This window comes from Gopherus flavomarginatus, chromosome 1 (genome assembly GCF_025201925.1).
Source record: "Gopherus flavomarginatus isolate rGopFla2 chromosome 1, rGopFla2.mat.asm, whole genome shotgun sequence".
Taxonomy (NCBI): Eukaryota; Metazoa; Chordata; order Testudines; family Testudinidae; genus Gopherus; species Gopherus flavomarginatus.
The window spans coordinates 60786716-60902892 of NC_066617.1; the positions used below are offsets into that span (position 1 = coordinate 60786716).

General features: G+C 41.2%; 1 protein-coding gene across 5 annotated transcripts; it reads right to left on the reverse strand.

The window, feature by feature from the left end:
- Positions 1-1891: 1891 nt before the first annotated feature.
- On the reverse strand, positions 1892-68407 carry SCAF11 (SR-related CTD associated factor 11). Of its 5 annotated transcripts, none has more exons than XM_050936045.1 (16): positions 68149-68406; positions 50216-50270; positions 45494-45575; positions 43514-43674; positions 38473-38550; positions 37113-37210; positions 35393-35457; positions 32815-32867; positions 28030-28127; positions 26727-26816; positions 22167-22273; positions 9115-11586; positions 6703-7046; positions 3662-3832; positions 3017-3136; positions 1892-2660 (listed from the first exon to the last, which is right to left on the reverse strand). In XM_050936045.1, the coding sequence occupies exons 3-16, from the start codon at positions 45498-45500 to the stop codon at positions 2526-2528; spliced, it is 3999 nt and encodes a 1332-aa protein (XP_050792002.1). In that variant the 5' UTR covers positions 45501-45575; positions 50216-50270; positions 68149-68406; the 3' UTR covers positions 1892-2525. The 5 variants fall into 5 exon arrangements, with proteins under 5 accessions (XP_050792002.1, XP_050792001.1, XP_050792005.1 ...); XM_050936044.1 differs by having other exon boundaries at positions 3614-3832; XM_050936048.1 differs by lacking the exon at positions 3662-3832 and having other exon boundaries at positions 68149-68407.
- Between the last annotated feature and the right edge of the window lie 47770 nt (positions 68408-116177).

The window sequence follows — 116177 nt, forward strand, 5'->3', positions numbered from 1 at the left end:
CACTTTGTATTCTGTATTAGTGCATGTTGGGAAATCCCAACAACTAGGGATTAACAGAGTTTCAATAAATATCAACAGGAACACAGCTTTAATACTAGTCTTAACAAAAAGATGTTCATAAAGTTAAAGCACATTCCTTCTAATGCAGTCACATTAAAGTAGACCTTGCTGATTTTTCTGGAAAAATATAGGAGAGTCTATGTAGTAAGGCAATGCATTTTTAATTTAAACATCCATTTTAATGGACTGCATATTTTCTGATAAATTCTTAAAATATTTCAATTGTAAAAAATAAGTTTTACTGATCACATTCTAATCTATCCAATATTCTTCAATAGGATTTGAAATACAGTGGAGCATCACTATAATAATCACTGCCCCAATTATAATGTGGTACAAAGTGGAATCTTGTCATCCAGACAGGTGTGGAAACAAAGATTAACAAATCCTGCCTTCCCGCCCGCAACACGTTGAAAGCAACCATCCCTCCAGCCCTTCACTCCTACTTCCCTTCAAAAGGACATTTATCTATTTCCTAAAAGGAGCGTTATAGTGAGGCTCAACTGTATAGAGTAAAAAGATATAAAAATCATTAAACCCCAAAAATTCATCAGAAGAGGAAAATGCAATAAAAATAAGTACGCATGGCGTGATTAACCAGGATCGACATAGCAATTTGCTACAAGATTTGTCAAAAAGTGCTAACCAATTCTAGCTTAAAATAGATTGAGAGTTCATACAAATTGCTACAACTGTTTATGAATCACTTCTGAAAGATCTAAAACATGGCTTGACTGTAGAAAATGTATTATACCATCAGTCTCCAATTTACATAATAGTTCGATTTAGGCACACAAAAATAAATACAGCAAGTCAAATGCTTCAGTAAGTCTGCAGAAAGTTATTATTAAAACCAAGTTATCAACTGTTTTGTGACAGCATTTAGTTATATATGTCTATATCGCTTATTTTATCCTTCATCTCATGGAAGGGAATGGAAAAGCATTGGAAAGTCCCCTATCAAAGACAGCTCTGTAGATGGTAACATCCCAGAAGGTAAAACAAACAAAAGTATATTACACCACATTGCAGGGACTAAGTGTCAGCATGGCACATTCACACTTTTGAGGCCTTTAGTTGGAGCACAAGGGTCTTGGGCTCACAAACAACAGTATCACCAGAGTGCAGTACTGAGGGACTCAGTTCAAAAGGAGAAGGAAAGCAAGGTCCCGTCTACAGCACTCCTAGTCCCTGTCCCGATGAAAGTTAAAAGGAGCTGAATGGGTGCTTTTTCCATAAAGAGCTGGTAAAAATCTCAAGGTCTTGGCAACCATACCCTCTCAGTGTAAAGCAGGTTCTACTCAACACTGCAAGCATTTCTGTAACACACTTAATGGCTTCCATATTTGCCTTTAGAATGGGACTATCTGTACCTAACTTTATTGCAAAAAGTGTTTTGGGAATATGAAAGCTACCATATGTGACTACATATTTCATATGTTACCTAGGATAACTTTGCCCCGTTTTAGCGACAAGTTTGGTGGTCTATGCTGTGTTCCCTTGCAAACTAGTTCATGTTAATAAAATACCTCACATAATTAAAATTGGCACAACTGACAACCTCTGGTCATTAGAGACCCATGTAAGACTTAATACAGAAGTCCCTCTTGTTCACTATAGTTGAAGAGCTATACAAAGCCAGTGCTTATATTCCTGCATATCCAGCCCTACACATTGATAATTTCCTAGGTCCTTTTACCAGATGAGGGAAGAATTAGATACGTACTGTGGTTGCCAGCACCATACCTCTTGGAACTGAAGCCTTCAATTAATTTCCGTAAGAATTAAGCAGATTTGTCCCAACATCTTACAACAAAAGTCACAAAACAAAAACAAGCAGCATAACCTTTATTTGGTGTTACAACAGATGTACAGTGCCCATGATACTGGACACTGAATCTTACTGTTTAATTTTTTTGTTTGTTTCTAAACAGTTCTTCTGTTCAGACATAGCTATGTGCTTTTTTTTAATATACACACACTGACCCCTGCAATCACTCCGTCCAGTTAACACTAGAAATATTTGTCAGGGGAATACATTATCTTTATTATAATTAGGGGAAAATCAAAGAGAAAAATCTTACTTTAATATCTTTAACCTGACTGATTACATGTACTGTACATACCTGTTCCAAAACCAATGTACTTAGAAGTTTCTAATTTTACGCACTTCATTATTCAAGTCAAAATGCTGTACATCTGCTAGTATCCACACAATCGTACATTTCTAATAAAAATGCACCCTCCTTTACGCCTTTTACTTTCTTTTAAGCATCTTTTTTTGAAAAGGGATAAAGAAGTTGCAGTTAGATCTATATTTATTTAGAACAAAACATATACTACATTGAAAAATAATTTTATCAAAACCAGATTCCAATCAATCATGAATAATTTTCAATTAATGATTCATGTTGAAATTGCACTTTGCAGATTTATCTTGATCATGTTTTCAGTTCTTTTTCATTTTACTCTCTCTTTCTTTCAGTAGAGACTACTTCCTCTGGATTTTTCTTCCGTGAATGTTTGTATTTGTCTACATATGCTTTCACTAGATTCGCCACTTTTGCAGAATTGACTTCTCCACTCTTGCTATGACAAACCTACAACAGAAAAAAATATATATATATCACACGCACACACACACACCCCGTCAATTCTTCAGAGCTGTCAGTAAAGAGTTACTCACAGATAAATAATGCTTACTTTCACTAAGATGGGCAAAACAAAGAAATCAGGAAGGCTGTTTTATTAATTTAATAAGGCAAGATCTACCTACTCCCCACTGTTATTTTTTGTCTATGGAATGAACAAATGTACCTGAGGTTGCAAGATGCTGAGCACCCTCAACTCATTACCTTTTTTCCAATATTGCTGGGGGTGGGGTGGAGGAGCAATTAAAATATTAATGTACGTATATTTTTAGACTATTAAAAAGTCATTCCCAAATACAACTTACTTTATCTACTGCTTTCCGCACAATTTCTTTATATTCCTCCTTGGTAATATCTTTATTCTGGTAGAAAGGTTTAATAGCCAGTTTTACCTCTTGTGCTGCTCTTTCCTGAATTAACAATTTCTGTCAAAAGAAAAATAACAGATTTTTAGATAAGTATGTGTGCAACTTTTTTCTTTTTAAAACATGAAAAGATTATTTAAAGTTAATTCGAACAATCAAAGTAAGAAAGGCTTTGCAGACTGAAAGTTTCTCTTAAATTAAGGCTGTCAGAAACAGGGTCAAAGTTCTGCCCTAATATTTGAACACACAACCAACTTCCACAGATGTCAATGAGAACCACACATACTTATGGAGCAGAATGTGGCCCACTAATTAATTACACTTTAAAATATTTTTAAGTACTTACAGAAGTGTAGCTCTAAAAGTATTAATATTGTTAGATAAAAAATTAATTTGTTTTTTGTAGTTACACAGTTTCCATGGAAGTTTAAGGATGACAGCAATGAGTATCCCATACATAAAAAAAGAGACTGACACATTTGCTCTCTAATTTTAACACTGTAGAATTATATATATTGCTCTCAACTCTGAACTTGCCTGGTCTTTCTTCGAGCTATCTGCGCTGGCTTCCACCGTAACACTTACTTTGCCTTCTGCAAATTTTACAGCAGCATTAGAGGTTTTGATGTGACTTGATGATGTTGCATTACCAGAACTTGGTCCCTGAACTGTTCCCACATTTCCCAGGACTGCTGTTGGAGCAGGCAAGAGTGGTGCACTCATGTTATTACTTACATGAGGAGCACTAGGAATACCCTGTTTTAAAAAGTTACCGGCAGTTAATACATTATTCTTCAGATATTCAATAACTGTTACTTTCTAGAACTCTCAGCAAGTGTAGTAAATGCACGAATACCACAGGTACTTAGGTTTCTACATCAGCTGTTGCTATAGCCGCCAGCCACTTTTATATAAAGATTAACACACACAAGAACAAAAACAGTTAATGAAAGCCTGAACAAAATAAATGCACCTTGCATCATGTCATTAAAGTTGATGGACCCTGGCTGAGGTGGACTTCTACCTACTGGGAAAGAATTCCCAAGAATGGTGCTGCAAATGGAAATGGACATGTTCAAATTTAGGTTCTGAAGGCAAGTACTTCCCAGACACTTTTAGCTCTCATGGCAGTGTACAGGAATGTGTCTGTTAGATAAATCAGTTCCTAGATCCTTCACACCTTTAAAAAAAAATCACCACTAGCACCTTGAAATGCATACACAAAAAGGAAAGCTTATGCACGTGCTTGAGCTCAGGTGTGAGAATGTCTGTCCGTATGTCTTAGAAGGTTTGCTTCTATGTTTCGCAAGAGGTGGACCTTCTTGTGAACTTCAGGAGTAGCCATAGCCAGCGCTCAGTCAAAACTAGAAGTAAGAGACCAGACGACCACTGAAGGCTACACCTGAGGAAAAGCCATTTCCCGTACATTCCGAGATATCAGCAAACAGCACAATGGAACATTGCTGCTACCTTGGAATCAAGGAATAACAATAGTGCCAACAGCTCCTATAGGTGCAAATGCCACCTCTTGCCTGCTGCTCCAAATGCTTCTCCCTAGAAGCATCACTTCTATATTATGCAGGTTGAGTCACAGCCAGTTTATATTTATCCAGATTGGGCAGCAGTGAAACTAGAATTTGAGTTCAAATGTAAAGGAGATATAGAGCTGGATATCAACATTACACTGATAACAATCCAGTTAAAACAATCCTCAACCTTCCTTCATTGTTTCTTACAAACACTGAATAGGAAGGGAAAAACTGGAATGTTGCAGGACTCACACAAGGACAAGTAACTATGCAACACTATCCTCAAAGACCTCTCTAAAGAAGGAGCAAATCTATTATATTCCCAAAAGATCCTTCAGGCAACTCAGGACATGTCTACGCTACTGCGTAGACATCTCCTACATTGACAGAAGGGGTTTTTCCATCCATGTATTTAATCCATGGAAGAATTCAGTCAACCATGTCACATCTACACTGGGGTGCAACATTTTCCCAACTCTGAGGTTGATCTAATTTAAATGTAGACCAGGCCTCATGGTCAATGATATTACAAAGTACTAAAAGATTCAGGACTCAGCATGGACACCATTCCATAATGAGAGAGGGGCGGCACGCAGACATCAGTAGTCTCAGTTTCGTATCATACTTTGAGCAATACATCTTACTAAATACTTTACAGTCATATTTATTGAGTCACTGGACAATTCCATTAGCGAAGGGTTCACAGAAACACTTCAGCTCTCTCATGCTTCCGGGATTAGAATATTGAATTTCCCATTGTAAAAATCTAGTTTTAATTATTTCAGACAGCAGAACTAAACCAAATAGACACTCAGCCTGCATTTTAGTTATAATAGTATTTTACCATTGTGTCTGCAAAACATTTGAAATGTGCCATTCATTCATATAAGTCAATATTTCCAATGGTTATTTCCCTTTGTTTCTGTGATGTTGAGGTTGTGGATATTAATGACTGACAGCAATTGAAAAGAAACATTTTCTAGAACAGTTTCCCAACCTAGGATACAGAGGGAAGGATACCAGATTAGTTTGGGGTCACAGGCCAAGGCTGAGGATCAGCATAGATGAGAAAATGTGCAGAACCCCAGATCAGCTTCCACATTCTTCAAATGTGCTGCTGTGTGTTCAGGTAATGTGATAGGTAACCTCCTGAAAGCCACTCATCTTTCCTCAGCATTCCTGTGTGGCTCCTAATGTAATGACTGGCTGTGGGAGAAGCTCACATGTACAGAGCTGACGGCTAAGGCAACAGCCCACCAGCCCAAACTTCACTTCTCTGGAGTGCCACAGGAACTACCAACCTTGTGAGGCACAAGGATGCCCCACTATCTCCAGCAGAACTGAGACTTCTGATGACTGGAGAAATGGGGTACGGACTGCAGCACCAAAGAGGAGGGACAGAGACTATACACAATAGGTAAAAGAGCCAAAATAAAATAAGTAAAAATGATTAGAAAGAAAAAAAGGATGAAGACATGGGGAGAAAAAAAAAGGCAAGTGGAAAAGAAAAACAGACACAAGCAATGGCATAAGGAAATGGTGCAAGGGGACATTGTAGGGGTAACCCTGTGCTGAACCATCCAAGAGAGGGCACCAAAAAAAGGTTGGGAATCACTGATTTAGAGGACTGTTAAATGAGACAAGAAAAGCTTCCTCACACTACAGAATATATAACCTTTTCCAGAGCATAAAGCCACCACTCTGCTGAAATGGGAAGAATATTCAGAATAATTTAGTATCCAATTTCTAAAAACTACTAGAATTGAAATCTCTTTTGTACACACAAAATTTGATATTGGAAAACTATGAGGAAACTATGCAACATCCCATTCTTGGTTGACATCTCTGGGTGCTACTGAACTACACACAAACAGTAAAAATTGTGCATTCTGGCTAACGTTTTAAAAGATGTTTCAGAACAAATCAATTTCCCCATAAATACTTCTTTATCATCTTTTTTCAGGGGGAAGAAGAACGGTTACTATATATTTGACAAGCTTTAGAGTATTTTAATACAATATACTCTTGATCGATGTAACACTGCTTAACTATGTTTTATGACTATATTGATTAGACTATGATTTCTGAAAAACATACCTGCAATTGTTTTCCATCTGGTTGTGAAGCAATGTAGCTGACTTGCTGAGATGGTGGGGGAGGAGGTGGAGGTGGTGGTAATCCCTGAGACACACTGGTAGGAGCAGCTACCTGTATGAGAGGTACTCCTGTATGGAGATGCATGGGCAGCGGAGGGTGAATGTTAAATGGATTGTGTTGGATGTTCATAATAGGAGCATGAACACCCACTGGATATGGGAAGATATTCATAGGCTGGTGTTGTGCATTCACTTGTGGCATTACATTCATTTGTTGTTGCATCATATTTATTGGTAGCTGAGAGCCATCACCTGGTTGGTTTGTTTGGTCTTTGAGGTTTGGATCTATTAAAAAAACCAGAATATTTAAAGTACAAAATACATATTTCTATAGAGAACAGAGACCCCCCAAGAAACACCAATTTAGAGGTTTAAGGAGTCAGAAAGTTCAGGTTGCTCTGAGAGCCTTTGCTTTGAATTCTCCAACTACTCATTTATACCACAGCTTAAAATGTGTTATATTTTACTGAAACAGAATTTTCAGCCTAAGTGCAGGAATGCAACACACATTACCCAACTCGCTGTTACTGAAACATAAACATACATTTTCTCATGTATGCAATTCTGGGTGTCTGATTTGCACAACCATACTACAGTTATTTCTAATAACTGTTCTGTAGTATAAGGATATTTATACTCTGATTGGCTAAGAGTGGTTATTATCCACACTTCAGGGATACTAACTGTATGGGATGGTGACATATTCCCTTACTCACAACGTTCACACTCTGTGCCAGAAATAAGTGTTTATCAACTTTACTTCCCCACTTTAACAGCAGGCAATAAATAAATAAATAAATAAATTTAAAAAAATAAAATGTACATGTAAGTAGTAAAACCCCCAAAGCTAAGAAGCTGGGACTGAAACTGCTAAACTGTTTAAAAATCCATTGGCTCACTTTCTTTCTTTGTATGTGATTGAAATAAGTGGGAACTGTGTCACTGAATTCAAGATCAAGGTTTGACCTTTCCTCTTCTACCTCACCCTCTCCACATGTACCTCCTTTTCTATAGGCCAACATGGGGCTCTGTCTTACTGAATTTATAATGGAAAAATTTAATCTTCTCCCTCCAAATTCAGTTTTCAACAACAAAAATACATTGGGTTATTTTGAAGAGGATTTTATGGACATGTAGGAAGTAGGGATTAGGAACAGAAATGGAGAAAGAAAAACTAGGCGAAGAAACCGGAATGAGAGCAAAAGGTAGGAATTTTTTTTGTAAGTTTTACGTAACATCCCATTGTGTTCTGTAGTTTTAATTTTTTAATTCATGTTTCATAACAATTCCAGAGTATTAATAACTTGAGGGAGCTTTCCCCTAATAAAAATTAACCACATCCTGAGCTAGTAACTCCTCAGCCTTCTACTTTAAAGTTTATTCAGCCCAGAATATTTTTATTAACTTAACAGGAAACACTCAAAATGATATTACAGTCCCACTGGGTGGGGATGTTCAATGGAACAAATATGGAAGAATAACACTTATATAAAATGTTTTATCTAGTCCTAGTTCTCTGAATGCCCTATGATATTACTGAAGTTGTGTATATCTGAAAAAATTCTCTTCTGTACAAACAAGGACTTCTTTTGCTGTTTACTCTTGTAATAAATAATAACCCTATGTTTATTGCAACAGTCTGTGCATAGTGATAATTGTGAGGCCAATAACTAAAAGATCAAGACAGGGGTAATAAAGAACTTTTCTCCCTCTAGGTCAGTCAAGAGCCATCTGCTAATTAGTAAGAGCATAAGACATTTTTGGATTTATAAATACTTTATAACATGAAAGCCAGTTTCACTCTAAAAATGCTGACTGCTACATTATGGTTAGTGCCATCAAGTTAACACATGATCAAATCTGTACCTTGTATATGTTTTCACTGGTAACTATTAAGTCTTCCTTGAAGAAATCACACTTTTAAAAAAGGTAGTAAGTAGTTCATTACATTTCTCTCCTGTTCACTCTGTACCAACGATACCACGGTGTGTGTAAACTCTCTAAAATAAGCAAAACGTACATGGATTTTTTTTCTTTTTCTTAAGGAACATATTTGGTTGGTTGCACCGTAGTCCCAAAGACTCAAAGGCCAGTTCTTAAGTTACTGAACATCCAGCTCAAGAGCATTTGTAGCGTACAGAGCGGGGTGGAGAAGAAAAGAAGGCCTCCCTTCTTAAGTAAGCTTTTTCAATTTTGTTTGCTGTGCAACTGCTAGTTAGCCTTTGCTGCATAAAACAGTAAAAAGTTAGTGTCAAATTCACATAAGATTTGTAGTATTCTTAAAAAAAAAAAATAGGAAAAAAAGGAAATTTTCTCCATTTAAATACTATGAAAATCAGAGAAAAATGAATACCTTGCTCAGATGTTTCATCTTCTTGCCTCATCCATCCAGACTGCGGACTTGAGGAATTTCTCCCTCTTCTTGAATAATAGTTCTGTACATCTGCAGGTAAAGTCTTTCTTACAGCCCAACTAGATGCAGATGTCCACCCAGACCTATCAGCAGGCGTATCAAAAGAAAAATCTTGTTCACTCTTACGCCTGTATGGTTGATGTTCTGGGAACCTTGCAGTCTCATTCCCAGAACTATTTGAGTTTCCTGAGAGGGGTTTTCTATTTTGCCAGTGGTCTTCATTCTGGTCTCCATACATGAAACCACCTCTGCCACGGCCAACTCTGTTACGGCCACCTCTGCTGCGATTTGAAATCCAACCTGAACCAAAGTTTTTATTCCAAGAATGTCCTGAATTATCATGTCTATTTTCTTCCCAGTGTGGGTCTTTAAATTTGTCTCTCTCTCTGCTCCTGGTTTCGGGAACAGAATTTATCCTTTCCATTACCCAGTCTGGACAATCATTCTTATGCTTTTCAGAAGAACATTGCTCATCAGTACTTTTCTCTGTATTGTCTTTTTCTTTTTGTATATTTTCATTCTGTTTCTCCTGTTCACTTCTTTTGTATCTATCATTTCCTCTGGGACTTCTCCAGCTGTCATTTGTCCATCTCTCTTTCCACCGAGGAGAGTGACCATCTCTCTCATTCCTAATGAATGAAGGACCCTTACTTCTTGTTCTTGATCTGGATCTTGATCTAGATCGTGACCGGGATCTTGACCATCTCCTATTTCTTCTCTCTCTGTCATGATCTCTCCTTTGTCCATCTCTATCACTATCCCTGTCTTTACTTTGAGACCTAGATTTTTGCCTTGGAGAGGAATCTTTAACTCTTGACCGAGAAGGAGATCTCCTGCCTTCCCTGTCAGTCTCCCTTTTAGGAGACCGAGATGGCGTTTTCCTGCCCCCTCTAACAGTCTCTCTTTTTGGAGACCGAGAAGGAGATCGCCTGCCCTCCCTGGCAGTTTCCCTGTCGGGTGACCGAGACCTCCTGCCCTCCCTGACAGTCTCTCTTTTGGGAGATGGTGACTGAGATTTCCCAGCCTCTCTCCTAGAAGGAGACCAAGTTGTTGATGGAGAGTGAAATCTAGACTTTCTAGTTCGAGTCTTTTTATCTTTTTTAAATTCTGTTGAGCATTCTGTTTCTTGAGAAGAAGCTTCATCTTTTTTGTCAGAAAGACCTGAGTGTGATACACAGTTTTCAGAATCTTGCTGCAATGAGTTTGCCTCCTCTTGTTTTATACTATCAACTGGTGATGGCTGTTCAATTTGAGATTCAGCCTGGTCACTGCAAAATGAGTCACATTCCATTGGTATCATTTCATTGTTATCCTCATTAAAGTGTTTATTAGATTGTTCAACATTCACCTTGAGTAACTCTGTAGTTCTGGCCTCTTCACATACAGGTATGGGCTCCTCTTCTAAAGACTGGTCCAATTTGTTAATGTCTAGAGAAATATTATTTATTAATACAGCTGTTTCAGTGTCTTGAACAGTTTTTATGTTCGCAATATTTGAAGTGTTACAATTTGCTGCCTGTTCTTTGTCCTCAGAATCATCAATTTCTATGGATTCTGGATGCTCAGTCAATTCATTTCTGGGGCTATCTAAAGGCTCAACTACTTTTGCCACAGATTCTGGATACTCAGGCAATTCATCTAATGTCTGATCTACTTTCGTAGGTGTTATTGAATCCTCAAGTAATTGATCTCTGTGATTATCCACTGACTGTTCTATTTGTTCAAGAATATTTTCACAAACATCTTTATTTTCAAAATCTGTAACATTTTTATTAACATCTTTTATTTCACATTTCTGAGCCTCTAAGGCTAACACAGGAGATTCTTGGCTAGAAGACCCTGAATCTGAATTTGCTAGGGTATCCTGTTCTTTGTCACAGTCTCTGGTAAGATCCTCACTCTCTACACGTTCACTGCAGCTTTCCAAGCCATTAGCAGACTCTGTTTCTGCATTATTTTTATGCATAAGGCAAGAGTTACTACTTTCAATATCTGACAGGTGGTCTTTATCTAATACTGGAGGTGTATCAGACTCAGCAGCTTGGTCATCTTCCACTGAATCACTCGATGATTTTTCAGAACGCAGAGAACTTCTAAGTTTCTTTTTAACCAAAGGTACCTGCTGTTTAACTCCTCTTTTAGACTTCCGTTTTAAAACTGGTTTTTCTGAATCTGCAGAAGAAACATTTATAGTTGAGTTACTGTCATTGGGGGCATCACATCCAGAATTACTTGATCTTGGAGAGCTGTGAGATTGACTCATAGTCTCAGTTTTTCTGTTCCGTGCAGATCTTCTAGGAGTAGTATTTGCAGTCTTCTTTCTTGTTCCTCTAGTACCAGATGTTCCAGAGGCTTGTTTTTTCTCCTCTCCTTCCTGAGTACATGCAACAGCGTATCTCTTTCCCAAAGAATCTAATATAAAAAAGTATACATTAAAATTTAGTAAATATATTAATTAAATATAATGTGAATGCAAACATGGTATTTTAAGTTTAATGAAGAACAGATATTGATGTGTAGCACATTAGAAATTTTGGTATAAGACCCCACCAGGGCTAAATCTAGCCTCTTGTCCAACTTATACTGTTTCTTCAAAACAACAGAAATAGACTAAAAAAATTAACATGTTGGAGATATACTGGCAAGGCTCCCTGGTAGCAATTGCATTAAAAAACAAATAAGCAACCATGTTTCACCACAGTGAGTCTTACTATTACCATCTGAAGAGTTGGAATGAATGCCATTTAAAAAAAAATTACCATTCAACACCTGTAATGACTAATTCACAGCAGAATTTTCCAGTTCAAGCATAAGACTTATTGCAGCTCCAGAATGCTAACATCCAATGCTGCTGCAAGATACATTTTTTTAAATGGGCATCAATGCAACTGTGAATTACCACATGAAAGGTGGTTAATTAACAAGTGTATATGATAGCATAACTCCTGATAAAATCTTAAATTCACAGTTTATAAATAAGACTCTAATTTCACTTTGCCATGGAGGATCCAAACTCTGTTGCAAGGCTCCCTGACTTCTGCAGCACTATAGTGACTAAAAGTGGACAATAAATTCTGTAGCAGCTTCTGGCAAATTTAAAAATTAAGTAATATGAAAAATATTATAAGAAGCACAGTATCCTTTTTGTTGGTATGATACTATATTCCATTTACTCTGCATTGGCCATAATTTTGAATTTTCAATGGGCCACATATTTTTCTACTGGCACTGCTTAAAAGTTGTCATAGCAAAGTAGCAGGTTTTGGTAGCTGGAAAAGGGACAGTTGGGACTTCTAACACCCAGGAAAGCATGCGGGGTGGTTAGCACATTTGCTTTTTTTGCAAAAATGATCAACAGTGAAACCGTTAACAATACAGATGTTTAAATCGGGTTTAGGTTTCAAAATGTAATGGAAGTTAAACATACTTCAGTTCTTAAAAGTTAGTGTTTCAGGCCGTATGCGTAGAGCCAAGATAACAGCACCAGTTCATGTTTAAATTTATGCTTTTAAGGTTCCCTTTTTAACCATAAGGGCTAGAGACAAAGGAAATTGATTACATGCTTACAAATGCACAATTCCAAGTCTTAATATAACAGATTACTGTACATTTCTGCTTTCCATGCTTTTACAAGCAAAAACATTTTTAGTTTAATAGAATCTGAATTAACTAAGATGGGAATCCATGAAACAAAATGTATGTAATAATACAAAACCCTTCCAGCTGGCAAAGTATAAACAGACTACGTAGAGGTGTTACTTTGTACAGTTATAAAATCTGACAACATACTGTAAAGGTATGTATCAAAACATTAATAGAATCGTAGATTATAAGGCCAGAAGGGACCACTGCAATCATCTAGTCTGACCTCCATAACAAAGGCCACAGGTATAGCTGCAGGTATGTTTCCCATACTTCAAAACTAAGAGATTTCTAAAGTTTTCCCATTCCACATTGGGATGAACCCAAAACTTTTCAAAAATTTTCAATCAAGAAACCAGAGAGCGAGTGCATGAGTGAGTGCAGACTAGCAAAGAGCCCACGTCATATGGGAGGTAGGATACCCAGGTTCAACTCTCTGACTGAGGTAAGAGACTTGAATCCAGGTCTTCCAAATTTCAGGTGGGTGTCCTAACCACCTGGATATTGAATATTCTCTCTCCCTGGAAATTCCATCCTGGACCCCTTCCACAGGAAAAGGGTTTGTTTCCACAAATTTCAGAGGGGTAGCCGTGTTAGTCTGGATCTGTAAAGAAGCCTCCTACTGCAAGACAAACCCAAGAAAGAAAACAACAGGACTCTACTGGCCATCACATACAGTCCCCAGCTAAAACCCCTCCAACGCATCATCAGGGATCTACAACCCATCCGGGACAATGATCCCACACTTTCACAGGCCTTGGGTGGCAGGCCAGTCCTCGCCCACAGACAACCTGCCAACCTGAAACATATTCTCATCACTAACTGCACACCGCAGCATAGTAACTCTAGCTCAGGAACCAATCCATGCAACAAACCTCGATGCCAACTCTACCCATATATCTACACCAGCGACACCATCACAGGATCTAACTGGATCAGCCACACCATCACCGGTTCATACACCTGCACGTCCACTAATGTAATATACGCCATCATATGCCAGCAATGCCCCTCTGCTATGTACATCGGCCAGACTGGACAGTCTCTACGGAAAAGGATAAATGGACACAAATCAGACATTAGGAATGGCAATATACAGAAACCTGTAGGAGAGCACTTCAACCTTCCTGGCCACACTATAGCAGACCTTAAGGTGGCCATTCTGCAGCAAAAAAACTTCAGGACCAGACTTCAAAGAGAAACTGCTGAGCTTCAGTTCATCAGCAAATTTGACACCATCAGCTCAGGATTAAATAAAGACTGTGAATGGCTTGCCAACTACAAAACCAGTTTCTCCTCCCTTGGTTTTCACACCTCAACTGCTAGAACAGGGCCTCATCCTCCCTGATTGAACTAACCTTGTTATCTCTAGCTGGCTTGCATATATATACCTGCCCCTGGAAATTTCCAGCCACAAAAGCTCATGCTCCAAAACTTCTGTTAGTTTATAAGGTGCCACAGGACTCTTTGCTGCTTTTCCACAAATTGGCAATTTCTAACCAACAAACAAACTAAAAAAATGAGAGCATCTCTTTTAGAAAAAAATCTGATTTAAAATATTTCCAGTGACAGAGAATCTGCAACAGTTGACAAGTAGTACTACTGTAAGGAATATGTATTAAAGATGAAGAGGAAATTGGTTTTAAATGCAGGCCCCAAACTCTCAGAAGGAATGCCAGGTGACTAAAGCTATTTAAAATGATAGCACCAAGAAAGCAGTCCCTGATATCCTGCCAAAGTGGCATCATATTGGCCAACTAGCATGTACTTGAGGTAGCTGCCTCAAACATATGAGGTGGAAAGTGTGCCTAGTCAGATCTTCAAACCTGATATAGCCATGGCAAAATGAGTCACAAATCCCTCCAAGCCAAAAGGTGTTGCCACCTCATAAATTTCAGCATATTGTACTAGTTGCTTAAGTCTAAAGATTCAACATAAAAACGGCCATACTGGGTCATACCAATGGTCCATCTAACCCAGTATCTTGTCTTCTGACAGTAGCTAATGCTGAATGCTTCAGAGGGAATGAACAGAACAGGGCAATTATCGAGTGATCCATCCCCTGTTGTCCACTCCCAGCATCTGGCATTCAGAGGCTCAGGGACATCCAGAGCATGAGGTTATGCCCCGACCATCTTCGCTAAAGCCAACTGATGGACCTATCCTCCATGAACTTATTGAATTCTTTTTTGAGGCAAGTTACGGTTTTGACCTTCACAACATCCCCTGGCAATGAGATCCACACATTCTGCCTTGTGTGAAAAGGAAGTACTTCCTTTTCTTTGTTTTAAACCTACTGCCTATTCATTTCACTGGGTGACCCATGATTCTTGTATTACATGAAGGACGTGAACAACACTTCCTTACTCACTTTCTCCACATATCCCCTTTAGTCACCTCCTTTCACAGCTGACCAGCCCCAATCTTTTTAATCTCTCCTCATATGGAAGATATTCCATACCTGTAATCATTTCTGGTGCCCTTCTCTGTACTTTTCCCAATTTTAATATAAACCTCTACCTTGATATAATGTGACCGATATAACATGAATTCGGATATAACGCGGTAACGCAGCGCTCCAGCGGATAAAAAGCAAGTTCGATATAATGCGGTTTCACTTATAATGCAGTAAGATTTTCTGGCTCCCGAGGACAGCGTTATATCGGGGTAGAGGTATCTTTTTTGAGATGGGGCAATCACATCTGGATGCAGTATTCAAGGTGTGGCCGAACCATGGATTTATATAGTGGCATTATGATATTTACTGTCTTATCTATTCCTTTACTAATGGTTCCTAACATTGTTAGCTTTTTTGACTGCTGCTGCACACTGAGTGAATATTTTCAGAGAACTATCCATGATGAGTCCAAAATCTTTCTTCAGTGGTAACAGCTAATTTAGATCCCATCATCGTGTATGTAGTTAATATGCTTTCTAATGTGCATTACTTTGCATTTATCAGCATTATCATTTTGTTTATGAGTTATTCAGTTATGTGAGATCCCTTCACAGTCTGCTTTGGACTTAACTATCTTGAGTCATTTTGTATTGTCTGCAAACTTTGCCTGCTTGCTGTTTGCCCTTTTTCCTGATCATTTATGACAATGTTGAACAGCATTGGTCCCAGTACAGATCCTTGGGGGACACGGCTATTGACCTCTCTCCATTGTGAAAACTGACGATTTATTCCTATGCTTGGGGAGGAGGGACAGCTCAGTGGTTTGAGCACTGGCCTGCTAAACCCAGGGTTGTGAGCTCAATCCTTGAGGGGGCCACTTAGGGATCTGGGGCAAAATCAGTACTTGGTCCTGCTAGTGAAGGCAGGGGGCTCGACACTATGAGCTTTCAGGGTCCTTTCCAGTTCTATAAGAAGTATAGCTCCATATATTATTATAATTATTTATTTGTCTCCTGTCTTTAAATCAGTTACTGATCCATGAAAGGACATTTCCTCTTATCCCATGATTGCTTACATGCCTTTGGTGAGGGACCTTGTCAAAGGCTTTCTGAAAGTATGCTTTATACGCTGGATCATCCTTGTCCACATGTTTGTTGACCCCACTCAAAGAATTCTAATAGATTGGTGAGGCATGATTTCCCTTTACAAAAACCATGTTGACTCTTTACCAATTTACTGTGTTCATCTGATTTTTTTCTTTCTTTTTTTTTTTGGATAATTCTGTTCTTTACTATGGTTTCAACAAATCTGCGTAGTACTGAAATTAGGATTACCGGCCTGTAATCAGCAGGATCACCTCTGGAGCTTTTTTAAAAGATCAGCATCACATTTAGCTATCCTCCAATCATCTGGTACAGAGGCTGGTTTAAATGATAAGTTACATACCAGTTAGGAGTTCTGAAGGAACTCAAGAACTATTAGGTGAATACCATCTGGTCTTTTGATTTATTACTGTTTAATTTATCAATTTGTTCCAAAACCTCCCCCATCAACAACTTATTGTGGGACAGTTCATCAGATTTGTCACCTACAAAAAAAAGTAGGAATCTCCCTCACATTCTCTGCAGTGAAGGCCAGTGCAAAGAATTAATTTAGCTTCTCTGCAGTGGTTTTGTCATCTTCCTTAAGTGCTCTCTTAGCAGCCTGATAGTCCAGTGGCTCCACTGATTGTTTGGCAGGGTTAAAAAAAACATTGCTGTTAATTTTTGGATCTTGCTATTTGCTCTTCAAATTCTTTATTTGGCCTCCCTAACTCTTTTTATGCTTGTCTTCCCAGAGATATGCTCCTTTCTATTCTTCTCATTAGAATTTGACTTCCAATTTAACGGATACCTTTTTGCCTACAATAGCCTCTCTTCACTATTGTTTAGCCACGGTGGCATTTTTTGGTCTTTTTTTTTTTTTTTAATTTGGCACATACATTTTATTTGAGGCTTTATTATGGTGTTTTTTAAAAGTTTCCATGTAGGCTATAGGCATTTTATTCTTGTAACTGTACCTTTTAATTTCTGTTTAACTAGCGTCCTCATTTTTGTCTAGATCCTCTTCTAAGTTAAATGCTACTGTGGTGGGCTTCTTTAGTATTTCCCCACCCCCAAGGATGTGTAATTAAATTACACTATGGTCACTATTACTGAGCGGTTCATTTATATTCACGTGCTGGACCAGATCCTATGTGCCACTTATCACTAAATCTAGAATTTCCTCTTTCCTTGTGGGTTTCAAGACTAGGTGCTCCAAAAAGTATCCTCTAAATGATGTCTAGATGTTCTATATCTTCATCCTGTCCTGAGGTGACCTGTGTCCAACCAATCTGGGGATAGTTGAAATCTCCCATTATTGTTGAGTTTTCTATTTTTGCAGCCTCTCTAATCTCCCTAAGCATTTCACAGTCACTATCCTGGTCAGGTGGTTGGTGGTATATTCTTACTGTTATACTCACTATTTAAGAATGAAACTTCTATTCACAGAGATTCTATGATAGTCTGATTCACAGATTTTTACTCTATGCTTTCTTTCACATATAGTAAAACTACCCCACCAGCACAATCAACTCTGTCATTCCTATATATATTTTATATCCTGGTATTACCATGATCCATTGATCACCATCATTCCACCCAATATCATCATTTAACACCAAACACTCAAGTTCACCCATATTAGTATTTAGACTTCTAGCATCTGTATGCAAGCACTTATAAAAATTTGTCAATATTTAGTTGTCTGCCTTCATGTGATGCAACTGAATGGGCCTCTTTTTCATTTGACTGTTTCTCTTCAGCTCCTGCCTCTACTTTATCAACTTCTAACCTCTTCTCTTTTTTGGATATAGATAATCCCCCTTAACAGATCCTCCCTAAGAGATGTCTCTGTCCAAACCATGTGCTCCTCCACATGTGAAGCCTTTCCCTCTTACGTTTAAAAACTCCTTTGCAACCTTTTTAATTTTTACATGCCAGCAATCTGGTTCTATTTTGGTTTAGGTGGAGCTCACGTTTTCAGTATAGGCTCCTCCTTGCCCAAAAGGTTCCAATCGTCAGTGATCTAGCTTCCTTCGGAAACATCATCTTGCAAGAGGAAGAACTGAAAGAAGACTTAGCTAGGATCCTAATAAAAGTGAAATAATCCTTTTAAGTAACATTTCCAAATCCACAGCTGAGAAATAAGAACCCCCAAATAATTTTTTTAGGGTGGAAAATTTGTTATGCAATGTAAAGCAGGTAAATGGAATTTGCCAAATTTTACAAAAAGTCACGTTTGGGCTAGGAAAAGCATAAGAAATTTCAGCTGAAAGGGTGTTTTTTTTATTTTCGTTTTTTTGAAAGTCTAATTGCACAAAAAATATGGTCTTATAATGGAACTGCCTGCCCAAATCATACTGCATTTGTAGATTCACTAATGCAATATCACGTCAAGTTGATGAAAGAGTAGAATCTCTCTTCTGCCACTACACACAACCGCTCCACAAGTGTAACGTGCCTGTTAGAGATGAGGCAGACTTTGGTAGGTATGCTGTGGTGCCTTTGTTTTATTTTTTTTAAGAGTTTTTTTACCACCACTTTTTATTTTCAAACTGAGTGCAAATAAATCTGCTGCAGTCTTCTGTATGGGTCCTGTACCCTACAATGTGGGCCATCCAGTCAGAGGTTAGGTACCACTGATAAATACTTAATACCAAACTAAACTTTTTCTCCAGGCACCAAAAGGTTAAACTGTGAGCAATGACTGTAACTATGATGATGAAAATTAAATCATTTAAAACAACTAAACCATTCTGTGAATCTACAGCCCAAGAACTAAAAGTGAAAGAGTTATACATCAAATTGTCACTTGCCTTCTTCACCTCGTCAACTTGCAATCTAGACAAGTGTTGAAGCTCTACATTTCACCTATAGTGGCTTAAATTTCCCAAACTGTTAAAATTGTTTAATTTGTGTGTGGTAGGAAAGCTTCAGTCTCCACGCGAGAAGTGAATGTTAGAAGACTTCCTGTTATAAGGCAATGACACATTAAATCGCCTCCGTGCAAGCGACAAAAATGACACTGTATGCATAACTTCAACATGGAGAAGTCCATACTCTAAAATGTTGCTGCCATGGAGCTAAAGCTTTCCAAGGAGACACTCACTCAGAGGGGAGAACAGACTGAGATTGTATTCTAGAAAAGGTCTGCTGGTATAGCTATCATGGCAAACCCTCCTAACATAAATGCATTTTCTACCAGCAAAAAAGGGCTTTTGCAAGTATCACTTATAACAAGCTATACTGGCAAAAGCATTTTTTCTATGGTATGAATGATTCTACACTAAGGCCGCTTTTTGCTCACATAAAAATGTTGTGAAAAACTCATATCCATAACAGGTATTATTATAGTACCCAAAGTTTATAGGGTAGACCAGACCTAAGAAAGTCTTCAAGCAGAGTTCACATCCTGAACAGTGAAAACCTGGATTAGGTCCTACAATGTTTTCTTTAAGGTTTTGTCTTGCTGAGGTTGCTCTGTACATTTCAATTCTCACAGTTCAGCATGCATTTAACCCCATACTGCCTTGTTCACATTAGACTTTTAAAATGTGTTAGCTAAGAATATATTTAAATTCTAGTTCAGATAAGGCTTAAGTACATATAAATGAACATCTCGTGGGTGTCCGTCCACGCACCCTTTTCAAGTTACCGAAGAAGTCCTTTTGACTTTCATATACCGATGAGTAACAAGATAACTTCACATTTCAAAACAATTATTCTTTAAAAGATAAAGTGAAATACTTGTAAATACAAAACTGAATTCCAATAAAGGGAACAAAAGAAAAAGCATAATAAAAAAAATAGATTTTTTGTTTTAAAATGGTATGAAAATCTTTTCCTCTTATTTCCCTGGCAAGACCCACACTCAGTGTTTTTTGCTTCTTCCAGCAGGCAATGTGAAGATTTTAGTTCCCTGTCTTGCATTAGGAATATGCCGTGTCAACAACACTTGAAGGGCTGCTAGCATTATCAACTCTAATTAGACCCAATATGAACAACAATTTGGGACCTGTTTAAATAAAATGTTCAATATTTCATTTCATTAACTTTTCAAATAAAAGTGTATACACTTCTACTTTTGGTGCAGTCTAATAGAAAAGCCCTGTCACTTCAGGGGAGAAGTCTAGCACTCCCACATTCCATTGCTGCGGATTCCCATCAACCTAGCTCCATGTTTAAAAAAAGAGCAGCTGGAATCATGTGCTTTCCTGCCCCACATCTCAATCACTGTAGGGCAATCCCTAAGCATCCTGAGAAGAGCCCCTTTTCTTAATTGCTGACCCCACCTTCAGTTAAGAGGATCGAGTTTCCAAGTCAAATATCTGTAACCACAAAATAGGACCAGCCTCAAAGAGAGAAAGTGTATGAAAGTTAACCAATATTTCAAGATAAATTTACTCTCCTTCCCTAATTTTAAAAGTAGAATCAATAACAAAGCTTTTACATTTCTCTCTGCTCCTGGCTCCAATGTCTGCCTGAGTTTAATTTAAAGCATATTAAGGCTTGGTTGCATGGGGAAATTGACCAGCACAGCTATAGCAGAATAACTATAGCACTGTAGCTATTCTGGTATAACTCCCAGGTGCTGACAAATCTTACGTTTCTTCACCTTAAAGGGGCTAGAAAGTCTTTAAACTACTGAAATGCGATCCTGAATCTGCAGATGGGGTGAAACAATAGCTTTGAGGGACATTATATGGCTTTAATAATCGCAAAGTTGACACCCAGTCAAAAACCGTTATAATTTAAATGTCAATACTAACTATTCAGTCACTGAGAATTTTAGCGGCAGCATCCAGCTAACATGTTCACCTAACACTACTAGATGCAGTAAAGGATAGGAAAATGGGCAGGGATGAGGGGAAAGAGAACCAGTTAACCTGCACTGCTAAACAGTAGAGCCCTGAAAAGTCAATTTCTCCCTCCCTCCCTCCCCCCAGGAGAGGGGTAAAGTTTTTGCTTGCTACAATTTTGTACTTTTACTGATGGAGCTGTTCTCACCCCTGCTCTTGTCCTTTGGTAGGTGTTTCCCTGGTTTTGCTGTTTGCATTGAAGCCCCAAAGTCTCTCTCTGCTTGCCCAGCACTTAGCTCTGAGGCAATACTGCTTCAAAGAGGTTTTGATGATAGTCCCGCTGTCTTTGAAAGCTCTGCTCCGCACATCTCAGAGCTGTGCAGGTTGGGGGGTGGGGGGGAGAGGAAGATCTCCATTCTAACTGGCTTTGAGGGCAGGAGGGACTAGAGCAGGCACTAAATGGTAGTCACTGGAGCAGGAGGGAGAGCGTGCTCCTTCCCTGCTGCCCCACTCCCAAATTCCTACTGGATCTTAAAGATCAAATGATTATGCCAGTTTTTTCCCCTCACCTTTTAGTGAAGGGCTGTGCCCCACCAATTAAATATTAATCTAGACCACTCCTCCTCCTGTACAAGATTCCTTCATGACATTTGTAGAACACTGCCAATCTAGGTTGTTAAACAATATATAACGTATTAGTAAAGCTGCTATCCATCCTTTCAACAAGTTTGATAAGGTTACAAGATTAAATATAAGATTCATATAATTTTGATATACAGAATTATATAAGAAAATTTCATATAGAAAACATTTTGCTCTTCACTAAATGAAGAAAACAAGTGTTTTATGTAACTGACCAATTATTAGGAAACTGGCACAACAATTTACCTCCTAAATTTTAACCTTGAAAATTGATGATAAAAATATCTGGGTTTGAAGCTTACTAACTGCACTGCATTTCAATACAATTTTTCTTTATAACTCAACAGTTCATCTAATTTATAGAATTATAGTGGGACAACAGTTTATATGAACTATAAAAAAAAAAAACTTACAAAAAAAAAAGTTTACCAAATTTTTCCAAAGGCGTGGTATGTGTTGGAAAAACAGTCTCTGGCATTACACTGGAAGCTAGAAGAAAGGTTTCTGCTTCAGCTTCACAAAACATGAAGGAATTTCTGTAATATTAAAAAACATTGAAGCAATGAAAAAGGTACAATGGTATAGGAAGAACTTTAGAAAAATAAGATACAGTGTCATTTAATGTACTAAGCAAGTAATATCATGTTTCACCATGCTCACCAATGGAACATTATACCTAGGACTGCCTGCAGCTAGTGATACAGAGGGTCAAAGCTGATGGTGAGTAGGCTCTCTTTCCCAGAAAGCTGTATTCTTCAGGATTCCTTATTCATTGAAAAAAACAAAATAACTAACTCTGTATAATCCTTTAGACGAAATCAGACATAACTAACAACCTGGAGCAAGGTTTCAGTAGAAAAATCCAAGTCCTGCTGTAGGCCCTCATAGTCAGTCCAATAATAATCTCCCTCCATTGGCTAAGCAGAAGAAATACTTCTAAGAGAACCTTTCTCCTGTTGGAGCACAGTGAAGGGATGAGAGATTCCTTCTCCCTCAGATACAAGAGTTCTGGAAAAACAGTAGGGGGAGAGAAGAGTTATCATTTTTTCCAGAAATGTTTCTTTTATGGATGTAGGGAAGAACCAGAAGTTTCCACCACAGAGGTAAGGGATCCAGTGTGCCATATCATGTTATATGGAGAGTAAGTTGGTTTGCTGCAGTCAGGAGAAGGTGCAAATACTGGTATATTTACTAATATGGAGAACATATGGACAGAACAGGATGGATTTTGCTTGGGGAGGGCAGAGTTGTTGGAGGGTGGAGTATGAAAACCCAGAACACAACATCCAGTGATCTATCTTTTTAAACTTCTTTATCACTCTGAAATTAGAACCTAAACACCTCATATCAGTAAAGGAAAACTATTCTAAAAATAGAAAGGGAAGTGGTGACAACATTAAGGTTCTTGTTATGTCTATTAGGAAATGATAAGAAAGTTACAGAACTGCCTAGAAATCCAGAGGGAAAGAAAAGTGGGTAAAGTTACTGGTGACTGGGGAAACCGGTGTGGCTAGCCAACAGAGCCAATTGTCATCAGGTGCTGAAGACTAGGTGGATTTATGAGCTTTAACAGAACTAAGATGACCAGAAACTTCTGGAAAGTAAACAGGATATCTGACAACATGGTTCTACTTAAATGCTGGCTAGCTCACCTTATTTTTTTTGCTTCACAGTGTTCGTTTCACTAGATCATTTCTAGTTTTACCTGTAGTAAGTGTGAAATCTACTGATTAACACTGCAAGTGAAGATTAGTATCTAACTATTACTAAACACTTACATATAAATTTCTCATTCAATATGCCTAGAGCTGAAGTAAGTAGTAGGAAATAATTCACTGAATGAACTGAAGTAATTAAAACCATTTTTCCACACTAAAACAAACACTATCAGAATGAGGTAAGTAGTAAAACAAAGAATTCATGCTCATCTCAAATGGGTTTTTTTGGATTCTTCAACATCAAGCATGCCTTTGAATGAAACTTTCTAACGAGATCGATTTTTGATACTATCATGATTCTCAGCACAAAGTAAACATCTAAATCAGGAGTCCGCAACCTGCGGCACGCATGCCAAACATGGCACGTGAGCCGATTTTGAGCAGCACGCAGCCGCCTGCTGCAGTCCTCGCCCCCAACCCCTCAGCCCTCCCCCCCCCCACCGCTCTCCCCTGCAGGGGCAGGAGGCAGAAGCTTGGTTCTGCAGCAACCAAGCTTCCCTCTCCCCTGCTTTTTCCCCCAGAGTGGTGCTTTCCTGCCCCGCCCCTTCTCCTTCCCTGTGCCAATCACCTGATGGCCCTAGTGGGGGAAGGGGGAGAGCAACAGGATGCAGGCAGTTCCCTAGAGGAGACAGAGAGAGGTAGGGACGGAGCCCCGCGGAAAGGGGTGGAAAAGGGCACATCCCTTCCAGCCCCCTGCCATGAGCTGCTCAGGTCAGGGGGCTGGGAGCACCCCTACAAGCCGAGCACTCCAGCCCTCTGCCCTGATCCCCCCCACACTCAAGTCTTCTGTCCTACACTCCCCAAGCCCCCCAGCCCTCTGCCCTGACCCCCCCCCCACACACTCAGCATTCTGCCCTGCAGCCCCCATAACCCCCAGCCCTCTGCCCTGACCCTTGAATCCCCCCGCCCTCTGCCCTGCACCCCCCCACCCCAACACACACCTAGCCTTCTGCCCTGCATCCCCACCCCTCTGCCCTGCACCCCCACAGCCCCATCCCTCTGCCTTGCACCCCCCACACACCGAGCCCTTTGCCCTGACCCTTGAACCCCCCCCCCCACTCCCAGCCCTCTGCCCTGACCTTGACCCCCCCGCACACCCAGCTTTCTGCCGTAACTCCCCCACATCCCAGCCCTCATCCCTGAACTCCCCTCCACCCCAGCCTTCTGTCCTGAACCCCCTCCCTCAGCCCTCTGCCCTGACCCCTGAAACCTCCCCACTCAGGTCTGGGGTCCCAGCCATAGGCCCTGCTCAGCCCGCTGCCGGCCTAGGTGAACAGAACCCCAGGCTGGCAGTGAGCTGAGCAGGCCGGCGGCGTAAGATCAGCATTTTAATTTAATTTTAAATGATGCTTCTTAAACATTTTGAAATCCTTCTTTACTTTACATACAACAATAGTTTAGTTATATTTTACAGACTTATAGAAGAGACCTTATAAAAACGTTAAAATGTATTACTGGCACACAAAACCTTAAATTAGACTGAATAAATGAAGACTCGGCACACCACTGCTGAAAGGTTGCTGACCCGTGATCTAAATTATAATGGTTAAATTAAATGTTGTTCCAAGACTTCTAGAAGGTTTACAACATAAGATTTATCAGGAGCTGTCTCTTCTCTTTAAAAACAAAAAAATGGCAAATATTAATCAGTGACTAAGACATTTCAACAAATGACAGGCTTAAATTGAACTTGACAAAAGGAGTTGCAATCTTGTGATATGCAAACAAAATGGCCTTCTACACAGAAAATAAGTAATTTAAAAAATGATTGATGTATTTTGTCCTGAATTTACACATCAGGACAGAATAATTCTTAAGTATAGCACTAGAAGTTGCAAGAGGAAAAAATACAGGAGAAAAAAGAGAAACTATAATAATCAACACTGACATTAATACAAGATATTGAGTCAGTTCTTGTGTCCGATTAACAGTTATACACATCTGTTGAGGGATTTCATTTTATTCTTAATTATGTTGATTCTACGTTTAAATTGAAAACAGCAGAAAAGTGTATTCAAACTGCTGATTATGTCTGTCAGCTAAGCACACTGAAGAAAGTTTAAGAACTCTCTCCCATTTGCTCAGAAAACAAAAAAAAAGATAGATATGAGAGAACTCCTCCGATGCAATTATTTTGAAAATGCATGATGAATGCGTGTTCAGCACTGTCTCGTTAAAGCATTAACACTTACCACACTCCTAAAACACATCTGAAGTCCAAAAATAAGACTTCTGCAACAACTATCACCTTATTTGGCTGTTAGAAAATGAAAGACTAATGCTCCATCTTCCCATTTGCAATCACATTCAGTTGAGCTCTCAGGAAAATTGTATCTCTACCTTTGCGTTGAGCTACCAAGGGTGTGTGAAAATTCGATCAAAGTCCTCTATTGCTCAATGCAAAAAAACCAAGCATGCTCAAAAGAATCTACAGAAAGACACTAAACTTACAAATGCAATTCAAGGAAATTTTGGAGGGATTTGACAGATGAGCTGATGGCATTATTGGCACAGTTTAGTGAAATCTGGCTTGATCTAATTAAGAAATGGAATCACACAAGAACAAAACTGAGGAACTATTCAAGCAGCTATTCAAAGCAGCTTTCCATTACACAGCCAGTATAACTGATCTCAAATTTAAAAGGTTATAGGCTGAGACTATGAAAAATAAAAATAAACTGAAATAGTATGTGCTTCGTGTTTCATTTGCTAAAACCATCAAGATCCATCCATTCCCCCCCTTGGCTATTTTTTATCTTGGATGAAAAATGTGGATTTTTTTCCTCCCCGGGTTGAAGAAAGTCTCAACTAACCATGGGAGAGGGTAAGACTAACTGGTTTAAAGTTAAGGTTTAAGTCTTGAAATTTAGTAGTCTGCATTTAAATCAGAAGAATTATTCTAAGAATAGGCAACATGCACATATTAAACAAACACTGACAATCCCTGAATCATGCAAAATTAAATTAGACCCACATGTATGAAAAATGGCACATGTAGGCTCATAGATCAGTGCACAGTGAGGTTATCACACTGATGCACGTGAAAAGCAAGCACCAGGATGTACAATAAAAAGTCTTAATTTACATAAAAGTAGCAAATAATCAGCTGTGAAAAAGTAGAAAATTATGATCTGAAAACAGATTTTAGTTTTATGTTTATGGTATTATATCTAAAAAACAATTGAATAATGTGATTTCAAACCTGAGTTCCCATTTAAACTTTTATCCACTTAAAACCATTGAACACTTTGGATAGGAAACATTTCTTTACCTTTGAACTCTAGCTAACACAGAGGATGATGACAATTCCAGTTCTCGTCTCTTCTGTCTGATCACTGTATGGATTTCTGTAAGTTCTGTACTGAAAGATAAATTTCAGAACTTTTTAAAAAAGGTTTGCATTATGCCAGTCTTGGATATTATGCATGTCAGTAACTGATACAAGCAAATTTATTAGAAGTCAATTATTTCTAAATTAGTTTAAAAATATTTCTAAACATTTTAAGTTTCAAGATTTATTCATGCCCACCCACCTGAACGTGCAACTGAGTCAGACTGTCCCAGAGCTACATGTTAAGCTATGATACTAAGAAAAGGTGGGAATTACTAAGGTGAGAGCAGAACGCAGTATCTGACATCTTTCGACTGGGTCATAAATAGACACACAGATTTGGGAAGTGATGTGTTGAATTACATCTCATAAGGTCATGAAGGAATTGAGTATGGGACTTTAAATTCATGAACTCCTCTAGAGAAGAGTTTCAGCATTCATCAATCCTCTAGAAGACTCCCAAATATACAGCCTGAGGAAAAGGTCTGTGATGAGATTAAACAGTGAAGAAACTGGGTTACCCTCACATTTAGTATTGGTAGTGTATATGGGACAAGTGAGGAGGAACTGCATTTCTTAAGTTATACAGTACTTAATGATATATATTTTCTCCATTTTATTATCCAACTAGTGTTTAAGGTTTTCTTTATTTTTCTCTTTCTTTAGACATTTTGTATGCATCATGAGTTCCCCAAACTCTCCCTTATCATGACCACCCACCTGAACAACCCCAAAATATTTGTGATCTCATATTTTACTGACTTTAAAAGTACTGGGCCATTTAGCAAAAGCTGGTTCAGGGAGATGGAAAAGTACTCCTCTCTGTGCCAAGTAAGATCAAAAACAGAAGATTCTCTCTGCTGTATGAGCAACCTAATTTTTTTTTTTTAAACTCTGCCCCTGCTCTGAAGTGTTCTCTCATTATTCTGAGAGTCAACTAATAATGGTCCTACCTAATTCAGCAAAGCAATAAGCCAGTGCTTAAAGTTAAGCATGTGGTTAAATCCTATTCAAGCCAGTGAGACTTAAGCATGTACATGCTTTGGTGAATAGGGATGGATTGCCGAACTGAGGTCTCTATTTCCAATATCAGACTTTAAAGGAAAAATGCAGGCTTTTGTTTAGCAAAGAGCGTAAGACAATTACATGCATTTGGGGGTAATAAAATATAAATGAAAGCATCACTTAACTATAATTACTGCATCTACAATGCTAAAACTTATATGTGTTAGCAAATACTCACCAGTCATTTCTATAGCTGGAGAAGGATTCTCCAGTGGAAGGAGATCTATTGCAAAAATGATTTCTGAAGCACTCATTGGAGCAGGTCTGTCTTCTGGGCTACAAAAGAAAAGTATAAATGAGAGAGAGCCAATACTAAATCTTCCACATCTTTAGTGCTTAATACCTGACTGTCCATAGACTTTAAATTATACTGAAAAGATTTCCTTCAGATACATATTACAGAAGCTTTATAGTTAAACCTGTATTGAGATGTGTGGATAATGCAGGACTAAAACTTTTATACTCAAATGTTTGAATTCAATCTCCAGGTTTTATACATATGCTCTTCATTGGCCAATTTAATTTTTTGTAGTCAGATTTTCTTTAGCTTTGGTAGAGGAAACATTTAAAAATTAGATCTTCTTGAATTTTTTCTGGTCTCATGGTTTTTCCTAACTTCTCTAGCTAATGAGCCATAGTACCAACAAACAGCTAAACCCACACACAGGGACATCAGAAAGAGTTCAGAAAGATGACAGGTTTCGAACTTCGTGGGTTTAAGAAAGCTTAAGTTATGTATGATCACATTCATCATCTTTGCTAGAAAAAGTCAATGCACAAGTCAAATTCAGCTAGTTCCTTCCTCCAATGTGGTCAGCCTACCTGGAGTCACCAGATCAACCTAGCAGAGATCCTAAAGAGGCAATTGGGCAGCATGGAGAACTGTAGGTAGGCAGGGACAGATGAGGTCTGTGGGGCATATAGAATTGTGCACATCTGCAGTGGGGCAGGGGAAAAGAGGCTTTATAAAGGGGCAGAAGCAGCAGCTTTCAGAGCCATCTAGGACCCCCAGCAAACCAGGCAACAGCACCATGGACAGGAGCATACAAGGAAGGAAGCAGAGAGGGGAATGGATTTTGCAAGGGATAGGGGCAGAATAGGTGTCTATGTTCCTGAGAAGAAGTGTTTTTATGTTTGGAGAGAACAGGAAATGGGGGGGGGGGGTGAGTTAAGGATGAGAGGTTTCAGAGAAGCCTAGAGTTGGGGAGAGCCCCAAGTCAGTGCACTCTCAGTCATTTTGTTAGAAATGCAGCGAGCTGAGGCACAAATGCAGTGAGCTGAATGCAAAAAACTAACTCCAACCTCATGTTTCCCCATGGACAACTACCACGTACACTTATTAATTGCTCATATCACCACAGAAAATGTTATACTGTTGTTGAGGATCAGGTTTTGTATTAGAGTACAATCTAGAGGAATGTTGTGCATTCATTGTTTTGCTGAGTAAGTTAGAAGCATCAAGAACCATCTTGTGGAGGTGCAGAGTCCATCAGTGATGGCATAATGTCATGCGTGGTGTGTTACAGCATGTTCAATCAGGTTGCCAAAATCTGAGATGTCCTTGCTCTTCAGTGATTGTGATAATGAATTTTGCACATAAGCTGCCTGAACGTAAATTCTATGTAGTTTTTGGATGCTGGGATAACTAAATCCACTGAGGTCCCTGGTACATACTTCGTTTTCCTATTGTCCATAAATTGCCTATTGCATTTTTGATGCTAGATAATAAACATCACCAGTACATAAACAAATTAAATTGATCATAACTGTGGTAGTTTGCTTTTGCAATTGTGATTTAAAAAAAAAAAAATTAAATTCAGGAAGACATGATACAAATCAGCAGTTGATTGCAGCGTTTATAGGTAAGTTCATGCTACAGTACATGAACATAAAAATGTGTTTGAGCAAATATTTCTCATAACTTTAATAAAAATGAACCATAAAAGTTTATCCACAATTGCTTACAAGAAAGTCTCAGTAATGACAGCAACAGGAGGCAGATATCAGAGTTCTTATTCCTATGAATAACCCAACAATGCAGGCACCTCCAATATTGCAGTTTATAAACTGCATACCAGATTAAAAATTGAATAATCAATAGGGTTGTCAAGTGATTAAAAAAATTAATCGCGCTGTTAAATATTAATAGAATATCATTTAAATATTTGATATTTTCTACATTTTCAAATATATTGATTTCAATTATAACACATAATACAAAGTGTACAGAGCTCATTTTATATTTACTTTTAGGTTACAAATATTTGCACTGTAAAAAACAAAAGAAATAGTATTTCAATTCCCCTCCTACAAGTACTGTAGTGCAATCGCTTTCTCATGAAAATTGATCTTACAAATGTAGAATTATATGAAAAGAATAACTGCACTGAAAAATAAAATATAAAACTTCAGAGTCTACTTCTTGTTCAGCCAATCATACAGACAAACAAGTCTGTTTACATTTGCAGGAGATAATACTGTCCACTTCTTGCTTACAATGTCGAAAGTGAGAACAAGCGTTCGCATGGCACTGTTGTAGCCAGTATCACAAGATATTTACGTGCCAGATGAACTAAACATTCATATGTCTCTTCATGCTTCGACCACCATTCCATTACAGTGCAAATATTTGTGATAAAAAATAATATAAAGTGAGCACTGTACATGTTGTATTCTGTGTTGTAATTGAAATCAATACATTTAAAAATGTAAAATAACATCCACAAATATTTAAAATAAATTTCAATTGGTATTCTATTATTAACAGTATGATTAAAAGTGCAATTAATTTTTTTTTGAGTTAATCACGAATTAATTGTAATTAATTGACAGCCCTAATAATCAATATTCCTTTCTTGCCGGGACAAAGAGTAAAGATGTCATATTTCAAACATTCTGAAAACTACAAAGTGACGCTGTTGTTCACAATGCAAAAAAAATTCCTGAAGTTTAATGTATGACCACTGCCAATGACATTTTTTCATGTCTATTTGGTGTTCATTATTAGAGCTGTTTGAACAAGACTAAATGTTTTGTTTCAATTTCAAGTATATATATTTTTTAAATAAGAGGAAAATTCAAAATCAGGTCACTTCCTTGTATAGTAATTGCAGTTCTTTGAGACACATGGTCCATACCTGCATTTTACTGTGGCTACATGTGTGATAAGACTGGAGGATTTTTGCTAGCAGTATCTGTTGGTCTGTGACTACACTCCTTATCTCCTTGTGCTCTGAACTGAGAGTAGGAGTGCTGTGGATTGGCTGCCTCTCCTCTACTGCAAATCATGCGTCAAGAATCTGAAGCAGAGGGGGTGGAATACAGACATGGACCACACATCTCAAAGAACTCCAGTTACCATACAAGATAAGAACCTCTTTCTTCAACTCCCTCTGTGTATTCCACTATGGATGACTGAGACAGTACTCATGAGGAGGAAGGTGTGAAAACCTGTGCAGTACTCATGACTGAAGGATTGTCAAACCAAAGGATGCTTTTGCTATGGAAACTTGCACTAGGACATAATGTCTTGCAAAGGTATAGCTAGAATCCCTAGTCTCAATGGCTTACCATCTTTTCACTCTTTCCATATAGTTAAATAACCTTAAAAACTAGCTATATTAAAGTAAATAGGTGCTGTATGTAAGCAACAAATTTTGTTTTGGATAGTTCTGAACTCTCTCTCTTCCACTGATATTAACAGGAGTCTTTTTTCTATTGATTTCTGCTGCAGAAAGACTGGGTACCTTATGTATGTGGCATATTGCCTTTTAATAACAGGTTTCAGCTTCAACGATTAAGATTATTCCAAAAATGGCATAACAAACAGCACTGGAATGGGACACGCAGAGTATTCATCCATCCCAGAGCCAGATTAAGTGACTGATCTGACATCAAAGGCTTTTTTCCCTGACTTCAGATGCTTCTAAGTGCATGAATGATAACTTCGTATCTACTTGGGAATGAGGCCCCAACAAACAGATCAAAAGACCTGGCTTGCGGGGCTGTCAGAGGAAGAGGAAGTGTAGAACTACTTTTGGGCTCCAAGAGGTAAAGGCCCAACTCAAGAAACAATGATCCAAAAAACAAACATCCTCAAGGCCCATCAGACACCAGAAATGTGGATCTTACACCAGGAAAACTGGGGCCATGAAACCTAAACTATGCATGATACATTTTTTTAAATAGTTCTACGTTTCTGTAACTGTCTAATGTAACTAACAGCAAATAAAGAATTCTTAGGCAAAATCCAAGAAAAACTCTGGGCACGGAGTGAAGGTCTCTATGATTACAGCTAGCTATGAAAAGGAAGAAACTGGCTGGAGACTTCATGGCTTCTTGTAACCTTGGCTCTGAACCTTTGGTGTAACATTAAATTATACAAAGAAAGCAAAAGAACTGGAAGATGCTAACTGGTTATCTTCAGATAATCCCATAAAAATGGAGTTTTTCTAAATCTGAATGTTCATTTGCATAGCAAATTATTTGGTTAAGTACACCTGCTGATTCAGGCACTCCTCTCTCTGTGACTTCTATATTTTAATTTCTTTGCCTAGGAGCTTGTAGTTGATGCCTCAAGTTGGTGAGAAAATAAAGTTCCAAACTATTTTTCTTTAGAGAAGAACTTTCTTTGAGCACTCCAGCTGCTACAATCTAAGACTTGGAACTATATTGCAACTCACTTTTAGGTAATTGCAGGGTACCCTTGCGACATTTTAGTATAAGAGAACAAAATGTACCGGTACAAAACTGTATTGCAGGTAGACTGTCAAAAGAAAAAGTTCGCATAACCAGTATTTCTTAAATCACTTGCTATTTTTTTAAAAAATAACTACAGATATGCAGTATTTTAGACAAAACAGACTAGTTGACTTTCAAAGTAATTTACAGTATAAAAAAACTTGACACTTTCACTTCCTAGTTAGTTTCAACCAAGATATTTCCTCCAGTTACTTGAACAAACCTTGTTTATCTTCACAGATGTAGTTTCCTTATTTCTTTCATCTGAAATACCACCTGTACAAAAATTAAGATGACACATTTTGGTCTCAATTTTAACACATTTTGCTCTTCTTTAATTATATATTTAAGAGCATTAATGCAACAGCAATATTGTATGCACTCCCAAGTGAGACTCTCCAAATGCCTTTAACAGTAAAAAAAAAGGTAAGAGCCAAGAAGCAATTTATGGAGAATAACCAGTAAAAACGATTGGGAATTGCTTTGAGAGGAAATTGCTACTAGCGCATATAAGAATGGAAAAATGAAATATTGAGTAGTCCATTAATGTATAACTCATAACATACACATACAATCTCATCGAGAGAGAGAGAGGCTGATCAAACTATGTTTATGTTGTGATATATACTTTTCCACAAAGAATTTCTCAGCAGTCAATTCGAGAGATGCTAATAGAACTAAATTTATGGATTCCAGATTACCTAAATTATCGAGTTTTTATTTAGAAAAAAAATTATTAAAGCAATTTTTAAACTTGTCCATGGACCAACTGCTTGTAGACCACAGAGAGAGATTGAGCTAGTCAAAGTAATAGCTCTCCTTATTTCCAACCACTAAACTACCTTAACAGACAGTGAAAAATACACCACCACTTTCCTAATATGACAGTAATAGAAATAATAAAATAAAATAAATACTTAGCAATTGCTATACCTGCCACCAGGATGAGACGCAATAATGAATGGGATGAGAGATGATACAAAATTGGGAATAAGAGAGAAAGGGATCCATGACACAATATTTCTTGTATTAGTTACGGCCAACACTATGAAAGGATTTGTGAACTCATGGATTATTGAAAAAAGTGACAATGTCAAGATACAAGGCTAATTTCACAAAATGTACAACTTCCATTAATTGCACTTGGAGTTCTGAGGTTCTGAAGAGCCACAAAAATGATTCAAAGGCTGGAGAATATCCCTTACAATGAGAGGCTTACATAGATTAATGTGTTTAGTTTATCAAAAAGAAAATTGAGAGCCAATTTGATCAGTGTATAAATACTTCCATGGGGAGATATAACTAGGTACTAAAGGGCTCTTTAATCTAGTGGAGAGAGGCATAACAAGCACCAATGCTGGAAGCGGAAGCTGGACAAATTCTAACAGGAAATAAGGCACACTTTTTTTCAAACAGTGAGCATGATTAAACACTGGAACAAACTGCCAAGGGAAGTAGTGGATTCTACAACTCTTGATGTCTTCTAATCAAGACGGGATGCCTTTTTGGAAGGTACGTTTTTAATTAAACAAGTTACTGGGCTCAGTATAAGATAACTGGGTGAAATTTAATGGCCTGTGTTATACAGGAGGTCACAGCAGATGATTTAAGGGCCCCTTCTGCTTGAAGTTCTATGAAGGTCCATAAAGCCTGCATTTCACCACCAGATAAAAAGTATGTTTTCCAATCACTTCAAGAGAAAATCTAAGGGTATGCCTGCACTGCAGTAAAAGACCCATGGCACAGCTGCTGATGGCCCGGGTCAGCTGACTTGGGCTTGTGGGACTACAATCTGCAGGTCAGACACTTGGGCTTGGACTGGATTCTGGGCTCTGAGCCCATAGAATTTATGGGCTCAGAGCCCAGACTTCAGCCTAAACCCAAACATCTGACCTGCAGCTTGTAGCCCCACAGCCCGAGGCCCATGAGCCTGAGTCAATTAACCTGGGCTCTGAGACTCAGTGCTAAGGTTTTTTTTGTTTTGTTTTTTGGGGGGCAATGCAGATGTACTATAACAGATTAACTTCAATATCCCAAGCCAACTTTAACTGTTATATTTTATTAATAGCTATAAATAGTATCAACAAAGAAAATGTCATCTTGCAATTTTGTCTCTACATTATATCAGATTAAAATGGCTACTGTCAAGTAAAGGAAACTTTTTAAAATAACTGTTCAGCACCTTACATTAATAACATTTTAAAATCACTTTAATACTGTTTACTTTCTAAGCTATCTAATAATGGCCTTTTTCCAAGCAGGCTACAATTTCCAAGATTTGGCTGAATTTTGTGAACTACAAAGCTCTTAAAAAGAACGATGCTGGTACTTTTAACTAGAGAAAGGTTCTCTGAAAATGTCCCCTCAAAATATTGCTAAAGCAACTCGGTACTGAACTGCTATAATCTTGCTGTGGGCTTCCTGTTAGCAGAGACTGCCAATGTGTTGAATTCTGATAAACGGTGCAGTGGTTCCATGATGCAGAACAACACCTGGTGGGTTGAAACCAAATCCATTTCACTGGTGATATATGCCAGTTTCATTATGATTAAAAAGAAAGCTTTCATATTAACTTTGCATGGTAGAGTGTATATAAACTTCTACCATAAACATAAGTTTTCCCTTTACATCCAAATTCTGAGCAACAGAAAGATGGGTTCCATTTATAAATGTAAGTCACACAAGACTGATATAATTCTTTTAAGATTCTGATAACAAAGGAAAGAAAATAATCACAGAATATGGGGATGAGATCCATGTGGCTCTAACAGTAACAATAAGAGAAAAAAATGTCAACTTACTGTAGTTCTTCAAATCTTTACAGAGTTTTTCTATTAATGGTCCTTTGTCAGCACATGTATCCCTTCTGTAAAATTAAATGAAGAGTTATTTGCAATAGCACCTATGGCTTCTACTGCACTAGACACACACCATCACTGCCCTAAAGAGCTTTAAAACTTTGGTAAGTTTAAAGCACTTGGATTGCTAAGGATCAGGCTGCAGGATCAGAGCCAAGATTTGCAACTTCACATCATCTGCAATGCAAAATTTTGCATTAATTGGCCCTGTTTCAAGCAATTAGTTTTATAATTGCAGAGAACCAAACTCTCACTATATTATCAATTCCCAGATCAATCTGAGAACCAGTGAGAAAAAATATAATGGGTATAAAGACTATTTTATTTGTTACCAAAGACCACCAAGTGAAGATCTCGCATGTTTTTAATTTTCAGCAGAACCTTTGCAGTTAATCATAGACTCAGACTTTAATCTTTTAATAGTTTTAGAAATTTACAATTTAAAAAGGGAATTTAAAATTTTATTCCGGAAAATACATCAAACACTGGTTTACAAATAAACTAGTTTATTTTAAGAATCCAGTATACAGCTCTTGGTGAATTTGCTTACTGTATTTTGGCACATAAAACTTTAATTTTTAGATTGGCATGCTTGCGTATAGGAGAAACAGCTGCTAATTGCTTTCTGAGCTACTGTAAGTTCTGGAATCATAACTCAGTTGAAAGAAGAAGCAACAAAGTCAGCAAAGTATTATTGCGGCTCCTTCACTGTTCTATTCATAGATTAATTGATAGTCAGTTTATTTTACTGTTGAATAAACTCATGTAGACATGGAAGTAAGAACCATAAACAGAGTTAAGTAAAGTGCCACACCATCAAACCGGTTGCTTATGTCAATGGTGTAGAGGCTCTAAAATATACCAAAGATTTAATAGGACACTAGCATCCCTTCCTCCATATGGATCAGTAAAAACTAATGACTTTTTTTAAAGCAATGCCATATGCACCAATTTTAACCGTGATCAGGTTTCTTTCAATGTATAAACAGACAACTTATGTTCATCTGACTGTATTGCCAGAGATCCCATTAGCAAAGTAATGGAGGGGAAGTGCTTTCATTGTGGTGGCAATTGCTTTACCCCACAAGGGGCCATATCCATTATACGTCTAAAGTTAATATTTTCAAAGCAGCGTAGGTGATTCAGCCATACATCCTCTCCATTAAAATTAATAGAAGATGTGTTAAATCCCCAGCCTGGTTTGAAAATATCAACCTATGATTTTTCTAATGTGTAAATTCATACCTTCTCTTACAAGTCATTTCATAGGCTGTATTAAAAGGAGAATCATGAAAATATTTTAGATATAATTTCATTGCAATCTACCCATATTTCTTTAGTGCCTTGATAAAGTTACTTAGAAAAGGCATACATGCATGCAGTTAGCTGCCTTTCTGAAGAACCTCCCAGCCCTGGTTTCAATGGTTAACAGCAAATGTTGACTCTTAAGCCTTTATCCAATATTTACTACAAATAAGCAGACACGACATCAGTGTCAAATTTATATATCACTTGCGGGAGAATGGGACATTTGGAACTCCATGTCTAAACTTATTAAAATTGGAAAAGATGCTCAAAACTATCTCCAATCTGTAAATTTGACAGCCATATTTATATTCGGGATTCATATATTACCATATATTACATTCAGAGCACCACTAACCTCATAAAGATTTTTGTATTCATGTGGTAACATTTTTCCTTATTGCAGCAGCAGTTTTCTTTTTCTCCTTTCTCCCTTAGTTGAATCTTCTCCTGAACCTGCAATAAAAAAAATAAAGTCAGTCTTGGAACTAGAGCACACCGTATAATGCATAAAAATTATTATTTGAAAACAAAAGCATGAGGACTTATTTTTTCCTGAATATTACAAGCTATACCAAGAAAGTAAGAAACTTCCTTCAGAGATAGCTATTTGGATCCCAAAACGTACAGGTCCTGTCAGGTATTTTTACAAATCTTAATTTGATATGTAAGGGCTTACTGGCCTTATCAATCATGCATTTAAATTCTGCAAGATCAAAGTGGCTACATAATCTAGCAAGATTCTGAATTTCATAGCAAGTAATTCCATTATTATCCACCCAACTTTGTAAAAAAACCCAGCATTATGTAGTACTTCCCAACCAGGAAGAGATATTTACTGTAACTATGGTTCTCCTTTGAGTAGCTGCCGATGTGTATTTGACTTAGGTGACTTGCAAGCAGTACCCCTCTCCCAGGAGGTGGGACTATGAGTCTATTGAAGTAGTACCGCCCTTTCTAAGTTTGTGTCTACTCTGGAAGATGTGGCAATAGCATAACAGTCTGTAAACATACGTATGGACAACCACATTACTGCCCTGCAAATGTCCAATATGGAACTGTCATTGAGGAATTTTATTGACATTGTTTACGCTCTTGTTGAATGACCTTGCATCGGCTGAGGAAAACTTTGGTAGTTTTTCAGAGTATATATTTTTTTCTAGCTACCTGAAAAACTACCACTCTCTGTGTGTGCCCCACCACAACAGCTGTATACAGCTGAGCCTTTCACAGTTAGTCAATAAACTTAAACATCTGGTTGTAGCAAAGCTTCTTGATACTTGAAATTAATTTCAACTTTTACTGGTGACTGTATAGAACAGCAAAACCTGTACATACAAACAGCACTTCTTCTGAGCAAGGATAATTTACATGCAAATTTATGCAAGGTTAGCATATAACAACAATGAAGTATTTACTTTTTTAAGTAAAGACAAGATGCAAGGAAAATGCCTATTTTGGGGGATACAAGGAGGGTTTCAAAGGATCCATATGAAATCCAAACACAAGTAGAGCGTTGTGACTCTACATCACTGTAAAAGTTTGCTAAGAAAAAGAATTTTTGTTCAACAACTAAAATGTTATCAAATATTCAATATAGTTCGTAAAAATGAAGTGTACTTAATTAGTGAGTCCTAGTAATTTCTGAACAACAGGCTTCAGCATGGCCCACAAGTTCCTACAACTGAAATGTATCTGAAAAAGAACTTTGGACTTACCTTTATATGGTATTTCAGTGCACCAAGCTGATACACAGTTTGAAAAGGTTTGCGATCAATCGGACATGAAGCCATAATCTGAAAGAAGATTTTTCATCTATTATGATTTACTCTAAATTAGAAAAAAATCTCTATTTTCTAGACTTTTAATTCATTTAATTATCCTGGGCTTCTTAGCAGAAATCTCTCACCCTCCACTAGCTACTCAGCTATTGATAGCCTCTCACTGGAAAAAGAAAAATACTCCAGCCATAGAGGATTGGATCCAATAAATATGGGAAGCTGTTATGGAAAAATTAACACACTAATTATGTACCCAGAAAAACAGACAGAGGGCAAATGGATACTCTGATATTTGGTTATCTTTTATTCAGTACTCAGACAAAGTACGTTCACCTGTAAAATAACCCAGCACACTTGTTCAAATTTTTAAAAATTAAAAATATTTGATAAACATGCCTATTCTGTTCAATGCCCAGAGATTTCACTCAATTTAATAAGATTGCTAGAAACATGTCTTAGGTGTAAGGAGGCTCACTGTGTAATATGGTAACACTTTGTTAAAGAAAGATCTGATGACTATGTTCTTATATGATGTGTGTCTAAACAAAAGCTCACTGACATACTAATTATTGTGTGTAGTGTAGTTGTAGCCATGCTGATCCCAGAATATTGGAGAGACAAGGTGAGTAAGTTAATATTTTTTTATTGGACCAACATCTGTTTGTGAGAGACAAGTTTTCAAGCCACACCCGAAGAAGAGCACTGTGTGGCTTGAAAGCTTGTCTCTCTCACCAATAGAAGTTGGATAAATAGAAGATACTACCTCACCTACCTTGTTCCTCTAAAACTGATTATTGTTTTGTTTCTGATATTTACATGGCAAGGATATGTAAACCTGTTAAGATTCCCTAAACAAAGTACAAAAACAAGAATGAAAGTAATGTGCTTGAAACATGCAGTGTTACAACTTGCTCATATTAATTGATTTGCATTTATTCCCCTAGTAAGATTTAACCAACCATCATAAAACACACTTAGGTATATTTATAGTGAAAACAACAATACATTTATTACCAGTGATTCAAGAGATGGTGAATAAGGATAATGGAAAGAAAAGGTTATATTTAAAACCAAAATCATGACATTTTCTAGAGACTAAAACTTAAATATTAGGTTAACCTGTCTAATGAAGTGCCTCACTCACAGCCTACGAAAGCTTATGCTCAAATAAATTTGTTAATCTCTAAGGTGCCACAAGTATTCCTGTTCTTTCTGCGGATACAGGCTAACATGGCTGCTACTCTGAAACCAGCCTTTTGAAGACTTCAAACCAAAACTGGCCGTGATCCCATTTTCATGAGTGTAAAGGCACTGCACTTTTACCTCCTAGGTGCAGGATGATGGGATGTCTTTTTTGTTCCCAAAATATGCTCCAGTGAATCTTTAAAGGCTATCAAGATAAGGTTCTCTTCCCTTGTTGTATTTCTATACCAGTTCGTTCCTTTCTGAAATTCTTACAATTCTTGTTCTGCATTTAGCTTTGATGGTTGACCAATTGTGAATGAGATAAAACTTAAATTTACATTTTAACAGAGACAGGTAAATAAATATTTTGTCTGACAGGAAACCTGCTTCTCCACCAGTGCTGTGATACAGAACATATTTTCAGCAGACATACATAACTCCTTACATAGCATCTGTACATACATTTCACAACGACCAGTGTAACCCTGGCTTTCATTTAAGCCCACGTAGGATTTTCTCTCGGGAACCAGAATATACCTACCAGAATCAGAACATTCTTGTAACCCCCTTGGCCAGCTGGCATTCAGGGTTTCTTGGGTCGTAGCATATATACGAAAAGTTCACAGAACTCAATTTTTCTATAATGTGTGACCATGGATAACACAGTTTATGTTCATATAGTGCCTTTCATACCAAAAGGATCCCACAGTTCTTTACAATCATTGTACAAGAGTCACTTTGCCCACTACTAAAAGACAGCCACCTCTGCAGTGGAACTCATCAGCTTTTTTATGGTGCATAGCATCATTATGACAATTTAGTATAGGAAATGAAGTTCACAACTAACTGAAATGTAAATGTAATTAACTGTAATGCTGTTCTCTTGCTGCAGAGAGGAAATGGTTCCTACCACTCCTAGGCATCAGTCTCCCTCTGCCCCTGTTTAATTGGATCTGGCCTCTCACAGACCCCTGCCACTCTCCTCCTCCTGTCTTATTCTTTTACCTTACAGCCTCCCTTGTATCACCCCCACCCTCCACATGATAAAGCTATCCTCTCTGCTTCTCCATAGATTAAACCCTGGTGGGAGATTGTGTTACTTGCCAAAGTGCTGAAGTAACAATTGCAAAGTGCTCAGTGTCAAATGGAAGAACCTATGCAATGGAACAGAGGATTCTTTAAGATCTTCAGAGACTAGCTTTCTATCTTTGCTCCTGATCTAGTAGTGGTGGCTGAAAAGCCCTGGTGCCACCAAAATAAAAACAAATAATGGAGGACAAGACCTGACTGGAAATCACAGGGGCATGCAGAATAGATACTAAAGCAGAGTAGGTGCTGAACAGGAGCAATAATTGAAGAGATGGATCTTCTGTGGGAAACCCCTTGCTGACCTCTGTTAGGAGGAAATGAATAAAATGTTCCAGGATGGTAGTTAAGTTCCATAGTGAGGTAAGACTGTCAGATACGAGGATGAATTTTGGTGGGTAGCACCTGACTCTTGCTAGACAGCTAAGATCCAGGAATAAGAATCCTACAAAACAGCTTCACAAAAGTAGAATTTCTAGGTAAGTAACATTCTCTTATTGCCGTGTTCTAGTCTCTTCTCTCCTAGGACACTACTCTAGCCCCACATAATCAGCGCAGAGACTGGGAAGAAATCAGGAAACCTCTCTTTTTAAAATTTTCAGTTTTTTAAAAATAACAACAGAGCTTAACTGTAAAATGTCATTTGTCATCATGTATATACTAGTGTTTTTAAATTGGTTCCTCTGTAGTAAAAAAAAAATCTGACAGTAGTTCAAGTCATGTTGGGCAATACTTTTTTTCCTTAGCTGTTTTTATAGAATATATTGAAAACAGGCTCTATTTTGGAAGGTGGGGAAAAGGAGAGTCTTTCAGATTAGAATTTTCAGGTCACTGCTTATTTTCTTTCCCACCCCATGGATGTAGCTTTGCCTTTAAAATAAACCTAAAACCTTCAGGAACTTGTATACAGTGGTATAAAAACTAGTTATTGTACATTTCAAGGAAGATACATTATTGTAATATTTTCTGTATTCCAAACTGGGTGATTTCTCATAACTCATAAATTAAAGTAATTGATAATTATTTATAAATGAACAATCATACAGAATGATCAAGGTAGGCAAGCAAATACAACTTAGATAATGTATTCACCCCACTTAGCCAGAAGGCCAATTAAACTACTACTTCACCCAAATACAAAAAAACCCCAAAACTTTAAAACTAACAGTAAATATTTAATACTAATTAATTAGGAAAAGTAGTGACCAACTATATGACATCATCATACTGCTAGTGGCCATATGTTTAAAATATACTTCTATAAAATCACTGATAAATTTCCCCAGCAATGGCATTTTGGTATCGCCCTACCACACATATAAATATAATTTTAAATTTCTTAAATTACATGGGCTGAAGGAATCCCAGATCCCCAGAGGAGAAAGGAACCTTCATAAAGTTATTTATTTGAGGTTTTCCCTCCACTCCCACTTATCTTTAGCCATGATGGAAAAAGCAGACAGGTTCCCTAGGCAGCTAACAAAACTTACAGAGCATACAAGCGAACTGAAAAGGTACATCTTTATCTAGCTTAGCTAATTAGACTAAGCTGTTTGGGGCAGAAAACACCTTTTATTCTGCTTTTGTATAGTGCCTAGTACGATGAAAGTCTCAATCCTAATCAGGCCTTATAGATGATACCTATATACAGCAGAAAATGGCAATGACAGTTAAGGAAAGCTATTACAGAGGGGAACAAAAGGGCAGAGATCTTATTTTCTAAAGATATGATTAGTGATCTGTTAAAGCATGCATTTAAACCAAAAAAATCTCATTTACTCTAGCGAAGAGGACTGTATAGAAGAAAACTCGCATAGGCCTGTATTGTACTGAATGAGAAACTTAATACTAACTGAAAAAGACAATGTTATTTTTACACTAGCAACTCAAGTCAGCAATACACAAAATGAATGATCCACTACTTTTACGTACTTTCAGCTGAAGCTAGGTTTGACACTCTTGGAAAAATAATAGTTTTGCTACAGTGGATTCAGTTCTTGAATAAATGTACACTAGATACAGAACAGAATTAAAAAACCATGGAAAAGAAAATTAAGGACAGAAGAAAGTTTTCTACTTACTTTAGACAAGCAAACAGAACCTAAAAAATAATTACTTGGTTACAGAGCAGAGAAATTGTGGTTATGATTTTAATATTACATGTCAATTTTTAATATGACCACAATGAAGGATCTAGAGAAAGCAACATTTCTTAATAAAATCCTGGAGAGCAGCATCAAACTAGAGAGTTAGAAAATGGAAGCCCCATTGTGCTAGGTAAAACCAGAAAGGCTTACAATATAAGATAAGGGAAGTATAAATAATTAGTGGAATGGGATTCAACTGAACATTTTTTTATATAATCAGCAATCGCAAATATAAAGTGGTGTTTATCCCCTTCTACCCCTCAAAATAGCCATAATTAACGGGCAAATTTCTTGTAGGCATCATAAAAGGTGGGAGGTCTTGAGAAAGAAAATGTAATGTATTAAGACTATTTGAACAGTGGAGAAAGCTACTTAGCACTATTTATAAACAAATTATTTAAATAATTTTGAAAATTTGAATCCAGTTCAAACACAGTCATAGATTTAAGTAAATGGTCAAAGTGATTAGTGACTACTTTACTTGACCGGCTAATCAGTTATTTTTCCCATTAAAGATTTCAGACACACAGAACACACTACATCTTTGTTCTGAAACTTACTTCAGCCCATTTAAGAATACAGGGCATGCAGAAGAAGTGCCTGCAGTTTTCAGGAAAACCAACCTCCTGTTCTAAAAGGCAGTTTAGACAGATCGGGCACCTGTCAGCTTCATCATATAACACAGCAGTAGGACAGGAACAGCTTTCTTCATTCTCGTCACCTGTTATTAACATTGAGACTTTCAATTATTGTTCATTTCTGGAACTGTATTAGATTTGAATACAACAGTTTGTGTTAAAAATAAGTGTGCTAACTCTTAACTGTACATATTAGCATCTTCCTGATTACAAGTTTAATATCTTGTATTTTTTGTACCAGGTAACAACTCATCTAAGTTGTAGTAAAGAGCAGAGCGGCAAGTCAATTATCAATGTTTCAGTTGTTCAGTCAAGCTGTTGACCAAAACAGTGATGTTAAAGGAATTTTAACTTGACTGGAAAAAACCTGAAGAGTCTGGCAACCACATAATCCTTACCAGTATTTTCCATTCAAAGGAATGGAAGTTAGCTCTACATTTGTTTTTAAAAAATATAAACACAGGAATGATAGGGCTAGATCAGTTCAATAATTTAGCCTATTTCATTTGGAATCAAATGGACACAAATCAGATATTAGGAACAGCAAAAAACCTATAGGAGAACACTTCAATCTCCTTGGACACACAATAGCAGATTCAAAGGTAGACATCCTGCAGCAAAAAAACTTCAGGACTAGACTTCAAAGAGAAACTGCTGAGCTTCAATTTATCTGTAAATTTGACACCATCAGCTCAGGATTAAACAAGGACTGTGAATGGCTAGCCAACTAGAAAAGCAGTTTCTCCTCCCTTGGTGTTCACACCTCAATTGCTAGAAGAGAGTCTTATCTTCCCTGATTGAACCTACCTCGTTAACTCCAGCCTGATTCTTGCTTTTATATAAAGACACATACACACCTGTCTCTAGAAATTTCCACTACATGCATCCGACAAAGTGGGTATTCACCCACGAAAGCTCATGTTACAATACGTCTGTTAGTCTATAAGGTGCCACAGGACTCTTTGCTGCTTTTTTAGTATAAAAGTAGTTCCTTTCTGTCTAAGCCACCTCTCATATGCTTGTGGTGTCTGGGCATAATGGGATGAGTTAAGCATGTCTCCGTTCTAATACCTTGTAATTCAACAAAAACATCTATCCTTAACTTTAGCTTTTTTGTACTTTCATTCAAATTAAAATTTTTTTTTCCATGACTTCCCCGACATATTAAAATATCTACTGTGCATGTTAAATGCAGCAACGTTCTTAATTTTGTTAAATCAAAACTTATTTTAAAATCAAACCAAACTGAATTCAATCCTTAGTTTATGATAGTCAGAAAGGACTAGTTTCATGACACGTCAACTTTAAAGTTTTCAGACAATATATTAATTCCTTCACTCAAAACAGTGTTTTCATGTTTTCCCACTCACCCATAACTCAAACATAAATGAAGAGATGTTACTAAAGTTTAGGAAAACTACATTGCTATTAAGTTGCAAACACTACTAACCCAGGGCTGGCGGGGTTAAGTTGCAAACACTACTAGCCTGCCTGCCACTGACTGAGAGGTCTGTTTCTGTTTCTAGAACTATGATCAGGTTGAACATGTTGCTGTAAAGGATTCAGGGACCTTCCCAGGCAGAAGAAAAAAACAAATTTTGCTAACCAGTGTAAATTTACAGATTAAATTCTACAACCTACAATCTACTAATTCAGAGAAAGATCAAATACAAAATCTAAGCACTTTGCTTGAACCTGACTACTGACAATAAAACATTTTCATGTTTTCCCTAAAATTTTAATTTCACGTAATTCCAAACATTGTCACTTTATTATAGGACACCACACACAAAAGTTATATATATATATACACACACACAAGTTATATATATTATATACATACATATATATATATACACACACACACACACACACACACACACACACACACGCATAAGTTACCTTCCATGTCTTCATGTTTTTGATCCTCAATATTTGGAATACATTTTTTTTTTGTTCTTCATCTCTACTTGGGAAATACAACCTGAAAAATATTGAAGTAACAATTTACTTTTGCTTAATATAGGTTTACAAAATTAACCACTATCAACTTTACAAAAGAATTTCCAATGCAAGCCGAATATGGACCATTTAATATGCACATTTTTGTAGCCTGTTTTGATCCCAGTGTCTCACTGGACCAGCTCAAGAAGGTGGCTACAGAAATAGTTTAGCTACTGTAAAGCCTAATAAAGAATATTTTTTTAATATCAAAACTAGTATTAATACAACTTTACATCTGATATTTTATAGGTGAACTACAAAACAATTTTTAATAAAATATCCCCCAAACTTATGTAAGATTCTAAAAGGAAAAATATTACTTTTTATTAAGAAAAATGTGTTCTTCCTTGAAAGTTTCCTTGATAAGTTGGCCCCTTTAGTTCTCATAAGTAGGCTTCTCCATCTCTAGCAAAACTGTAGCAACTATTCTCTGCCATTCCCACCTCAGCAGTTGGGGGCAGGGGAGTGAGGGAACAGCAGGATTTGAAAATCACTTAGGGCTTGGCTACACTTGAAATTCCAAAGCGCTGCCGCGGCAGCGCTTAGAAGTGTGAGTGTGGTCACAGCACCAGCGCTGGGAGAGAGCTCTCCCAGCGCTGCACGTACTCCACCACTTCATGGGGTTTAGCTTGCAGCACTGGGAGCCGCGCTTCCAGTGCTGCGGCACTGTTTACACTGGTGCTTTACAGCACTGTATCTTGCAGCGCTCAGGGGGGTGTTTTTTTCACACCCCTGAGCAAGAAAGTTGCAGCACAGTAAAGCGCCAGTGTAGCCAAGGCCTTAGACATATATAGAGGAGTGAGACAAGATGAAGATGATGCTCCACGCCTGAAGAATAGACATAGCAGCATGACTACAGTGAGAGGGCTTAGGGGAAGATGTTTTAGCCATGCTGAGTTGAAAGTGTTGTTTTGACATCCAGAAAGAAATGCGAATGAGGCAGGTTGAAATATGAGATTTGAGACAGGTCACACGTGCAGGTATAGATTTAAGAGTCACCAGCACAGAAGACAAAGTTGACACAATCACCCAGAGGGAAAGGTGTCAACTGAAAAAAAGAAGGACTAGAAAGGTCCCTAGGACCTACATCCTAGTCACTCAGACTGCACTGATGTGATGCCATGTAAGAAACAAACGGCCTGTCCACTGAATCAAGAGCTAGACCTATCCCAGGTCTTCTAAGCTGAGGATGGAAAATAGGCGTCTCTTCCTCTTTATCTTTCTCTCTGTGAAGGGTCTCTTTGTTTAGGTCACAAGGTGATGCCTTGAAAAAGTAACACTTGCTGAGAGTCACTAAGAATTGTGTAGCTGAATCACCCTTTCCTCTTGCTGCTTCTTAGACTCCTAAGTCTTAGAGGAAGAGAAGGGTAAACATCCAAGTTTCCAGGAGAAAGGTAGAAGTTGGAGACATTTTATAGTTTAAAACATGTTTACAATACCCAAGAATGTATTCAATTCATGTCCCATGTGCTTGTTGCCAGGAGACAGAATTTAAGAGATTAAGAGACAGATTTACTGATGTATATGAAGCCTGCTTGCCTGGAAAGCACGTAGATACAGCTGACTAATTCTGGTACCACATAGGAGAAACACTATAAGAGAGAATGAGCGTGGGAGAGGAGGTTACTTCCCCTCAGTCTATGGACAGTATGACTACACTTCAATTAAAAACCCATGGCTGCCATGTGCCAGCTGACTTGTATTCATGAAGCTCAGGCTTCAGGGCTGTTTAACTGCAGTGTACACTTCCAGACTTAAGCTGCATCCTGACCTCCAACCTTGCAGGGTCCTAGAGCCCACGCTGCAGCCCAAACTCAGAAGTATACATTGTAATTAAAACAGCCCTGCCACGGGTGTCTAACTGCAGCATAGATATACCCTTTCCAAGCCATAGCTCACTTTCCCAGCAGCTGCAGCTGCTTTAAGACCACTGGCTGTAACATAGTAACCTTCTCTTCTCTGAACTCTTCACCACTATCCATGCTCCTTATTACTAAGATTTGATATTTATGTGCACTTGGATTCCCATTCGCAGCAGTCCCCTTCAACACAGCTAGCAGCTCTTTGCTGAGACTCCCCCTGCTTCCCGGCTACTCCCACATGCTGTTTTACCAATCTTGTGGTGAGAACAGGAAAGTGAGCAGCATTGCTGCTAATGGTCGTGTCATGCCATTTAATTGGCTACTTCAGGCCACTATGGGCGTGCCTACGCAGGGAAACTGACTGAAATAGCTACTATGGAATAAACTATTCCAGAACAGCTAATCTGGAATCTCTCTCTATGTGGAAACACTTATTCCAGTGTAAGAGTTTCCATACAGTGATCTATTTTGGAATAGCTATTGTGCTTTAAATTCACACCCTACCTTATTCCAGAGCAACTTCCCCATGTAGACAAGCCCTAAGTTACTGAATGTCCAGGGTGTGCTTAGAGGGGAGCCTCAGGAGTAGATTTCAAAATAGTAAAGCTATTATGGGAGTAACTTCTGTTTCTCTGGCTCTCAGAAGAGCACACAGGGAGGGGCCTTCTGGATCTAGCATCAACAGTGAACAACACCTTTGCTGCTTTCCATTTGCTGTCAGGACAGAAAGATCATGTGTGAGAACAGGTGTTTCTAAATACAAAGGAGATATGTCATTAATGTGTTTTTAATCAAGATTTGTGATAGTTACCATTTCCTTTAGCTCCAGATAAATCTAGACTGTTTACTCTACCAGAATGCATGTTGTTTCAAACTGAGTTTGAAACAGCCTTTCTATTCTAAACTCCTAATTTAATTCCCTTTGTTAAGGTATCTGATGTTGCTCACTCTGGAAGTGAAACCAGACATCTGCAATTTAGATTTTTCAGGACTTCAAGTAGTTGTGTTAAAATAGAACACTTGTTACATTTTTAAACATTGTACTTTTCCCTTTTTGAAATGTACAAATCTAATCAACACCTCTGAAGCTCCCCTTTGAATGCACAATAACCATGAAATTCAAGGTTATATGGTTCCCACAGCAACTGTCTCTAGCCAGCTGTTCACACCGCTCTCATACGTGCTAAATTTTCATCCCCTTGTATGTAAATGATTGCCTAGGAAGGAGTATGGGGGTAATAGTGGATCACAAGCTAAATATGGAGTGGGCAGTGTGACACTATTGCAAAATAAGCAAACATCATTCTGGGATGTATTTGCAGGGGTGCTGTAAGCAAGACACGAGAAGTAATTTTTCTGCTCTACTCCAAGCTGATTAGGCCTCAACTGGAGTATTGTGTCCAGTTCTGGGCGTCACATTTCAGGAAAGATGCTTGTTTAGTCTGGAGAAGACTGTGAGAGGATATCTTCTTAGCATATGTGCAATGTGCCACAGGTGGCACGTGACTAGGATTCATCACTGAATTTGGTCAGCTGGTTGGATCCCTTACCTTCCCCGGCTCGGGCTGGGTACTGACAGGTAGTAACATGAATACTGATCCATGCCCTCCACTGTTTTCAAGTACATAAAAGATTGTTACAAGGAGGAGGAAGAAAAATTGTTCTCCTTAACCTCTGAGGATAGGAGAAGCAGCAATGGGTTTAAATTGCCACAAGGGCATTTTAGGTTGGACATTGGGAAAAACTTCCTAGCTGTCAGGGTGGTTAAGCCTTGGAATAAATTGCCTAGGAAGGTTGTGGAATCTCCATCATTGGAGATTTTTAAGAGAAGGTTAGACAAACACCTGTCAGGGATGGGCTCGAGGTCCCTTCCAGTCCCATGATTTCTATAATCACTGTACAGCAGATGAATACATGTATAGGACAGGAAGTGCAAAATACTGTAATAATCTGCAAGAGGAGTTTGATATAAGCATATGGTAGTTACCATAATGGCAATTCAAACAACAGCACCAGGGTAAATGCCCCATCTCTCAAAAAGTGTCTTGAGATATTTAATGACAAAAGTGGTAATAGCATAAAGTCCAGAGAAGCAGCCAAGTTTAGGTTGACAGGCAAACCCCCTGTCAACTTTCAAGTCTCCAAACATGAGTTGCAGTAGCATTAATCTCTAAGATCCTCAATTTTGGCAGCCAACCCATAAATTCATGGTTTACTGTGATTGAAAGCATGCATTTTTTACTGGTGCTTCCTCTGTCTGATCTGTTCTTATGAACAAGTATTCTGAAGTGTTTTGAGCAGAAACCTTGTCAATGTCAATACACTGCCAAATATAAAGAAGAAAGCATGGACATCATAGAACTGGAGAGATGGACATAACCTACGTAGTAGATTTGTTGGGTTTAATTTTTAATTTTTTTTTTTTTTTTAAACAGCAAAGATTTTGGAGATTTTCTAGCAGGAAAAAAAAAAAGTACTGAGTGTTATTCTAAAGAAACTGAACATTTTGATGGAGAAAAGCCACAGGATTACAGCTGATTCCAACAAGGTTGATACATTTCTGATCTTATTCCCAATCACAAACTGACCACTTTCAACAAAACCAACACAAGAGCTGTTTGCTTTTATTTCACTGAAAATAAGAATAAAAAGTTATTTCTTGAAGGAACTTTGAAAGGCTATTTTTCCCACTTAGTTTTAAAAGGATACTACAAGGAACAGAGTAGTAACACAGTTAAAGATTTTTAAGGGCACTTACGTTATGTTAGCATCCAAGGAGTCTGGAATGCGTTCAACAACTGAGTTTTGATGAACTGTGGAAAACAAAGAATTTTAAGAGCAAATTAAGATTTTTGGAGGAAGGTGGGGGATGAAAGGACTGTTAGAAGATGAAGCACTTCTCTTCCCCAAAACCAAATATCTTCCAAGTAAACAAACTTTGGGAATGTAAACCTTAAGAATATTTTAGTAGCACTTCTCAGAGAGCACTTTATTGCAGTTGTATACCACCTCAGTTTAAGTTCTTATTAGAGAAAATTTGCATTCAAAATGGAGAATATTCATCGGTCCAGTTTCCTCAGTTTCTTAAAAAAAATCCTGCTTTTGCATGCAAATTGTGAATGTCCAGTAAGGTTAAGACATATTTCTGAGAAATTTTCTATTTGAGTTTTAATTATAGCAAATTTTGTTGACTGCCTTGTGGATGACACTGCACAATGTATATGCAGCTATAGTCATCCAGGTGTTGACATGGAATATTCAAAAATGAAATGAGTGTTTGCAAAGAGTAGCAGCAAAGATGACACCACGTAAGTCTTCCAAAACCAAGAGAAATCCATTCTAAAAATGTATATTTCCTTTACAAGATAAGCATACAAAATACCTAGTTCAAGAGTAGTAGCAACATTATAATTGAGACGATGCTTTCTCAGGCGCTTATAAACTTTCTGTAGAAGTTACCTTTTGGCATGTAATTTCTTATTTAATCTCAGTCTAGATATAAATTGTGGGCATAGTTTGATTAAGTTAGCAATTTTTCAGATAACTGAGCATGAAAGTTTTCCACCAATTAAATATGAGCTATTTTAGCTTTAAAATAACTGTTTATAAATTTCAAGTTTAGAGATTTAGGCTGGATTTCAAAAGAAAATTTCAGTCTCTGTCTTAATGCAAGACAAACGTATTTGACGTGTGTCAATCAATTCTTTTTGAAAATAAGGTACCCAGGTACAGTTCCAGATGTTTCACTTTTATCATTAGGAATAAAGCCCCAAAGATACCTACATCCAAACATATCAACACCAAGCCACATATATATATTCCCTAAGAAATAAAATGCAATTGTGGTTACTGTATTTCTAAGCATGATCTTATACATCTGAAAAGATTCACTAGCGTGACCATTTATATTTATTTTTGAAATAGCTAAATGGTAAAACTATGTAAATGTGTTATGGTTTAGATAAGTGAGTTAGGACAAATTAGAACATCCATAAGTTAGTTACATTACAAATCTATTAAGGCATTAAACACTACACAGCACAATACATATTACTGAACAGGCAGAAGGGATCAGAGTTTGAGTTGTTAAAAGTTACGTTTGAATATCCTAAACTACTAAAATTAAAATCGTTACCATAAAGTTGCAGTGGTGTAGAAATAAATTAGATAAAATAAAGAAAAAAACTGGAGGTGCTTTGGATGCACTCAAGACTCGTATTTCTACACCCAAAAGATTGTACCTGTTTTTGATGAGTATAACCAGGTGTGACCAAAGATAAACTAATGAAATCTTTTTAACCACGTAGTTTATTTACATGAAGTAGGAGATGATGATTGAAGAGAACTTCCCCATCGATGCTCCAACTTGCTCTAAGGGCTTTCCTACATACAGAATTGCATCAGTTTAAGTTAAGGTGTGATTTTAAACTGATTTAGTTAAACAGGTGCAAAAGGGTCTGTGAACAATCTAGTACCAGTTTAAAACAGGCTAAATTTGGTTTAGTACAAACTGATAAGGAAGAGGTTTAAGTGAAATTGAAATAAGCCACTCAAGCCAAAGCAAGAAGGGGTTTTGCACTGGTTTAAGTAAAACATCTTTATAGAGTATTGACAATGCCTATGTTGACACCATATTTTCCCCACTAGTTCAGTTTTGTTTTTATAAATCTTTTGTGCTTCTCCTACAAAAAAAGGACTACAAAAACTGATCCATCTTCCTTGACAGTTCTGCTCCCAATGTGTGCTTATAGTCATATCTGGTTGATTAACTAAAATTACACACACTAACTCTTTATTACTATTAAACTGGACAGAGTCAACATACTAAAAGCCATCTAAGTTTATTCTAGTTCCTGAATCAAACAGAATCCACCACATTCAAAAGCTAGGTCTGAATTCTGCTATTACACTTGTGCTACCAAGCGGACCACACTGAGTTACATATGTAACAGATGGTGAATATGGCCGGAGTTGTTATTACTGATATCACCAAAAGCAAAAGATTCTCAAATTCTATGTTTAGGTTTCAAAGTTCTCAAATGGGAAAGCTATCTTTTTACTGGTAGGCTGACAAAATGTGATATGGAAATCATTGACACAAACATGGAATTCATTTAGCCGCTCAGTCACTTTTCAAGATAAGATTATACAGTTTCACTAGAGTCTCTAGAATAGGCAAATTAGAAACTATTCACCTACAAATAAGCATACTTCTGTAAAGATGTGTTCAGACTAGGAAAACCATCAGCCAGCTACAGCGATAAAAGCCATATTCCAAGAGATTTCCTTCCAAACAGTAGAGGTAGGGCAGGCTAGTGAGAAACTTGCAAAAGATTATTTTCAGATAAATTAAGAGGTAAAAGACCCCTTTCCTAAAGAGATAATCTGTGTAGGATTCCCATTCTTAAGCAGTTTGTGGGCTGTCTCAAAAAAAGGGCAGCTAACTACAACATGTGCAAAACAAATGATAGACAAGGATGATGCCAACACTTTAAAAATTTAGGAACACGGGAATTGCCAGACTGGATCAGATCCAAAGTCCATCCAAGCCAGTATCCTTCTCCAACGGTGGCCAGAACCATACGCTTCAGAGGAACATGTAAGAACCCTGCAGTAGGCAGATATGGGATGATATAGGTCTCATAGGTAGAGGTTGGCTTAAACCCTGAAGCACAAAGTTTAGTATCTCTTCCATCATCAAAATCAACTGTGGCAACTCTGAATATCTCTTGATATCTATTTAAATATTAAAAAAGGAATACAGTATGGAGATAATCTCACCTGTATTCTCAATGCTACCTGTGCTGATGAAGGATGAAGAACCCAAAGGTGAAGGGTGGCACTGAAAGGGCAAGGAACTGGGAGTGTGGGGTGGGAAACAGTCTTTAATTGCATGTCTACATACTATCTTAACATACACAATGGGGCAAATTAAGGTTGAACTAGCAACCTTACTTCTTGCATTTCCTAACTTTTGAGTGCTTGACTATGCAACCTTAGTAATGTTCTTCCAACACAGTGTGTGTGTAATATATACAGGATCCAACATACCACATTTTTGTGGGCCTCTATTTTATATTTTAAAAAACATTACACATTAGAACAAAGTCTTTTTTAGTATATAATTAAAATACATCTTTACAGAAGACGACATAGGATTTACTAGCATAAGATATTCTGGGGCCTTGAAATGGCTGTCTCTTCTTTAAAGGTGCATTGAAAAGTGTTACATGAAGATTTAAAAGTTATTTGAAAGATCCCAGGAGGAAAATATATAGCTATTTAAAAATGCAACTTGAAATTATCTGAACACAGTGGAAACAAGCATTAAATAAAAGCTACGGAATCTAAACAATGGACTTCTACTTCTTCAGCCATGCTGAGTGACAGCCTTCCATAAACACAGGTCAAAAACTTTACTACTCTAAACACTTACGTTCATTCTAAGATGTCTCAGTGAATATTTCTGTACTGAATTTTCTTATTAGCTTCAGTGCCATGATGATTTTTTAACTGAAGTTCTTAAAAATAGTTGCACTGTTTGAAATAAGGGAAGTGTTCAAAAAAGTATCATTAAAATCCAAAATGGGTTAATTTCTAAGCTACAAATCTGCAATACACTTGGGCTCTAATTGAGGAAAGCATTCCTATTCAGGAAAGGACTTAAACATGGTTAACTTTGAGCATGTGCTTAAATTCAAGCTAATGATGAAACTTAAGCACATGCTTGATTATTTTCTTAAATTGGAGCTTTCAGCCTCAATGAGAAGATTCTTCAACAATGTAACAGGAACATTATTTGTGAACCAAATAAGTGACTAAAAGTGGGGGGAAAATCATATTGTGTATTACATGGCTAATGCACACCATTGCTTTTAATTTTGTGATCTGAGAATCAAGTTTTTTCAAACATTCAAAACTGCTGAAAAGTGGTTTTGATATTTTAAAAGCTAGTTCACCTGAGAAATAGTGTGGTTTTTGAAGTATTAGTTTTAACTAAAGTCTTCTGCATATAGATCCTTTTTTCAAAAATGGAGGAAAAGTAAAAAAAAAAAAAAAAAAAGGATTTAGTGTGCAGAAAGTGTAACCATAATTTCAACTCTATTCATTTGAAGCGATGCAAAGGAAAGTGATATTTTGTGGAGTTAGAGGATGATGGAGACTAAATCATTCAGACTACTTTTGCAGCTTGCCCTGAATGTCCTTACTCAATTGTCCAGCAGCACTGCTAAAGCCTCACCTATGGTCACTTTTGTGATGGCTAACAGGGTAGAAAAATATCACTATGCACTGTAGCTAGAGGTCTGGGAGAAGATTTGCTTTATTTAATACCCATAGTGATGGGCAATAGGAGAAAAAAAGGAATTAAATATAAAGGAGAGGTAGACCTGGATTGGAATGTATATTCTGAATTCCATTGTTTTTGGCTTCAATTACTTTTTGTGAGGATAGGCTGTTAATGGACAAGCATCCTACTCCTAACTTCAGGCTGATGAATGCAACATCCATGGTTAAGGTAATTACCATCTTGTGACAGAAATGAGGTCCTCAATTTTGCGTGTATAATCAAACCACAGTTGAGAGGATTGTGACTTGGACCTCTATGTGCAGCTCTCTCAAGTATTAAATGGATTATAAAGAGAAATGGAAAATGCAGTGGTGGTATCTCTCTGCTGTTCACATCTGACCTTAATATACAGGAAATCCCCAGCCCCAAAAACATATTAGATAGCATTTGCATACTGCGAGTCCTGGGATAAAGTGAAAATAGGTTTAGTTTTGGTATAAAGATTATACTGCTTTGCTGCAAAATCCCTGTGTGATCTAATGAAGTTTCTCACTGCAGTAGTGTCATCAAGGTTAATTAAGGTTGTGAACTATGTACGTGGTTCTTTTGAGTTGGTTCAAAATTTTCTGGTCACCATGTTGATGACAGAATAATCCCATCTTACTGGTAGACTCATCTCATTCAGTTACACAGGCTCTTAATTTGGTGTTTAATTAATTAAATTTTTCACCCACATTATGGGCTGATAATTATTTCCTGTAGTTTGAGATCAGAGTACTCCTCTCCTGTAAGGATAAAAGGCCCCATAATTTTCTAACTTCAGAAGGCCTTGAGGCAGGGTTGATAAAAATCTGATTTACTTTGTTACTGTATTTAAACTATAAGGTTTTTTTCCCCCAAAATAAGAACTGTTTAAAATGAAATATGAATTTAATGCAAAATATGTTAAGGCCTAAATTTATAATCTCTTAAAACATTTGCACAAAAAATAAATATGCTGAATCCATGAGTATCAAAAACGGAGTTAAAAGCTGCTTTTTTCATATAAAGAATCAAGAAAAACGTGTTTTGAGATCAAGCTCTACAACTATGGCACACTAAGTCATGTCCCATATTAAAGGCTTGATCCTGTGAGGCACCCAAGGGCTGTGCTACTGGATACAAGAGACTGGCAAAAGTCATCAAAGGTGTTGGGACTTGGCCTCTGACTGAAAGAAACATCATCATGTATCTCATCAGGATAATGCACTGAGCCCATTTGGGTGAGCTCATAGTCCTATTTTAAAGCTCAGACAGGGAGAAGCTATGATTGGCTCTATTCCTAAGTCATGAATATTTATGACTCTATCCACCATAGAATCTTAACTCTCCACCTCAAGGAAAAACACTGATCTGTCCAGTAATTACCAGTCCTTTCTTCTGGATGGTTCCAGCACTTCAAGTAAATGAGCTTGCTCTGTCTCCTTACATGTGTACACAGACAGACAAAAACAGAAATCCATTACAGAAATCCAACCGTTTCTCTCTCTGAACAATTAAAAGATTGCATTGCAAAAGGCATGAGGGTTATACAAGCAGAAGTCTAGGACTGGTAGTTTTTTTGGGGGGGACAGGGGAGTTATGTAACAATGGAGAAGAAGCAGAGTTTGAAACCAGAAAAATACTGGTGTCAAAGCAGGCCACTGTGGGAAGAAGGGACAACATTCTCCAAGGCGCCACCTCTTGAGTTCATTTCAACACCTGGTAACTGAAGAAAAGAACTGGCATGGCTGCAGGTCATAAACACAGATCCAATCTGGAAATATTTTCAGGAAATTCCTGTACCTCTGGGTCAAAAAGAAACACATACAAAACGTAAACAATGTGACAAAGAGATGCAAGGCCTGGTTTTCAGAATGAAACATTATGACAAATGCTCAACAGAAGGCAATGACTAAAAAGGATGAAGGGACATGTCTGAACAATCTGGTTAAACTTATTTTTACACCCTTCTTACAGACTGCCAACTATAAGAACCTAAGAACAGCCATACTGGGTCAGACCAAAGGTGCATCTAATTCAGTATCCTGTCTTCCGACAGTGGCTAATGGCAGGGGAATGAACAGAACAGGTAATCATCAAGTGATCCACCCCATCATTCATTCCCAGCTTCTGGCAAACAGAGGCTATAACTTAGCCTCTGTTTGACAGAAGCTGGGAATATAATATATAGGAAATCCCGAGCCCCAGGGTACTGGGATAGATGGAACTTTGGTCTGGCCCATTATAGCCGTTCTTATGTTCTTGATAATTATCAATTGCTTTTATACTGCTACTGCTGGACTTCTGAAATGATTTTTTTTTTGCTCAATATAATCAAGCATTCTATATGAAATTTTCCTGTTTAAAGGCAAAGTTTTAGGTAGTTATGGAATTTTAACACAACTTTTTTTTCCAAGCTGTTTAGCTGGTACATTGTTAGAGATAAGGATTTAAATAGATGTAGATAATCCTTATGATTTATTAAACTATTTTCCCTACAAAACTGAGTTTAAAATAAATTACATCATTTAAAAAGTGGTACAAACTTGCAGGAGGAGGAATCTTTCATATACAATCTCGTTTTCTTTAAAGCAATAAATTCAGTAATAATCAGTGAACAAGAGCGACTTTTTTTTTAAACCATTTTGTTTTGGATCCATAAGGGGTTATGAACATCCATCATCTGCAATGTTTACAACTTCAGAGTCATCTACCAGTGCCACCAACAGTGCAGCAACTAAACATACAGTTAACTACCTTTATTAAAAAATAAAATAAGAAATCTTTATCATCCAGTAAAACCATGGAGGAGTTCAAAAATCAGCACACTCCAGCAAGACTCCACACGAGAAGATTGCTCAGTTCACTTATGCAACCAATCCTCCTTTTCATCTTGTTCAGAGCAAATATTTAATTTACACTGTGTAATCATTAAGACCAGGTTACACTCCACTCGTCAGAGCATACATTGCTGGATACAGTGTATGAGAAGGAAATTAAACAATGTGCAAAAACATTGAAGGGAAATTCATTAAGCTGAATCCAGTAATGCATGCTTATGTGACAGCAGAAGCTAGGGTTGTTTAGCTCACATAAACAGGTGATACATCAGATGCCTATACAGCAGAATACTTAAAAGTAGCAGTACATGCTGTTACAAAAATTCAACTGTCAAGTGTGCAACCTCCTCACAGACAATACTGCAAATGTAGCAGACAGGGAAAAAAAAAATCTTAAATAAAATAATGAAGAGAACCTGAAATTCTAACATATGGGTATAGTGCTCATTTGATGCCTATTTTAGCCAAAAACTTAAATACCACTCCAGGAATAAAGGAAAATTAATGGAACCTTGTCAACCGCCTGGAAGGATGGTATTGTGATCTCATTTTATAAGGACAAGGGACAGCGCAGTGAATGTAACAGCTACAGGTCAATCACCTTGCAGACTCCAGGAAAGGTGTGTGTACATGTTCCGTTGGCATGCAAAATGTAACAGCCATTTTGTTTCAGCTAAACTGAGGAGAGCAGAAGGATCCAAACTAATTCTTTTGCAAGACGTACGATGGAATTCAATGGTTGACTGTTTTGACCTATTTATTAAGAACTGGACTATTCTGATGACTATTTGTGAAGAAAAAAGTGACAAAATACCTGGCACTATCACAGCCAAAGTAGTCAACATCAGACTAAAAAGAAGTGTAGAAGACATGCTGAATATACTGAAGTCTATTTTCATAGCCTTGAACAAACTGCAGAAAGATTGCTGCTGTACTGCTGATGCTGTTGAAATCTGGAAAGAACTTCAAGAGACACGGACAAAAGAAATATCCACCAACAAACTTAAATTGCAGGCAGTAAAGAAGCAGATGGATCAAGTACCTACACCTCATTTTCTTGTCAATATTCTCATCTCAAAGTTCCAGGGTAGTTGCCTAACTGCTGAAGATGATGCTGCTACGACAGGAGCATCTAATAATCATTCTTCAACCATGCCAACCACAATAGATTTCAGAGCTGGAAGTGAACCATTCAAGCAAGACATGTTTGCTGATTATATTTTAAAGAAAGTCCAAACCCTGAACTGGTGGAAGTAACTAGCCAAGCATCTGGAACCAGAAATTGTTGAAGCTTTAAATCAGTGTTTGACAGTCGTAGCCTCTTCTGTAGGCACAAAATGAATTCGTCCAAATGAAGAAAATATTCTATCAAAGTTAAGAAATCTATTGGGAGTTTAAAAAGCAAGAAAACTTGTCTCTCTCTTCCTGTGTATGAATAAAAAATGAGAGGAATGAGGGAGGAGACACAGATACTCTAGTTTTAAAAGCATAAAGGGCTTAGGAGACGGTCTCATTTTCAAGAGACTTAGGCTCATAGGAACTCAAGTTCCACTCACTTTCACATAGCCATATTTGAAAATTTTCCCAGGCTGACCTGAAATAATCAATTTAACTGATTACAGTAAAACCCTCTATTTAATAAATCACTAAGTTGTAAAGGTGAAACACGTTTTGATAAGATTAGATTAAGTACCCAAAACATCTACGGTTCTTTTGTTTAGTAAAAATAAATATTATATGCTGGTTTGTGTGTTTAATTAAATTCCAGCTCCCATCCTAATGTAGTTTGCCACAGATCATAAATAAAAAATTAATTATCTAGTAAATGAGCAATATTCGCCATTTTCCAATGTACTAATAACGTACAATTACTAAAAATCTGAAAATATTAAGCCATATAATTGCTTAAATAAATGAACACTTATAGTGTGCCCTTCTAGATAGCAAAAAGATGTATCAAATCTAGTGTAAAAGCTCTATTTATCTGTAAATCAACATTTTAATGGTTATATGAGAATGCATCTTTCTGTAGAAAATAACTGACGTATAAATGGAAACTGATTTAAAAACGAGGCTTTCCACTTGGTGATTTAAATCACTCCACCCTGCCCTGAAAGAGAATATGAATTCTCCAGCAGACCATTGCTACTGATGGTTTTATAAGGACTTGACATGAGCTTTTCCTAGATGTTTCCTTCACTACATATCTTTATGGGTAATCCACAAAGAGTGGTGACAAGTGACAAATGAAGCAGGTAAAAGAAACAGACCCAGTGGTAGAAGTTTTGTGCCAAAGCCGATAAATTGCTTTGAACACTTTTCAAATTTGTATGCAGTGGTTGGGGAAAAGGCAAAGATAGTGGATTTGTCCTGGGTGCAGGCCAGACTGATTAACACAGGCTGTCTCTCATCAGTGCTGATTCAAGACTGTCCCACAGGAAATAAATTTCTTTTGTAGATTGAAACTTTCAGGTAAAGTTCTCTGCTTCTGTTGTGGCAGCGCAATGTGTAGAGACACAAATACCAAGACTCTGATGCTTCAGTTTTTGTCTGCATTGCTATCTAAGCCTCTGGAGAGGCTAGGAAAACTTTATTCCACAACATGTACTTTGGATCCATGTCCTTCCAGGGTGAAGGTGGCTCTGGGGAGTACTTAGTCCTCTACCTCCACTGTATATTTTATTTATAATGGACTATCAGACCAATGTCAATATATTTCAAGTCTTCCTTTCTAGGATAACATTGATGAGACAACTCAATACGGATGCATATTTCCTGGTCCAGTAGGTTCAGTCCTGGGTATTATTTCTGAGGGAGGATTACATTTAAAAGGCATGTTTTTAGTCAAAAAATAGCAGCAGCATTGGAGAAATAACTCCAGAGACTGAAATTTAAGTCTTCATGTTCTCCAGATAACAAATGAATATTAGTTGTTCGTGTCAATATTCATTCTATCAGTGTTTATTAATACAGTTGATAAGGTAACACTCAATTGCCTGTAGACCCCAATGTAAGGAGAAATGCAGCTACTTGAGGGCAATTCTACTTCTTAGATATTCCAGTGGATAGTACTGAGAAAAATGTTCTTCTGCCCTGAGTTCCATGCATGTGTATGGGGGATTATAGGTGGTTTTTAAAATAGGAGACACGGGTTGCAGTGTTACAAAAACAAAATACACTGCCTTCATCTCCTTACTGAGGGGGCTAAATAAGCATGAATTGGGATACCACACAGACATATGCACTAGTGGGTCCATGTTCCAAGCTGTGGGCCAAGAGTTGAAACTTCCACTTTCAACTCTTTTAAAGTATGCATGCATGCAACCAGGCCAGGGGAAAAGTCCTACATGGAAGAGCAAAACAACCCAAACTCCCAGTCTGTACAAATGAAAAGGATCCAACAACTGGCCAGGTAAAAACCAAGTCTTCTGACCTTCTGGAAAAAGCAGTAATGTTATCTGTTTATTAAAGTATTTTTGAGGGGTTATTCACTGAGAGGTTTAGAATCACAGAACTGGAAGGGACCTCGAGCGGTCACCTAGTCCAGTCCTCTGCACTCATGGCAGGACTAAGTATTATCTAGACCACCTCTGACAGATGTTTGTCTAACTTGCTTTTAAAAATCTCCAATGATGGAGATTCCACAACTTCCCCAGGCAATTTATTCTAGTGCTTAACCATCCTGACGGTTAGAAAGTTTTTCCTAATGTCCAACCTAAACCTCCCTTGCGGCAATTTAAGCCCATTGCTTCTTGTCCTATCCTCAGAGGTTAAGAACAATTTTTCTACCTGCTCCTTGTAACAACTTTTTATGTAAGTGAAAATTTATGTCCCCTTTGTCTCATTTTTTCCAGACAGAACAAACCCAATTTTTTCAATCTTCCCTCATAGATCATGTTTTCTAGACCTTTAATAATTTTTGTTGCTCTTCTCTGGATTTTCTCCAATTTGTCCACATCTTTCCTGAAATGTGGCACCCAGAACTGGACACAGTACTCTAGTTGAGGCCTAATCAGCATGGAGTAGAGCAGAACGACGACTTCTCATGTCTTGCTTACAACACTCCTGCTAATACATCTCAGAATGATGTTTGCTTTTTTTGCAACAGTGTTATACTGTTGACTCCTATTTAGCTTGTGGTCCACTACGATCCCCAGAACCCTTTTTGCAGTACTCCCTCCTAGACAGTCATTTCCCATTTTGTACGTGTGCAACTGACTGTTCCTTCCTAAGTGGAGTACTTTGCATTTGTCCTTATTGAATTTCATCCTATTTACTTCAGACCATTTCTCCAGTTTGTCCAGATCATTTTGAATTATAATCCTGTAACCTCTCCCCCTGTGGTACCGTCCACAAACTTTATAAGTACTCTTTAGGCAAGGGGTTCTCAACCTTTTTCTTTTTTAAATCCCCCCCCCACACACACACACACCCCCAACAAGCTATTAAAATTTCACAGCCCACCTCTGCTACAACAACTGTTTTTCTGCATATAAAAGCCAGGGCCAGCATTATGGGATAGCAAGCAGGGCAACTGCCTGGGGCCCCAATGAAGCTAAATTGCTCAGGCTTCAGCTCCAGGTGGCAGGGCTCGGGGTGGCAGGGCTTCAGCTTTCTGCCTTGGACCCCACTCAGTCTAATGCTGGCCCTGCTTGGTAGACCCCCTGAAACCTGCTCGTGGTCCCCAGGGGGCCTCAAACCACTTGTTGAGAACTGCTACTCTATGCCATTATCTAAATCATTGATGAAGATATTCAACAGAACCGGACCCAGAATTGATCCCTGCAGGACCCCCCTCATTATGCCCTTCCAGAATGACTGTGAACCACTGATAACTATTCTGTGGGAACAGTTTTCCAACCAGTTATGCACCCACCTTACAGCAACTCCATCTAGGGGGATTTTAAGGGAGATTGATTAGGATTAGCAGTCAGAAGTAATGTTTTTATTATAAGAGCGCTTAGTCACTGTAAGTATGTGTACTGTATCATGTAAAACATACCATTTCCCACCATGAAAATTAGCCTGCACTTAAATAATGGGTGCATCAACTAACCCGTGGGTCCAATATGCCTGATACTGAAAATGGACCAATTTCCCAAGTAACGTGAACGAAATTTATCCTATACACTTCCCAAAGCACAGCCCAACTAAATGAACAGAACTAGTGAAGGAATTCCAAAAACAAGTTCCAAAACCAAAAGAAATCAGGCAAAACTGTCAAAAAATAATCAGAAGAAACATCAATAAGCCTTGATACACAGCATAACAGTTTCCATGGCTCCACTTGCTGGTAATGAAAAGTAATTGATCACTGAATTTACTATAGGCCACTGAAAATACAGATAGTGAAAATTCTTTTAAGGTCTCTCCCATGATTTCTTCTATGCTTAATGGCATCTGCCGTGTTCTGTAAAAAAATATATATGCATTGTTAATTACAAACTTTTTTTGGTTTTGTCTTTATGGTTGTGAAATAAGTTTCCAAACGTGAACCAATTCAGTGCTGTCTTCCCAAGTCTGCAAGAAAACTCTTGTGTACACTTAAATATTATGTCAACATGGAGCAGGGATGTGAAAAAAAACCACACCCCATAGCCCTCTAGCTGAACGAACACCCAGTGTGAATGCAACTATGTTGATGGAAGAATGCACCCACTGATCTAGCTACCATTGCTTGGGTACATGGTATTCCTATACCCTGGGAGCTGCCCAAGCAGTGGCTGCTCCGGCCACTCACCAACCACTGACCTGGGCTGCCCAGAATCCGTGACAGGCACAGAGCCCTACACACAACACAGAGAGATCCATACACGGCCACAATGGTAAATAGGTTGAGAACCGCTGAAATACACTAATAAGAAACCCAGTGGACATGGCCCAAGTGCATCTACCACACTTTCTGCAAAGCTATTGCACTCCCTCCCATCCTCAGAGAAAATGAAACCTCTCTTGAGGGAGGATTAAAAAAAACAAACACAAGACTGAGTGAAATAGAGCTTATTTTATTTAAAATTACACATCAAATTAATTGTTGGATAAATTATCTTTAAATATTTTCATACACGTGGAATGATTTCTTTAAAAATTCCAGTCTTCTCAAAATTTCCCATAGAATACTGAAGGTGAATTCTTCATAATGTATAATTTTCCATGTACCTCCAGACATCCTTGTAACAACTAAATATGGTGGTCTGTAACCAGACATATCCTGAGCAGAAATTACTTACTGCCTTTCTAAAACAAATGAATAGAAGTCTATACTCAAAATGTATTGGTCTAAAAACACAATGAATATGAAGTCACATTTCTGATGCACACAAGTACCATGATAACCACTGCCCTATAAACGCAGATTGTGAAGACACCATATAAATATTAGATTAACATTAATCTAACAAGTTTCAATGTTTAGTTTTAGACTAACGGGATACACTCCTAATACATTGTGCCTGAAAATGTTCAAGTAGTAAATAAAATGACAGTCCTGAGAACATTTGAAAAGTTTCTGAAGAAGTTTTGAATGAACTGGCTCTCAGTCTTAAAGATACCTCACAAAAGAAGAAAAATGGATGACTATGTTTACTTCTTTATAATGTCTAAAGGGTTTTGTTTCTTACTTTTAAGACCACTTGGGAGTAGGGATTTAGGGGAATGTTCTGTTTTAACACATACATACACAGGAAATTCAGATCTTGTCATCCTATTTTTTTCCTGGAAGACTATGTAGATCCGGATAACTTTTAAGATAACATTACAAGTACCAAATGAGTGAAACCTGAGCCGCTGAAAAGGGAAGAACTTTTATTCAGGCTCTTTAAAAAAAAATTGTGATGTGTATTAACAAAAACAAACAACTGAGAAGAAAGATATCTTTGCTAAAGATTTAACACTATGACCTCTTTAAGTAAAAGACTGTGGAAGCTCCCAATCCACTTCCAGGGTCTCCTCCAAGGAGACGATCAGTAAAAAAAAAAAAAAGAAAGACAAAACTTGTTTCATGGTATTTCAAAGGTAAAAGACAAGTGGAAAAAGAATTTGAAAAATATTTTTCAAGGCTTCTTTATACTTCATAAAGCAACCAAAGAGGGCACAAACTAACTTTTGCATTTTTAGGCTTCCAAATATAACTTCACAAGAATTAGTACAAGATGAGTTAGAAAACTTCATATCCCTACAAAATAAAATTCAAGTATATTTTAGTTAGTGATATTAATTTGTCATTTCATCTCAAGATCCTGATATTTTAATTAATGTTGCCAAGGTTATTACTTAGATATGAAGGGCTGGGCAGGTAAGAATTTACTCCACTCTTCGTCCTGACAGTAAGCTTGAACTCTTTTAGTGTATGTCTGTAATATAGCAGCATAGCCACAGCACTGCAGCAATAGCATAGACATTTCGTACATCGATGGGAGGGATTTTTCTGTTGACACAGGTAATCCACCTCTTCAGCCGACCTAGTTGCATCTACAAAGGCACTGGCAGTGAGGGGGAAAAAGTATGGCAGTCTGTCTAGGTCTGACAGGGTGTGAAATTTCTCACAACTGTGAGCTATGCAGTTAAGATGACCTAAGTTTTAGGTGTAGGCATCAAACAGTACCACTTTGATAAAGGTTTGTCTACACTACTGCTTAAGTCGAGGCAAGTTATATTGCTCGGAGTGTGAAAAAGCCACTTCCCGAGTGACATAAGTTTCATCCACTTAAAGCAGTACCTACACCATGCTATGTTGGTGGGAAATGCTCTCCTGCCTACAAAGCTTCCCCCTCTCATTTGTCCTGTTGGCATAGCAAGTCTTCGAGAGATACGCTAGAGCGGTGCAGCTGCACTGATGTGGCCCGGTAGTATATGTTTGCCCTAAGTTAGGTGTCTTTCCCTTAAAAGCTAAATCCCCTTAAGAAAAAGTTGTGTTAAAAGCCAAATGGATTAATGATCCCATGAATGATGCTGTGGTTGTGCAAAAAATAAAGGAGTTAGTCCCCTGGGCTCTTTTTAGACTTACTGAATATCAACTCACTGGTATAAAAGTCCTAAAAAGTTATAAAACTGATGAGAGAACCTTTAAATAAAGTTCTGTTGACTTTATATAATTTTTATCTATCTTTAAAGTGAAACTGCGTAGAATATCACGGACACAATTCTGTAGTCAAATCAGATAATTAGAAGATAAAAAAATACAATAATGCTATCTTATATTTAGGCGTTTACACAAAAAAGTTAGGAAATATGTAAGTTCTAGTTCCTTACAGGAACCACATTTAAGCTACTTATACACGTGATATAGTTTCATTTCATGTTGCATATGCATTACACCAACAATAATGGATTATAAATTTATTTACATATGCAATTATATACATGTAATTGGTTATTTCAGTGTGCAGATAACCAAGTATATGTATAAGCTAACAAAACAATACTCCCAAGCGCTGCAGCTGAATCTGTGAGGATGTATATACAGGATCAGGGCTTTCATTACTAGTAAGAAAAGAGCCATACCATGTATGAGAGTTACACTAATTCTCTTCTCTGGCAAAAACACCAAGGAGTCCTTGTGGCACCCCTTGTTGTTTTTGCTGATTCAGACTAACATAGCTACCCTTCTGAAATCTCTCTTCTCTGGAGAATTCACTCCTCACTGAGTACTACACATACAAGGATGAACTTCTAAAATGAAAAAGTTAAAAGAAAAAAAAGTTTCTAAAATTTGTTATTTTTAAATGGTAAAAATCCCAAAGTGATAAGAGCCCAAAGGCTAATCTTTTCAGAAAGTCCCAAGAACCTAGAAAACAGCATAATATAAGTATTTTTCAACTTCAACTGTAAAGTAACTACTGGACTGCTATACCTGATATCAAAGTTTGCACTGTGCTAAATTCCACTTAAAATTTCAGCTGAATCTTTAAATTTTAACTTAAATATAAAGTTTTATTGCTGCAATTAAGAATCTTATATTTAGCATAAAGCTTTAAAAAAAAAAGTCAAGTTGCACTGGACCCTCCATCCCAGATAATTCTTAGAAAGTAAACTCTTTGGGGGTAGGTGCTGTCATATATATCATATCTGTACAACGACACCCAGCCTTTGGGCACTATTGTAATATAAATATTAATGACAATCTATATAAAGCACAAAAACCTGTATTCCAATAAGTAGTGAAGCAGTACAGAAAATAAATTCACAAACTATGTCTATTTATATTTTAAAAGAAGCTTCCTTACCAATTACATTAACACCACAAAAGATTAACAAACACAAAAGAGTTACCTTGCTTTTCACTATTTACTTTCTGTATTTCGCTCTTCTTGGATATTTAGTTTCACAGCACTTGTAGTACAAACACTGCAGATTTTAAAGTCTCTGAAAATTACTCTCAATTCTAAATAAGTAGTGCTGTTACTTTTATTAATATGCGGGAATGTGAAATAGATATATATGTACATTTAAACCTGGGGCCTTTTCTGTCCAACAACATTCTTTTAATAGATATCAAGCAAAAAAAATAAAATATAGGACACTGGCTGACCACCACTACACTCCCTCCAAAATTCAAGAAGTCTCACTGATTTAAGGGTCAAATTTTCCTCACTACCATTTTTCCCCCAGTGTAATTCCAATAACAAATTACTCCTGATTTACTCCAGCATAAAGGCAATCAGACCTAGGCTAAAGCCCAAATCCCTCCCTTTAATTTTACTACAGTTTCAGGTTTTAATCTAATTCTTAGTGCCTGAATGCAATGTGCTGACATGGTGATGCCAATACAGAAAGCTTGTAGCCACACAGTCTATTACAAAAGTGGTCTAAGTAAGATTTTGACCGACCCGAACGGGAGCAACTTTTAGCTCATGGCACGGGACTGCTGTACACAAGCATTTTAACAAGCTTTGGTCCGTGCCTATCTCGATTACGTATAGTAGAGATTTGTTTTGGTGGTTTGGTTTTGTGTAACAAAAGCTTTCCCCGGATGCTGGCGGAGCGGGGAGTGGGGACGACGACGAGAAGAAGTGCTCAGGGGCAGGCTCAGAGGCCGGCGCTGGCCCGGGGACTTGGGAGCTCAGTTATTCCAGCCGCTGGTTCCCTTTGTTTTCCCTCTTGCCCCGGGCAGATGCGCAGCCAGCCGGCAAGGGCCCAAGCAGCGCAGCGCGCCCGAGCCCAGCGCCTGCGGGGCAACGGCCTGTCACGTTTGGGTTTAAACCCTCGATCCGATCGTCTCGCGTCAGTGTCCTCGCACGGGGCTAAGCACCAAATCCCGCCTGCGGCCCCGGCGAGGGGGAAGCAGAGACCGCAACTCTCCGGTGGGCTCCAAGCTGAGGTGAAGGCCCCGCGGAGCCAAGTTGCCGGCTCCGACACGGGACTGGGGAGTCGCCCCGCAGCCCCACCGGGAGGCCTGGCTCAAACTACTTTCACTTGTAACATAGGAGCTGCCGAGAGTCCCCCCCGCCTGCTCCCCAGGAAACGCGACACGGCCCAAGCGCTCCCCAGAGGGACCCCAAGAGGCCCCCAGCGCCTCCTCGGGCTGCCGCCCCCTGGGCGTACCTGGCGCCAAGGATCGGAGGCTCCGGCCGTAGAGGCCCCGCGTCCCCACAGGGCTCGGTCACTGCCGCGCTGCCAGCTTCCCCAACATGGAGGCTCCGCCTCGGGCTTCCGGGAGCCGCCGCCGCGGTCGCTTCTCCGCGGCTGAAGCCCGAAAAGCGTCCCCGGCCTAAAGGCTCCGCGGGGGGAGGAGCGGGCTCCAAGCGCGCTGCGCCACCGCCGCCCGCTCCGCTCCGCTCGCTCCTCAGCGGCTCCCCGGCCACATGTCAATGCGCGGCAGCGACTGCGCAGCACCCACGGAAGCCGCGCGGCGGCGCTGCCCAACCGCCTTTTGCGACAGAGGAACAGCGTGGCGGCGGGCGGCGCAACCTGACAACGGGACGCCTCTAACCCGGCCCGCGCGCGCCGCCTACAAGGGCATTCTGGGAAAGGTCCTCCGGCTCCGAGCTCCGGAGGGCGGGGGGGATCAGACACCGCCGCGATAGGAGGGCGCGAGCAGAGGAGCGAGGCCAATGGGCTGGGCTGAAACCTCCGGTGGGGGCGCGGGCCGCTGCGCGTGGTGCCGAGCTGCGGGGGCATGTAGGGGCTGCAGTGATGCCGCTGGCAGCAGTGGCGGGAGGCGCGTGCTCGCCTCGTGCAGAACGTGGTCTGCTCCCTGCTGCACCCAGCGCTGCGGGGTTGATGGCAACAGGTGCCCCCAGTGGAGCGGGGCGTTTCCCCCTTTGCCGTGGGCGCTGCTGACGGGGGCCCCGCAGCTGGTTCCATAGGGGCGCACAAACCGGCTGAGCGGCATGTGCAGGGCGGGCGGCCTCGCCTAGGGCGTTCAGGAGCCCGAACAGCGGTGTTCATGCCAGTGAGTAGTTGTGGTGTTCGGCTGGTTCCCCTTGTGTGAGCAGCAGGGCTTGTGAGGAGAGATTTGACGAAGCAGGTTGGACAGGGCACAGGTTTACCCAGGTTCTTTGTTTCCAAGTTAAGAGGGGAGCCGTGTGATGATCTACTCCAGGGGTTCTCAGCCTTCATCACGCTGCAACCGCCTTCTGACAACAAAAATTACTATGTGACCCCGGGAAGGGGGACAGAAATATGAGCCAGCCTGAGCCTCACTGCCGCATATGGGGTAGGGGGGCCTAAGCCTAAGCCCAAGCCCAAGCCCAAGGGCTTCAGCCCCAGGCAGGGGGCTTGTAACTTGAGCCCCACAACCTAGGATAATGTGGAGCAGGCTTTTGCCCTGGCTCCATGCCCCAGCAAGTCTAACACCAACCCTGGCAATCCAATTAAAATGGGGTTGTGACCCACTTTGGGGGGTCCTCACCCACAGTTTCAGAACCATTGCTCTATTCTCAACTCCTGTAATTAGAACACGGATCTCAAACTCAAATCACCACGACGGCCATCTGAGGACTCCTGGCCCAAGAGCGGCATCACTGACACTTCCCCCTACTGGCCCCGCACCAATTCCACCCCTTCCATAAGGCCCTGCTCCATCTCCATTCCAACCCCTTCCCCAAAGACCCCACCCCAACTCTGCCCCTATTTCAACCCCTGCCCCACCTCTCCTCTGCCTCCTCCCCTGAGCAAGCGGCTCCCTGCTCCTCCCCACTCCATCCTGGAAAGTGCTAAGTGCCTGGAGGTAGGCAGAGGAGCGTGGACGTGGCACACTGGGGAGGAGGGGGTGGCGGGTGAGGGGAGCATGGCCGCTGCAGGAAATAACTCCACGGGCCATGTGTTTGAGACCCCTGTTTTAGAATTTCCCTTAAATAATTCCTGCAGCAGAGCTTGTAAAAAAAATCGCTTGATTTAAAAATTATGAGTGATGGAGGGTCCCCCACACATCTTACTCAGTTGTTTCAATGGTTAATTACTCTCACTGTTAAAAATATATGCCTTATTTCCAGTCTGAATTTGTCTAGTTTTAACTTCCAGCTGTTGGATTGTGCTGTACCTGTGTCTGCTAGCGTGAAGAGTCCATTACTAAATATTTCTTCCCCATACAGGTACTTATAGACTGTAATCACATCATCCTTAACTTTCTATTTGTTAAACTAAAGAGTTTGACCTCTTTGAATCTATCACTATAAGGCATGTTTTCTAATTCTTTAATCATTCTTGTGGCTCTTTTCTGAACTGTCATAAACAGATGGTTAAGGGTTAATGTTTCTTTTACCTGTAAAGGGTTAAGAAGCTCAGTAAACCTGGCTGACACCTGACCAAAGGACCAATAGGGGGACAGGATACTTTCAAATCTCGGTGGAGGGAAGTCTTTCTTTGTGCTTTTTGTTTTGTTCGTTGTTCATTCTCGGGACTGAGAGGGACGGGACATCATTCCAGGCTTTCCCAATCTTTCTGAATCAGTCTTTCATGTTTCAAAATTGTAAGTAATAGCCAGGCAGGGCAGATTAGGCTTATGTTTGTTTTCTCCTCTTGTAAATGTGTCTTTTTGCTGAAAGGATTTTTACCTCTGTTTGCTGTAACTTTGAATCTAAGGCTGGGGGGTGAATCCCTCTGGTCTATATGAATCTGAGTACCCTGTAAAGCATTTTCCATCCTGATTTTACAGAGATAATTTTTATTTTTTCTTTCTTTTATTAAAAGCTTTCTTTTTAAGAACTTGATTGATTTTTCCTTGTTTTAAGATCCAAGGAGTTTGGCTCTGTGTGAAGCCTCTCAAGGCAACCCAGGGAGGGGAAAGTCTGGGGGGAAAGGGAAGGGGATGGTTAATTTCTCCTTGTTTTAAGACTCAAAGGGTTTGGGTCTGGGTTCCCCAGGGAAGGTTTTGGGGGAACAGAAAGTGTGCCAGACACTAAATTCTGGCTGGTGGCAGCGTACCAGACCTAAGCTAGTTATTAAGCTTAGAAGTGTTCATGCAGGTCCCCACTTCTTGTACTCTAAAGTTCAAAGTGGGGAAAAAACCTTGACATGAACTCTCTCCAATTTATCAATGTCCTTCTTAAATTGTGGACACCAGAACTGGAAGCAGTATTACAGCAATTGTTGCACCAGTGCCAAATATAGATTTAAAATAACCACTCTACTCCTACTTGAGATTTCCCTTTTTATGCATCTCCAGATCACTTTAGCTCTTTTGGCCACAGCATCACACTGAGAGCCCATGTTCAGCTGATTATCGACTGTGAGCCCCAAATCTTTTTCAGAGTCACTGCTTCCCAGAACAGAGTCACCCATCCTGTAAGTATGGCCCATATTCTTTGTTCCTATATGTATACATTTACATGTATCTGTATTAAAAGGTAATATTATTTGTGTGCCTCCAGTTTGCCAAGTGATCCAGATGGCTCTGAATCAGAGATCTGTCCTTTTCATTATTTACCACTTCTCCAATTTTTGTGTCAGCTGCAAACTATATCAATGAACATTTGTTCCAGGTCACTGATGAAAATGTAAAATAGCATGGGGCCAAGCACCAATCCCTGCAGGACTCCACTGGAAACACACTGGCTTGATGGCGATTCCCTTTTTACAATTACATTTTGAGACCTATCAGCCAGTTTTTAATCGATTTAATGTGTGCCATGTTTATTTTATGTCATTCTAGTTTTTTAATCAAAATGTCACTGTAATACCAAGTCAAATGGCTTACAGAAGTCTTAAGTATATTATGTTTACACTATTACCTTGTATTAACCAAACGTGTAATCACATCAAAATAAGATATCAAGTTAGTTTGACAGGATCTATTTTCTACAAACCCATGTTGATTTCTTTAATTTACATTACTCTCCTTTACTTTATTAAATTTTATTCGGTTCCTGTGTGATTCCAATCCTCACAGTTTGCACAGCATAAGAATTTGCTGCAGATGTAGGGACAAAGTCATGGCCAGCATTTTGGGCCTTGCAGAATTGGGCCTTAATAGTCTAGGAAACACACAAGAGTCTTAGTTATGTGCGCCTAACATATTACCTCATTGTAACAATGTTTATTATTATATTATTTGTTGAGCACCAACAGTTAAGTGTGTGGTGCTTTGCAAGGTATAAAAAAGACAGTTCCTGTCACAAGGGGCTTACGGATTAAAAATACACGTAGAGTAATTGCACACACAAGACACCGAGAATTGTGCTAAATTGGGGAATTTTTTAGTTAGTTTAAAATGGAGTGGTGACATCAATTACTGGTTTAGGTTAATATTTGTGGGTCTTGTGAAAGAAGCAAGGTTTAGTCCATACCTGTGCTACAGTTACCCGGCTAGTTATACTGTCATCTGAACTGTTCACAATAAACATAAAGTTGGAGAATTCAACAGCTTTTTTTTTCCACAACACATGCATTTTTGTCCATCTACACCTACCATGTTTGCTGTGTTTTCGGGTGACCAGATGTCCCGATATTTTGGGCTTTTTCTTATATAGGCTCCTATTACCCCCCATCCCGATTTTTCACATTTGCAGTCTGGTCACCCTAGCTGTGTTTGAATCAGTTAATTTTGGGTAGCTTTTTCCATACTGCCTCGATAGGAGTGAAAGAGCTCAGAGGACATGCATGCAGAGTGGTACCAACAGCACATGTAGGGCAATGCACTCTGATGTAGCAAAGAGAGCTGGGAGTTAGGCCTCGCTATCCTAATTATAGAGACATGGTTGGGTCCTGACCCATGCAAAATGACTGCTACAACCATGGGCAATGGGTATAATAGGCCAGGGGAGGCTAAGCCTCCCCAAACAGCTTCTGACCCGGTGCCTTTGAGAGCACAGATGCCTGGGCCGGGGCCCCTCCTGTATTCCGTCCCAAAGCCCTGCTCCTGCTCTTCCCCTGTGACCCCACCCAAGCTGCGTCTCTTCCTGCCCATGCTACTTCTCTTCCCCCCCGCTCCGGTCTGTCCTGGCTCCACCCCTTCCCCCAAGCTCTCCCAACCTGCTGCTCACCAAGTTGCACCTCTCCTCCACCCCCCGACATGCACTCCCAAGGCCCCTCACTCACTCCTCTTCTCCTCCATGGAGGAGAGGAGCGATGGCAGGTGGGGGGCTGAGTGTGGGTTAGGGCCAAGTGAGGGTGGAACATGGGTGGGCTCTGGGATGGAGTGGGGGTGGAGTGAGAGCGGAGCCACAGGCCAGGCACAGGGGAGCTTCCGGTGCTCATGCCAGCCTCCCCAAATGCCGGAGCCACATGTTGCCCCTGGTTGCAACCTGGTTAGACTAAGACAACTATGTGCCAGCCTTGGCTGCTGGCAAGGGCAATGATACATCATAATGATACTAAGAGAGTATTAACTTGTGGTGTGTGGATACCAGCAGTTGTAACTGATCCCACTGTAAGGTGTTGCTGTGAGTAAGACTGGGATTTCTCAGCTTGGAAAAGAGATTATTAAGGGGAGACATGATAGAGGTCTATAAAAGGACTGGTGTGAAGAAAATAAATAAGGAAGTGTTATTTACTCTTTGTAACACAAGAACTAGGGGGCACCAAATGAAATTAATAGGCAGCAGGTTTAAAACAAACAAAAATAAATATTTCTTAACACAATGCACAGTCAACCTGTGGAACTCTTTGCCAGAGTATGTTGTGAAGGCTAAGACTAAATTCATGGAGGATAGGTCCATTATTGGCTGTTAGCTGTGATGGGCATGATGGTGTTCCTAGCCTCTCTTTGACAGAACTGAGAATGGGTGACGGGATGGATCATTTGATGATTACCTGTTCTGTTCATTCTCTCTGAAGCACCTCGCATTGGTCACTGCTGGAAGACTGGATACTGGTCTAGATGGACCTTTGGTCTGATCTAGTATGGCTGTTCCTATGAGTGTTGTGGTACCCACACATTTGGTAGTGTATTTTGTGTACTGCATGCTTGTGGTAAGGTGGCCCAAATGCTTTCCAGGCTTTTGCCTTCCCTGAATTCCCATAAACACTCTCACACTTTGAATAACGTAGGATTCCTTGGCTAGCTGCCAAAACTAAAAGGTGCAACTGCCCTAGGTACAGTGACTGCAAGGTACAATAAAAGATAAACCAGCAGTTCCTAATCCAGCTCCTAAGAGCAGTCCAATACAGGAGTATAAGGGTAACTGTGTCTTGTAACTCCTGCACACTGCCCTTCTGCTGGAAGATCACTGCCCTGTAGTCTCCTGCTGTGGTTACTGCTGGCACACTGCTAGCAAAGGGGCATAATTGCCTGGATCTCACCCCCAGTTCTCAGGCTTCCTGCTGCCCTGCCTTCCCTCTGCAGCCAACTCCCAGGCTTGTTGCCGACACAAAGTGCCGGAGGGGGTCAACAGTGGGGTTTGTCGCCCAGTGTGCACAGCGCCAATGAACACACCAAGGTGGAGAAGCAAACAAAGTTTATTTGAGATCTCAGAGCGGTGCAAGGAGACTGATGCCTCAAATCAAGCACACCTACACAAGTGACTTTTCCCTTTTTATGTTTTTTTTCTCTTTCTTCTTTCTTCCCCCCTTCCCCCCCTATAGCAGTTATGTAAGCGCAGGTGCATTAAGTAATCTTGGCCACGGCAGCTCGTTAGTAAGTTTTCCTTCTGCAAGTTATCTTGTCCTACTAAAGGTGCACAGCCTTTATCACTACTGCTTTAGACTGGTTTGAGCTGTGCTGCAACTGATAACTTACTGTTACACATTTAATTTCACAGCTGCTCGCTTTCTAGATCAAGTAGAGTTCAATATGGAGGAGCTTTTGTTCACTGAGGCCTAGATTTATGCCTAGTGACACCAACAGGCTGATACCTCCAGCCTAGTACTCCTGCTTCCCTGTATTCTTCCCTGTATCCCTCTGATCTCAGCATATATATTACTTCCTTTTCCTGTATGTTGGGGGGTTATGGAGCCCTTCTACATGTTGAACTGGCTCAGAGTGATCCTCACTGGCTAGAAGGTACTCGGTAATGAGCCAGCAAGTGGATTATGTTAGTGGCCCAAGAGGGACTTAAATAAAGTGAGTATGGGTGCTTGTTGCACTGGGATAGGAAGGTATTCCTGTTACAGGAGACAACATGGAAGAAGGGTGATACGTGAAATTAGTTTCACTGGCAGGGTGAAGGGGAAATAGTGAGAAACAAGAGTAGAACCATAAGCGGGGGTGTAGTTGTGCATAGTCTTAAAAGTGAAGGAAATAATCTTAATTTAGAGCTTGACCCAAAGCTCATAGAGATCAATGGACTGTTGTGTCCTCAATGGGCTATGTCTCAGCCCTTATTACAGATGATAAGAGGAAACTATTGTGTGTATGAGTGTGTGGGAGGCAGCGGGCAATTAAAAGGTCCATGCAGTAGGTGAGGAAGATGATTTTCAATGCTGCATTCTGAATAGGCTGCACTTTAGGAAAGAGGGAGGCCAGAAATGAGGACGCTGCGGTAGTCAGGATGGGAGATAATATAAAGAAAAAGCTGCTGCATGTTTGGCTGCCCAGCCTCCTAGGTGAAGCTTTACAACCTGCAGGGCACATTATACAGTTATTTACTCTTCCTATATTATTGTGAGTCTTGCCATTTTAGATCATTATAATGCTCTTGTGATGCAATGCTGGGATAAATTTGTGGTAGTGTTGCCAACTCCCACAAATTTATGATAAGTAGTGCTATTGTGGCCTCTGATGAAACTAAGCTCCCAATAACTGAGAAACTCAAGTCCTCACAGATTTTCACTCCAGCCCAGGGGAGAACCCTTCCTCTGATTGGTTGCCTTCCTCACCTCCTGCGGGAAGAGCAGCCAATCAGAACTGCAGCAGGAGGCAGACACAGCTCACCCCACACCACTCAGGATCCCAGGGGAGCTTTTGGGTAGGAGAGGATCAGGAAAAGGAGCAGACAGAACCATTTTTACATGATGGGAGTCTGGAGGGGGTGTGACGAAAGATTTTGCCTCAGTTGTCTGAATTGCCTTAAATTGAAGGTCTGCAGAAAAACCTCAGGAAGGAAAAAATATAACTTGCTTAATTGGATATAAAAGGAGTGGTGGTGGTGTCAGGACCCTTTGGGATGCTTAGACAGTGATTAGTTTTAAGAATAGAGCTTTGATTAAATAGAAATTAATAGTAGTTTGAATTAGAAAATCCAGAAATGGCAGCTATAAGGTGATGTAGTGGAAGAGTCCATTTTAAGAAATATAGGGGTCCATTACCTATGATATAATAATTTCACTTCCTCTGATGAAATGGTAAACTCCACTTCCTGTAGGAATGACTCAGCAAAATCCCATAGGGATACATTGTAGCCCATAGAAATACATATGGCTTCCAAATAGGAAGTAACTAGGGGTCATCCACAGGTCATCTGAAAAAAAACCATAGGAATATATTGTGGCCCTTAGGAATACATAGGGACTTCCGGTGAGGAGGAGAGCTATTAAGTCACATAGGTATATGTGACTGGGCAGAGACAGCAGAAAGCTCAAAGCTGATTGGCTGAGCCTGGGTGACCAGCCAGTGTATAAAGGCGACAGCTGACAGTCTAAACACTGTAGAGGGATCAGGACCTTGAAGAGAGAAGGAGCTGAAAGACAGCTGTCTAGGAAGAGGGTTCTTAGGCAGTTTTGGGTGGAGTCTTGTTAGGCTTTTGGATGGAGTTGCCTGGGGATTCTGAACAGCTGCTGCGCACAAGAGGCATCGAGACAGAGCAAGTAAGACTAACTAGGTTTTGGGTGGAGTTCTATTAGAGTTTGGGAGGGACTTGCACTGGGGTTCCAGAAAATCTCTACCATTAAGAAGCAGAGCAGCAGCTACCGAAAGATTCTAAGGTTGCCTGGACAATGGCAGAGGGCTACTGCAGCATCTGCCCCAGCAGTCAAGCAGGCTACCACCTCTGCTACCTGAGAAGCTGTTTTACCTCCGAAGCAGGTGGCCACCCAACACAGCTACCAAAGCAGCCCATGGTTTATCATCAATGCACAATGCTCCGTACATTTGTGACAGAGCAGAAGGACCTTTTTAAACAGTCTCAGAGGGATTTTAAGGAAATCTTTGTAAGTTAAATATTACTTTTTACCCTTTTACTCCTAGAATATATGGGTTTTGTTTGTAAATAAACCTGGGTGTCTGTGGTGTGAGTGAGATCTTCCCCTACCCATCTAGGAGCTGCCTGACCAGCGCTTACTGGATGTTTAGTGCTAAGTATTGCTTGTTTAATTATTAGTCATCTAGTGATTATTGTTATAGAGATACATGTTATAGAGAGTTAAGTATATTGTTATATGTTATACAGTATTGAGTTTGTTTTGAGTCTGTATCTTTCATTTACTGTGCCGCTTCATTCTTCTATTATTGTATTGCTTTCATTATTTCTAGCGGTGCCGCTTAGCTATGATAAGGCATCTCTATTCTTTTATTGCAACCACTCACTTCTATATAAATATTATTGCTGTTTTCAAAGCATTACTGCTTGTGTGGCTATTCTTGATCAGAGGGCTGTATCTGTGTCCTTTCAAGAAAAGAGCAAGCTAGCTGCAGTTTTCTCCAGCAATTCCTTTAGGGCAGCCCACAACCTTGGTTACCAGTTTAGATAGTTATAAAGGAAAAGCTTTTAAATTAAAAGCAGTGGTTTTTAGGCAGCATCATTGGTACAATGTAATTGAATATAAATCTTCCAGTAATGAGGGAGCTGAAAGAGCTCAGTTCCTCAAGATGGTTATGGACTGTCCTCCTCTCCTGTAAAGAATGGCTTATTCTGCTCCACCTTTAATGCACTCCACCCATGCAACAACAGGCCAGGGAAAGGGGGAGAGGAGGTGAAGAAGCCATGGAGTTCCCCCTACCCCTTCTGCATTCCTGGGAAGGGATAGAGGGAGTAAAAGACTCCTGGAATTGTTCTCTTCCTCCCCAGGACCAGAAAGGAGGAGACAGGAAACCCACTGCAGCTGCCTCCCAGTCTAGGGGAGAGGTGAAGAGCTCCTGGAGGAGCAGAGGTGCACTGAGGGGCAAGGGGCAGATGAGAGAGGTTGGGACAGAATTAATGTGGGAGCTGGTATGGTACATAATTAATTTAATGGGCTGGGGAATGGTCAGATGTGGGATGGAGGGGCACAGAATTTATATAACAAGTTTGGGGTTTGGGGAGAAGATGGAAACTCAGCACCATGAGGCAGCATTTTCTATAACTCTGTGTATTGTGAACCCAGTTGTGGCTTCCAGTGAAAAGAATCAACATATTACTCTAAAATCTCAAGATTTGGGGCTAATCTCACGTGCTTTTTTTTGTTTGTTTTTGTTTCTGAAGTTTGGGGTTGGTAATAGTGGGACTTGACGGAAGCTGCAGAGTGCCCTGAACCAAGATGGCCACTATTCCCATAAAATCCTTTGTAGAGGAGGTGAGACTGCCACCTGTAAAGATGGGTACTGTTTCCCATTGTTTCCAAAGGGACTAAATCGAGACCACCCTCAGATAAGATGGTGACTAGCTTGATCATCTCTCTCTTATTTTAAGGGACTATCCCTTATTTCATGGATTTGTCCCTCTAGGTGACCACTCATCCCTTATTTTAAAATTTATTGAAATACAATAAAACTGATAATTGTTTTAAACATTAAATTGAAGCTTATAGTAATTGTTTTATATATTTGAGAGGAAAAAATACATGATGTACTAAGGGAAATGGTGTTTCCTTAAAATGTCCTTTAAAATAAAGCATTATTTTCCCTTATTTTTCATGTGGTTTTCTCTTATTTCCATCCAACAAAGGTGGTCACCCCTCTGATCTTTGTGTGGGAACAGTAAGGAGACAAGATGGGATATGTGGAACTGTAGAGAATAGGACTGGAATCAGGTGGAAAAGAGAAGCATGGGATAGGAGCAAGTAAGGAGACTGGGACAAAGGAAATGTGGAGGGCAACAATATGGGAGAGCGTGAAGGGGAGAGTTGGACAAAAAATTCTAGTTTGGAAATTGTTCAGTGAAAACCAGGGACAATTTTTTCAACAAGCTCTAATGGACAAGAGCAGAAGTAGATAGTCTGGGGGCAAAGGAATGTCTGAATTGCCTGCAACAGATATTCAGAGATCATCAGCCAGGCCCCTGAAAATCATGAGGTTGGCTTAAAACATCACAAGGTGTTTTTATTTAAAAAATAAAATAAAATTTGAGTTTTTTTAATTTGTCTTCTAGTTTAAGCCTTTAAGATGCATTCATATCACACTTTCAAACTTTTCTGTGCAACCATGAGGGCTAGAAACTTAATGCAAGCTGAGATTCACACCTAATAATTTGTCTCCAGAAGCATCGTTTCCTGTAAAAGTTTAGATATCACAGACTTGAGATAAAATTGCGCAAGTTGGCTACACTGGAGTATGGAGGTGAGGCAGGGAAATGGAAAGACACAGAAAAGGAGATAATGGAAACATGGGAATATTAAACAGATAAGAAGAGGGGACTGGGAAATGTGACTGTAAAGACGGTAGAGAAATGGAGAAACACTATCAGGCAGGACAGGATGGGAGACTGGGAAGGGGCTGGGGCAGCAGGTTTGTATCTTTTTTGGTGTTGCCCAGAATGGGTCCAAAGCGCCCCTGCATAAGGCTCTGGGAGGGAGTTTGGGTGTGAGAGAGGTTTGGAGGGTTCTGGGACAGAGTTTGGGTGCAGGCTCTGGGCTGGGACAGGGGGTTGGGGTGCAGGAGGGTGTGTGCTCTGGGAGGGAGTTTGAGTGTGGACTCTGGGCTGGGACAGGGAGTTAGGGTATGGGCCTGGACCGGGGATGAGGAGTTTGGGGTGCAGCAGGCAGGCTGCCCTGGGACTGGGGGACCAGAGATGAGGACTCCCCCACCCCCACCCTAGCCCTCTCTTTGCTGGCAGCAGTGAGCTCCAGGGGAGGAAGGGTGCTGGCATGACACTCACCCAAGCTCTCCAGACTGCTGCTCAGGAGGTCCAGCCAGAATAAGCCTTGCCCTCCATCCCAGAGTCAACTCAGAGTCCGCTGCCAGGGGAGAGGGGCTGCCATGTACCACCTCCCCTCGTTCCTCTGCAGGTGCAGCAGCTGCCTTAGCCTGCCTCTGGAGCCATTCCCTTGTAGCTGGCAGTGGCTGGTGAGGGAGCGCAGCACGGAGCTGCTTAGGGCAGCCATCCACTGCCCTAAGCAGGGCATCCAGGACAAGCAGGGATGCTCCGGGGAAGGCGCATGGGGCCAAGGGAGAGATCCATCCCTGAACATTGGTGGAGCCAGGTACCATGGGCCCATACAGCTCACTGCCCCTGGGAAGGGGACGTGAGGATAGGGGAGGGCTGAAAAACATAGGAAAGGGGCAGGATAATGCTAAAGGGTGGAGAAGGACAAAATAACAGCCTTTCCCACCTCAAAGGTTACGATAGTTTAAACTTTAGGCTCTGAGCAGTTGAGAGTGAGGGGATGGGGGAAGCCCTTTTGTCTGTGCATTTAAATGTGAATCATCAACCTGAATTTATCACATTCAAATTGGGGTGGAGCTTCCCCAAAAAGGTCAACAAAAATTAGGAGACTGGCAAAAATGATTTTTTAACATGATTTCAAGGATCTGAATCACGATTTTTGGACTCTTGAGGCTAGCAGTATTGCACTGTGTGTTTTAGGAAGATACAGAAAAATACGCTTCAGAATACTGGGTAGTGCTTCCTAGAACAACAGTTGTGGAGTTGAGTGATGTTGACCACCACATAATGTATCTATCAGCCAGTGAACAGAGGGACCATTCATGAATGATTTCTCCCCCCTCCCAATTTTTGCTACTTATTTAAGCAATGAACAATTAATCTATTTTTGCTGTTGGCATTTCTAATAGTCCTGAATGTCTTTAACTTCAAAATAATTTACATGTATTGGCAGTGAACACTTCCAGGTTCAGCTTTGGCTTGTGTCTACATTTTAAACAAAAATTGAAACTCGCTCTCTATATATTGTTTATAGCTATAGATCTAAAGATCTGAGACCTGATTTCTGCAGGCATTTGTGTAAGCATAGATTTTTAGATAATTTTGAAGACCTAAAAGTTGTTTGCCAACATGCATGAGTAACCAAATAAATAGTCCTAGATTGTGAACTTTATATTCCAACACATCTTGCACCGTATTAGTCAAATTATTTTAGAGTTAAAGCATTTTCCATAAGCTCCTCCTTTCATAAGTCCTTTGGTTGATAAAGAGATCATGGTATTTATTTTTGTGCAGCATGTCTTTGTTGGATATTTCATGATTTTAATAACTCAAAATTACTAATACGTGTTTGATGAACAAAAGTAAGTAGAGTTGCTAAGTCTGAGTCAACAGATATTCAAATGATGAGGAACGCAAGCATTGTGCTATTTAGGAGCAGCTAAGACCTGCATACAAGAATTTTGGTTAAAATGTGTGCAAAATGTATTCCAAGAGTAGAACCACCTCAGTGAACTGGTTTCTTCAGTTCTTGCAAATATTTTGATATGTGCTAATGGCTATGTTTCAAATGTTTAGTTGTAAGTTGACAGTTTTCTTCTGCTTTGTCTCAGTGCTTTGTAAAAGCCCTCTCCAATCTCACCTCATCTTTTTTGTCTTATGTACAAAAAAGGACTTTTTTCAGCAGAAACATTTCATTTTTATTTTTTCCTTCTGACTTATAAAAACACACTAGAAGATGCTCAGCTGCTACTTTGGGTACCTTGACATTGATTAAAACAACAGTACAATAGGGAAGAAAAAAAAAAAAAAAGCCCTGTAACAAAACACCGGGAAAGCATCAGCAAAACTCCCAACTCCAATAGAATCGAATGGACAAGACCACCTCCACCAAAATTAGATCTCTTATAAATTGTTGCTTCCCTCTATTTCCAACCTCTTCACTGCCCTGGTGAAAAGATGCCCTTTTTCTAGGGTGACCAGATAGCAACTGTGGAAAAAAAATGGGACGGGGGTCAGGGGTAATAGGTGCCTATATAAGAAAAAGTCCCCCCAAAACAGGACTTTCCATATAAAAACAGGACATCTGGTCACCCTAGCATTTTCTGGTCTCTAGAAGTGCTTGTGTATGTAGTACAGATATTAACAAGCCAAGGGAAAAATGTTGAGAGAAGGAGTAAGGAAAACAAAGAGCTGTATTAAATATATACAGAGCAGCCTGTAAAAGTACTGTCAGCACCAATTTATGCTATAAGCTAAGTTGTGTCCAGGAATCAGATCTTAGTTACATTATTAGTAAAACAAGGAAAGAATTATATTTTCTATCTGGGGATCCAACAAATACTTAAGCATGACCTACTATTTCTCTCTTCTTCTGGAACACTGTCATTCCTATTATTTATCTCCTGATTCTCCCTCCGCATATAGCATGACAATTTTCCTCTAGCTGGGAGGATGAAAGGCCGATCTCCATTCTAGTCTCCCCCTTTTTGTGCTGCAGATGAATCCAGCCTTACCCCCTTCCTGACCACACTGGTCACAGGCAACACAAGCACTCCCCTCTAGGCCTCTGCAGGCTCTGCTGTCTCTCTACAGGCACACTCCAACCCCTGAGTCCTCCAAGCATCCCCTGGAGTGTTCAACCCCTGATCCACTGCACACTCCCAAAGGAACAACATACCCCAGCTTACTAGTTACATCACAGATCACTGCCCTACTTAACTCACAGCCCTCAGATATGTTTATATTGAAATTCTGTATAAGATTATTTCACGAAGTATAAAAATGCAAGTGCAAATATTGGAAACAAATGGTTACATATAATTAAAACCATAACACTCATTCTGGCACCTAGACTTAGCTGGTTCCTGTCATGTCTTATAAAAAGCAGATCTGACCCCCAGATCCTTCCAGTGTTTTACAGCCAGACTTGGCTGTGATTTTCTGTTCATGAGACAAGTCACACAGTTTGCCCCATCAGTGAAAAGATCTTGGATGTACCTCTGCATGCGTATTTATACCCCCCAAACATCCATTGTCTTTACTCATAAACAGGATCCGCTCATGCTGTTTACAATGTGCAGTGGCAGTCAAAAAAGCTATCAGAATGTTGGGAATCATTAGGAAAAAGATAAGACAGAAAATATATTGCCTCTATATAAATCCATGGTACACCCACATCTTGAATACTGCGTGCAGATGTCATCGCCCCATCTCACAAAAGATATATTGGAAAAGGTACAGAAAAGGGCAACAAAAATGATTAGGGGTATGGAATGACTGCCATTTGAGGAGAGAGTCATAAAACTAGGATTTTTTAAGCATAGGAAAGGGATGACTAAGGGGGGATATGATAGAGGTCTATAAAATCATAACTGGAGTGGAAAAAGCAAATAAGGAAGTGTTATTTACTCCTCATAACATAAGAGCTAGGGGTCACCAAATGAAATTAATAGGAAGCAGGCTTAAAACAACAAAAGGAAGTATTTCTTCACACAACACGCAGTCTTTTAGAAAGACTAAACCTGCAAGGCAGGCTAGGCAATAACAGCTCTGGTCCTAGGGGTAGAGATACTTACCTGCATGCAAGGATAGCAGTCCATTGGCTGTTCTTAAGATCCAGAACACGCAGACAGACACCAACGCAGGGAACGAAGACTAGAGTGGGAGAAGACTGATATACCTGTTCAGAGCAACTGTCTTCATGAGGAAGGCCAGCCAGGGAAAGAGCAGCTACCTGTCTGTGGTCCTGTCTTCAGGATCCTGTTGCCTCCTGTCCTGCTGTGTCTGTGAGCATCCATCATCCCTGTCATCTGAAATGGTATAGTGACATTTTAGTAATTCTTGCCACTTACCTTTGTAATCAGGGTGGGTCTGAGATTCATGTTCTTGTTTATGTTAACTGCTGAGTCTGTTTATAATTGGTCCTGTAAGTTTGGGGGTCCTCTTCTATGTTAACTTACCTTAGTTTAATAAATCTTTTCAACTGTTTTTTACCTTACTCCCATTGTATATTTTCATTTGGGACTGTAACAACTGGATGACAGATGTGGGATTAAGGGGACAAATTTCATCTTTTGCCAGGTGAATAATCTCAGCTGACCCCGTCCCCTGCCGGGACCCAGGAGCAGCAACATTTGAATTTTTAGGCATCCCTAAAATGCTGGTGCCCCATGGTCCATGCCTACTGTGCCTAATGGGAGATCTGACCCTGCATAACATGATTGTTTCTGGGTGTCAGGAAGGAACCTTTTCATTCTGTCCACCACAGAAAGGCACGGTTGTGAAGGTCCTTTCATTATAACCCTTTTTAACCTTTGAAGCATCAGCCTGTTGGTCTGAAACAGAACGGTCACATCAGAAATAATAGCCAGCCTCATTCCAGCCTATACATGAAAATTTTGGATTGCACAGTTGAAATAATTGAGCACTCAACTGTCTAGTTTGCACCTGCAAATAACTTGTTTCAAAGTCCCTTTTCTTTCCCAAATAGGAAAAGTATAGGTATGACACCATTTATTTTTTTTAGCCTACTCTATCCATAAGCACAGATTTCCCAAATAGCAAGTCAAAAGGTTAGCTTTAAAATTCACTTATGCTGTCACTTATTGAGGCACCCTTATTTGACTATTCAGTCAGGGTTAATGTCAGCTGCCTTTTTATACATCACAATCTACTTCCCACTGTAGTTAAAGAGGACAAATGTACAGTTTATCTACAATGCAGCCCCTTGATTGTTGACTTCAAAAAGGCCAAGGCCATGTGAGAATTTGCTTCAGTAGTAGGCTATTACCTCAAATTCAACCCCCCTCTCTCTGTCTATCTTAGGCACCCATCACTCTGTTATCTAAATGCTAATGAGGCTTCACAGACATAACTGAGAGAAGGTTATGGTCTATGAGACCTTTTTTATTGGTGATAATGCCTGAGAGGGAAAGAATCCAGCTTGACGGTCAGTTTCTTGGGTGAGTCTGCAGGAGATGGCAGTTGTAAAAAGCAATGTTTTGCCTTGTGAGCTGAATAAATTTGATGTGGGGTAATGGAAAAACAATAAGGCTGAAGCAAACCCCACAATACTCTTTTACAGTGTTACTTTTCAGAAGAAAAACAACTGTACTTTAATGGACAATGTTTGAATGAGCAATCAGGTCAGAGATAGGGTTGCCAACCATCCCCGTTTGGCTGGGAGTCTCCCGGGCTCGATTCCTGGAGACTATTGAAGCCAATCCAGGAGATTTTAGGCTGCTAAAAGTCCACCAGCGCAGTGGGGCTGAGGCAGGCTCCCTTCCTCCCCTAGCTCTGTGCCACCCCCGGAAGTGGCCAACATGTCCATAAGCGGCTACTAGGCAGAGGCACGGCTAGGGGGTCTGCATGCACTGTCCTCACCCTGAATGCTGACTCTGCAGCACCCATTGGCTAGCAACGGGGAGCGGTGGGGGCAGTGCCTGCAGGGAGGGGCAGCATGCAGATCCACTTGGCTTCCCCTGAGACTAAGAGCTGCTGCCAGAAGAGATAAGCACTGCCTGGCTGGAGCCTGCACCCCAAACCTCATCTCACACCCCTGCCCTAGCCCAGTGAAAATGAGTGGGGGAGAACGAGCGACGGAGGGATGGGGGCTGAAGTGAGCAGGGCCTCGGAGAAGGGCTGGGCAAGGGTGTTTAGGTTTGTGTGATGAGACAGTTCACAGCCCTAGTCAGAAAAGAGAAATTTCAGGTTCATAACATCTAGATTTCCTGGAACTAAAGTATCAATTCCTGGCAATCCTTCATATATTCAAAGTATACAAACTGTGTGGCAGGCTCTTAGATAAGACCATCAAAAATGAGACTCCCTCTGCTCTTTGTGAGTAGCAAAGTTCCTTTTATATAACGTTTTCATATGATCAGGGGACTTATGCAGTGGCCTTGGACGACATTTCTTTTATTCCTAACCAGGCTAGTTAGAGGCTGCATTCCAGTTGTGCTGAACGAATATAGTTCTGACTCCTTCAGGATGAAAGGCACTATAGAAATCAAAGATGCTATTAATAACGAGATTGAATATCATGGAGAAGAAAAGGGTTTTTCTGTCTTTAGAGCACAGGGGAAACAGGATGTGAGATAATTAACAATAATTTAGGTTATATAACCATGTTGTCTCCTCAGGAAGAAATGGGATTGGTGTCTACATGAAGGGGTGACACCCTTCTCCAGTTATTTCCACAGGAGTTCCCATTAGCACTTTAGTGTTATTCTAGCACTAAGCTAAGAGATATTACATTCATTTATAGTATACTAAAATTACAAGTACTAAAGGGGAAATGCTTGGAGCTTTTAACACTGATGGCCAGAATGTGCATAGTATGCAAATACTGAATACAAAAGCACTAGTTTTCTAAGTAGGAATACTCTGCACTCTTTTTTCCCCCCATTTTCATATATTTATCCATTTTATATTTATTTACATTTATAAATATGTGCCTCATCAAGGCCCAACCTTTGATGCCTCAATTTCACGCTCCTTTGAAAATGTTTTTTGTATCCAGTTACAACTTATGCCTGTTGTTACAGATTCCGTTGGCTGATTTAGTGAACTATGGACTGAAATAAAACATTAGTTCATTAATGTTCCTCTTGGTGGCACCAAAGAAAAGCAGTGCTTGAATAATAGCAAATTGTGACATCAGTAGAACCTGGACATGGTAGGAAAAATTCTGTTTCCTCCTAGTGTATGTAAATAAAAATAATTTACATTTTTCTCTGGTGACCCCAATGAAAATACTGTTTAAAAAATGGCATGCCAGTTTAAAATGGCTGGTCCCTATAACAGTTCATTTAAAAAATCATAGAATCATAGAAGATTAGGGCTGGAAGAGACATCAGGAGGTCATCTAGTCCAATCCCCTGCTCAAAGCAAGACTAACCCCAATTAAATCATCCCAGCCAGAGTTTTGTCAAGCCAGGCCTTAAAAACCTCTAAGGATGGAGATTTCGCCACTTCCCCAGGTAACCCATTCCTGTGCTTTAACATCTTCCTCATGAAATAGTTTTTCCTAATATCCAATCTAGACCTCCCCCACTGCAACTTGAGACCATTTCTCCTTGTTCTGTCATCTTCCACCACTGAGAACAGCTGAGCTCCATCCTCTTTGGAACCTCCCCTCAGGTAGTTGAAGGCTGCTATCAAATCCCCGCTTACTCTTCTTTTCTGCAGACTAAATAAGCCCAGTTCCCTCAGCCTCTCCTCATAAGTTATGTGCTCCAGCCTTCTAATCATTTTTGTTGCCCTCCATTGGACTCTTTCCAATTTTTCCACACCCTTCTTGTAGTGTGGGGCCCAAAACTGGACACAGTACTCTAGGTGAGGCCTCACCAATGCCGAATAGACGGGAATGATCACGTACCTCGATCTGCTGGCAGTGCTCCTACTAATGCAGCCCAATATGCTGTTAGCCTTCTTGGCAACAAGGGCACACTGTTGAATCATATCCAGCTTCTCATCCACTGTGATCCCTAGGTCCTTTTCTGCAGAACTGTTGCTTAGCCAGTCGGTCCCCAGACTGTAGCAGTGCATAGGATTCATCCATCCTAAGTGCAGGACTCTGCATTTGTCCTTGTTGAACCTCATCAGATATCTTTTGGCCCAATCCTCCAATTTGTTTAGGTGATTCTGAACACTATCCCTACCCTCCAGTGTATCTACCTCTCCCCCCACATCTTAATGTCATCTGAAAACTTGCTGAAGTTGCTAACTATCCCACCATCCAGATCATAAATGAAGATGTTGAACAAAACCGGCCCCAGGACTGACCCTTGGGTTACTCTGCTTGATACTGGCTACCAACTAGACATCGAGCCATTGATCACTGCCCATGGAGCCCAACGAATAAGTTGTGTTGTTTTTGACATAGAAATACACCCGTTTCAGTCTGGGCACTACTTGATCAGTGGTAGATAGATCCGTAAGTGGAAATCTACCTATTTTAAAGTAATTCAATTGGATAAAGCAGTTATTCTCTAGCCCATGTCTCTATTACAGACATGGTAGAGATAATAAATTAGGCATGTCCAGAGGTTATAGTGGAAATGATGGAGTCCTGTGCAATTAATCCTTTATGAGGCCAGCTGGATTATAATAGTAGGTGAGAAGTTGACTACAAACACTTTTTTTTTGTGACAGGAGTTGTATCAGCTTGAGCCCCTGACTTTCATTGCTGTTTTGGTCCTTGTAAGATGGAACTGCTATAAAAATTAGAATGCAGCAGCCTCCTATATGAATATACTTTTAGAATGGAAACATCCCTTGCTTATCAAACATATGTCTTTTTTTTTTTTTAAGTGATGGACCAAAACATAATTGCTTACAGTGGTTTTATGGCATTTTGAACCACTGGGGTAAACTATTGTAACACTGTAATGTAATTTAATAATATATCTTTCTTTCTTTTGAATCAATATTGGTTTGTTCATCTGAGCATCTAAAACAGTGGTTCTCAAACTTTGGGTCAGGACCCTAAAGTGGGTTGCTATTCCATTTTAATTGGGTCGCCAGGGCTGGCTTAGACTTGCTGGGGCCCGGGGCTGAAGCCTGAGCCCACCATGCAGGGCCAAAGACCTGGGCAGTAGGGTTCAGGTTACAGACCCCCTGCTTGGGGCAGAAGCCCTTGTGCTTTGGGCCTCCCACCTGGCGTGATGGAGTGCAGGCGGGCTCAGGCTTTGGTCCCCCCTCCTAGGGTTGTGTAGTAATTTTGTTGTCAGGAGGGGTTGTGATGCAATGACGTTTGAGAACCTGTGGTCTGAAAGCTGATGTGCAGTGGATTTTTTTAAAATTTAGCTTTGTGCTCCTTTTTGCTTCTTTATGACTTATAAAGTAGGCCAGAATGTTTTTTCTTCTTTTTTTCCAGAATTTTATTTCCTTAAAAATATTGAGAATGTAAAATTTGACCTTCTCTGATTTTACTCCAGGAATGCTTCTCATGCCTTATTTGAAGGGCTGGGAAGGCTAGATCTTTACAAAGACATCTTTTTTCCAAAACGTTATTTAGGCATTGCAGTTAAATGGTATTAACAAAAAATGAAGTTTTAAACAGTCCAACTAAAAATCCCTCCCCATCTCCACTGATCAACATTCACTCTCTCGATTCTTTTGAAGTCATCATCTCATGAGTTCTCCACTTACTACAACCCTTGTCTATGCTAGAGTTTTTTCTCAGACTTTCTTATTGTAATTCCACTACCAGCTGTGAAACTTTACTTCTAACTCGATCGGTTAGAAATAGCAGGCGCTGGAGTGCAAATAGGAATCACTGGCATTTTAATTACCTTATCACGTAGACCTGTTCTGAACCAGGTTGCACAACTTGGTAGTTAACTTAAGATGTCAGGAGTGGGTCTACTTTCACTGTTGTTAGCACTGGTGTAGCTGCAGAAGTGGTAATAACTGAGAGAGATTCTGCTAGAGTATTTCTCTATTTTTTTCAGCTTGTTTGTATATTTGGCAGGCCTATTTTTATCTAGTCAGTTTGACTGTTTCCCCTGTACAGTAAGTTTCTTCTATTATTTTTCTGAATCTTTTCTGAATGAAGAGTGGCAAAATATAGTTTTAAAACAAAACCCAAACAACAGGAAAATGTGATTGCTGATGTACAGCCATTATCTGGGGGACCCAAGGAGAGGCGTAGTGCCTAAAAGTACTTTTAACGTATATCTCTTTAAATGAATTAGATTTCAAGTTAAGTAGGCCACTTTAGGTAAATATATAACAATAATTTCAGCACACATAGGGCCAAATCCCAGTTACAATGCGCAAAACTCCTAATGATTAGAGCAGAGCCAAAAGTTGGCCATAATGTTAAATAAAAAATTGTTAAAGTCACACATCAACATGTTTGCATAAGAGCTCATGTGAGTTACATCAGAGCCAAAAACAGATTTTCCCTTTTGTAGGCAGTTTCTTCTAATTGTATTGTACTTTTATATTCAAATACAAGTTTAGATTGATGATGAACTTTGAATATCAACAAATTCACTGCAGCAAAACTTGGTTGCATTATTATAGTTCCTTGGCAATAATCCCTAAACAACTACACAATAATAGCTTTAGAGTCAACAGTGAGGTTGTTAGCTAATGGTCCAATGCAAAGTGAACTGCTGTTAGTAATCTAACAAACTAATTTTCGTAGCAGTAATGGCAGATTTACATGACACAAACATTCATCAGTGATTTATATAATCAATGGTATGTTTTTAGTGGCTAATAATCAGTCTCCTCTTTAACAAGAACTAAATATTCACTCCATTAAATTAAAAGTGTAATCCATTTAATATACTTTAAGAATTACAATACATTGTGTATTTGTCTGGTTAGTAAATAATTGTTGGCACAGACCCAAAAATATCATTTCAACAGGCCTCCTAAATTCATAAAAATACATTTGTCTCCTTGTTTGTATTTGTGTTGGCTGTATGGAGAGACCATGTGGGTAAAAGGATTGGAAACGAAACATGGTATGCATCCTGAATGTGTGCCCGATCCTAAAAAGACTTGTGCATGTGCTTAACTTTACACACCATGAGTTCCAATGAAGGCACTGGGACTACTTGCAGTGCATGACAATGAAGCATGTAAATAATTGTTTCCCGTATTGGGGCCTATATTTGTGGGACTCAAAACTTTTCTTGATTGTTTTATTTTGTTCTCTCTTGGCTAAATAATAATAAAAATCCCATTCAAGTGGACAATCAAGAATACTTTCCAATAGAGGCTCATAATTTTTCATTGTTTGAATTTCACCAGTATTGCTGAAAATTATTAGTACTATTTGATTTATTTAGATTTAAAATAATAAAAAGGATGTCTATCCAATGTCCTAGGTGCCCTGTCACATTAATTAATTATACAATACAGTGAAATCCCAGCGACATTAAAATAATAATTCCAGCAGGAATTCAGCCAGCCATAAGCCTATAGAAGCTCTTTCCCACCCTTTCATTGGTTTGGGAAGTACACTCCCAAGCTGTCATGGGATAAAAGGGAAGGTCCTTTCATGGATTGAGAACTGGTTAAAAGACAGGGAACAAAGTATAGGAATTAATGGTAAATTCTCAGAATGGAGAGGGGTAACTAGTGGTGCTCCCGAAGGGTCAGTCCTAGGACCAATCCTATTCAATTTATTCGTAAATGATCTGGAGAAAGGGGTAAACAGTGAGGTGGCAAAGTTTGCAGATGATACTAAACTACTCAAGATAGTTAAGACCAAAGCAGATTGTGAAGAATGTCAAAAAGATCTCACAAAACTAAGTGATTGGGCAACAAAATTGCAAATGAAATTTAATGTGGATAAATGTAAAGTAATGCACATTGGAAAAAAAAACCCAACTATACATACAATATGATGGGGGCTAATTTAGCTACAACAAGTCAGGAAAAAGATCTTGATGTCATCGTGGATAGTTGTCTGAAGATGTCCATGCAGTGCACAGAGGTGGTCAAAAAAGCAAACAGGATGTTAGGAATCATTAAAAAGGGGATAGAGAATAAGACTGAGAATATATTATTGCCCTTATATAAATCCATAGTACGCCTCTGTGTACACACGAATACTGTGTACAGATGTGGTCTCCTCACCTCAAAAAGATATTTTAGCACTAGAAAAGGTTCAGAAAAGGGCAACTAAAATGATTAGGGGTTTGGAGAGGGTCCCATACGAGGAAAGATTAAAGAGGCTAGGCCTCTTCAGCTTGGAAAGGAGGAGACTAAGGGGCATATGATAGAGGTATATAAAATCATGAGTGATGTGGAGAAAGTGGATAAGGAAAAGTTATTTACTTATTCCCATAATACAAGAACTAGGGGTCACTGAGTGAAATTAAAAGGTAGCAGGTTTAAAACAAATATAAGGAAGTTCTTCACACAGTGCACAGTCAACTTGTGGAACTCCTTACCTGAGGAGGCTGTGAAGGCTGGGACTATAACAATGTTTAAAAGGGAACTGGATAAATTCATGGCTGCTAAGTCCATAAATGGCTATTAGCCAGGATAGGTAAAGAACGGTGTCCCTAGCCTCTGTTCATCAGAGGATGGAGATGGATGGCAGGAGAGAGATCACTTGATCATTGCCTGTTAGCTTCACTCCCTCTGGGGCACCTGGCATTGGCCACTGTCGGTAGACAGATACTGGGCTAGATGGACCTTTGGTCTGACCTGGTACGGCCATTCTTATGTTCACTCCCAGCTCTCTCCAAAAACCTCATCAAAAAAATGTATTATGCAGCAGCCCGGAATTCGACAGCTAATTCAGCATCATCAAATTCAGACTATTTCTGACTCAGAGAGCAACACCTTGCCAGCCACCCTCTCTCTTTTGTAGAGAGGGGATCCAGCTCAGTCTCCCATGATGACTGCATTTTTGGCAGTAGGCAGAGGGTGAGATGCAGTCCTGAGGTAGGCCAGTCCCAGGTCATTTAGAGCATTATAGATCATAACCAACACCTTAAACTCTACCTTGAGACCAGTGGGCAGCCAGTGCAGATCACAGAACACTAGGATTATATGATCCCAGAAGATGTCCTGCTCACAGTAGTGGATTATCCAATGGGCCAATGGGGCCCATGTGCAGGGGCCCTTGCTAATTGGTGGCCCCTGGAAAGGGAACTGCAGCCAATGGGAGCTGCGGGGACAGTGCCTGCAGATGGGGGAAGTGCACAAAGCCACCTGGCCACACTTCTGCCTAGGAGCCACCTTGAGGGACGTGTTGGCTGCTTCCAGAAGCTCCCTGACTAAAGTGCTGCCTGGCCGGAGCCCTCACCCTGAATCCCCTCCTGCACCCCAACCTCCTGCTCCAGGTCAGAACCCCCTCCCACACTATAACTCCCTCACAGATCTCGCACCCCAACCCCACCCCTGAGCCCCCTTCTGTACCCCAACCCCCTGCCCCAGCCTGGTGAAAGTGAATGAGGCTGGGGGAGAGTGAACAACGAAGGGAGGGGGGATGCAGTGAATGTGGGGCAGGGTCTCAGAAGGATCGGGGAAAGGGTGTTTGGTTTTGTGCGATTAGAAGGTTGGCAACCCTATGGCGGAAGCCCCTGCGCACCAACCCCGGTCCCCAGCAGAAGCGCTGGGTGGTGGGGGAAGCCCCAGCACCCAGACCCCTGCTGCAGCCCTGGGACTGGAGGCACTCTCACTCCCTGCTGTGGCCTCAGGGCTGGGGGCCACAGCGAGGGGACAGAGCTTCTCTGGTCTTAGGGCCACAGTGGGAGGGTGGAATAGGGTGAGGCTGCAGGCGGAAGGGTCAGAATGGGGTAGGGCTGTAGGTGAAAGGGGTGGGGAGGGGTCCCCCACTTGCTCAGGGCCCCAGGAAACCTTAATCCGCCTCTGCCTGCTCAATAATGATCTGCTGCATTCTGCACCAGCTTCAGTCTCTGAATGGCTGTAAGGTATAGCCCCATGTAGAGCACATTGCAATAGTCTAATCTTGAGATAACAAAGGCATGGTTAAAGTGGCAAGGTGAACACCCCAAAGGAAAGTCTGCAACTTCCAAGCCAGATGCACATTGTAAAAAGCTGATTGGGTCACTGTAATATGATTGTCAAACAGCATCTGCAGGTCTAAAATCATCTATGAGTCACGAATCCAACTAACAAATAGTGGACATACTCCTTCAGTCAAAGGGACAGATATAACCTCCACCATCTCCTCTGATTGCTTCCCCCACTCCCACCATCATCAGTCTTCTCTGGGTTGAACTTCAGCCAGCTCGCTCTTATCCATGCTCCAGTTTTAACTAGACATTGGCTCAGGCACTGAACTAAGTTGGACGAGATGAAGACATAGAGCTGGTTGTCATCAGCATACTCTAAACCAGGGGTTGGCAACCTTTCAGCAGTGGTGTGCCGAGTCTTCATTTATTCACTCTAATTTAAGGCTTCGAGTGCTGGTAATACATTTTAATGCTTTTTAGAAGGTCTCTCTATAAGTCTATAATATAGAACCAAACTACTGTTATATGTAAAGTGAACAAGGTTTTCAAAATGTTTCAGAAGCTTTATTTAAAATTAAATTAAAATGCAGATCTTATCAGTTTAATGTGATCCCTGTCCTTGCTTTTCCTTTGCTGAGTTTTCCAATGTCTGGCACGTATTTGGATACTTTAAGCTGCACACAGGCTTCTGAGTGATCAGTTGTTAACTGCTCCGAGAGGGACAGAGGACAGATTTCATGTGTGAAAATACTTATTCACAGAGGTATGTGGATCCAAATGCTGAAAGCATTGCAAACGCAATTTTCTTCAAACAGTTAAATTTCACTGGCAGGGACATCCAGCCGGTCAGAATAGAGGCCCCATGATCTCTCTCAGTAGCTTCGGGTGCGCTCTGCAGATCCACAAACTTTGTTGATCACAATTCTGAGCTTTTTAACTGAATGAGTTGCATTTCAAAATCTTCAACACCCATCCACTGAAATATAGACAAATCCAAGTCACTTTCGTTGAACTTTTCAGGTTTAATTAGAAAAGAAAGAATTGGGCCAAATTGCTGGCAATCTTGAAATCTATCAAAAAATTCTGATTCCAGTTCTTGCATGTACTTTCCAATCTCATCGACTTTGACAGTGCAATGTGTCAATAGCTCTTTTATGAGCTGGAAGTAGCGGAAAGTAGAAATTTGAATATCCCTGGAAAAAACTGCTAGTTTCACAACAAATGCTTTCCAGGCTTCATAAAGATCCAGAGCTGTTTGCCCTGCACCCTGGAGACAGAGGTTGAGTTCGTTTAGATGAGCGGTGATAATCAGTTAGGAACATGAGCTTACACAGCCATTTGTCATCATCCAGTTCAGGGTAGTTTTGTTCTTTTTCCAACAAAAAGGCCTTGATTGCATCAAAACAGTTTACAAAGCGCACCAAAACCTTGCCACGACTTAGTCACCGAATGTTGCTGTGAAGTGGAGTGTCATTATAAGCACTGTCCATCTCTTCTAGCAGTGCTTGAAATTGTCTGTGAGTCAAAGCAGATTGAGCAACAAGGAAATTCACAATTCGAACCACTGTATTCATCACATTATTAAGCTCTGAATTAGAAATTTTAGCACATAGGTTTTCTTGATGGATGATGCAGTGAAATTTGACTGTTGGACAGCCAATTTGATCTTCAAGTAACTTTACAAATCCCTTTTGTTTTCCGACCATGGCAGGAGCACCGTCTGTTGTCACACAAAATATTTTTCTGATGTCAACTCCTCGTTCTTCAAAATGGTTTACAAAACTTTCCAGTATATCTTCCCCCTTTGTTGTGCCATGCAGGGGTTTTAGGCAACAAAATTCCTTCATTGGAAGCACAATTTCATTGGAAGCACAATATCTTGTAACAACTGCCAAACGTGGAACGTCGTTTGTATCCTGCTCTCATCAACTGCAACACTAAACACTACTGTGTCTTTCAATGCAGTCATCTGCTTTTCCTTAATATTTTCTGCCATTTCACTTATGCGTCTCTCAACTGTTCTGGCAGATTTGGGCAGTTTTTTATTCTAGATATGATTGTATCTGTATTTGGCAAATCATTGAACAAAATCTCCGAACTGCTGAGAACAGCTTCTTTTATGTATTCCCCATCTGTAAATGGCTTTCCGTTTTTTTGCAGTGCACTGCGCAATCTTGTAACTTCCTTCTGTAGCTTGATTTTTACTTACATTTAAGCTTTTAAAAACACTGCTTTGATTCTCATAGGCTGCTACTGCCTTTTTGATTGATTCAGTCTTGTCTGCTTCGTCAAGAAAGGTTTTCTCATGCTTTGTTTCAAAATGTCATCAAACGCTTGATGTGTGCCAAACAACACTTTCATAACAGAAAGCACAAATAGCACGGTCCTTCTTTTCAATAAATCCAAATGTGTCTGTCCAAGCAGGCTGAAATGATCGGACGTCTATCTTCACTTTCTTAGGAGCTGCCATTTTGTCAAATGTTCCCTTCAACTCTCAGTGGGGAAAAAAACGGTGATAGAAGGCAGGCACAAGGTCAAACGCAGTGTGGTCTGATATAAGCAATTTTAAGATGAAGGTGCTGAGCCGCATCCCCTCTTGCCTCATGTGCAACCCTCGCTGTCCCAGGCTGGGGACAGTGGGCTGCAGCAGGAAGGCTGCAGAGCACTGATCCAAGGCCAGGAGCAGAGCCCAGGGTGGCCTGCTGGGACTCCAGGCTGGAAAGCAGGCTGAGCAAGGATGGAGATCCAGACCCCGTCTGGCAGGAGGTCAGCAGCTGGAACCCCAGATCGGCAGCTGAGGTGAGTGGAGCTGGTGGCTGGTAGGGGTCAGCAGGGCCGGAGGCCTGGACCCTGTCTGGCAGGGGGCCTGCGCTGGAACTCCAACTGGAAGCAAGGTGAGTGGGGCTGCGGAGGCGGGGACCCCGGCTGGCAAGGTGCCAGCAGCAAGAACCCCAGAGCAATGAGTCAGCTGCTCAGCCTGCCGCCGCTCTGGGGTTTTGGCCGCTGGCTTCTGCCAGCTGGGGTCTCGGCCCGCTGCCAGCCTAGGGTCACTTCACCCAGGTCAGCAGCGGGCGCTGAGTGGGACCAGTGGTGGAACCCCGGCTGGCAGGAGCCAGCAACAGAAACCCGAGAGCAGGGGTGGGCTGAGCGGCTCAGCCCACACCGCATGCCATAAAAAATCAGCTTGCGTGCTACCTTTGCCATAGGTTGCCGACCCCTGCTCTAAACTTTGCACAGCATGCCTCCTTACTAACCCTCCTAACAGCCCCATACGCACATTAAATAGGCAGGGTGATAGAATGGCTATGACTTCATTTGTTGTACAGAATTAGAGTAAGCAATAAAAGAAAAAGAAAATAATAGGTGCATCTCTATAAAGTCCACAGCTGTAAGCTGGAGATATGGGTTGATAATTTATTGGAGTGACATTTATATTATGAAGTAGAAAATATAAAGTTTTAATAAAATATAAAGCTGTGTTTCTGTGAAGTGAACATATATATGGTAGTCATTATTAATCACGGGTGCTGATTTTTGTTTTTGCCCATTCATCCTGGCCTCCATTTTGAGAAAATGCTATTGAAATGCTTTTCCAAGGAGCTATGGGCTTTGATACCTTTTCCCACAATTCCCTTGGATTCCTTGTAATTAAAACTGGTAGAAAATGCAAAATAATTTTAGCAAAAATGTACATTTTTAATCTAAATTTTTAATTTTCAAAAAAATTCAACTGCTCGTTAAGTTGACTGAAAAACAGCAATTATTTTCATGATGTCCAATATGGATTCAAAAATTTGTCAGTGATAGAGAATCCACTATGACTGTTGGTAAATTGTTCCAATAGTTTAAATAGGAAAAAAATTCAGCAGGTTATAAGTGATTAAAATGAGTGGGTTAAAATGCAAGCACTTATGTCACCTGAACCATTGGTGGTTGCTATTGCTCCAACTAGAACGAAAAAAAAATGAACAATCTTAATTTTTCTGGCTTGGCAGACACTTTAATTTAGTGGCATATTTCAGTACTGAAAATTTATTTCAACTGGGTTAGGAAAGCCTAAATATAAGACAATAAAAAAATCTTACCCATAATAATAATTATATAAATAAAGAATATGATTAAACTGCACTATTGTGTGTTTTTATCTAAAGTGATTGCTAAATAACAACATTAATTTTCATTATGATAAAACTGGCTAAAACTGGTTTTATGACTCAACGTTTTCATCTAGGTGAACTGATTAAAAAATCCTACAGATTATAGAGGAATTTTAGTTACGTTTGTTTTACCAATATTTCCTACAAATAGAAAGTATACACCTAGTCCTGCAATCCTTACTCAGGCAAGCTTCCCATTGATTTTAGGGCTCCAATTGTCAGTCCTACATGAATGACTTTTGAAAACTGCAATTCTGCAGTATTATATGTAACCAGTAGATGGCAGCCCATCATTCTTTGATACAATAGCGATAGGCATTTTTGGTACAGATTGTTCTTCAGGTGCAATATTTAGTTAAATTGGTAAATTGATCCCTTATAGCCCAACTCTGCATTAAAATAAGTATGTTTGCACAGGTGTGTAAATCGCTACAGAACCTGGCAATTTTTAATTACTATTACTAATATTTTTCTAAATTACGATAACATTTAATATATAATAATAGAACAATAATACTTTTTCCTTTTAAAATTACTGTGGAACTATGAAACTGTTATCTGCTACTCATATTGTAGCTTAATTCTGTTTGTGACCCATGGTACATTACCATTTTTGTACCATTTTGATTGGTAGCTGTCCTTTTGCTTTTGACTCAGTCATATGTTGATTTTAAATAGCTTATTAATTACTTTACATGGTGCCATGTCTAAATAGACATGAGTGAGTTTGTAATTGGATGTTGGCAATCAAATTTTCTTTCATTGCAGAATAATTCTAGCCTCTTAAAATATTTACATAGGAAGCACCTATATGTTACAGGCATGAGGACTATAGAAAACCTGAAGATAGTCAGGTATACATAAATTCAGTAGGAGTGCCTTTAATTCCCAATAAGAGTTGGGGGTGCTGTGCTCATAACTGTGCAGCATTGAGCCCACTATGACTCTACATATTTAACATAAGCATCAAACTAGGATGTGCATATTTTCCAGCAATTGTAAAACATTTGGTGGAACTTTTGACATGTGACTAACAGTCTGTTATAGTTCTACACCCTCTGAAACACAAAAGGATAAGTAACGTCCCACCCACAAGGGTCAGTTACTTCTGACTATCTATGGCCTAAGTAAAGACAAGTTAAGAGACTTCGTTTACTTCAACAATGGCTTGTCTGCAATGTGATGTCACTGAATTTCTGGTCTTTGAGGAAGATGCCATTTTACTATGCCAGGTATATACCTTGATGTTGCAAAAGGAAGGAGGAGTAGACCACAAACAGAATTTAAGAGACATTATCAAAAAATATACCCAAAAAAAAAACAATCTTGGGCCAGATCCTCAGCTGGTGCAAATCATTCTAGCTCCACTGAAGACAATGGAACTACAGCATGTCAATTTACCCTCTCTGAGGGTCTCGCCTTATTTGTTTAAAAAAAGCAGATCCATTTCCTATACTTTATATTAAAACAGAAATCATTTTAATCTAATACTCTTTTAATAATGTCAGCTCTTTGCTTATTTTATCAGTTTCAGTCAGTTTAGATCAATAAACTAGATTGCTAACAGTTTGTTAGACTACCAGATTGCTTCAGTTTTACTATCTGGATCTCTTGTAGAAACACAATACTGTTCCACTGTATATCTGTTTCCAATACTGCACTGGAACATTTAAAGGAATATTATAAGATTGGGGGGGAAAATAACACTGTTTGAATTCTTCTACATACTATTATTATAAATAGCACCAAAGGTTTCTATCACTGAAAGAGATCATAGAAAAAAGTAATCTCTCTATTTTTAATCTGTTTGTTTTATGCATTTGACAATCCTTTGGGTATAATCAGTTTCACTGTTTTTCCTGTATAATCAGTTCTTGATCTTGCAAACATTTAAGTGCGTGCATAACTTTACTCATGTGAATAGTCTCATTAACTTCACACTCTTAAAACAATAACGCTTTAAAATAATCTCATATTTTCACTGAAAATTAAAAATATTTTAAGAAATACATGAAAAGTAGACTGATACTGTCTAGACATCTGATAGCCGAAGCTAAATGTGTCAGTCAAATTCCTAGTGGATAGGTTTCCAAATTGCTATTCACAATAATGGGAATGGTTTTTGGTGCTTCAAAGAAGCCAGAAAAACTGAGTAGACAAGGACAATGAACTCGCCAAAATTTAATTCCTCCGGGCCAAGGATGAAGCACATTGCTAGGGCAGGTTGATGAAGCTGATATTGCTCTCCTCATGCCATGTGTGTTGTGTAGACAGGTAGTTTTTTAAAATCTTCAGTTCTGTCAATCCATGACTTTTTAAAAACCACTGAAATTAACCATAAAATAGATTTTCTCCAAAAATACAACTGGAAAGAACTTGTATATCACTGCATAGAACTGATCACCTCTTCATTTAAATGCCTCATGAAAGCTCACTTCAGCACAGTGCACAAATGTTAACCCATTTCAGATTAAATGGGGGCATTCAGCCTGCATGAAAAATCAACAGCAAAAAAACTTAAGACTTCATTCTGGATCTTTCGTTATGTCTAATTTGAGTTGTCTGTTCATTCACACTATATATATGCACACAATATTTTAAAATTCTGCAAATTTTGTTTGTCAAATGTGGAGGCTCCAGAATGGCATTGGGGAGCACAGACCACTGGCTGCCCAGAGGTGGGAGATTGCTGTGCAGCTTCCCACCCTCTGCCAGACATGGTCTCAGCGGTGAGGCTCAAGGACCAGGCCTGCCCCAGAAACACCCCAGGGCCCTGCCCCTCTGTGCCAGGTTCACTAGGTATGGGTAGGCAGGCAGGCTCAGCAAGGCAGGATCCAAGTGTGGAGGGGCTTAGTGAGGGGGTTCCAGGTATACGCTGAGAGGATTCTTTGTGGGGCAATCTGGGTGCAGGCAAGATCAGTGGGGGATCCAGGCTTGTGGGGATTTGGATGCACAGGGGCTTGTTGGGGGTTCTAGGTGGAATGGTAATGGCACTCTGCGGGGGGGGGGGTGCAGGTGAAGATGGGTGGGGCTTGGGGGGCGTCTTTGTATGGGGCACTCAGTAGGGGATCCATATGCTGGGGGAGTGGGGCTCAGTGAGATGATGATCCAGGTGCAGCTGGTTGGGGCTTGGTAGGGGGAGGATCAAGATGTGGGGGGCTCATCAGGGTGGTCCAGCTGCAGAGAGAGTGTGACTGGGGCTTGGTCTGGGGGGGAGTTCTGGGTATGGGGGGAGTGAGGCTTGGTGGAAGGGTTTGGGTTTTAAGGGGTCTGGATGCATGGGGGTTGGGCAGATGGGGAAGCAGTTCCCTGTACAGTGATCCCTCCCCCTGCAGCTGAGGAGCAACGGGTGCAGGAAGCATGGGTGGGGGGGTGGAATTTGTAGAGCTTCCTACAGCCAGGGGAGAAATCTGGGGTGGGTCTGACCTGGCCCTGGATGCCGTGCAGGGGAAGAGGAAGTCCTGTCCTCCCCAGCCCAGCTGGGACTAGTAGCTGAGCCTGGCGCAGGGTAGGACCCACCAGCCAGGTCTTGCCACTCCCGCCCCCTGCCCCACAGTGATTTCCCTCTCTGCTGACTCCCCTGGGCACCCAAAACATACTGCTGGGGAGGGGCTCATGACAACTCTTGTGGCTTCCCTTTGCTTCCCTGTCAGAAAGTCATTTTTCTGCAGGGAAGCAAAGAAATCTGCAGGGGACATTGATTCTGCGCATGTGCAGTGGTGCAGAATTCCCCCAGGAGTGGTGTGTGCGTGTGTGTGTGTGTGTTTTCACAGACACACACACACACACAGCCTTTATTGAGTTATTGCAAAAGGCTACACTGTATTTTTAAAACAACATGATAACTGCTTCTTGAAGCAGTTCTATTGGGAATACTGGTAACTGCACATAAATTTGCATGTTAGTGTCTATAACCCATTTTATCTTTATTAATTATTATTATTATTATTATTTAATTTGTAATACAGCAGAACCTGGAGTCCTCATATGAGATTAGGGCCTCATTGTGTAAGGTCCTGTACATAGACAGAGTAACAGACAGTCCCTGTGTCAAAGATCTTACAATCTCAGCAGACAATGTAGACAAATGAAGAATTATTATTGTCATTGGAAACAGGCACAGACTGAATGACTTTCCCAAGGGAACAGAGAGAATAATTGAAGTGAGCTCTCCAAAGTCTCTGTTCAGTGACTTAACCAGAAGACTAACTTTCCTCTCAGCCTTTTCCCCATTTCTGAACTTGCTTTACTACTGCGTGTAAATCATTCCTATTTCTTGATATTGGAGGACTAGTATATGCAGCTGGAGAACCATATCTTACTACAAGTGAAGCTTATTAAAGTAATTCCAGAGAAAAAGCTGGACAATTAAAATATATTCACAGCTATCTGGAAGTGTTGTGCCAAAGAGAGGAAGGGGTAGGAAGGCTGTTGTCTTAGTGAGCTGTCAGGTAATCCTGAGGTCAGAGAGTGGCAAATGTACATTCTGAAGTTGGAGGAGAGAAGGGATGGGTCAGTACAAAATTAAAATGAGTCTAAATTTGTTCACAAATGATTGTGCTGCCCTACTTACATAAACCGCTTAATCCTATTTGGCAGTGGTGTAAATCACATCCAATAGTCCGGAATTTATCCTGATGATCAAGATGAAAAGAAAATCCTGTTACAGATCAGTGGTGGAAGTGATACATAACAGAAAGTAGAGAAAATTATAATAAAAAGCTCTGGTTCAATTGTATGTTCTTAATTGTATAGGCTCTGTCACAAGCTTCCTGTATGTGATCTTAGGGTCAGATTTTCAAAAGTGCTCAGCTCCTGTGTAGGCATCAAAAATAAATGGCTAGAATTTCCAAAGAGCCCGCTATGTTGGGCACTGATGTCTCTCAAAAATCTGCCCATAAATGTCCCAATGGGCTTTGCTGGATGTTGAGGACCTTGGATAGTCTAGCTCTCATTTAGGTGTTTAAACAGGAGCTGAGCTCTTCTGAAAATCCCTTGTCGTTGGTGCTGAGCACTGGAAAATCTGGCCTGAGTAGGGTGACCAGACAGCAAATGTGAAAAATCAGGATAGGTGGTAGGAGGTAATAGGAGCCTATGTAAGAAAAAGACCCAAAAATTAGGACTGTCCCTACAAAATTGGGACATCAGGTCACCCTAGACGTGAGTGACTTCACTCTGAATTCAGTGGGTGCAGCTGTGGGATCTTTCTGTGCTTTTGATTCTTCATGTGTAAAATGAGGATAGTAATATTCATATATCAGGGATGCTCAGAGGGATAGCTCAGTGGTTTGCACATTAGCCTGCTAAACCCAGGGTTGTGAGCTCAGTCCTTGAGGGGGCTACTTAGGGATCTTGGGCAAAAATTGGTCCTGCTAGTGAAGGCACAGGGAGCTGGACTTGATGACCTTTCAAGGTCCCTTCCAGTTCTAGGAGATTGGTATATCTCCAATTATTACCTTTAACTGTCAGGTGTGGGGCAGGCAGTTAAAAGAAGGCCAAGCTCAGTTTGGGGCTGAAAGCCTGGTTTCAGCCAAGAACTGGAGATAGCTTGCTACTTGGACAAGCCTTCCAGTGGATGAGGTGACTAGGCCCAAGAAGACTGACTAAAGGGACTAGCTGCATGAAGACAAGCTCTGCATAGAAGAGCAGGGTCCTGCCAAAGACTGTTCAGACTACCCTGTTTTGAATTAAACATTTTCCTTTCTTTTTGGATTTTAATACCTCAGAAGGGGTGGGTCTCCAGTGTGCACTCGATCCATAAGAGGTGGCAACTGACTGTCGGAGACACCTCAACCAGGGAAGTATTGCCCCCTTGGGCCAGAAACAGGCACCATAGAGTCAGACCCTGTCACAGTGACATAAAGCCATCATCCCTTACCCTTCTTGCACCAAGTATCATTCTTTGCCAATGACCTGCATCAAGCACAACTCAGACAGAGCCAAGGAATGGGCCCATTGTTCCAAATGGAATGGTGAAAATGCCCTCAGGATGCTTGCAACCCAAGCTCTTTTTATTAGCATTGATTAGACACCCCTGTGTTTTTCAGCAACAGCAAAATGAGTGCAGTTAGGAAGGCCACATGAAATCAGTTACTGTTTAATTGTTCATTGTACATCGCTTTGCTATAGTCAGGAAATAATTTAAAATCCTGCACTACCTTACCACTTTTAGTTGCTTTCTTTAAGGTGTGCTTTTTGACTCTATGTCAATTGCTACTGTAAATATAAAACTATTTATAAACTATCTCACAACAGGCCATATGCTCCCCATTTTGACTAAAAATGCAGAGAAGGAGCTGAAAAAATCCTGCAAAATAGAGGCATAATAAATTGATACGTCCCATACCATCTGCTTCCATGAGAAACTGATGTTATAACAAACTTCAGGAGGCCTGACTCAAAAAACCCATTGTAAAGAGCCAAACCCCATTGTGCTGTTTGGAGATCTTTTGCCAATCTTTTGCATGGTACCAATTTTCTATTGTATTCTTCTGTGGCAATATACCAAGTAGGACATATTGGGCAGCTTATAGGGCTTTTAAGGCGGGATTTTTAAAAACTAGCAATGATTTTCTCTTTGTATTACCATTCAGTGAACACTCCAGTATTTGACTCCAAGTGCTCTGATCTTGCTAGACTTATGAATCATTCTTTAAAAAAAATACTAAAAAAGGGTGACCAGACTAAAGTTGAAATGCCACTGACACCATTCCTCTTTTAGAACAAGTAAAACAGTGAGAAACTGCTGCTGAACTTGTTCTTATTAGCTAAAATATTTTCTGTATCTGCCCAAAACCTATAACACCTTTGCTTGAGCGGATATTTCGTTGGTACTTAGGTTAGTTCTATGTGGAGAAGAGAAGTTATTAAATAATTGTTTAATATCAATTGCAAGTACATGTATCATGCAGTTGGCTTATTTATTAATAGGAACATGCCCCATTACATATTTTGCTTGGATTTCAGATGTCTTATACTAATCCTTCAAAGGTACAAAGGAAAGGACTGAAAAATTCCCTTTAAAAGCTCAGTTTTATTGTGACAAAGTCTACACTGGGGATTAGATTGGCTTAACTATGTTGCTCCTATCCACACCCCATGTAAAGTAGCTGGGTCAACATAACCTTTTAGTGTAGACCAGGCCTTTGTTATTGCTACTGATTTTATGTGGAGTGTGCTCAGATAGTACAGAGATAGGCAGAAGTTTAAGACAAACAGACAGCAGCTGGTAACTAAAAGCAAAAGTGCAACTCATCAGAGGGTCCCTATTTTAATATAAGTAGCTTTATGACCTACCTTCAGTCTTTACTCCAGCTAATATTACGGTTATCTCTACTAGATCTGTTTTCTCTTTGGCCTACTTTTGTGCATACTATGAGAGATGCTACTTGTGTTATTCAGACAGAGCTCACTTGTAAACCTTCATTACTGGAAAAGACTAATTTTTTACATTTATTATTAGAAGCTTACAGTGTAAAGTAACACATAAGTGTCTAAAGTGTGCAGATGCTAAATGATATGTAAGGTGGAAATATTGTTTGTGTGACCTGGTTTTATTAGGGCCAAGTATAGATATATATTATCTAGTATGGAGTATTTAACTGCAACTCCCCCTGTGAATCTGTGTGGCTTGGTTTAGTGCAAAAAAACTAACGCCTTTGACAAAAGCCCCATGTTGACATGTTTGAATTGCCCTTTTATCTCAGGAAGGACAGTTAATTTGTGTCAGGGATTAGATGTACAACAAGCGTGGAAGAGAAAGTCACATGGAAGGTTTTGTTGTTATTTTTGCCTGACAGATCAAAGAGAAGAAAGAAGAAGAAGTGACAACAAAAATGGCACTTGGAAGCATGGGGTACACTTGAGATGATGTTAACTAAAAACTATAAAAACCTTTGAGGCCCAATCTTGTAATTCCCATGCACTTCAGTGGGCGTTTTGCCTAATGGGGTACAGCATAGGTAGCTATATTCAAACAATCCCTTCACATTTCTATCAATACTGATCTGGGGAACTTTATATTCAGTCATTTCCTGGCCTCTCTTCTGAGTCTCTCAGAATGACTGTAAGCTAAAAGGGAGTTTTTGTATTGCGGACACATAAAATTAACTAAGGTCATAAGCCTTTTTCACACCACACCCAAAATAGCCATCACTAACTAGTTGTTACTGCTCACCTGGGCTTGACTTTAATTTTATTTTTCCCCAGTTTGAGCTTTGGTGGAAAATAGACATAAACAACCCAGAACTACTGTGGAAGTTTTTTCTTTGCTATAACCACAAAGCAGCAGTTTTTTCCCTTGTTTTCCATAATAGAGTAACCTTCCTCTTCATTGCTTTTTATGTCCCTGCTTGCTTGTTGATTCTCCGTTTCTGTTGCAAAGGCAGCTTAGTTAATTTTTAATTTCTTTCAAAGGCTTGCACCAGTGAAGTGCTAATTCTCTAGTAATGATAAAATGGAGCAAGAGTTGAAAGCTTCCAGATATTGCCTTCAAAATAATACACAAAGGAAATCATGAGCAGGTTTGCTGTTTCACTTCAAACACATAGGCCAGATCCTCAGGTAGTATGAATAAAGTTATTAAATGGAACTATGTCAATTTGCACCAGCTGAGGGTCTGGCCCTTCAGCTTTTCTATAGATCAGCGTTACCATTCCTGCATTAGAAAGTTTGGGGCACCGCATAGTGCTTTTCCCCCAATGCTTTTAGGGCTTGGAGCAGTTTGGGGGACTGCTAATTGGTACTAGCATTTTATCTCTGATTCACTAGTTTATCTCAGGTGCAGGCCAGTAAAGACTGAAAGTTCTAACCAGTTGATGGCTATTTAGTGTCCTACGTGAAATAAGTTAGTTGCCCCAGACCAAGTTGTTACTGGATAATTTTCCACACTTAAAAAAATCCAACACCCCAACTGGCACCCTTGTTAGCTGTGGGTTAGCCCATGTGTTTTCAAAATGCAGCATATTTGTATACAAACACATGGTTAGCTAATTTGGTTTACAGTTACAGGGCTAGATTAATGGCAAGTGTATACTGGTTTCTGCTGGACATAGAATGCCCCCAAGACAGAAAATTTGCTAGTGGGAGGTTTCACCCCCACTGAAATCTTCTTTGCACCTGGGAGCGATAGGGGGTGGATGCAGCCCCCAAAAGCAGGATTCTGACCAGGAAGGGTGGCTGGGGAGTGCAGTGGTTCAGTGTCTCTGTGCATGGAACTCTGATAGAGCTCTGAGGAGAGTCACAGCTGCTGCCCTCCGGGGGATCTCCAAGGAGGGGTAATGGTGGAATCACTGCATGGCCCTCCTCTGGGTAAATGCCCCTGTGTTGCATGGAGCCTCACCGGCACAAGGTGGTGCAATGTTCACCTCTCTGTGGCTGCTTCAGTGAATATTGTTGGATTGCACTGACCACAGTGTATTCACAGCTGTCAGGAAAGTATAAAGAAAAACATTATGGCCAAAGCTCTTTTCTAGTTCAGTTTGGAATGATTTTGTTTACTAGGTCTGAACTATTTCATAAGATACCTATAGCCAATAGTCTTCCCTTCTTAGATAACTGCCCTGAGTCTAGCTGGTATCCAGATTCCCTGAAGGGAAGTGCAGGTTATTTCTAACTCTGGCAAACAGGGCGGACTCTGTGTCCCTGTAGCGAGGCGCCCTGGCTCCTCACCGTGCCTGAGAAGGACGGGCCAGAACTGAGGCTGGAGTGGGCGGAGCCACTGCCACCTGTCCCCGCCCCCCCGGAAGTCCAGGGGCGGGACAGGAAGTATAAAGGCCCGGCCCCAGTGCTCAGTTAGGTGCAGGCTGCCGAAGAGGACAGACGCTGGTGCTTGAGCTCCCGCTGGGCCCAGCCTGCCCCGTGCTTGCTACCCTGAGGAGCACTGGCCAAGCCTGCCCTGTGCCCGGTACCCAGAGGAGCGGCCTGAGCTTCCCTATGACTGGTATCCCGAGGAGTTACCTGAGCTTCCCTACGCCCAGTACCCGGAGGAGCCCATGGTCTGGGACCAACCCGACGACGCCGGCGAGAGACAGTTACCCAGAGAGGGGGAGGTCAGAAGTGGCCCGGGGGTAGCTGACCCTGGTTTGGCTCCCGAAGAGCCTGAACCCATGTCAGTGTGTTGTGGCCAGGATCCCCACTGACAGCAGCATGCCTTTGCCGCGGCTAGGGCCCCGGGCTGGAACGCAGTGGAGTGGGAGGGCCTGCGTTCCCCCTGCCACCCTTCCAAGGGTGGCAGACTCCCCCTCTCCCTGGCCTGAGGAGGCCTTCTTTATAGACTTACTGTGGGAACTGCTGCTCAGCCCCTGCCCGAGGGTCTGAGCCCTGTGCCTGTTGGTTGCCCCGCCCTGAGCCAGGGCTTGGGCTCTAGAGACTTGCTCGTTGAACTGCTACTCAGCCTCTGCCCGAGGGTTTGAGCCCTGACTGCTTACCACCCCACCCTGCCCAAGGGCCTGGGCTCCTAGAGACCATTTGTTTGCTCAGCCCCTGCTGAAGGGCCTGAGCGCTGACTGCTTACTGCCCCGCCCTGCTTCAGGGCTGGGTTTATAGACTCCGCGTTTACCCGACCCCTGCTGAAGGGCCGGGACTCCGCCTTGTTTAGAGACTATTTATTTGCTCAGCTCCTGCTGAGGGGTCTAGGCCCTGGACGGACTGCTGCCTGTAGCGAGGCGCCCTGGCTCCCCGCCATGCCTGAGAAGGACGAGCCTCAGCACCGGACCCTTACACGTGTTGCCTTCTCTGAGGAGTTCCGCCCAGGATGTGGGTGCGATCTCTTGACTCCGGTGAGAGAGGAGCTTGGGGGGGAGAGACCTCCCTCCTGAGAGATGGATATGTCGCAGCTTTTCGCCCTTTTGACCGAGAATCAGAAGCGGCAGCAGTTGACTCAGTCGCGGCAGCAACAAGAGTAGCAGGCCGCCCAGCTCCACCAGCAACAGCAGCTCGTTGAGCAGCTGGGGTCTCAACAGCGCCAGCTGATTCAAGACCTGGTCAAGCAGCAGCAAGAGTTCCAGCAGCAATGCCTCCAGCGGCTTGCGGTGGCGCAGGCCCCATGGGGGGTGCCCAGCCAGGAGACACCGATGGGGGCCTGCGTCCCAACTCCGCGATCAGGCTGACAAAGATGGGCCCCGGCGACGACCCTGAGGCCTTCCTCGTCACCTTCGAGCAGGTGGCGGTCGTCGCGGGGTGGAGCCCTGACCAATGGGCCTCCATACAGGCCCCGTACCTGACAGGGACGGCCCAGGCGGTCTATCGAGGCCTGGCTGCCGAGGCCGCCCAGGATTATCGTCAGGTGAATTCCGCTATCCTGGACACCCTCGATGTGAGCCCGGAAACTTTCCGCCAGTGGTTCAGAAGCCTGACCTACCCACCCCCCCCCGGGGCCTGGCCTCGTATGATGGCCCAGAAGCTCTGGGAGACCTGTCGGCGGTGGTTGCGGCCCGAACAGTGAACGTCGGAAGAGTTAGCGGAACAGGTGATCTTAGAGCAGTTCACTAACATCCCCTGTCGTGGGGAAGGGCCTGGGTCCTCCGCCATCGGCCTGCAACACTGACCGCAGCCGTCACCTTGATGGAGGACTTCCTAGCCGCAGAAGCACCAGTAGGCCTGGCTGGTTGAGCAGCCCCACCAGGGACGGGACGCCCAAACCCCAAGGAGAAGGCTACACTCACCTGGGCTGCAGCACCACCCGGGCAACCGGCTCGGGCCCCAACTCTGGCCCCGCGGAAGATGTACCAGAGCCCTCCTAGGGACAACCATGAGGGCCTGGCTACGATCAGGATGAGCCGACCTGGGGCCCTGTTTTTCCTGCGGCGAGAAAGGCCATCTCCAGCGGGACTGCCCCAGACGGGAGTGCACCTTTGGCCAGGTCTGCTCCGGGGAGGCTCGTGCCCGCTGCCCACAGGCCGCCAAGATTACTGTGCCAGTGGTTGTTGAGAGGTACCCGACGGTGGCCCTCCTCGACTCAGGCTACAGACAGACATTGATCCGCAAACACTTAGGTCCCCAGGCCGATGCACGCCTGGGTGAAATCTGCCTGCAGTGCATCCACGGTGACGTACGGCCTTACCCCAGCACCTGGGCCCAACTGACGATAGACGAGGTTACCCGACGGATGGTAGTGGATCTCGCACCAATGCTGGCATATTCGGTGATCCTGGACCGGGACTGGCCCGAGTTCCCGGCCATTCTACGCCAACATGCTGAAGGCGGCCCAGGCCCCGTACCAGCCTTGGAGGGGGAGACCCCAGAGATGGAGGAAGACGAGCGGGAGACCCCGGAGACGGAGGAAGACGAGCAGGAAGCACCCGACCCCACCGTCGAGATAAAGGAACAGGAAGATGTTTCCCCGGGAGGGGTGGGAGATCTCTCGACCCCCACAGACTTCTGCCGGGACCAAAGGGCCAACCCCACCCTCAGCCGGGCATATGAGCAGTTGGCTGTGGTGGATGGGACCATCCTCAATCCAGGTCGGGCGGCCCAGTGACCGCACTTTGAGTTACGGCACGAGCGCCTGTATCGGGTTGAGAGAGACCCGCACACCAGGGAGCCCCGGACTCAACTCCTAGTGCCCTGATGTCACCGAAGGGCGGTCATGAAGCTGGCCCATGATGTCATGGCTGCCGGACACTTGGGTCCAGAGAAGACCCTAGCCAGGATACTGAGACGCTTCTTTTGGCCATGTATACACCAGGCGGTAAAAGACTATTGCAACTCCTGCCCCGATTGCCAGTTGGCTGCCCCAGCAAGAACTCCCAAGGCATCGCTGGTCCCGATGCTGTTATTCAAGACCCCTTTCAAGCGCGTCGTCATGGATCTTGGGGGGACCCCTCCCCAAGAGCATTGCGGGGTTCCAGTACATCCTAGTGATGCTGGACTATACCACCCGGTTCCCCAAAGCGATTCCCCTCTGTAACGTCACAGCCTGCACCATCGCAGGCGAGCTGGTGAAGGTCTTTGCCTGCGTCGGCTTGCCCCGGGAGATCCTCACGGACCAGGGGACCAACTTTACCTCGCGGCTGTTACAGCAGGTGTGTGGACTCCTGGGGATTAAACAGCTGCGGACATCAGTGTATCATCCCCAGACCAATGGGTTGGTTGAAAGGTTCAATTGAACCCTGAAGGACATGTTGCAGAAGTTCCCCCCAGAGGACCTCCGCCGGTGGGACCAGCTACTCCTGCCCTTGCTCCTGGCGGTACGAGAGGTTCCCCAGTCGTCGACCAAGTTCTCACCTTTTGAACTACTGTACCGCCGCCGACCCCGGGGCCTCTTGGACTTAATGAGGGAAACCTGGGAGCAAACCCCATCACCCGCCCAGAGTCTCCTAAAATATGTGCTCCAGCTCCAGAAGCGTCTTAAACAGGCTGGGACCCTGGCGTGGGCAAACTTGAAAGCCGTCCAAGAAACGCAGGCCCAGACTTACAACCAGGACACGCGAACCTGCAACTTTCAACCCGGAGATTGGGTCCTACTCCTCCTTCCCTCCAGTGAGTCCAAGATCCTGGCTCGGTGGCAAGGGCCATATGAGGTGGTTCGAAAGGTGGGCCCTGTTACTTATGAGATCCATCAGCCTGACTGGTGGAAAAAGGTCCAGCGGTACCACGTCAACCTTCTCAAACCCTGGCGGGAACGAGAAGGTCTGATTAATCCCTACTCACCAGAACCCGAGCTCGGACCCCAGGTGAACCCTGCCAAAGACCCCGAGGGACCCCAGCTTGGGGAGACACTGACGGAGGAACAGCTTAAACAAACCCGGTGCCTCCTTCAAGCGTTCTCCCGAACTTTTACGGCCCAGCCGGGGTATACCTCCCTGATATATCATCGAATTCAGACTGAACTGGGGGTGGTGATCCGGAGTGTGACCAGGCCCCTGCCGTATCACCGGAAGCAGATTGTTGACGAGGAAGTACGAGCTATGCTAGACCTGGGGGTGATAGAACCCTCGCAAAGCAAGTGGCGTAGCCCAGTCGTCCTGGTGCCAAAGCCTGATGGCTCCCAATGTTTTTGCATTGACTTTAGATGCATTAATGCCATCTCCAAGTTCAACGCCTATCCCATGCCCCGAATAGATGAGCTGTTGGCCCAGTTAGGAGAGGCCCTCAATATCACAATCCTGGACCTAAGCAAGGGATATTGGCAGATCTCCCTAAAACCAGCCTCCAGGGAAAAGACTGCGTTCGCCACTCCTGCGGGCCTATACCAATTCACGCGGATGACTTTCGGCCTTCATGGGGCACCTGCCACCTTTCAGCGTTTGATGGACCGCCTCCTCCAACCACATCAGGACTATGCGGCAGCCTATCTGGATGACGTAGTCATCTACCGTCGCCAGTGGGAAACCCACCTAGAGAGGGTCGCTGCCATCCTGCGGTCCTTGCGGGTGGCCGGATTAACGGCTAACCCTAAGAAGTGCCGCATCAGCTGGCGAGAGACCACCTATCTGGGGTACACCATCGGAAATGGGCAAGTGAAACCCCTCGTGAACAAGGTTCAGGCCATGGCAACCTGTTCTCCGCCAACCACGAAATGCCAAGTCTGCCAGTTTTGGGGGCTGGCGGGATATTATCGACGATTCATTCCACAATTCGCGGTGATGGCCGCCCCCTTGATGGGGCTCCTTACCAAGGACAGCCCGCGACAGGTGCGCTGGACCCCCGAATGTGACGAGGCTTTCCAGTCGCTCAAGGCAAGCCTCTGCAGTACGCCGGTCTTATTTAGCCCCGACTTCACTCGCCGTTCATCCTGCAGACGGATGCGTCGGAGGTAGGGCTCGGGGCTGTCCTCTCACAGGAGGTGGATGGGGAGGAGCATCCGGTCCTCTGCATCAGCTGGAAGCTGTTCCCCCATGAGCAAAACTATGCTGCGAGGGCTTCCTTTTCAACCACAGCAAAGTGGGCGTGTGACGCCCTGCGATATTACCTCCTTGGGGCTCCTTTCACCTTGGTCACTGACCACACGGCCCTTCAGTGGTTGGCCCATATGAAGGACCACAATATGCGGTTCCAGTGGTGGTACTTGGTCCTGCAGCCCTATGCCCTAACCGTCCGCCATAGGGCTGGGAAGGACCATGCTCAGCCCCTGCCTGAGGGTCTGAGCCCTTTGCCTGTTGGTTGCCCCGCCCTGAGCCAGGGCTTGGGCTCTAGAGACTTCCTCCTTGAACTGCTGCTCAGCCTGCTGAAAGGCCTGAGCCCTGACTGCTTACTGCCCCGCCCTGCCCAAGGGCCTGGGCTGATATCCTGTGTTTGCTCAGCCTGCTGAAAGGCCTGAGCCTGAATTGCTTACCGCCTCGCTCTGACCCAGGGCCTTGGCTCCTAGAGACCATTTGTTTGCTCAGCCCCTGCTGAAGGGCCTGAGCGCTGACTGCTTACTGCCCTGCCCTGCTTCAGGGCTGGGCTTATAGACTCCGTGCTTACCCGGCCCCTGCTGAAGAGCCGGGACTCTGCCTTGTTTAGAGACTATTTGCTCAGCTCCTGCTGAGAGGTCTAGGCCCTGGACGGATTGCTGCCTGTAGCGAGGCGCCCTGGCTCCTCACCGCGCCTGAGAAGGACGAGCCCCAGCACCGGACCCTTACAGTCCCATACAGAGAGCATTGAACCAACACACTGGTGTGTACCTATTTGAAGAGGTTTAATGTTTTGCATAGGACGATTAAAGAATCTACAGAATAGAGTCTCTTCCTGTTCTACGCAGATCCAAGGTTTGTCTGGTTCATTTTGGTTCCACACAACTGGTACTGTAGTTTTTGTTGCCCAGCTGGGTTTGGCTGTCCCTTTAGGATGTCTCCTTAGCTGTGCAGAGTTCATGCTCAGTGTAGTTGAGAAGAGGTGAGAAGGAGAGATGGCGGTAAGCTTCCTTTTGGTTCACTGGTCCTGCAGCTGGCCAGCAGCTGAAACAACCCTTGCTGTAATTTAGCCTGAGCTAAAATAGAAAATTAGGTCACTTTAACTGTGTCAGTCAGAGGTGTGAAAAATCCACAATCCTGAGTGACTTAGTTAAACCAACTGAAATCCCCAGTGAAGATTTTTTCTATCAACCTAGCTACCGCTTCTTGGGGAGGTAGATTATCTATGCTGACAGGAGAACCCCTCCTGTTGGTGTGTCTACACTGAAGTGGTACAGCAGTGCAGTTGCCTGCTGTAGCATTTTAAATGTAGATATACTCTTAGAATAGGCAAAGTTAAACTGGAGCACTGTACAAAAGGAAGATGGACAGGTGGCATAGATCCCTCTATGTCAGCTTCATGCTGCCCAAGGATTCCTCTACATCAAGGATGTGCTTAACTGTCCTTGCAGCCTGCAGGGCAGCTTTCAAGTTGTTTTGTGCTGCTTGACGTTCATAAGAATCCATTTCTGTCTATAACAAACAGATGATTTAATTGCAAGAGATATATAATTCTTTGTTATGCCTGTGAAGCCATTTCCTCAGCATCTGGTACTTTTCCGATTATCTATACACAGCATTGGAGAATTACTAGGAGCATTAGCTTTAGCATAAAAGTACTACTGGGAACCATTGCATATCTCGATCTACAAAAGTCTTGGTGCTCTGCAAAAGCCAGCTCCATCAGTGAACATATAATTTTCTTACATCATAGTAAATTACAAGCTTTGGTTATGGTTTCAAAAAATGTGTTCTACAAATGTCCTGACATCTGTATTCTGCTGCTTTTACTGTGGTCCATGTGCAAGTCATTAATCTGATCTGACATGGAAAAAAATCTCTGCATCCTCTCTATAAGTTTCTTTGTTATTGTAACACTTTGCAGTATTTTGGCTCCTGGCAGCATCATATTCCTTTCTAATTGCCTTAGATAAAATAACAACTTTGTGCTATTTAACATGCTTTGCTCTCTCAAACGATGTTATAGATGCCCTATTTTTCTCATTTATGTGGTAAATTGAACAGCTAGGAACACACATGGCCAACAGACTCTTTGCTCTTGACCTGGTTTGAGATCTTGGTAGCACAGAAGTCTGTTCCTACTGAGAAATGGAGATTTCTTCGAGTGGTTGTTCATGTCCATTCAAAGTAGGTGTGTGAGCACCGCGTGCACACCAGCCGGAAGATTTTCCCCTAGCAGAGTCTGTAGGGTCGGCCTGGGCGCCCCCTGGAGTGGCGCAACCATGGCGCCCTATAAAGGGGCCCGCCTACCCCCCACCCCCTCAGTTCCTTCTTATCGCCGGTGACGGCTAGCTGGAACTTCTCTTGTGTAGCATTTTGGCAGTGTCCTATCCTTACTGTTGAGTCCGTGTATACAGTTATTTTATAGTTAGTTAGATAGATCTTTGTATATAGTTTTCGTAGCTGGGGGCTTCCCGGGTCCCCCGGGTCCCCCCCCCCGGGTCCCCCGGGTTCAAACTCTGTGAGAACTGCAGGAAATTCATGCCCAAGAGTGACCCGCACTCTGCATTTTTGAGGTGCCTCAGAGAGAGCCACCAAAAGGGCCGGTGCTCTATCTGTAGAGGCTTCCGCCCGCAAACTCTTAAGGACAGGGCTTAAAGACTTAGAGTCCTCCTGATGGAGGCGGCCCTACGACCACCCTCGGACCCAGAACCGGCCGAGGCAGGGCCCAGCATGTCGTCCTCGGTGCGGAGTGCCCCGGCACCGGGACTTAGGGCCCAGCCCAAGTCGTCAAAAACCCAGCACCGGACAGAGTCGGGTCATAGGAAGTCGGCCTCAGTGCGGCACTGCTCACCTTCACCAGTGCCTGCCAAGAGAAGGAAGCCAATGAGGGATCAGTCACCCCACCAGGATCTGAGGCCGATGCTGTCCGCAGGTGTAAGCGGACAGGCTGGGCTGCAGCCCTCGGCAGTTCCATCGACTCCCGCACCGCAGAGGGCGGTTGAGTCTGGACCAGCCTAATTCCCTGGACCTCAGCGGAGACATACGCCCCACGTCGACGCCGGAGGCATTCAAGGCGGTGGGAGGCCTAATGGGTCTCCCGGCACCGGCCTCCCCGCATCATAGGGAGTTGCCTACTGTGGCCTGTCCACCAGTGCAATCTAGAGGCAAGCCGGCCATGCTGTTGCCTCCCTCCCCGCACCGTGCTGTGAAGGCGGCACAGGACCAGATGAGAGGCTCCCCGCTGCCTCGGGACGCTCTCCTTTGGCACCGGGTCCTGCTCCCCCCAGGTCCTCGTACTCAGAGACCTCAGACTCAGAGGCAGACTCCTATCACTCCAGCCGATCGCGGAGCAGGAGATCGGTGTCTGGGGTGAGCCACCAACGTTACCTGCAGTGGCAGCAACGATGGCAGCTGCCCTCGCAGTGGCCATTCTGGACTTCCTGGGCCTACCATCGGTCGGTAGGCCAGGCGTGTGGCCCTCGGTCACGGTCGGCTTCGGTGTCCTCGACGTTGGTGGCCCCGGCGCAGCTGCCTCCCCCACCATCACCGGGCAGGGGTGTGCCATCATCAAGTTCAGCACCCCCTAACCAGGCAGTGGCACCGGCAACGGCTTTTGTTCGGGCTCCGCCGGCACCGCATGATACGCCAAGTCGCTCACTGGCGACCCCGGTACCAGCCGCGGTGCCGCATTTAGACTCAGAACCGGCACCGCAACCTCAATACCATGTGCCACAGGACTCAGAGGGGCCGCATGCACCGGAGGAAGGGCTGCTCCATGTAATCTCCTCG

Coding starts and splice junctions, on each gene's coding strand:
- SCAF11 (XM_050936044.1), bottom strand. Junction 37,211..38,472: donor CACTGAAATACCATATAAAG/GTAAGTCCAAAG, acceptor TTTTTATTGCAG/GTTCAGGAGAAGATTCAACT. Junction 28,128..32,814: donor CATCTGTGAAGATAAACAAG/GTTTGTTCAAGT, acceptor TTTCTTTTGTAG/CCCAGAAGACAGACCTGCTC.